A 144179-nucleotide genomic window follows, 5' to 3' on the forward strand; every position below is an offset into this window, starting at 1 on the left:
TACTGTACAAGCTCCATATATAAAATTCCTGTGTGGGTGAGCACTTGAGATGGGAAAAGCATCTAGAAGTTTTGACTAAAAAATAAAGTAAATGCTGCTATGTGCTAATAATGTTTCAGGAACGTTGCAACACTGAACCATTTCTGTGTGCCTATTCTGGTTATATGAAAAGTTTGCTCAGATGTGGTGTGATCTTTTGAGGAAATACGGATATGGGAAAACAAGCTTTCAAACTTCAAAAAAGTAATATTAGAATAATGAAAGGGGTTCCCTGCAGAGTGTCATGCAGGGAAATATTTAAAGAATTTAAAACAATGACTCTTCCTAGCTTATACATCTATGACTGTGTATCCTTTCTGAAAACTCACCAGGAATTTTCAACATTAACCATGAAACAAGGAACAGAGATGATTTTCAAAGAGACACCCACAAAGGAGCACTCTACCAAAAACGTGTAAACTACCAGCCCAAAATACTTATTCGTTTATTGGCTTCTACAATAAAGAAAATTAAAGAATTTCATAAATTTAAGGTAGATCTTAAACAATTTTCACTAACACATAGTTTTTGTAATATTGAAGAATATCTGAATATGTAAAAGTAATATTATTTATATATACTGATATAAAATATTTGTATTTATTATCCAAGTTTTTGAAACAAATTAAATATTAGAATCTATATTGTAATTGACTACATCTATACAATGTATAGTGTTAACGGATGAATAAAGGGATTGAATTGAATTAGAATAATTACTGCGCGCACGGAGGCATTCAAACAATCATTCTTCACGAGCTCGATACGTGAATGGAAGAGAAAAAAAAACAATGGGACGTACCATCTGTCATGCATCTCATGGTGGTTTACAGAATAAAGAATATAGATGCAGATGTAGAAATGTGTCGCGGGTACGGTACTACAAATTAGATAACTAGCTGCAGCAAAGTCAAATAATGATTCATTATCGGACGTGAAGATTAGATAAATGTGCAAAGGTAGCAATGTAGTCATCCGGAGTTCTAGATACAATTTTTTATTACTTCTTAACGTAAAAATATTGTATGCTTTGCAAACTTAACTTTCCAAGCCAAAGATCTCTATCATGGTGTGTACTGTGTAGTTGTAACTTTGCCTTGCGGCTTGCGATGTACGAATCATTTCATTTGTATACAAACATGTTTTATATGTGAATGATGTTGGATATTAAGCGTAAAACATGTCAAAACGGAAGTCTGCGGTGACTCTAAGTAATGTTGTTGGTGTCGTAAAAGAGGTTCACTACCCGGGAAAAGCGATAGTAACGTTTCGGTTTGATGGGCAAGAAGAACGCGCACTTCTTTACGGCGAGAAATTGCTTGTAGATGGAAAAAGTGAATCTGATAGGCAAACACTGTACGAATTCGTTGCGCAAGGGTCTGTGCTGAAGTTCACATGTCATTCGTTCAGTAATAATGGTGAAGATCGTTGTAACTGGTTTATAACCTGTGCTTGGCGCCTGCATACGTACGACCTGGGTAGTCCTGCTGGTACGACCACAGTGAATGTGATATTCGGATTGAACAGTACATTGGGTACTGTTGTTGAAGTGACTGCGAGACATTGTGTACTTTCGTTCGTCAATTATAAAGGTGAGTACATTGACTGACAGCTCCCGTGGTTCTTGGTTGATATTGTATAGATTATGAATGAAAAAACTGGCGACATTGGTGTAATATTGAACGATATTTATCATTCGTTACATGAATCGGTTTTCTGCTGTTAGTCCAACGAAAGTACTGTTTTCCTTCATTCATAACGAAGGTGAGCTATCGTATACGCATCTAATGTAATATATTGTAATGCTGTACCACAGTAGTGTTGGTTGTGGACTGTTGGATTATATCGGTGTTTGTAAAGCTTAATCTGTCGTCCACTAAGCAGTATTGAAATATTGCTTTAGTGGTGGATAAGTGTTGCACTGGATGTTTCAAAATGAATATCGATGTTTTAAGGCTTAGTTGCATTTATGATATCCAACTTAATGTACTAAATAATAGCTGTATCAAATGATCGAGCAACTCAATTTTGTTTGTATGTGTTACAAATTCCCAAGCGTGCAGACTACGATTTTCGCAATCGAAATGTCACCTAAGGGGAAATATAAACGCACTTAATGGTGGCATCCGGGTGTCAGTAAAAACTCACGAGATGGTACGGGTCGACAGAAGCGTCCGATCCAACGCGTCGGCTTTGACCCGTGACGTAAGGGTGTTGTCGTGTGTGACGTCATGACGACGCGGAGTTTGGTTTGAGTGTGGCTGTCTCCAGTTCTGTTTTATCTTATTTTATTTACTTTTGTGGTCTGATGCTAAAAACAAATTGGGTGTCGATGGGGTAGAAGCAGAATTATGCAGTCGTTATAATTTAAAATTTGCTACATGCAGCGACTATTACCAAAAACTTAAAGGCGAAAGAAAAAGAAGAAAGAGATGATAATAACATTGCAGAAGCGTCCGATTCCACAGTCTACTTTGACCCATAACGTCATCAGTATGGCGGATCCGGTTACTTCCAAAGTATACAGAGTGGCGACAATGACATTGCATTCACACGCCAACAAAAGCGGCCAAAAATAAAAAGACACAATAACGTCTCACTCCAAAAATAAAGTGAAACCAACGGTACAGCCATTAAAAGGTTAGGATTTACGACGGGGCAAGCAAAATATACAACAATAAAAACACACCGCACCGTCCGAAAACAAATAATATAAAAAAATTAAATTACTGCATTCTGTAGAAATATCGGAACACGTGAGGCAGTACTGACCCTACGACTTATCTTAGAAGCTAGATTAAGGAAAGGCAAACGTACGTTACTAGCATTTGTAGACTTAGAGAAAACTTTTGACAATGTTGACTGAAATACTCTCTTTCAAATTCTGAAGGTGGCAGGTGTGAAATACAGGCAGCGAAAGGCCAGTTACAATTTATACAGAAACCAGATGGCAGTTAAGAGTCGAGGGACATGAAAGGGAAGCAGTTGTTGGGAAAGGATAGAGGCAGGGTTGTAGCCTCTCCCCGATGTTATTCAGTCTGTATATTGAGCAAGCAGTGAAGGAAACAAAAGAAAAATTCGGAGTAGGTATTAAAATCCATGGAGAAGAAATAAAAACTTTGAGGATCGCTGATTACAGCGAAGGATGTGGTAGGATAGAGTAGCATGGAGAGCTGCATCAAACCAGTCTGACGGCTGAAGACAACAACAACATAGCAGGTCAGCAACTGGAGGCAGTTAATTCCATAAATTATCAGGGAGTATGCGTTAGGAGTGATTTAAAATGGAATGATCATATAAAGTTGATCGTCAGTAAAGCAGATCCAGACTGAGATTCATTGGAAGAATCCTAAGGAAATGCAATCCAAAAACAAAGGATGTAGGTTACAGTATGCTTGTTCGCCCACTGCTTGAATATTGCTCAGCAGTGTGGGATCCGTACCAGATAGGGTTGATAGAAGAGATAGAGAAGATCCAATGGAGAGCAGCACGCTTCGTTACAGGATCATTTAGTAATCGCGAAAGCGTTACGTTGATGATAGATAAACTGCAGTGGAAGACTCTGCAGGAGAGACGCTCAGTAGCTCGGTATGGGCTTTTGTTAAAGTTTCGAGAACATATCTTCACTGAGGAGTCAAGCAGTATATTGCTCCCTCCTATGTATATCTCGCGAAGAGACCATGAGGATAAAATCAGAGGGATTAGAGCCCACACAGAGGCATACCGACAATCCTTCTTTCCACGAACAATACGAGACTGGAATAGAAGGGAGAACTGATAGAGGTACTCAAGGTACCCTCCACCCACACCATCAGGTGGCTTGCGGAGTATGGATGTAGATGTAGAACTTCATTGAAAACCATCTGGGTAATAGATGAAAAAAGAAAAGTCTGTTTTGCTCAAAGTGGAGTGCTTCCAATAAAAAAAAATTAAAAAAAAAAAGTAATTTGCAAGCAAACATGGACAGAAGACCTCCAACCTCAAGATGATTATTTCAAAGCCCTGTCAGGCGTTTCTGAGCAAGCTCTACAACAAATTCCAAAATGCCACAGCAAAATTACAGCATACTATTCTAAACATAAAATTCAACAGAATCTATCTTTCACAAAATGTAATAGCTAAATATATACATGTCAATGTAAACAGTATGTCTCCTACCAAGCACAAAGCCAAAATTGGCTGCCTAAAACAAGAAATTAGATGTGAACATACAAAGAAGCAGGAACTCAATGTTGAAGTGTTCAGAATTTATATGTAAATAGGAAGTAGCATCAGTATCTGTGACATACTTAATGATATCAGGAATACAGTGTAACAAAATACAGAATCAGTAATAAAGATAAAGCCACAACATAAAACTAATCACAGTTTTGAAACAAAATCATTAAACATAAACACAGATGGCAAACAAACCACACATTCTGCCGACACCTGGTCAGTCTTTCTGACATGTAACCTACCAACCAAGAAATGAATTTAACTTGCCAACCAAGAAATAAATTTGCTAGAAAAAGGACCTAAATACAATGTGAACACACGCAAGACAGTGGAGAATCTTATTATGGAAAGTGAATATGTAATAAAACAACAAGAAAGAAACAAGGTCAATGCTGGTCTGGCAATTGATTTAGCTGCACAAGAAATTAGATGTGTAATAACATATTGACAGGAACAAAAAGCAATGAAGAAACGTCCAGAATATAATGAACGAACTTACAAACAGTGGGGCTCTCATCACGAAACTGGAAAAGGGCAACATGTACCCAAGTAGTAATGTCTAACAACAAGGTAACTTGACTAGAACACAAATGAAGTGCTGAGATCCGTAAGGGCCTGAAGAACATCGCCGTCGATCCGACATTTAAGTGAATATCAGGGAAATCAGTGACACAGCTTTTCGTGAATTTTCATATATACAATGTTGCCTACAGCACAGGTGAACTTGACTCACCTTAAGGTCAAAAGATTTCAGAAGCATGAATAAATGCTACAGTCTCACAATCAACAGTGATGTGCTTTAGGTCGTTATGATTCCTAGCACCTCAAATGGATTACTGTATGATGAAATTCATAAGTTAATATGCTATAACTCATTCAGATAGCCTCAAAATAGGTTTAGTGTCAGTACAACTTTAACATATACCGACGTCCAATATAATTTTAGTACATAGTGAGTGGAATTAGCATATCTGAGGAGTGTGCTATTATCTAGCAGGATTTAATCTGAGCGAACATGGCTAAAAGTCTGCTACAGTGCTACCACCTGTTGGCAATGGCGTAAACTTCTAGTCTAGTGGCAAGGGCTAACTGTTTTTTATCAAGTCCATATGTATGTATAACGCAATTATGGCTTGCGAGTTACGCGAAAGCACCTTAAAACATGCACAACTGAAGGTGTGCAAGGGAAATTGATGCCGAGTTCCACGGAGTATAGAAGAGCAGTAGCGAGGCAGATTTAAGTCCCATATCTTTCAGATTGTGGCATTTATGTTATGTTTAACAGTGTTCAAATAAAAATAATCAATAAATCCACAAGGTGTCAGAAGTTATGGTGTACACGTGCTCTTGTGCTCTTACACAGCAGCCACCACTGAACGTCATTGAATCAATCGCATACTGAGTTATGCCAGTGATACACAATCTTACTGCCGGGTAAAGTTCTGCGATTCAGCTTCTTCCAATTGAGGTAAGAGCCACATTTCTAACACATAAAGATAAAAAACAACAGTTAGATTTAGGGCTTCCAGATTAAGCTGACAAAATTACCGAACATTGCCTGTTGGAAGGATTTGCTAAGGTAAGGGTGAACACAATAACACACTTAGTAAACATTACAAATTATATTTATTATTCACTTGAGGCTTACACATTTCTGTCCATGTTTGCTTACAAATTAATTAGTTGTTGGGGAAGGTCTTCCTTGAGCAAACCACAAGTTTTTCTCTTTTTCAATTACCCAGACATGTTTTACTGAAGATTCACCGTCATTAGTGAGCTTTCATTTTCTTTCTGTTTAATGAGAAAAATGATTTTTACTTTTTACACACTTATAAATTTGAGTTTTAAAACAGTATGTACAAATGTGAAAAGCTGACAAAGTTTTGTATATATACCTTGTTACCACATACTGTGTTTTATTTACTTATTTATTTATTTTGTGTGTGGGTGTGTGTTTCACATCACAGTTGTTTTCTTTTCACAGTCTATAATCCGCAACCATGTATAACGTAATGTAGGAAAGTTATTTATCTCAAAATTTTATGACTGGGAATTTTGCAGTTAGGCCTAGCATTAATTTATTCTATGTGGAAGATTAGGTGTTTGTGGTTGTAGTGTATTCCACTTGCATTTTCTTTGTGTATGTGTGTGTGTGTGTGTGTGTGTGAATAAATAGCTGAATGTTTGTGGGTTTTGTTCAACAATTATTTAGTTGTGTGTGTTTATGGGTTTGAGGGCAGAGAACAGAGCTCCATTCTAGAGAGCTGCGTATTCAATGTTATCTGTTTTCCTATTAGTTTTTGAGCGGGTCTGTTGCTGCACTTGAGAATTTTCAAGTTGGTGATGACGTCTGATGGACTGTTTTTCATGTCCATATGATGTTCAGAAAATGTAGAATGATAACTGTTACTTTCTAAAGATCTTCCGTCTTCTGCGTATCTAGTATTAAAGTTTCTGCTTGTCTGTCCTATATAAAGCAGTCAGAAACAGTCTGTAAAAAAATAAAAAATAAATAAACAAGCACAAGACTGTTCAACCATTACCTCATGTTCAATCCTTGCTAACATCCAATGTCCAATTGGACACATCTGACAACACCGTATCTGGCAGGCTGCTTAAATTTGTGTGTGCAACAACCAGATTGTTAAATGCTAATTAAACTGGAAATGGCACAACATATCAGTTTATTCCTTAAGAATTATTTCTGGGCACAATCTATCCTGCAACACCCTTACAAGCTTTTCAAGCTGTTTCTGAGCAACCTGTATAAAGTGATGTGCAGTCCTGGCATGTCAGTCGGTAAACTCCAGATGTGTCGTGTTTATCTGTGTTAGTAATGGTTGCTCTTAGTTTTCTCTGTATTGAGTTATTTGTTCTTTATGTTAATTTTAGTCCTTGCATTTTGAGTATGTTGGCTATCCTATGGGCTGTTTTGTTGCTGTGAGAGCACACCATTTCATTGTTGTTGTGGGTGTTTCTTGTTCATGTATTCTAGGCACTAGGTGCTAGAGCCCCCTTTAGTTTTGTTTTTATCTTGTGATTCAGTTTCTCTATAAAATTTGCGTAATATCCTTCCTCTACGGTTATTCTTTTTTTATTACATGATTTTTTTTGTAACTTATTTTTCTAGTTGTTTTCTCCAACTTGGAAACTGACTAGCTTTTGCACAGTCAGGTGATTTGAGTATTTGTGCCATTTTATGTCTGGAGTTGGTTGTTTACAGTGAGGGAATCACTTTCGTGTGCAGTGTAAACATTCTCATTCTGGGAACAGAAAGTAAATTACTGCAGAAGGTAGCCGCAAAGGAAATAGGGCCTCCAAGAACAGACCCTTGGATTGAGAGAATGACGAAATCAAATAAGCGTGACTACAAGTGAACACTTAACAGGGAAGTGTACAGTTAGCGCAAGTTGTTGTGTGAGTGCAGCTTAAGAGTATCTGATTTTCAGCCCGGAAATAAATTTGTGATCTAATACATCTGCTAGGGATCATGTACATTTGTCCAAAAAATGGAACAGCACAAAAACTCCCACTTTGTCAAATGGAGAGTTGCAAAAGCTTACACATTATTTCGTTACTACTGCAAACTGTACTTAATTATGTAGAAAACAACAAAATTCCACAAAAATAATTCTTTCTCTTGTCAGATAAGTTATCCATCTTATTATGATTATTAATTATTATTATTAATTATTATTATTATTACTATTACTGTTGGGAAGTACAGAAACGTCCGATTCTACCCGTCGGCTTTGACCCATGACGTCACAAATATGGCGGAAACGACAATTCCAATATGGCGGATATAAAACCGTTCCATGCGTATCATAAAGACGAAAATACACAGATAAACAACACACACACACAGGTATCACAAAAAGCCTAATGACTCTAACGGGACAAGCGTGGGAAATTGGGGGTTTTTGGGTGGGGAGAAACTAAATATAAACAAATTTAGCCACCCACCGCCATACAAAACCACGCAAGACGTCGAAAAAAACCGACATTACAAAACTCAACAAGTACCACAAAACACAATCTTATCTGGAATCGGACACTTCCCTTGACCTATATAGATCAACAGTAGCTCCCGATCCCATAAATTGGGATCGAACACTTCCCTTGACCTATATAGCTCAACAGCATCTCCCGATCCCATCCCCCAATACAAAAATCAAAATACACCGCAAAACATTGCGAACAAACACTTCCCTTGACCTACATATATCTACAGCAGCTCCCGATCCCATAAATTGGGATCGAACACTTCCCTTGACCTATATAGCTAAACAGCAACCCCCGATCCCATCTCCCATTACAAAAATCAACATACTCCACCAAACATTGAGATTGAACACTTCCCTCCAACTATATAGCTCAACAGCAGCTACCAATCCCATGACTTAGGATCGACCACTACCCTTGACCTATGTAACTCAAAAACATCTCCCAATACGAATACCAATAGCAACCTTCACAGCCACAAATTTCATTGAAACACTTCCCTATACCCCAATACACAACACATACGCCAAAAACAAAAGGGAACTTACCACAAGAAAGTTCCAGCCCCACAAACTCGATTGGCCACCACAATCACACACACACACACACACACACACACACACACACACACACACACACACAAAACCAACGAAAAAATACTGAACCAAAAGAAAAACCCAACCCACCCACACCTCAACACCCCCCCCCCCCCACCCCGCACAACTCCAAAATAAAAAACCCACAAACAAAAACCAAATACAACATAAAAAACATCTCAATCACACACTACAACTCAACAAAAACTTCAACAAAATAGATCCTCCACAACTAAAACAAAAAACAAACACACTCCCCCCCCCCCCACCTTAACAAACACTATACAACAAAATAAACCACCCACCCCACCCTGAACCACAGCCACCCACCCACCTACCCAGCCCCCCCTAACTAACCACTTTCGGCCTATACATTTTACCCACGGCCTTAAAAAAACCCGAAAAATACAATAGCCCTCTGGGACACTCTTCCGCCAACAGAACTCATCTAAATGAGACTGAAGGTTGGAAGAGCGCCTCTTCCCCCTCCCAAGAACTGACTTAACCACCCCCCACATCCCCTCTATTGTATTAGTACAAGCCCCTGTATCATAATTCTTAAACTCTAAACTATGGTTCACTACTAACTGATTAAATCCCCTCTCAACCAACCCCCTATAAGAAGAAAAAGCATCAGAAACTATTGTGGACCCCGACTCTATATATTCCTCAATTAACCCCACTAATTCAGCCTTCGACCTCCCTCCCACAACCCTAAAAACACATTCGGAACCCCCACCCCCCGGAACAACAGCCCCCCACACCCAAAGACCAGCCACAGACTTCCCCCTCCCATACTTCCTTTTCCCAAACTGTGACTCGTCCACCTCCACAACCACCCCATGCCCCCCCAACTTACCCCTGTACTTAATAAATTCCGAACACACTTCACGACAAAAGGAATACCAATCTAAAACAGTCCTCTCACTCACACCAGTCTCATGCGCACAAAAACTCTGAGGGGATCTATAACAAAAATAATATGTAACAAGCACAATCTCACGCATGCCCAATCTAGACTTCTCGAACCAGGTACCGCGCCGTATGGAACGCCATATGTCATCTTTACGACAGCGCCACATGTAACCGTCCCTGGTCCGAGAGGCCGGAACTTTAACCAATTTCATTGGTTCGCAGCACACGCCGCACTTCACGACTTTGGCAAACTTTCGATAGTATTAATACACCAGCATTGTATAAAGGGCTGAAAGAATTGGGCATCTGTGATAAACTGAGCTAACAATGAGGGATGCAAAAGTAAAAGTGAATAACAGAATGACCAGGCAATTTGACTTTGAGGATGGAATGAAACAAGATGATGGCCTCTCTGCAGTCCTGTTTAACTTAGCACTGCATAGTATCAAACAAAAAGTAGATAAAAGAGGAACGATAATGATGAAGTCCAGCCAGATATGCGCATATGCAGATGATATTGCCATTGTGATGGGGTGTAACATCGCTTAATGAAATATATAGACAAATGGAAGCAGAAGGAACAGAATTGGACTTACAGTAAATGAAGGCAAGACAAAATATATGGTTATAACCAATTCTGAAGTTACAAGAACACCACAGGGTCTGAAGATCTCTGACAAATGCTTCAGAGCTGTTAGATGCTTCCATTATTTAGGTGTTCTCCTAACCAATGATAATTGTATGAGACAGTGTATTAGAGAAAGGATACAAGCAGGAAAGAAGGCCTGTTATGCATACCTAAAGATATTCAAGAACTCTAATTATAAGAACAACTAAATTGAGAGTATACTATTCCCTTGTATGACCTGTTGCTACATATGGATCAGAAACTTGGACAATGACAGAAGCAGACAGTAAGAGCCTAAGGACCTTTGAAAGAAAAGTATTACGAAAAATCCATGGGCCTGTGAGAGAGGCAGAAGGTTGGAGAGTGAGATACAGCCATGAAATACAAGAGCTGTACAAGGGAAAAATGTAGCGAAATTTATCAGATCTCAAAGAATTCATTGGTTAGGACATATGGAGAGGATGATGGAAGACAGTATGCCCAAACGAATAATGAATGCTAGACTATTCCCAAAAAGCTGAGAACTGAGAGATATAGAGGAAGATCATTGCGGAGACCAAGGCTCACCAAGGGCTATCGTGCCGAAGAAGAAGTGTCTGCAGTTTATATACTTGTTTATATGCATAACTGTTACACAGCAGAGGCTACTAATTTCACACTCTCGAATTTATCTGAATCTAAAAATTTGTAAACACCCAGAATGTATACTCACGCACTGCCCCTGATGCCATTGTACCTGACCACTGGATTGCTTTGTCAGGCGCCCTCATTCACCCAATCTAATGAGATAATTTTTACCTTCTGGGGTTTGAAAAGGATCATTTGTATGTGCCTTGGCTATCAGTTGACAGTTGATCTACTCAACTTATGAAATGGAACTGAAGTGGTTGTTGCAACAGTTACTACAGACACACTGATCAAGGTTTGGGTAGAACCCGCCTATCGACTCAACGTGTGCCATGAGATGAATGGTGCTCACATTGAACACTTGCAAGAAAAACAGTTTGAGTTGCTCTTTCATTTGATGTATTATTCACAGTTATAAGTTGAACGTAATACATGCTACAAAGCCTTAAAACCCTGACATTAATTTTGAAACATCTGGTACTTTGATGGACTTTGCTGTATTGTGATTTTTCATGTAATGACGTGTCGAATTTGGGTATAGAGACGACACAAGCTATGGTGTATTTTTTTCTGTGTTGTTTGTGTGTTACTTAACTGACATCTGTAATATTTTTGTTTGTATATTTCAGTTGTAATGTTATTCATGTTCGTTGTAACAATATGTTGTTTCCTTATTTGGGTGAAGATAAAGTGCACTTAAAGTGTCAATGTGTTTTACGTGACATGTAGGTGTTGGCATTTTTTCATATTCCGTAGTTTCAATTCTGTCCATGAGAATTTTGGGGCACTTCTAACCATGTATCTTTGAAAGTTACAAGTGTTGGGCATAACTTACTTTGTAGTAAATCAGCATTTGTGTTTTACCTTAATGTAAATAATCAACATATTGTGTCATATTAGTCTTTTAACAGGAGTGTATATTGACTGTATTTACTTTAAATTAACGCCGTTGTGGAATTTGTAGTAATGAAAAATGTTTTAGAGAAACAGTAAATTTTGTACTAAGTTTCTCAGTTGTCGTAAAGGATATCTCGTCTTGGTTGTAAATCACATCAGTTCTAAAATACATGTAGCCTACCAAAACCATAAATGTATATATAATCAACCTAATTTAAGGTTATTTAGTTACAGATCTCTGAACTATAGGACCAGGCACAATGTAGCCCACTTGTATTTGGTGTTCCCAGTCACGGGATGAATTAGTTGCTGTTCATAAACAGTTGCAAATCGCCATGACTACTATCAAATGAATCGATGGTACTATGAATGGCTATGTCGGAAGTGTTAGCAAGAGTCATGTACCGGAGATATCAAAGGCACCTGTGGATACTTTCTCTTCTGCAGGAAATAAAGCATCTGCCACTACTTGTCCAGTTGAATGTGAGTAGCATGTCAGTGGTAAGTCCTGGGCGACCTGTGCGGGGGAAATGCGGACCAGGGAGAACACAGAATGTTACATCTTCCCCCCTAAACAACAAGTTGGAGGTGCTGCTTTCCATCAAAACTGAAATTGAGCCTGTGAGACTTGCTTCAGCTGTTGGGAAAAGTGCTATGTCCAGTGTAAAGGGGAGGCCAACACAAAAGGGTAGGAGTTTACTGTCAGCATACAGTGAATAATCTCACCCCTTACCTAAATGGCAGCAAGGGATGGGAATTAAGACCATATGCACTCAGCATGTATGTTGGGGGCTCATTCCATGTGTTGAAGAGGCTATTCCAGCAGCCTTTGAGGAAACAGGTTGCAACCAACTAAAGGTTGTGGCACATGTTGGAAAAAACAATGCTTATTGTCTGGGCTCCGAGGTCAAACTTGGATCATTCCAGTGATTGGCACCATCTGCAGAATTGTGCCTGTAACATATTGTGGGCCCTGTTTCTGGCCTGAGTGAAAGTCTTGAACCAGAGACTGCGAAGGTTCTGTGATCAGCTAGGTTGTGATTTCCTAGACGTGAACCACAGGGTTAATAACCGTAAGGTCCTTGCTAAATGGGTCATGTGTGCAGTACACATCGGAGGCTGATACCCAGGTAGCTGACTGTATTTAGGGGGCACACAAGGGTTTCTTAGATGCTTAGATGTGGCGACTCTTCATCCAGTTCAGATAATGACATCTGTAAGAGAGACAGAAGTACCAGTGTAAGATTCAACGAATTACCCCCCCCCCCCCCTGCCCACTTACTTGCCTCCCTCCTTCCCTCCCTCCCTCCCTCCCTCCCATTCTCTCTCTCTCTCTCTCTCTCTCTCTCTCACACACACACACACACACACACACACACACACACACACACACACACACACACAAAAACAAACATGAGCATTAAATGTGTAGTGGCTAACTGTCAAAACATTCACAACAAAGTGCCATGGTTCGAATTGCTGCTGAAAAGCCATGAAGCTCACATAATACTAGGTATAGAAAGCTGCTAAAACCTGTAGTTGAGCCCCCTGCAGGTTCGAGGGTAAGAATAGGCCCGCGGTATTCCTGCCTGTCGTAAGAGGCGAGTAAAAGGGGTCTCAAAAGTTTCGGCCTTATGTGATGGTCCCCTGTCGGGTTTGACCTCCATATCTCAAAATTCTTCCGAAGAGCGAGCCGATTGGGGAAGGGCCCCTTACTTGGTGCATTGTGTCCATCTTGCGATCAGACCTTTCGCCAGCTTATTCGTCGTTGCATTGCAGTCCTGCCTGCTGTCCATCTCTTGGGCATCCCCCCTGCGGGTCCGGGGGTTAGAATAGGCCCGAGGTATTCCTGCCTGTCGTAAGAGGCGACTAAAAGGAGTCCCTCCCCCTCAAGGGGGTAGTTAGCGCCTGCGTCCGAAGACGGACATGGACCTATATTTGCGGTCATTTTGGTTTTTCATTTCTTCTGGTTTCTTCCTTCCTTTGGTTGGTTCCTTTCTTTGTTCTTCTCCATCTCACTGTCTTACTTACTCTTTCCCTTGCCTTCTTCTCCTTGCCTTCTCTGGTCTCCGCCTCGGCGTTTGAGACAGTCTGTCCTTTCTCTCCCTCTTCTTTTTACTCTTCTTCCTTCCTCCCTGTGCGTGCCTGAAGGCCGACCCACACGTTCGCACGCGTAGCCGGTGACAGGGTAACGCGTAATTACCCGCCCTGGGTAGACAAGTAAGGCACGCACGTACCCCCTGGTAAAGGCCAGGCCCAGGGAGGGGTGATTGCCTGAGCTGACACCTTCCGACCATGCCGATTGGTCCCTCCGTCCGTTTCTCGGGAGGTGTGACCTGAGGTGTAAACATTCACCTAAGGCGGGAGTGCCCTCTGAGAGGGTCCCCACAAGGAAGGAGCACGCCATCGGAGACGCTGGCAATCATGGGAGATTCCTCCGCAGTGGATTTCTCTCCTTCTCTCTCGACTTCTGCCCAAAAACGGAAACTTGACCAGCCACCAGTGACAAAAGTACTACCGCCTCCCCCACAGTTCCTCGTAGTTTCTCGATCTGAGGACGGAAAGGATTTTTCCTCTGTCAACCCTTTCGTTATCCAGAAGGGCGTGGATGCCATAGCCGGATCTGTCAAGTCTTGTACCAGGTTGCGTAACGGTACCTTGTTACTAGAAACTGAGAGCGCCTTTCAGGCACAAAAACTGCTTCGGGCCACACTCCTGTACACGTTCCCTGTCCGGGTGGAGGCTCACCGCACTTTGAATTCGTCTCGTGGTGTGGTATATACTAGATCACTCGACGGATTGACCAACGAGGAGATTCAGTCTTTCCTCGCTGAGCAGGGCGTGACGGCTGTCCATAGGGTCATGAAAAAGGTCAACAATCACCTTGTACCGACCCGGACACTTTTCTTGACCTTTGATAGTGTTCAGCTGTCATCGCGCATCAAAGCGGGCTACGAGGTTATTTCTGTTCGCCCCTATGTTCCAACACTTACGCGCTGCTACCAGTGTCAGTGTTTTAATCACACTCGCCAGTCTTGTTCCAATGCGGCTAAATGTGTCACTTGTGGCAGGGATGCCCATGAGGGTGACTGTCCACCTCTGTCTCCTCGTTGTGTGAACTGTCAGGGTGACCATGCAGCGTCCTCCCGCGACTGTCCCATCTACAAGGAAGAACGCTGTATACAGGAAATTCGGGTCAAAGAGAAAGTGTCCTCCTCGGCTGCTCGCAAGCTATTTGCTAGTAGGAAGCCCACGCTGCTCCCAGCGGGGAAATACAGTACTGTCCTCGCTTCTCCTCGGACTACCAGGGAGGTGGCGACGCAGACATGTGATCTGACCTTCAGCACTACGGTCGTCCGTTCGGCCAGTGCTAAGATTGCCCGGTCGACGTCTCCTCTTCCTCCCGTCACCCCTCAGACACAAGCACCTTCATCAGCTTCTGCCAAGACGAAGACCCAGAAGTCAGATGCATGGGCCTTCAAGAAGGAACCGTCCCGTGCAGACTTCCTACATATCTTGAACTCCCAGCCCTCGACCAGTACTTCCACTAAATGACCTTCCAAGAAGGCTCATTGGAAGCACAGTTCTGCTTCTCCGCCACGGCGCATTTCTTCTCCTGTGCCACCCAGCGGTTGCCGCCCCAAGCCGTCATCCGTTTCGCGTGGCCGCACCGCTGGGAGCCGAACATCTGGCTGTTCACCGGTGGAGGAAGCTCCCCTCCCGGCCATCTTCACAAGATGGCCGATGAACCTATAGAACCAATGGACGATGACTGTCCGCCTACTGATAGCGGCAGCAGTGCTCGCTCGAAGCCAGGCCCTCAGTGGCCTTCAAGGTGACCCCTTCTTGCATCTTCTTTTTCTTTTTCTTCTCACGATGGCACTTATTCACTGGAATATTCGCAGCATTCACTCCAACCGAGAGGACTTAAAGCTGCTGCTCCACTTGCACTGTCCACTCGTCGTAGCCCTCCAGGAAACGAAGCTACGCCCATGCGATCAAATTGCCTTGGCACACTACACCTCTGTGCGTTTTGACCTACCCCCTGTGGCAGATATTCCGGCTCATGGAGGGGTTATGTTGCTGGTCCGGGATGATATTTACTATGATCCCATCACATTGCACACCGGCCTGCAGGCAGTTGCCGTTCGAATTACTCTCCCCACTTCTACATTTTCCATTTGTACCGTGTACACTCCATCGTCGTCTGCCGTTACCAGGGCAGACATGATGCAAATTATTGCACAGCTCCCTGCACCATTTTTGTTAACTGGAGACTTCAATGCCCACCATCCCCTTTGGGGCTCTCCAGCATCCTGCCCGAGGGGCTCCCTGTTAGCAGACCTTTTCAACCAGCTCAGTCTTGTCTGCCTCAACACTGGCGCCCCTACTTTTCTTTCGGACACATCTCACACCTATTCCCATTTGCACCTTTCTATATGTACTACCCAACTTGCATGCCGGTTTGAGTGGTATGCACTTTCTGATACATATTCGAGCGACCTCTTCCCGTGTGTTATCCATCTCCTGCATCATACCCCCTCTCAGTGCTCAACTAGTTGGAACATCTCCAAAGCAGACTGGGGGCTCTTCTCTTCCAGGGCGACCTTTCAGGATCAAACCTTCACAAGCTGCGATAGTCAGGTCGCACACCTCATGTAAGTCATTCTCACTGCTGCTGAATATTCCATCCCTCACACTACTTCTTCTCCACGTCGCTTACCGGTCCCCTGGTGGACCGCAGCATGAAGAGACGCTTTATGTCCTCGTCGACCTGCTTTACGCACCTTTAAATGCCACCCTACAGTGGCGAATTGTATCAATTATGAACGATTACGTGGGCAGTGTCGTCGTATTATTAAAGAAAGCCAGCTGGGCTGCTTTCACAAGCACCTTCAACAGTTTTACTCCTTCTTCTGTTGTCTGGGGTAGCCTGCGCCGGCTGTCTGGCACTAAGGTCCACTCACCAGTTTCTGGCTTGACGGTCGCGACTGACGTCCTTGTGGCCCCTGAGAATGTCTCCAATGCCTTCGGCCGCTTTTTCGCAAAGGTTTCGAGCTCCGCTCATTACCACCCTACCTTCCTCCCCCGAAAACAGGCAGAGGAGGCTAGGCCACCTAACTTCCGCTCCTCGAATCGTGAAAGTTATAATGCCCCATTCACCATGCGGGAACTCGAAAATGCACTTGCCCAGTCACAGTCCTCCGCTCCAGGGCCTGATTCTATTCGTATTCAGATGCTGAAGAACCTTTCTCCTGCTGGTAAAGGTTTCCTTCTTCGTACTTATAATCGCATCTGGATTGAGGGACATGTTCCCGCATGCTGGCGCAAGTCTTGTTGTACCGATTCCTAAGCCGGGGAAGGACAAGCACTTGCCTCCCAGTTATCGACCCATCTCGCTTACCAGCTGTGTCTGTAAGGTGATGGAGCGAATGTTTAACTCTCGTTTGGTTTGGCTGCTCAAATCTCAACGCCTACTTACCAGTGTGCAATGTGGATTTCGTAGGCGCCGCTCTGCTGTTGTCCATCTGGTTACCTTGTCGACCTTAATTATGAATAACTTCTTGCGGAAGCGCCCGACCGTGGCTGTGTTCTTTGATTTGGAGAAGGCTTACGACACTTGTTGGAGGGCGGACATTCTCCACACCATGGATACATGGGGCCTTCGCGGTTGCCTCCCTCCTTTTATTCGTTCCTTTTTAATGGATCGACAGTTCAGGGTACGTGTGGGTTCTGTCCTGTCAGACACCTTTCGCCAGGAGAATGGGGTCCCACAGGGCTCAGTTTTGAGCGTCGCTCTCTTCGCCATAGCGATCAATCCAATAATGGATTGCTTCCCAGCTGATGTATCAGGCTCCCTTTTCGTGGACGATTTTACCATCTATTGCAGCGCGCAGCGTACATGTGTCCTGGAGCGCTGTCTTCAGTGTTCTCTTTACTCCTGGAGTGTCGCCAATGGCTTCCGTTTTTCTGCCGAGAAGACGGTCTGTATTAACTTCTGGCGCTACAAAGAGTTTCTCCCACCGTCCTTATGACTCGGTTCCGTTGCTCTCCCATTCGTGGAGACAACAAAATTTTTAGGTCTTACATTTGACAGGAAACTTAGCTGGTCTCCACATGTGTTATATTTGGCTGCCCGTTGTACCTGTTCTCTAAATCTCCTCCGTGTTCTCAGTGGTATGTCGTGGGGAGCGGATCAAACCATCCTACTTCGCCTATATCGGTCGATCGTCCACTCCAAGCTAGATTATGGGAGCTTCGTATACTCCTCTGCACGGCCGTCCATCTTAAGCTGCCTCAACTCCATACAACATCGGGGTTTACGTCTTGTGATCGGAGCGTTTTATACTAGACCCATCGAGAGTCTTCATGCTGAAGCCGGAGAATTGCCACTCACCTACCGGCGCGATAGACTGCTTTGTCGGCATGCCTGTCGGCTACTGTCAATGCCTGACCACCCGTCTTATCGTTCCTTTTTTGACGACTCTCTCGACCGTCAATACGGGTTGTATGTCTCTGCCCTGCTACCCCCGGGGGTTCGCTTTCGTCGCCTCCTTCAACACCTTGATTTTTCACTCCCTGCAACCTTTAGAGTTGGCGAGAGCCACACGCCACCTTGGCTCCAGGCTCAGGTTCGCGTTCACCTTGACCTCAGCTCACTCCCAAAGGAGGTTACCCCCGGTTCGGTATACCATTCCCGTTTTGTCGAACTTCGTTCAAATTTCATTAATGTGACCTTCATTTATACAGATGGCTCTAAGACCAATGACGGGGTCGGGTGTTCTTTTATTGTCGGGGCACAAAGTTTCAAATACCGGCTCCATGGCCATTGTTCGGTCTTCACAGCTGAGCTCTTTGCCCTCTACCAGGCTGTGCTTTACATCTGCCGCCACCGACATTCTGCTTATGTCATCTGCTCCGATTCCCTGAGCGCCATCCAGAGCCTCAGTGATCCGCATCCAGTTCACTCTTTCGTGCACCGGATCCAATGCTCTCTTCAGTAGCTGGTGGACGACGGTTCCCCGGTTAGCTTTATGTGTGTTCCTGGCCATGTCGGTATCCCTGGGAACGAAGCTGCAGATGCTGCGGCCAAGGCTGCGGTCCTCCAGCCTCGGACATCTTTTTGTTGTGTCCCTTCATCAGATTGTAGCAGGGTCATTTGTCGGCGCATTTTATCGCTGTGGCATGCCGATTGGGCTGCACTTATGGACAACAAGCTTCGGGCCTTGAAACCTCTTCCCGTGGCTTGGACGTCCTCCTCACGCCCTTCTCGGCGGGAGGAGGTCGTTTTGGCCCAGTTACGAATTGGACACTGCCAGTTCAGCCATCGCCATCTGCTGACGGCTGCACCGGCGCCATTCTGCCCATGTGGGCAATTGCTGACGGTCCGCCACATTTTAACGTCCTGTCCGGATTTTAATACACTGCGTCTTGATCTTGGCCTGCCATGTACTCTAGATGACATTTTAGTGGATGACCCAGGAGCAGCTGCTCGCGTTCTTTGCTTTATCAACTTGACAAACCTGTCTAAGGACATTTGATTATGCTGTTTTTTTAATCCTATGCCTGTCAATCTGTCTTTTATCGTGTTTTCCCTTTTAGTTGCTGTTTTAAACTTGTGCCTCGCTGTGCATTCCTAATGTAGTCTGGGCGCTAATGACCATTGAAGTTGTGCGCCCTAAAACCACAAAAAAAAAAAAAAAAAATCTCTTGGGCATGGATACTTTCCTGCGTGCACTTTCCACCTTGTGCTGTGCAGTGTCACTTTCTGCACTGACGGCGACCATGGACCACATGTCACCTAACATCCAGCATGGTAGCCAGTCCGTTGTGGTGGGCTGCCATGTACCCTGTTGGTTGTAGCCCCCTGACAACACAGGGATCGCTCTACTGATGCCTGCGTCGTTAACTCCCCACATATGCCAAGGAGTAGATGCCCATCTCCCTGGGGCATCAGGACTCCCAGCAATTGCCATCCTGCCAGGTGGCTATTGCTGAGGCTGGGTGGCGCCCGTGGGGAGGGCTCTTGGACGGAGTAGGTGGCATCAGGGCGGATGACCCGCAATGAAGCATGGTACATCATCTCTCACTGGTGGCCAGCCGCCAGCAGTCTCTAAGCGTTCTCGGGCTCAATTTAATGCTCAGAAGTACTATCCGAAAACGTTCCCCTCCCTGGCCACGCCATGGAAGGAGCGTAAGTCTCAGGATGGCGGTAACAGTTATTCGCCCCGATTCTTAGTTTGTACGAGAGCTGATGGGGAGTCTTTTCTATCCACAAAGAATCAGTTCTTTGTCGAGCATTTAGGGGACGAGTTTGGGGAGGTGGAGGGCTTGTCCAAAATGCGCTCTGGGTCAGTACTGATACAAACGGCATCCTCCGCCCAGTCACGCAGGTTACTTGCTTGTGACAAGTTGGGGGATGTTAACGTTACCATCACACCACATAAGAGTTTAAATATGGCCCAGGGTGTTATTTTCCATAGGGACCTACTTTTGCAGTCTTACGACGAGCTGCGCGCCAACTTAGAGCATAGAGATGTTCATTTCATCCGGCGCGTTCAGCGGGGTCCGAGGGACAATCAGGTTGCTACCGGTGCCTTCATCTTGGCCTTCGAGGGTGATACATTACCAGAGAAGGTCAAGGTGATGGTCTACCGTTGTGACGTCAAGCCCTATATCCCTCCCCCGATGCGGTGCTTTAAGTGCTGGAAGTTCGGCTGTATGTCTTCCCGCTGCACTTCCTGCCTCACATGTCGAGATTGCGGACGCCCATCACATCCCAATACTCCATGTGCCCCGCCTCCCATCTGTGTCAACTGCGGAGGGCATCATTCACTTTTCTCGCCAGACTGCAAAGTCTTTCAGAAAGAGCGCAAAATCATGGAATATAAGACCCTGGACCGACTGACCTATACTGAGGCCAAAAGGAAATATGACAGACTACATCCTGTCAGAATGACATCTTCTTACTCCGCTGCTACAACAGCTGTGCTAGCCCCATCAGTTTTGAGACTTCCAGCCGGCTCGATGAGCAGTACAACTCCTCTTGCCCCCTTGCCTGTGGGGGGCTCTACCCACCCGGTTGCTCCTGCACCACCTACCTCAGGAGCAACATCCTCCCATCCATCGGGGACATCCGTCCCCGCTTCTCAGCTGGAGAAGCGTCCAACTTCTTCGGCTACTCTCGCTCGTAAGGGTTCCCTTGCGTCCCTCCCTTCCCAGGCTTCCACCAGCGGGAAGGATGACGCCAGACAGTGGCATAAGTCCCCACCAGTGGCTGGTCGTAGGGCTTCGCGATCCTCCTCCGTCCCGGAGACTGAATCGGTGAAGCCTTCCCAGCCAGTGAAACCCAAGGTTCAGCAAGAGAAGTCCAAGCGAAAGACCTCTAAGGCCAAAGAACTTGCGGTGGCACCGACCAAACCGCACCCTTTGAGCTCTGTATCTGAGGATGAGTTCGAGATCCTGGCGTCTGCTGAGGACCTTGATCTCGCCAGTCCCTCAGACGCCATGGATGTCACTTGCGCGGGTACTGAAACGGTGGCAGCGAGCGAACAAATGGCATAAACGGCCTCCCCAGTCCCTTCATGCCTTTCTCGGCCATGGACAATGCCATCCTCCAGTGGAACTGCAGCGGTTTCTTCCACCATCTAGCTGAGCTCCGACATCTTATCAGCCTTCACCCTTTCTTCTGAATTGCTCTTCAGGAAACTTGGTTTCCAGCAATGCGAACCCCCACCCTCCGTGGCTATCGGGGTTAGTATAAGAACCAGGCAGCTTATGAAAGGGTGTCTGGTGGCGTCTGCCTCTATGTCCTTCACTCACTTCACAGTGAGTCCGTCCCTCTACAAACACCTTTAGAGGCTGTCGCTGTTCGGGTGTGGACGCCACAGGCTGTTACCGTCTGCAGTCTTTACCTTCCACCGGATGGTGATGTCGCGCAGCATGTCCTGGCTGTGCTGATAGCCCAATTGCCGCCACCTTTCTTGTTACTGGGCGACTTCAACGCCCATAACCCTCTGTGGGGTGGGTCAGTGGCAACAGGTCGAGGCGCCACCATTGAGCATTTATTGGCACAGCTCGATCTTTCACTTTTAAATGATGGTGCCTTCACACACTTCAGTGTGGCACATGGCACGTACTCCGCCATCGACCTTTCGGTCTGCAGCCCTAGCCTCTTACCTACTGTCCACTGGAGTGTGCATGACGACCTGTGTGGTAGCGACCACTTTCTGATCTTTCTGTCGCTGCAATAGCGTCACTCTTCTGGGCGCCCTAGCAGATGGGCTATGAATAAGGCTGACTGGGGCTTGTTCTCCTCCACTGCCGCTATTGACCCTATTTCTCATGAAGCCATTGATATGGTGGTTCACTCAGTCACCACCAGCATTGTTAATGCCGCAGAATCTGCCATTCCCTGTTCTTCTGGGTCCCCTCGGCAGAGGACTGTGCCTTGGTGGTCGCCTGAGATCGCTGAAGCGATTAAAGATCGCCGGCGGGTGCTCCAGCGTCACAAGCGACATCCCTCCATAGAACACCTCATCGCCTTCAAAAGGCTGCATGCGCGAGCCCGCCGCCTTATCCGCCAACACAAGCAGGAGTGCTGGGAGCGGTGTGCGTCCACAATTGGCCTCCATGTCACTCCATCGCAGGTCTGGGCCAAGATTCAACGCCTCTATGGCTATCGGACCCCTGTCAGGGTCCCTGCACTCTCACTGAATGGAGTAATTTGTACTGACTCCGACGTAATTGCTGACCACTTGGCAGAGCATTTTGCTCTGAGTTCCACTTCTTCGGATTACCCACTGGCCTTCCGGTCCATTAAAGAGCGGATGGAACGTCGGAGCCTTTCATTTCGCACCCACCATCCTGAATCCTACAATGTTCCATTCAGTGAGTGGGAATTTCACAGTGCCCTCACCGCTTGCCCTGATACCTCTCCTGGGCCGGATCGCATCCACTGTCAGATGCTGAAAACCTTTTAGTGGACTGCCGGTGACGCCTCCTCGATCTTTACAACTGTATTTGGGTCGAGGGTGAGTTTCTGTCGCAATGGCAGGAAAGTATTGTTATCCCCATTTTGAAACCTGGCAAGAACCCTTTGGAGGTGGACAGCTATCGTCCCATTAGCCTCACCAACATTCTTTGCAAGTTGCTTGAACGGATGGTGAGCTGGCGCTTGAATTGGATGCTGGAGTCTCGGAGCCTTCTGGCTCCGTCTCAGGGTGGGTTCTGTAAAGGCCGCTCCGCCGCCGACAATCTGGTGAGCCTGGAGTCGGCCATCCGTACTGCCTTTGCCTGCTGTCAGCACCTGGTCGCTGTTTTTTTCGACATGCGGAAGGCGTACGATACGACATGGCGTCATCACATCCTTTCTACGCTTCATGGATGGGGTCCACGCGGTCCACTGACGATTTTCTTCCAAAATTTTCTGTTACATCAAACCTTCTGTGTACAAGTCGGAGCTTCACATAGCTCCTCCCGAGTTCAGGAGGACGGGGTGCCACAGGGATCTGTTTTAAGTGTCTGCCTGTTTTTAATAGCAATTAACGGGCTTTCTGCGGCGGTGGGAACGTCTGTCTCAGCGTCCTTGTATGCTGATGGCTTCTGCCTTTACTATAGCTCTATTGGCACTGCAGCCGCTGAACGTCAGCTTCAGGGCACTATCCGCTAGGCGCAGTCTTGGGCTGTAGCGCATGGCTTTCAGTTTTCGGCTGCCAAGACCTGCGTTATGCATTTCTTCCGGCAACGCGCTGTTCACCCGGAGCCGCGGCTTTATCTTGATGGTGAACTTCTTGCTGTGGTGGAGACATTTAGGTTTTTGGGTGTAGTTTTTGATGCCCGGTTGACTTGGATGCCTCATATTCGGCAGCTTAAACAGATGTGTTGGCGGGATCTAAATGCTCTGTGATGCCTGAGCCACACCAGCTGGGGCGCCAACCGATCTACCCTCTTACGGCTCTACCAGGTGTTAATCCATTCCCGTCTGGATTATGGGAGCCTGGCTTATGGTTCGGCATCCCCTTCTGCGTTGCGGGTGCTGGACCCACTCCTACACAGCGGGATACGACTTGCCACTGGTGGCTTCCGGACCAGTCCTGTGGACAGCATACTCGTGGAGGCGGGTGTCCCTCCACTGCGGTTACGTCGCCAATGTTTGGTAGCCAATTATGCTGCCCATGTTTTTAGCTTGCCCGGGGATCCAAATTATCGTCTTCTGTTCCCGCAATCGGTCATCCATCTTCCAGAACGTCGGCCCCGGTCAGATTGTACTATCGTGGTCCGCGTCAAAGAGCTTCTCTCCGGGCTTGGGGTTTTCCCTGTTCCACCTCCTTTCCGGGCCCCTTTGCATACACCCCCATGGTGTGTTCCTTGCTCTTGCCTTCGACTCGACTTGGCACAGGGCCCGAAGGACTCAGTCCCTCCGGAGGCCTTCCGCTGCCACTTTTATTCCATCCTGGCCACGTATCAGGGCTCTGGCGTTGTTTACACTGACGGCTCGATGGTTGCTGGTCGTGTCGGTTATGCTCTGGCTCTAGGGGACCACTATGAGCAACATTCATTGCCAGCTGACTGCAGCATTTTTACTGCTGAGCTGGTCGCCCTAGAGTATATCTGCTCCTGCTCAGGTGAGCCCTTCGTTATCTGTAGCGACTCCCTGAGCAGTTTACGAGCTATCGACCAGTGTTTCCCTCGTTCTCGTCTGGTGATGCCCGTTGAGGTCGTCCTGTGGTCTTTGTGTGGACCCCAGGCCATGTTGGGATACCCGGCAATGAATATGTAGACCGCCTGGCGAAAGAGGCCACCAGTAAACCATATCTGGACATTGGCCCCCCGGAGACTGATTTGCGAGGGATCGTACGCCGCAAAATTTTCGAACTTTGGGACACTGAATGATGCGCCCTGCCTTCACGAAACAAATTTCGGGCAATCAAGGAGGATACCGGTGTGTGGTGCTCCTCCTTGTGGGTCTCTCGCAAGGAGTCTGTTGTCCTCTGCCGGCTGCGCATTGGGCACACATGGATGACGCACGCCCACCTATTGCAACATGAGGACCCACCTTTATGTCGCTGCTTCTCAGTTTTCATGGTGGTCCACATTTTATTGGAGTGTCCACTTTTAGGTGTGCTCAGGCAGACGTTCGCACTGCCTGACACGCTCCCTGCCCTTTTAACAGATGACTGTGCCATGGTGTACTTAGTTTTGTGTTTTATTCGGGCAGCGGGTTTTTATCATTTAATCTGAGTGTTTTTTATGCCCTGTTTGTTTTGATTCTGGTCTTTGGCCTACGATTTTAGACTGAGTTTTTAATGTGTTCTCGGTGGTTGCCTTTTCCTTTTTTATCTCTATGGTCGGCCAACCACCGTCACATTCTGTGTGATTTTAATTTGTTTTGTCTGATCTCTGTCTGAGTCTTTCTTGTCCTGAGTCGTCTGCCGTCTTTTCTGTTGTTCGTTTTTTATTCTCTGTGGGTGATTTTAGTTTTTTTTGGAAAAAGGGACCGATGACTGTAGCAGTCTGGTCCCTTTAACCCCCACAAACCAACCAACCAACCTGTAGTTGCCAGCAGTGGGAGTTTTGGGGAAACTTGAGGTGTTAACCAAAAGATAGGGAAGTGGGAAATAGAGGTGTTGTATTTGTCACAGTAGACAAGAAGCTTGAATTCACCGAGAGAGAAACTGAAGATGCATGCGAGATTGTTGGACAGGACTCAGTATCAGGGGTAGTCATAAAATGGTAATTGAGTCTTTGGCCATAGGTTTAGATTAGAATAAGTAATGTAAGTTGCTGTTGGTTACAGAGATTGAAAGGAACTTTATTCTCCCAGTCATCAAGCTACTACAGTACATTGTTAAACGAAGTGAGTATAGAAAGCGGGAGGAAGAGAGAGAAAGAGCGTGACTGTTTATCTGTAACTAAGCTATACAGGGTGATTCAAAAAGAATACCACAACTTTAGGAATTTAAAACTCTGCAACGACAAAAGGCAGAGCTAAGCACTATCTGTCGGCGAATTAAGGAAGCTATAAAGTTTCATTTAGTTGTACATTTGTTCGCTTGAGGCGCTGTTGACTAGGCGTCAGCGTCAGTTGATGCTAAGATGGCGACCGCTCAACAGAAAGCTTTTTGTGTTATTGAGTACGGCAGAAGTGAATCGACGACAGTTGTTCAGCATGCATTTCGAACGAAGTATGGTGTTAAACCTCCTGATAGGTGGTGTATTAAACGTTGGTATAAACAGTTTACAGAGAATGGGTGTTTGTGCAAAGGGAAAAGTTCTGGACGGCCGAGAATGAGTGATGAAAATGTAGCACGCATCCAGCAAGCATTTGTTCGCAGCCCAGGAAAATCGACTCGCAGAGCTAGCAGAGAGCTGCAAATTCCACAATCAACTGTATGGAGAGTCCTACGAAAAAGGTTAGTTATGAAACCTTATCGTCTGAAATTGGTTCAAGCACTGTCTGCAGCCCGTGACAGAGCACTTCATGACTGGCCTCCAAGAAGCCCTCATCTTACCCCCTGCGATTTTTTCTTATGGGGGTATGTTAAGGATATGGTGTTTCGGCCACCTCTCCCAGCCACCATTGATGATTTGAAACGAGAAATAACAGCAGCTATCCCAACTGTTACGCCTGATATGCTACAGAGAGTGTGGAACGAGTTGGAGTATCGGGTTGATATTGCTCGTGTGTCTGGAGGGGGCCATATTGAACATCTCTGAACTTGTTTTTGAGTGAAAAAAAACCTTTTTAAATACTCTTTGTAATGATGTATAACAGAAGGTTATATTATGTTTCTTTCATTAAATACACATTTTTAAAGTTGTGGTATTCTTTTTGAATCACCCTGTATAATGAGAAAATGTGAATGACTGTTCTCTAACGGTAAAGATACAGAAAACAAAAAAGGTTCACATAACAAATACATTGCAAAACACAAAGAATAAACAATTGCAGCAGTGATGGTATAACCCAGTGCTGCATGTCGCTAGCACAGGAGCTGAATTAACAGCCTAGAATCAGACACTTTTGGCACAACGCAGATCTCAAACACTTGCGCACAGCACTGCACTGCACTGCACGGAATCGAACTGGTAGTGGCTGTGGTCGCTACAATGCCCCCTTGGAGTGCCGCCCAGGTAATGTCCCGGAAAATGGGTACATTGACCAAATCTCATAGTCTATTGTGCCCCTGTTCGAAGCAGACAAGGAATTTGCGTGAGCAGCGGAGGGGCGATTCAGCATTGTCATAATCAGTACTACGCACAATGGAACTAATGACAAGAAGTGTGTAACTTTAAATAATGAATATTGATCTTAATTGTATTGACATTGAAGTTCTGTTGGTATTAGTGCCAGTTGAAATATGCTCACTATTTTTATATACTTGAATTTAGCATATTTCGTGACAGTACTCACTTTTCTGTGAAATGTTTACAAGATGATATTTGTCTTTTTGTGTTGGCTTCAGTCGTCTAGTGAAAGTAAAATTCCACAATGCTGTTTTGTCGGCTGCAGTAATGACCTGGTTCAATGCGTTTGCCTCATTTTTGGTGCTTCAAATACCATTTCTTCGAATGTGTTTCCTTCTTGATGTTTATATAAAAAAGGTAGTAACATAATTCATTTTTCCTGTTCGCTAGAAAATTATTATAACGGCGACCTGCACAATGTTCCACTGTCACACACACACGCACACACACACACACACACACACACACACACACACACACACACACACACACACACCGAGAGTTCACTGCCGACTGACTACGGTCAAAGACGACTCCAGCGTCAAAGACATTTTACACAACACACAACCTTCCACTTGTAACCAGTCTCTTTGATATTTTTCGTCACATCTACTAATATTAATCAATATGCTGTCACTCTCAAACATATAAGCAAATTAGCATAAAATAAGGCAAATTACAATTCACAAAAAAATATTCTGACAAAAATATAAGAAAACATTTACAACTTCCCTCATTAGATTTGGTATCGACAAATCCGGTAGAAAATAACACACTCCCAGATCCACTACACAGTTAAAGTTCACCCAGGATATCTGTACCTTCCAATTTCTTTCAATTATTCTTTCCAATTAACTTTTTTTAATTATTCAATCAAAAATTATTAATCAGTAATCCATTACATTATTGTACGTGCCCCCCTATGTGACACTATTCAAGCTTTTGGTATTCAGTGCCAACACACTGTCATTCCATTGCTGACAGGGTGGTAGCTGGTTCTTTTGTGATGATTCATGCTACAGAAGGCTTCCAACTTAGCGAACAGTCTCAGTTTGAACTGCGTGCCACGATCCATTGTAATGTGCAGAGGACTGCCGAAACCTGCTACCCAGTTTAGCATGAAGGCATCTGCCAAAGTTTCCTTGGAGATGTTGCCCAGAAGTGCAGCTTCTGGCTGACGGGTGAATCAGTCATTCATTGTCAGCAGGTACCACTGACGATTTGAAGGGGGTAGTGGTCCCACAAAATTTGTGTGCACTTGAATGAAATGTGTGGTAGTGGCAGGGAAGTTGCCAATTGGTGCATGTAGGTGCTGGCTGACCTTGCACTTTATGATTATGTAGAAACAAAATCATATCCACAGCAGTCTTTCTTCATTCCTGGGCACATGAAGTGATCCTGTGATGAGATGTATCGTAGAGAAAAGCTGGCTTGACACTAACAGTGAAAAAAATTCAAAGGCATTTGTCTGAAATCTTGCCAGTAATATTGGCCATGGTTTTGCTGTTGATACATTGAAGAGTATAACTGGATGCCGGTGCCGGGAATGTTGACTGATTGCAACTGTTCTAATGTTTCTCAAACGACAAGAGACAGTGTGGTATTGGGTTGCAAGGCACACATGTCTCTCAATTCAGTTAACTTGCATGTTGTATGTATCTGATCCTCTTCTCTGGGTAATCAGGTACGTTGATCTCCCAAAAGCTTGTTCTCCGAATACTATAGCTCATTAAAGGAATGTATTAAAATACTTCTTTATCCTTGAAATAATTTTGGTACTCGTAAAATACTTTTCAGTTCAATCACTATATATTTTCAACTTTCGCAGACAATAACTTCTGCAAGCTAACTTATTCCTTAAACATTAGACTCATTTACACATATTCAAATAGCATAATGTGTCTTGCTTTGTTCATAGCCAAGACTTGAAGTAATTCAAAAGTCTCTAGTCTCAGATGAGTCCAATACATGAATGAACATAGAAATCTATATTCAGTTGTTCATTAGTCTTTTTACAATCAACACAGACACTAAAGAGCACAGAATACTACATAAAGTTTCCTTGTTCTTCTCGACCTGTACATGGAGACTCTGTGGGCCGTACAGCAGGTACTTGTCTGCCGCTGTTCAGCCACTGGGTCCATCATTTCCTTTATTTTGACATCAACTCTGAATATTCCACTGTGATCTGGTAAGTTTTTCTAATATTTAGAATTCGTTAGGACTCTGTCCCAATTTCTAATCGCAAACTCCAGGTGTTCCCGACACTTGAGTGCTTTATTCTTTATTCTAATTCTTTGCTCTGTTTCTTTAGCACACAATGGTCTTATTATTTATAAACTTTTTGTAGTCTGGAGGAAATCTGGGCTAAATAAAAGTGTTGCTATTGACACTCATAAAACAAAGTAATTCTAGTGAAGTATAGAATTCAAACTCACCCAAATAATTTGTACAACATTTTGTGACTTTTGTCACGGTACTGTCCTTTCCCCTCTAGAAACAGTACCTATACCTCACATATGGTTTGATCCTATGAGTACCCTTTCTCCTTCTTTTTAATTCCTATTTGCCTACGGTACAGTTCAATCCCCTTCTTGATGCCCCTGTCTGCACAGTATAGGTCAGCCTTTGTTAGGTCTGCCTATCTGCCCTTTTCATCCAATACAAGCTGGGTGTGCCCCCCTTATCCTTTATGAGTAAGCCTCATGGTTCATTTCCCTAGTATACATCTCTATGAACACTATAATTAAATGTTTTCTGATAAAGTTACAAATCTATTTTACACCTCAACTCCACTTCTTGATACTTCATTTAGTCCCCAGAGTCCTCCCCTACTTTTCAACTTATACATACATGGTATATACTATGTCTCTATACACCATTCAGTATATAATATGTTTACTTAGGTTATTAGAGTCCCACTATCCTACAAATTTTCACAATGCTTGTTAGACTTACATTCTGTAATATTTATCACAATTAGTTCCTCCCTGACTTATGCTCATTAGTTATGCTCCTTATCAACATGATAGTTTTTTTTCAAGTGCCTAGACGATTTAGAACCATCACAATGAACAACCATAAGTACATATTTCTCTATGTGCACATTCTTTCCCCCTACAACACTTGACGGTTCTCAAATCCTTTTAATCTGTATTTTCATTGTTTGCATCTTCGTGTTATGGTGTGTGTATGCGGAAGTTTGTTTGTGTAGCTTGATTCTTCAGCCTACTTGTATGAAATAAGTTGAAGGTTATTTGAAACCATGGAAAATAAGGAGGACTGTAGTGACAGGAGTATATACATGTAGAAAGAGGAACAGATAGACCGGAGGAAGTATGATGTTAAACATCTCTTACAGAACGGACATTCTCACCTTCACCTTTGAAGTCCCTGAAGAAAAATCTTAGCAACCCCTATGAAATGGCAAACGGTGAAGAATCAGTCACACTTGTCTGCGAGGGTTGTCTGAAAGGTGTGGTGTGTGTTTAGTGTTAGTCGTGCTTGTACTTACACCACCCACCCCTTCCAAAACTAATACAAACCCTCACCTTTACGTCATATTTCATAAAAGGTATAAAGTATTCTATACTAAGTATAAAATTCTGATATATTATAGCATAATAGCTGTTTAGTTAACCACATCACTATGTTTTGCACACATACAATAATCTGTTCAGTTTATGTCACCTTGACATCACTCAGTTTAAATAGTACCATCATATTATACTTTCCACTAATATAACACTCTATTCATTTCACTTCATGTCTATAGATCACTGTTCATCCATGATTCTCTTAAATTGGTCTCAGTCTTGTAGTCATATCCAGTTTCCTACGTACTAAAATTATAGTATAGTTAAGAATTCAAGACTAGATTACAGGGTAGTTTAAGATTTGAAGGGAATTCAGTGCAGGAATAATAGTACAGAAGAAACACCGAAAACAACTCTGGATCTGACAGTCTTCACTCTGCCCATTAACACAGAACGTTAACGTCCCTGGGAGACAAATGTGACTCTGCCCGGATCCCATGGATCTGACATTACTCTCACTCAATTACTTACGGACCAACATTTCTCGTTAAATTTTGTGTGATAGCCTCCCAACAACAAAACAGTTACCACTTTACTAGGAAACACAACAGGAAGTAAAGTTATTCTATTTTCTACTTTATCGTGGACAAGTTTGAATTCTTCACACAAGTCATCCATAACCTTGCTAGCATCATTAATTTCGGAACAAGCAACAGTCAAAATGTTTCCGGAGATCATACTCTCGGTAACTTCTCGATCTTTAATTAGTTCAGATGGTTCCACCAAACTACTTACATTTACAATGTCAAAGTTGGCTATTTTTCCTTTAACATTTTGTTCCACATCGTCTACTACTCGAATGCTCATGCCTGCCATTTATGATTGAATAATAGGTATTAATTTATCCTGTTTTTCCAAACTCTCCTTTAAGATGTGCAACCTCTGCTTCACAGCATCAAATGTAACATTGCATACGCTTTGAAATCATCCTAACTTTTCGCCAAGTTCAGCCTCTACATTATTACATTTATCTTCAATATCAAATTCTAATTTTTAGTTAAGTCCTGAAATTTGTTATCCTGCCTTAGACTAAAGTCAGTGAATAGTTGGTTTACATGAGTATTTAAAGAACTAGTTAGTTCACTCTTTAAATCTAGCCTCGGGTTCTCGACCTTATTATTAAAAGTATTAAATTCAGTCCTTAATAAAACTATATTTGCTGGTTGACTGTTCAAGGTTTCACTCTGAGCATTTAAACTAGAACATACTAAACCTATTTCTCTCCTTAGAGCTTCATTCTGAGCATTTGAATCTGCTCTTTGATTATCTAACTTAGCATTTAGTTCTTGTCTCTGTGCATCTAATTTTTCACTCAAAGGTCGCAATTTGTGCATTTGCAGCTGCACTTTGTGCTTCTAGTTTTTCACTTAAAGTGGCACTTGTTAACTTTACTAACTCCATCCAGTCTGGCACTCCCCTCTCGACTTCCCCAGCCATGACCGGCTCTGAAGTTGTTCCACGTTGATGTTCCTGACCTAGTGTTCATTAAAAAAAATTCCCTTCTGAGTATAATAACTATACAGCCAGTTTATCATTCAACAGTTCCTTCAACTTTACCAAACAATTATTGATTTTTGCTCACCTGGCATAGATTTCTTGCTGTGTTGGTGAGTAAATGTGTAATCAGCACTGGTGCACAGCACTGGTGCCGACAGCGTCGAATGTTGGTTTCAGCATCGTTGCTGGCGAGCGGACGTGGAGTCAGCACCAGTGAGCAGCAGCTGGTGCATTCGGCATCAGTGGCTGGTTACTGTGTTGGTGTCGGTGCGATGTATGTGTGTAAAAACTGCTTACTCTCCACATCCAATCTTCTTAGTCGAAAAGGTTGAGTTTCTTTTTCGTTATTACTTTCTCACGTCTTTTATTATGTTGCACTTGCCTCTTTCTTCCATTGGTTTATTGGACTGAGTACAATTACTGGAAACAGTTATCACTTCTTGTTAGGCCTGGTTGCTATGGGAACTCATAATATCTTCTTCTTGTTTCTGCCTTAAAATTCTTGTTTTCTTTGGGTCCTGTCACTTGGGTTGCCGCGTTCTAACGTTTTCCATATGACAGAAAATATCATCATCTTATTTCTGTAATCTGTTGATCACATATATGAACTTAAGTGTCCATGTACTCGTTGATTAACGGTGTACTAGAACTGCTATGCAGAACAAAATTCTCTTCTTAGACATATAAATATCTTCGTCGTCTCACTCGTATCTCGAGCTTCAGAAATAATTAAGTGCATTGAGACATAAGAGTTGGTTTAAAAACCATATGAAAAGATGAACACGCGTCTTGACTTCTCAGAGTCCAAGACATGAATGAACATAGAAATCTATATTCAATCACAATCAACACAGACACTAAAGAGCACAGAATACTACATAAAGTTCCCTTGTTCTTCTCGACACAAACATGGAGACTCTGTGGTCCATACAGCATGTACTTATGTGCTGTGTTCGGCCGCCGGATCCATCTTTTTCTCGTAACTGTTTTTTTTTTACCTGCCCATACAAATAGGCGATGTGCAGTGGGGTGTATTCGTTTCTCCCACTCACCTCTAAAATATCGGTTTTTCGAAATGGTGGAAGGCTGAGTGGAGTGGTTCTAGAAGTTACTCCAAAATTCTTGAAGCACTACACTGTAACAGTGAAGTTATTTTGTGCTACAGCCCTTGTAGTTCCTGGTCAGTACATGTGCTTCTGCAAGCTCTGTGTAATCAGTAGTGGAGATGCTGCTCACTCAGGAGAGTGTGTCTGCTACCATATTCTCAATCCCAGATATGTGTTGGATGTCTGTGCTGAACTGTGCGATAAACCTAGCAGGTTATGCTGCCGCAGTGAAAAGTTGAGATTTTGCTGGTATGTATACGTGAGCGGCTTGTGCTTGGTGAAGATTGTTAACTCAGGGCTTCCAGCTGAAGTCGAAAGTGCTTGACCACCTTGTATATCGCTAACAATTCACAATCATAAGTGCTCCACTTCTGTGCTGATGTTGACAGTTTCCACAAGACAAAGGCTAGAGGCTGCCAGGCATCATTGTTGTGTTGCTGCAGCACAGTGCCCACCACCATCTGGCTCGCATCTACTACAACGCTAATGGTGCACTTGGCTCAGGGTGCGCCAACAGTGCAGTGTCTGCCAGTGCTTGTTTTGCTTGTTGGAATGCAGGAGTCATGCGATCTGTCCAGGGTATTGTGTGTTCCCTGTGAATTTCGGGGATGCATGTTTCTGCTGCTCACAATAAATGGCAACGTAAAAAAATTTAGCATCCCTTGAAATTGTCGCAGATGGAGGGCCGAGGGATCTTTGGAACGGCTTCCATTTTTTTAGGTAGTGGTATGGAGCCTGATGGGATAATGTGATGACCAAGAAAATCAACTTGTGGCTGATTGAATATGCACTTTGCTGTGTTCAGGACTATGTTATTCTCATCCAGCTGCTTGAAAACTTCAGTACGGTGCTGGTGATTTTATTCTGGTGAGGTGGAGAACATCAAAATTTCACCAAGGCAGGTGGACTTTACAATTCGGAGTCAGTTAGTCTCTGCCAAGTCTATGTGGCATTCTTGAGGCCGAACATCATGAAATTGCTCTTGAAGAGGCTGATTGGTGTAATGATGGCTGTCTTTGAGATGTGTTCCATGGCCAGATATCTGTGCGTCTGCCTTGGCACAGTCCAAATGCTGTACTGGTGAGCATGACTCAGTTGCAGAGTAGTGACACTGGATAACAATCTGACACTGTACAGACATTCAGTGCTCTATAGTCAATGCAAGGGCATCATGCACACCATGTATTTGGCACTAGATGCAGTGCTGAAGACAAAGGACTGCTGGACAGTTGCTTGATGCCTTCTTGAATCATGCTGTCGAATTCTGCATTTGCAATTGCTAAGCAATCCAGGGCTAACCGTCGCAGCCTACAAAGTAACAGGGGTCACTTGGTAGTTGTTATAGTGCACAGTGTTACGCTTCACATTTTTAGGCATATCTGGTGGTCTTTTCAGTGCAGGGAAATCTTAAAGCAGGTGGCTAACTCACTGTTGGTGGCTTTGATCAGCTTGGCAGGCTAGATGGTGCCATGGCACCGTAATCCTGTGGCCACGAGTCCACCATTGCGTTCGAACAGGCATGTATTGGTGGTGTCAGGCAATCTATTGTAGTGTGCCAATAAGTCAGCCCTGATTATTGGCTCAGTGACATCCACAATCATGAAATTCCAGAAATCAAATACTCCAGATGTGTCTCAGCAGGCTGTCTGGCACAGTGCCAGCCTCGATCTTGCTTCGCAAGTGCTGTAACTACTGGGGTGGTTTGTGATCTGTGATGTCTTCTTGTGTCAGAACTTGGCAGAGGCATTCTTCTTGCAAAGTAGATGCACAATGAATTAGCTCTGCCTTGAGACAGATGTGTGAGGAACTCTCTGGCAGTGAAATTATGACATTTTGCTCTTCAGCCGCGTACTGATCATCAAGAGGACTCACAGCCAGTGCAAACTTGGTGGCGTCAGTAGTTACTTCTGAATACAAGAAAGTTGCTTCAACCTGAGTGTGCAGGGTTGTGTGGCTAGAAAGTGGTAATCGTACAACAACCCTGGACACAGCAAGGTTGATTCGATGCGTGGTTTTCTGTCATCTCATATTATGCTTAATCAAATCTGTGCGTTACACAGGTGGTAATCACGTCAGGCTCACAACTTTGGCCTGTCCGATCGGTTAGCCTGCATACTTGGATTAGAGAGATGGTTACAACAGATATTAGACCTAGTACAATAGGTATTAGTCTCAGTGGTGCTGAGCAACAGCTGGAATCTTTGGAATTGAATAAAGCCCCAGAGCCCAATTGAATCCCTGCCAGATCCGTTACTGAATTTGTGGCCTATTTAGCCCTTCTTCTAACTACAATCTATAGTAGACCCCTCACACGAAAAACCATGCCCAGTAGTTTGAAAAAAGCACAGATCAGGTGTTTCTACAAGAATGATAACAAACATACTGATGGCCGTGGATCAGGGCAGTCAGGTAGGTGAAGTATTTCTTGATTTCCAAAAAAGAATTTGACTCGGCACCACATCTGTGCTTGTTATGAAAGGTAAGATTGTAAGATGTATCAAATGAAATTTGAGACCAGATTGAGAATTTCTTGGGATGGAGGACACAACATCTTAACGTGGATGGGGAGTCGTCAACAGATGTAGAAGTAACTTGGGGAGTGCTGCTGGGAAGTGTGTGGGGACTTCTAATGTTCATGTTGTGTATTAATGACCTTGAGGACAATATTCATAGTAATCTCAGAGTTTTTGCAGATGATGCAGCCATCTATAATGAAGTACTATGTGAAAGAAGCTGTACAAATATTCAGTCAGAGCTTGATAAGATTTCAAAGTGGCACAAAGAGTTGCTTTAAATGTTCAGAAATGTAATTGTGCACTTCACAAAAAAAAAAAAAAAAAAAAAAAAAAAAAAAAAAAAAAGGAGTATCCTATGACTATAATGTCAGTGAGTCACAGCTGGAATCCGTCGGACCATACAAATTCCTGGTTGTAACACATAGTAGGGACATGAGGTGGAACAATCATACAGGCTCAGTTGCAGGTAAAGCAGGTAGCAAACTTTGTTTTATTGGTAGAATACTAGGGAAATGAAGTGAGTCTACAAATGAGATTGCTTACAAATCATTCATGTTACATATCATAGAATTTTGCTCTAGTGTGTGGAACCCTTACCAAATAGGACTAACAGGGGACTGTGAATGTATACAGAGAAAGGCAGCATGAATGGTCACAGGTTTATTTGACCCATGGGACAGCATCACAGAGCTGCTGAAAGAACTGAACTGGTAGGCTCTTGGAGACAGATGTAAACTGTCCTGAGAAAGCCTAACTACAAAATTTCAAGAACAAGCTTTAAATGATGAGACTAGGAATATACTACAGCCCCCTACTTATCGCTCTCGTAAGGATCACGAGGACAAGATGAGATCAGTTACAACGAGCACAGTGGTATTCAGTCAGTCATTTTTCTCATGCTCCATATGTGAATGGAACATGGAAAAGTCCTAATAATTGGTACAATGGGATGTACACTCTGCCATCCACTTCACAGTGGTTTACAGAGTATAGTTGTAGACGTGAAATTTTGGGTCAACCAAAACACACGGTTTTTAGCCTTGACTTGTAATGTAACTGTGTTGTTTTATGTGGCACTGCAATCTATTTTAAATGGTTTGTGTTTGGAGAAGACATTATTTGTTGTACGTGGTGGAGCTCTCTAGCGTTGAAACCGAGGGAGGTGATGCAGTGATTAACACACTGGACTTGCTTTCAGGAGGTTGATGGTTCAAATCCACGTCCAGCCATCCAGATTTAGGTCTTCCATTATTTCCCTAAAATCACTTCAGGCAAATGCTGGGAGCTTGTGCTCCAACTCTAATGTCCTCGGTGTTGATAGGATGTTAAACCCAACCTTCCTTCCTTCCTCCCTCCTATTCTTGAATGTCAATGATTTGAAGTATCTTTTGTGTGGAGTTAGTAATTAAGTGGACTCATTTAGTGATGTTTATCAGGCATTGTACATTACTTGTCTGCTTTAGATTGGAATTACGCTTTTGGAACTTTGTTAGTGATTTATTGTAGTGTCAGTAATTATTGTGTATGGATTTCTTATGATCTCTGGAATTGTTAGTTTAGTGTGTTGGTAATGCATGGAAATTTAATTTTTGCTTTGCATATCTGATGGATATGGAGAGAAAATTGACTAATAGGTTGTTGCATGCCCAGAGGGTGATCACAACAATAAGTTCCTTCAGTGTTTTTGTGTTTCTTTTATTGTAAGAAGTATGGTATGTGTGTTTAATTTATGTGCATGATTGATTGCATTTTAATTGTGTACTGAAATTGGTATTAAATTATTTTTTTTTTCATGAATTTGTGGGTTGTTTTATTAGTTGGAGTTAATAATGATTCAATTAAGATTGGTGGATCATGGTGTTTGTTCTGTCTATTTTGGCCAGGTTAAGTTTTCGATAATAGTTACATTAGTGAGGTTTGGTTTCATAGAATTTGTTCTGGCTGGTTTGCTTAAGTGAGATCTTCGATAATACTGCAATGAGTTGTGGCTTTATCATATTGTGGTGTTTGTTCTAGTTAAGTGATGATGTCAGTTCAAGTTCTTGGATGAGTTGTGGTTTTGTGGACTTCGTATGCACTATGTAGGTCAACCAAAGTTTTCAATAACAGCATTTGGAGTGAGTTGAGGTTTTGTGGTATCATGGACTTCATTTTAGCTATATAGGTCAAGTGAAGTTTCTGGATCAATCTGTGTGTACAACACCACTAGTCAACTTAGACTGATGACGTTGTCTGCACCACAAGACACAATGCACACTTTTTTTAAAATGATGAGCAATACTTGTAAACATTTCCATGCTGCACAAATATAATCATAAAGTATGCAAATTGTTAATAATAAATAATGAAAGTAATGGAACAACCACAGGAAAGTTGGGGTTTGGGCAGGAGGAAGCTGCCATCTAATATAACAACTGCAGAATCATTTTACTACCAAAATAACCAAATGCAACAACAGAAACATGATAAACCAATAATTAAATAGAAAAACACTATAAGAGGAAAAACCAATAAATCATATAGAAAACATCAGTTCAACTATATAGCTGATGTTCAAAGACCAATACTAATAAAGAAATTCTAAAAGAAATCACACTACACACACAGTGCAAAACCACAAAAATAACAAAACATGATATCGAGAAAATGAGTTGAGCTATATAGTTAAATTTGAAACCCCGATACCAATAAACGAAACCTAGAAGAAATTTCACAAAACAAATATCGATAACAATGAAAATTAACAGGGTGTGGAATCAGCAACATGAGTTGAACTATGAGGTATAACTTAAAACAGGAATCCCTGTGAATAGAATGCCTTATTGTCCCACTGACAGTGTCACATATACTGGTCGCTGGTCCAAGGTACAGCAACTCTAGTCGATCTCATATCTTCTTTACAGTGCCTGGCAGTTAAACCAAAGAACTAGAGGAATGTAATCGTACTCTAGATTTCACCCCCATCGTAACATGAAGGGACTTACTTGTGCAATTTTTTGTCACTCACAGAAGTAACAAAAAATAAATCTCTACCAATAAACAAAACACCACACTAATCATTCCAGTCCTGAAATATTTCCCATAAGTGTCAGCATCAAATTAACTCACTAACAAGCTGTCACAAACTCTTCCAGTGTTATCACAAACAGCCCTCAAGGAGTCTAATATTACTAAAAACACTCACAAATAATTTACAGGCATAAACATCCCACTCTAAAGTGAACCTCTGCATACTCCAACATGCTCTCTGCAAACACAATACATTTCAAATATGTTGTCCACCATTACGTCACTCAACGCAGTACAGTTATGGCACAGGTCAGAGAAGATGAGCAATATTGAGCACTTAAGTTGACCCAAATTTCTGGCATCACTTTCTTGTAGATTTATTTACATGTTGGTTTAGTAGAGTTTTGTTTATGTATTTAGATTGTTTGATTTAGTGACACAAATTTTGTGGATTTTGTTAATGTTGGCATACTGGAATTTTGCAAAACTTTTAGTGTGGATATACATTTTGTATTAGGAATGGTAGTGTGGCTTCAGCTGCCAGAGACTGTGGTCATGTGTGTGAAAGTTGCGACTTTTTTTTTTTTTTTTTACAAAGGCCTTGTTGGCCAAAAGCTCATTTTGTGAAAGTCTTTTTGTTGTGCCTATCTGCGACCCAGCATCTCTGCTGTATGGTGACTAGCAACTATCATTTTCATAATATTGTTATATTAGGAATATTGTTTATTTTATATGTCCCCTTCCCAAAAGTACCTAATTTCCATGGCTGTCCCTTTAGTGTCATGTTGTTATTCGAATTAATTTGAGTATGTTTTGTATAATGGGATTATTTTTGTTTGTTCTCATCTGGAATGTTTGTCTTCATGGCTGCCATATTGCCTAAGGGTGAAATGATGTTATGGATCAGAGCTGACAGCCATATCTGCATGTTATTTCCAAAAATCTCTCTTTTTCTACTTTGGTATGATAGTTTCAAGTTTTTAATATGTTTCAAATTGTTAAAAACAAAACAGCCCTGTTACCTTTTGTTTTTTGCTTTGCTAAAGTTTTCAAGTAGTTATTGATGTCATCTATTTATCATTTCTTGAGATTCATATCTCTGCCATGTTAAGAAGGTCATCTGTCTGTTGCTACAGCGTCATGTTATTTATTAATCCAAGTCAACAAATGTAATACACACTCAAAAAGTAAGAGAGACTTCTCTTTTTTTCCAGGTGAAGAGGAAAATGTCCTTGCATTGGCAAGCAGAATTTTTGTGGGAGGTCATCGAGTGAGCTCCAAGCAAAGCCTGCAGTCTGTTCTGCATGTGGATGATGCAGTCACATTTGATGCAACTCCCTGTGAGCCAGAAGAAATTCCAAGCAATTGCAAGTGGTTTGCAACAGTGATGTGGCGTGGGCGTAGGCCTTTGCAGGACTATGACAGTGCTTTGGAAATACCTCAGCACTTGAATCTAAGTAATCTACTTGGCTTTATAAAGCAGGTACCAGTATATCTATTGTGATGGTAATGTAGCTGGAAATCTCTCTTTTTTTTTCCTCAACCCCCGTTGCAGGCTTCCTCCTCTCCTACTCTGTTTTTCTCCTCTTTATGATCTCCATCCCTCCCTTCCCTCACCTACCCACTCCTGTCCATATTTGTCAAATGAATGATGTTCCTGACAAGCCAAGACACTAAAAACGTTCTCCTCGCAGTTAATAGTCTGTGTTTGTGGTCCCCACATTCAGCTCTTTGCTTTAAGAATATCTTAGGCTTCATTGCTGTAATTGAAAGCACTAATTATGATGAGGGGCCCTGTTCTTCAGCTTAAATCAGCCAAGCTAATATACGAGGGTAAGTCCATTATTATCCACAAAGTAGTTATAAAATTTTATCCTAACAAAATAGGAAACTTACAAGAACATCATTTTTTGACATAGTCTCTTTGCGTTTCAATGCACTTGGTCCATTGTTGTGCAAGCTTCCTGATGCCCTCATAAAAGAAGGTTCTCTGTTGAGCTGCAAGCCAGGAATGCACTGCTTCTTTCACTGCTTCATCCGAGGCCCCCTAAATGCCTGTTTGAGTGGACCAAACAAGTGATAGGCAGAAGGGGGCAAGATTGGCACTATATGGAGGATGATCCAGTACTTCAAATTTGAGTTTCTGAAGCATTTCAGCAGTGTGGGCAGCAGTATGCGGACGGGCATTGTCGTGCAACAATACAACACCTTTTGACAGCAATCCTCGGTGTTTGCTTCGAATTGAAGACTTTAGCCTGGCAGTAAGCATCTCACTGTAACATACACTGTTTATTGTTGTGCCCCTTTCCCCATAATGTTCCAGCACTGGACCTTGAGCATCACAAAAAACTGAAAGCCTCAGTTTTCCTGCGGACAGTTGGGTTTTGAACTTTTTCTTGCATGGCGAATTTGGGTGTTTCCATTCCATACTTTGCCATTTGCTCTCTGGCTCGTAATGATGGATCCATGTTTCATCACCGGTAATGATTATGTCTAAGAAGTTGTCCCCTTTGTTACCATAGTGATCCAAAATTTTTTTGCATATGTCCAAGTGCATTTGTTTATGCAACTGTGTGAGTTGTTTTGGGACCCATCTTGCACAAACTGTATGGAACCCAAGTCTGTTGTGGATGATTTCGTAGGCAGAACCGTGAATAATTTTCAAACGATGTGCCACTTCATCAATAATTAATCGTCTGTCTAAGAGAATTATTTCATGTCAACACTCAATGGTTTCTTCATTTGTCGCAGTAAGCAGTCATCTGGCTCCTTCATCGTGCGTAACACTTGTGTGACCATTCCAGAATTTTTCGATCCATTCGTAGACACTCCATTGTGGCAAAACACTGTTCCCATACTGTACTGAAAGTCTGTGATGAATTTCGGCCTGTGATGCGCTTTCCAACCACAAAAAACGGATCACTGAACGATGGTCTCCTTTGGTTCAAATAGACAGCGGAGCAGCCATGATTAACAGCATGGCAGTGATAACGAAACTAACCTAACAGCTTGAAAATTGCAAAGATATAACAATAAATAAATAAAGCATGTGTCATCAATGAAAAACAACAGTACTACCAAAATAAACAAAAATGTAACTAAATTGCGAATAATAATTGACTTACCCTCATATTTATTTGTAGTGTAACAACACAGGCCTTTCTCTGGAAAAACACACACACAAAAGGATTCTTACGTTCCATCATTCCCATATATATTGTGTTGTTGGCTTTATTGATTGTGATAATGTCGTGTCATTGTTGATGTGTTATGGCTTATGTGATGAATCAATGTCATTTGGTGTTTACTAATTAAAAGGTGGGTCATTCCTTGTTAATAACACCAATTTGAGAAAATGTTCCAGCTGATACTCTCAGATTTTAGCACACCAATGCTACCAAGTGTGGAACACTGATTTACAAAATTTTAAGTTCCCCTGCCAATTATTTCCAGAATTATGGCTTGTGAAAGAAGGTGGCGTGACCCGGAAATGGCAACCCGCATCTGGTAATCTATCTTCAGACCCACCTTCAGTTCTTAATAACTTTGGAACTATTCTGCACAGTCCAGTGACATTTTTACAACCCAGTAACATCCATTTAGAGAACACACTCTATGAATCAAAATGCCAACAACATATTTCTAAGGGAAAATAAAAAATTCCAAAATATGATTTGAAAATTGTAATATGTTAAAAGGTACATATTGTAGGTTCCGTCTATGCTAAATATAATTCACTCAAAAAGGGTATAAATCTTTTTGGTGGTAAGCTTAATGTGGCCTAAACACACACAGAACTCATCTTGCCCATATCAGTCACAAAAACTGAGTTACATGCACACGAAAATACAAAAATTTGAAAAATTACCTGAAAAACATGGATTTTCTAAGTATGGTAGCACAAAAGAGACAAGTGATACCCAAGCCAAATTTCAAACAGTGCATAAGTAGACCATAATATAATATGTGACAAAATTTCATCTTGTTATTGCAAGGAATTTGTGTACAATAAAGGTTGACAGGGATGTATTTGGTTATGTTTCTTTTAACACGATTTAGCAATTAATAATGATGATGCAGGCAGCTTGTTTTAGATAAAGCTGCAGCTGCAACAGAAAGTTAAACAATGGTAGTTTTCAGGGACAGAGTGAGTCATAATTAGGCAGGAACAACAAAGGAAACAAGCAACAATTACAGGTTACACATGTTTTTAAGATTCCAGTTCAGGCTGGTCAGTACTGTTGTGGAAAGTCAGTATGGAGGCAGAAGAGTGTACTAGTGGTGCTTTTGTTCAAACAAGTTGCAGTATTGGTAGAGCACAAGTGTCTGAATGTCATAAAACAACATATGGAACGAAATGTGTCATTCGCTTTGTACTGTATGATCTGGATGAATCGGACCAAGATTTGTTGCTGAGGAGATCCGGGATACACCCTGTGTGCACAAGAAGTACAGTTCCAGGAAACTTTAGTGTTTGTTATCATCATATGAAAGTGTTTCTGCATAAGTATTCTTTCCTACAAAGAAGTTGTTTTGATCCATTTCGGATTCATAAGAAGACAGTGAAGTGTAGACTCTGTGAAATTGAAATAAAATCAGGATTGAAAGTGAATCAGTGCATGGGACTTAACATGAAACCAGGACAAAAGTTATGTTCCAGGTGTGTTACACTGCTGAAAAATGAAGAATATTCTGATAATTTGCATGACAGTGACGAAGAGTATCAGCCACCTACAACCACAGCGGATGAGCAATTAAATACTTCAGTGACTGCTCTTGGTTTGTCTCCCATGAAGACACACAAAGTTGGGAAGAGAGACAGGCCCAGCTATCGTAGAAGAAAACTACAAGAAGCTCAAATGGAATTAAAACACAAAATAGCTGACACACTAATGGTGGAAGAGGAAGAACTATCTGCTCCAAAGTAACAGAAACCATGCCAGAAATGCTCTGATTTGGACAATATTGTGCATGATTTGAAAGAAAAATGTGCCATATCCACACACCAGAAAAAAGTAGCTATTCTTACCCTTGCACCTTCCAGCTGGTCTATTGCCTACACTGCAAAGGAATTCAATGTTTCTACATATATGGTAAAGCAAGCTAGGAAAATAAAAGCAACCCAAGGAGTGCTTCCACAACTTCAGCAGGCTCAGGGTAAGCAATTGAGTTCAGAAATAAAGATGCTAGTGTCGGAGTTTTATGAAAATAATGACTACAGCCGAATAATGGCTGGAAAAAAGACTATGTAACGGTGAAAGTGGGAAATGTGCATGTACAGATGCAAGAAAGACTGTTGCTATGCAACATATCAGAACTATATGTAGAATTCAAGGAAAAGTATCCCAATACCGAAGTAGGTTTATCATCTTTTTTAAATCTTCGGCGAAAATGGGTTGTGCCTGTAAGTGCACGGGGCACACACAATGTTTGTGTATGTGAGACCCATCAAAATACTAAGCTGATGTTTGCTGCTATAAAGGATTCTGGTCTGGATTACAAAGGTGCAATGAAGCTGCTAGTGTGTGATATCAGTTCCTACCAGTGCATGATACACAGGTGTGAAAATTGTCCTGGTCAGGCAAATCTTGCAAAACACATGAATAACAAACTGTATGGTGAACTCCTTATGGATGACGATGATCTTGTTTCTTATAAACAATGGACACACATGGTTCGCACAAGTCTTGAAACAAAGCAAAGTACAGTGGAAGATTTTGTTGAAATGTGTTGTCAAAAAATGGACAAACTGACCACACACAGCTACACAGCAACAGCACAATCGGCTTATCTCCAGTTTTGTGAGGATAATTTGAAACAAGATGAAATTATAGTAATACAAGACTTTTCTGAAAATTATGCATTTATAGTTCAAGATGCTATCCAAGAATATCATTGGGACAACAGTCAAGCAATTCCCCAGCCATTTGCGATTTACTATGGAGGTGAATCACGTGATGTGTCTGTCATGAACCTGTTTGTTTTTAGTGACTGTTTAATTCATGATACCATTGCAGTCCATGCCCACATTCGCACTGTCATGGTATATGTGAAAAACAAGCTGCCGCGCATACATTTTGTGAAGTACTTCAGTGATGGGGTAGCGAGTCAGTACAAAAACTGTAAAAATCTCAAAAATTTATGCATGCATTACCATGATTTTCAGATTCCCTCAGAATGGAATTTTTTCACAGCAAGTCATGGTAAAAATGTATGTGATGGTATTGGTGCTACCATTAAGCTCATGGCATCACAAGCTAGTCTGCAGCACCCTACAGAAGGTCACATTCTAACACCCTGGTACAGAAAAATATCTCTGGCATACAATCATTCTATGTTTTGAAAGATTAGGTGAAATCAGTCGAAAAGTTGCTAAAAAGCAGACTAGAACATGTTAAAACAGTTGCAGGCACAAGAAGCCATCATCACTTCTCTCCAGCAGACTCTGACAATGTGCAGAGGAGCAGATTGTCCAGTTATCACTATAGGTTCATACACAACATGTGTCTTCACAGTGTGTCTGACTCAGGATTCAGAAGCAAAAGCAGCAACTTACAACCAGGTTGCTATGTTATTGCTGTTTATGATGACAAATGGTACTTAGGATGTGTTGCAGAGTGCTGTGAAGCAGAAGGTGATGTATTTGTGAGCTTCATGGCACCAGCAGGACCAGCAAGATCATTTTATTGGCCACGTTTGGCAGACAGGTGTTGGATTCCTTTTGAACACATCTTATGATAGTTCCAGTTCCTACCGCAGTGTCAAGAAGACAGTACAATTTGCCACTCAATGTACAGAGTACAGTAGCTAAAGTGTGGGAGAAGTTCCGTTTGAAGCACAATCGACTTGTTTTTAGCTGTTAATGTGCAGTAAACATTAATGATAGGTTGTGTTAATCTGTCTATATGTTGTTGCTTGTGATTAAACAGTTGTGCGAGAGGATAAGAAGAGGCAGAACAGTTTACGATATGTGTTTACAAAATTGTGTTGTGGCACAATGGCCACATCACCAAATACATATGTCAACTTCCATTGCACACAAATGTCTTGCAATAACATGCTGAAAGTTTGAGATATGTATCATTATGGTCTACTTATGCAGTGTGTGAAATTTGGCTTGGATACCACTTGTCCCTTTTGTGCTACCACACTTCAAAAATCCATGTTTTTCAGGTAATTTTTCAAATTTTGTATTTTCTTGTGCATGTAACTCAGTTTTTGTGACTGATATGGGCATGATGAGTTCTGTGTGTGTTTAGGCCACATTAAGTTTACGACAAAAAAAATTATACCCTTTTTGAGTGAATTATATTTGGCATAGAGGGCACCTACAATATGTACCTTTTAACGTATTACATTTTTTAAATCACATTTTGGAATTTTTTATTTTCCCTCAGAAATATGTTGTTGGTGTTTTGATTCATAGAGTGTGTTCTCTAAATGGATGTTACTGGGTTGTAAAAATTTCACTGGACTGTGCAGAATAGTTCCAAAGTTATTAAGGCCTGAAGGTGGGTCTGAAGATAGATTGCCAGATGTGGGTTGCAATTTCCGGGTCATGCCCCTTTTTTTCACAAGTCATAATTCTGGAACTAATTGGCAGGGGAAACTAATACTTTGTACACGACTGTTCCACGCATGGTGGAATTAGTGTACTGAATTTCAGTTAAATATGAGACTGAGCTGGAGCCCCTGGTTGAACTGACATGGAATGACTCAGGTGTCAGGTATATCAACCAAGAGATGGAATTAAATTTTTACTCTACAGCGGAGAGTGTGCCGATATGAAACTTCCTGGCAGATTAAAATTGTGTGGTGGACTGAGATTTGAAATCGGAACCTTTGCCTTTTGCGGGCAAGTGCTTAACTGACTGAGCTACCCAAGCATTACTCATAACCTGTCGTCAGATTTATTTCCGCCAGTACTGCATCTCCTACCTTCCAAATGTCATGAAAGTTTTCCTGCTAATCTTGCAGGCTAACGCTCCTGGAAAAAGGATATTGCAGAGAGATGGCCTAGCCACAGCATAAAGTGTTTCCAGAATGAAATTTTCTCTCTGCAGTAGTGTGTGCACTGATGTGAACTTGCTTGTAGATTAAAACAGTACATACAACATGCCTTCACAGCTTTACTTCCACCAGTTGTGCAAGAGAATTTCTGTGAAGTTCGGAAGGTTGGAGCTGAGGTACCAGCTGAAGTAAAGCTGTGAGGAGGCATGTTGAGTTTTGCTTGGGTAGCTCAGCTGGTAGAGCACGTGGCCGTGAAAGGCAAAGGCCCTGAGTTCAAGCCTCAGTCTGGCACACAGTTTTAGTCTGTCAGTAAGTTTCAACCTTGAGATAATTACTATCAATTATTTTTTTTATTTGGTTTAATTTCCAAGTTTGTTAAGAGCATGTAGTAACATTGTTCCAAAATTGCAAGTGTACGTTTGCTATGAATTGATATTTCCACCGTGAAACTGTAAGTAAATAACTCTTTGAATTCAGTGACTTAAATTTATGTATTTTTTGCATATATTTTGTTCTTCTGTATTTCAGCCTGTGGGCATGTAATTAATGCAGTGAAAGTTTTGTGGATTTGTTGATTTAAATTCTACATGTTATCTGTGTAACTGAGAATGAGTTTTTAAGTAAGTATTTGTACATATGTATGTGGACATCTGCAAGAAATTTGCAGAATGGGTTGGAAGGACAGAATTTTGACACATTGCTCTTCCTTTCCACAGCACTATGCAGCTCCGTCTACGAGTGTTTTAGTCATAGTGGACAGGTTACTATTATTGTTCTAAGTTTCATGTTTTCAAAGTATGCATTAAGCTTCCTGCACACCAACTGTACATTGTGCGCTACAGTTAATCCCGAAACAGAGCATTCACTGTGGCACCGTAACCATAGTACCAGACATGTAACTTTCTATAATAATACCTATCAGACTCTTATGCTATATGTTACGTTTTTTAAACGTGGTAATAAATATTCCCTCCATCTGATCAGCATAGTACTTGGATCATGTTTTGCAGTCCTCTCTATACGTGCTGGAATTGAAAGGTGGTGTAGTTATAATAGGTTTATGTTAAAAGTTCCTATTTTAAGATTTTATTAGGATGGGAACTAATCCCTATTTTAGTTACCTTAAAAATGTTCAAAATTGTATTTGACTTAATCCCAAGGTATGGCACCATCGCAAATATCAGTTGTAGGTTGTTTACTGCTTCTGACCTAATCATGATGCTGTATTGATTGACGCATGTTGGAATGTACCACTCTCAGAATTTTAACTGTAAAGTATGCCTTGCTACATAATGCCTCTCTTGTAACACCTGCTACTGGAGGTGGAGAAGCATTTCCATGACAATTTCACAATTATTAAAAAAACCTGTGATGGAACATGCTGTGCACGTCTCTATTTCCACTATTAATCCTGCTACATAATGGTTCCAGACTGAGGAGCAATAGTCAAGTATTGGTCATATGAGGGTTTTGTAAGTTAACCCCTTTGGGATTGGACAACACTTCACGAAGATTCTTCCAGTAAATCTCAGTTTGGCATCTACCTTTCTTATGATTGGTTTTACCTGCTTGATTCACTTTAAATTGCTTGGTATGCATACTCCCAGGTATGTAATGGCTATGACTGCCTCCAATGATGGTTCCGGAAATTGTATAATCATACAATTAGCGTCTGTTGCATATTTATGTGCATTATGTCTTATGCCCCATATTGTGTTTCTGTTTGAACATCTTCATCACCATTCCCAATTTAAACCAGTTTTTAATAGCTGTATTTTGTAGAAGTTTAAACCAGTTTTTAATAGCTGTGTTTTGTAGAAGACTTATCTCCTCATTGATCTCTTAATTCTTTAGTGAAGGGTCCAAGATGTGATGAAAGATTGCATGAAATTGTGCTTTTTTTTCTACCCTTCAGAATGACATTGTTGGTTATCTGCATAAATAAAAATGTAAATGTTCGTTTGTTCAAAATCTTAAATCTCTGAAAGGTCTTCACCAATCTTTTGAAATTTTGACACAGCGTTGTATTCCAATATATGCATGTTTTTATGTACCCATCTCCATACTAATATTATAAATTAGGAAGTGATTCTGTGTGTTATGCTTTCAAGACTAAACTGCTGAACCAATTTGGACGTAATTTGGTATGGAGATAGCTAGAAATGTGAGGAAGAACATAAGCTACTTTAAGAAAGTGTGTAGTACAAGATTTTATTGATTTGAAGAATATAATGTGAAACATGGAACAATAATTACTCTTTGAAAAAAAATTACTTAGTCTTTGACTTTTGAACTTTATCGTATATGTGAAAATGCTTTTATTATTTGATATATTCTACAATATGATTCAATGTAATTAATACAATGCTTATACAATCCTCAGCATGTTTAATCCATTCTTCCATACTAATATCATTCACAAGATCGTCACATCCATCTCTTACAGTTTCTGAGACGTTTAAAAGCCTACAGTGATGTCATCATTTCAATGCTGTACTACAAACAGAGAGACATCATGCTTTTATGTAGAATGTGGGAGGTTGCATTTGATTATGATAAGTGAACACAGCAGGCACTAACAGGCAGAGATGTTAGGGCAGCCAATGTTATTACAAGTACAAATATTATAAAATTTGTGCTGCACTGAACTTCACAAGTTTAATACTATATAATAATTTTAGAAAGTATTGCATTTTATTTTAGTACTGTAACCATCACTCATGATAACAAAACTACCATTATGCTCAAACAGCTTGTGGACTAGTGCTTAGCATTGCTCACTATTGATCCCAAGGTTACAAGTTCGATTTCTGGCTGCCTTGAATTTTCTCTGCTAAAGACTATGTATGTGCGTTGTCTTTATCATCATTATATCATTGTCAACACACAAGTCATCAAAGTGACATCAAATTAAAAGACTTGTACCATGCAACCTGGCCAATAAAGTCATACACACATTACAGTTCATTTTACTGTTATGGACGCTCAGCCATTGTTAGCAGCTGGTTGTATATAAATACATACATAGTGTAAAAAGGGAAATGTTACCAAAAATTTGAAAATTACTTGGTCAGTTTTCTTTATGTTTTTACAGTACACTCTAATAAACATTCATATATTTTTTAAACAACACTGTACAGGTTTTATGTAAAAACTGGCTACAAGAAAGGAAATTCTGTGCTTTGCCCTGATGTGAATATGTTTGTTTTATTTTCTTACTTGCAGTTAGTTTTAACTATGATAGTAGGACATTTAAACTATTATAAAAATTGTTTTCCCCACACACAATCTTTCTCAGTATATATATTTTCAAACAAAAATTGTGTACACAAGAATGTGCTGTTTTGTTTTCTTTCTCGCAACAGGTTTTTGTAGAAAACAGTGAAGTTGTATAAATAGCTTGTCCGCTTATGATTAACAACAAAATAAGGAATGGCCAGATTCCTACTCATCGTAAAGATGGCCCATTGAATTGCACACTGACACAATGAGAAGACTGTTACATGTGCAGCTATTGGCCAAAGCCCTCCTCAGAAAAGAAAACATACACACATTCACACAAGCAAGCATGCTTCACATACACTTGGACACCACCAGCAGCTCTGACCGGATTCCTGTCGGAGCTACCAGTAATGGTGGTCGAGTGTGCTTGAGGTGGGCTTGCTTGTGTGAATGTGTGTTTGTTTTCTTTTCTGAGGAGGGCTTTGGCCGATAGCTGCACGTGCAACAGTCTTTTCGTTGAACCCGTTTGCAACTCAGTGGATCATTTTTAAAGTGAGAGTAGCAATCTATCCTATTCATTATATTATTGTTATTCCAACCTGAAGTTTCCATTGTTTGTCAGCTTATGATTAGAATACTACTACATAATCTGAATTTGCAATTACAATAAACAAGACCCAACACCAGAGAGAGGGGGAGGAGTAGATGGACAGAGAAGGGGAGTTGGGAGGAAATGGATGTTGAGAGGGGCAAGGAGGTGATGGACAGAGAGTGGGGAAGGGGGTTAAGAGATACGTGTAATTTCAATACATATGTAGCAATTGCAAATCATTGCTGGATTAGCTAGTGTATTTGTGTCTTTCTCAGAAAGAGAATTGTTTCTAATGAATGTATGTTATCCTCGTGTCCAGGAAATTGGCAGGCTGTTCTCCTAAATTAATTTTGTGGATTTAGTTTTGCAAGTCCTCATCTTGATTAATTTTAACATAAAATAAAACCAAAATATAATCTACACACCCATAATAATAGGCAATTTCAGCTTTGATTTTTTGAGTTTTTATGTTTCTAATTTATTCATAAATATATATGCCCAGGCCGGTAGGTAGATAGTTTTTTGTTTGTTGATGGCACATTCAGTCAGAGTGAAGGCCTGTATGAGGCACTGAATTACTTAAAATGCAAAATTAAATTAATGAGAAAAATAACAAGATTGTAGCAGTGTTGGTAAGAGGACTTCTACTGGAAAATATGTTTGTAGTTAGTTTAGAAAACGTGATCCTTTTTTCTTTTATTTTTTTATGAAATTAACTTCCAAACAAAAAATCAACGTATCTATTATCACAAGTACATAGATGACACACTTTTATTTGATGGCACAGTAAACCAAACTGAAGGCATACACGACAGTATGATATGACACACTTTTATTTGATGGCACAGTAAACCAAATTGAAGACATACACGACAATATGATCTTGGGATGGTAGTACTCTGTGTGTTCACAGAGCTTTAGTTGTCACATATCATACCTGATACACTTATAAAAGTGAACAATATGCAATATTTCCACTGGGTTTGATAGTAATTATTATAGTAAGTAATGTGAATGTAATATGTTGAGTGGAATCGGGGCCATGTACTTTGTGCCTCAGCTAGTCATTCCCATTCCTGTTCCACTCTCAAGTGGTGCAAGGGAAAATTACTGTCTGTATGCCTCTATATAAGCTCTGATTTCTCTTATCCTATCTTTGCAGTACTTGTGTGAGCCGTACATTGGTGGCGGTAGAATCGTTATGCAGTCACACACAAATAGTGATCCTATAAATTTTCTCAGTAACGTTTTGCAAACTGAAGATGGTCTTCACTCTAGAGATTTCCATTTTTCATGAAACTTTTATGTAATAATTGCACGTTGGTCATACCTGTCCATAACAAATCTAGCAGCTCAACTCTCAATTGCTTCAGTGTCTTCCTTTAATCCAACTTTGAGGGGATCCCACACATTGGAGCAGTACTCAAGTATGGGTCGCACAAGTGTTCTATATGTGTCTCCTTTATACACTCCTGGAAATTGAAATAAGAACACCGTGAATTCATTGTCCCAGGAAGGGGAAACTTTATTGACACATTCCTGGGGTCAGATACATCACATGATCACACTGACAGAACCACAGGCACATAGACACAGGCAACAGAGCATGCACAATGTCGGCACTAGTACAGTGTATATCCACCTTTCGCAGCAATGCAGGCTGCTATTCTCCCATGGAGACGATCGTAGAGATGCTGGATGTAGTCCTGTGGAACGGCTTGCCATGCCATTTCCAACTGGCGCCTCAGTTGGACCAGCGTTCGTGCTGGACGTGCAGACTGCGTGAGACGACGCTTCATCCAGTCCCAAACATGCTCAATGGGGGACAGATCCGGAGATCTTGCTGGCCAGGGTAGTTGACTTACACCTTCTAGAGCACGTTGGGTGGCACGGGATACATGCGGACGTGCATTGTCCTGTTGGAACAGCAAGTTCCCTTGCCGGTCTAGGAATGGTAGAACGATGGGTTCGATGACGGTTTGGATGTACCGTGCACTATTCAGTGTCCCCTCGACGATCACCAGTGGTGTACGGCCAGTGTAGGAGATCGCTCCCCACACCATGATGCCGGGTGTTGGCCCTGTGTGCCTCGGTCGTATGCAGTCCTGATTGTGGCGCTCACCTGCACGGCGCCAAACACGCGTACGACCATCATTGGCACCAAGGCAGAAGCGACTCTCATCGCTGAAGACGACATGTCTCCATTCGTCCCTCCATTCACGCCTGTCGCGACACCACTGGAGGCGGGCTGCACGATGTTGGGGCGTGAGCGGAAGACGGCCTAACGGTGTGCGGGACCGTAGCCCAGCTTCATGGAGACGGTTGCGAATGGTCCTCGCCGATACCCCAGGAGCAACAGTGTCCCTAATTTGCTGGGAAGTGGCGGTGCGGTCCCCTACGGCACTGCGTAGGATCCTACGGTCTTGGCGTGCATCCGTGCGTCGCTGCGGTCCGGTCCCAGGTCGACGGGCACGTGCACCTTCCGCCGACCACTGGCGACAACATCGATGTACTGTGGAGACCTCACGCCCCACATGTTGAGCAATTCGGCGGTACGTCCACCCGGCCTCCCGCATGCCCACTATACGCCCTCGCTCAAAGTCCGTCAACTGCACATACGGTTCACGTCCACGCTATCGCGGCATGCTACCAGTGTTAAAGACTGCGCTGGAGCTCCGTATGCCACGGCAAACTGGCTGACACTGACAGCGGCGGTGCACAAATGCTGCGCAGCTAGCGCCATTCGACGGCCAACACCGCGGTTCCTGGTGTGTCCGCTGTGCCGTGCGTGTGATCATTGCTTGTACAGCCCTCTCGCAGTGTCCGGAGCAAGTATGGTGGGTCTGACACACCGGTGTCAATGTGTTCTTTTTTCCATTTCCAGGGGTGTATATATGAGCTACACTTCTCTAGGACACCCCCAATAAACTGAAGCGAATCGCTTGTCTTCCCTACAACTGACCTTTATAAGTGCTCACTCCATTTCGTATAACTTTGCAAAATTACGTTGATTTGAGTGTGTCGAGTGCCACACCACTATTGCTGTATTCAAACATTACTGTATCGTTTTTGCCACTCAACTGCTTTAGCTTGCATTGTTCTACATTTAGAACAATCTGCCATCCATTATGCTAAAGAGAAGTTCTGTCTGTCATTCTGTATCCAGCAATCACTGAATGACGGCACCTTCTTGTACACTACAGTATTTTTAGCATATGGTCAAATGATAATATGTCTGTACAATCTTCCTATGTGAATGATTTTAGTAAACACGAGATTTAAATTTTCAGATTTCCTTTTGCTGTCTTTTATTGCCACACCCAGCTGGTCGATGAGTGCCTGAATAGAAGCTTTTGACCCGTTTATCTACTTTACCTAGGACCAGAATGTATGGTTCTCAGCAAGACCTTGCACAATGTTTGATGGTGGAAGTTGTTGTGTGCTTTATGCATCAATCTTTTAGTAGATGCACAAATTTCTACTAACCTCTGCCTATTGACACTTCTGTGTTTTGTTTTGATCAGGAGTGCAGCTGTCTGTGTTTCTTCAGCACTTCCGGAATTTTATTACTAAACCAGGGTCGGTCTGTTATGTCTTTAATCCACTTACTCGAACTTACTTCTCGAGAACGTGATTACCAATCAGTTTAAACTTTGCCTATAATTCCTATATGTCCATCATATTAGAACGAAATTACATCCATTCAGCGTTTAAGTGGGATACTAACTAATGCTTATCTGGTCTTTCCACATAAATACTATTGCAGCCTTCTCAGTGAACTGATTAACAATATTAACCATCACTGTGATAACATCACAACCCCTGTTCCCTGTCTCTGTACTGACACTGTCAATAAGATCAGACCTTTTCATATGCACTAGGTCTAAAATATTTCCATTGCGCATTGGTTACCAAACTAGCTACTCAAGTCAGATTCTAGAGAATGCCTTCAGAATTACTTCACAAGACTGTCTGTCTCCATTACTGCAGTGAACCCACAGACATCCCAGTCTGTAATCGGTAGCTGATGTTGCCTCCAACTAATATTGTATGAAGACACAAAGTAATCAATAACATTTGCTGCTAGTGGGCATTGATTTAAATCAATGGGAAAAATTGAAAAATTGAAAATTTGTGGAGCACTGGGATCCAAACCCAGGTCTCCTGCTTACTGGTTGGGTGCACTAACCACTGCTCCATCTAGACTCTGATCATTGCAACAGCACATACTACCCTAGCATGCCTCCTGTCTATCCACACTCTACTGATGTAGCGCCACTTGGCCTATTATCCTCATTACTCATGGCATTTCACCACTTCCCGTAATGGGAATCCTCTGTAGCAGCTAATGTCATTAATTCCATTATGTTTTACTTCATAGTAACTGCAGGATCAAAATGATGTTTGTTCATGTGGACATGTCTGAAAGAACATAACCACATATATAATACTGCGTGATGAGTATACTTCTGCACTACTGTGCATAGATTTTCTTTGATGGTCTACAACTGTTACAACAAAATTGGTTGGCCACTGACATAGGCTGGTTACTTGCATCCGTATAACTTCACAGTCAGCCTCAATTTCAGTGTTGATGACAAATTGTGTGGCCCTGCTGTAAACTGATGCCTCCAAATGTTTTGTGTGAAAATGAAACAAATGTTATCAACATTCTACATCTTTATTCTTCATGTCTACATTTTTGCATCCCTCTGCCACTAGAGTGCTCTGAACTGTGGCATGTAAAATGCCAGTGTGTAACTATTTCAGTGTGTGAGAAACAGCTTAGTGTAATTGAGATTTGAATTTGAAGAGTTTGTCCACACATGGAGCCCCCTCTCCTTCAACATGACAATGCTAGACCACACATGAGCACTGGAACATCTGCAACAAGCTCAAGCATGAGGTCCGCTGTTATCGTTTGTCTTCCACACAGTCCAGACTTGACCCCAATCAATTTTCATCTGTTATCAAAGCTTAGAGAACACCTTCGAGGACTTCACTTTGATGTGATGAAGCGGTGCAAGCAGAGGTGATGTGGCTCCATCAACAAAGTCAAATATCGTACACTGACTGTGTCAACAAACTGGTCTCTCATTGGGAAAAATGTGTTCATTGCCAGGGCGACTATGTTGAGAAATAAATATGTAGACATGAAAAATAAACACTCCCTTTCCCTGGTATGTGTTTCATCTCATTAAATATTTCAGAGCTTTATATTTAATGTTTCATCCATAGCTTGGTTCCAACTATAATCTGAGTGTGATAGCTATCCTGGACCCTAATGAATTCAGAACCTTTTCTATGAATACTTCGACAATTTACTGTTAATATCTTGTCATTCGAAGTGTATTTATTTTGTACACAATCTGATTCACCCTCTTCATATTGAATGGCAAGCATTCATCAGAGCATCTCAAAATGTTGTGTAAGCCCAGAAAAATCTGTATAATCTCTGCAAATAATCTGCCACCCTAGTAGTAGCTGCTTCGTGTGTGTAGTGCTCCCCTGACCTACCAATGCGAATCTTACAATTCTCCATCCCAAAGCTCAGATCTAGAAATCTGCAGCCACCAACGACTTTAATCTTGCTGCAATTAAGAGTTCTTTCAACCCATACGGACACAGACTTTGACTCATTTATTTTGCAATGATTCCTCCTCCTAAGAACCAAAGGCATTGTGGACATATAATTAAAATGTACCCCTATCTCTGTTGTACACCTCACAAATCTGAAATGTCTGATAAGCAATAATTTCTTGACTGTTAAAAGTTTCCAGACCTGCTGCAGTCTCTACTTAACCCCCACGTACTACAGTCACGGTAACTCAACGCTTACCATGTCCACTAGCATCTGTGTTAGTAAGTGTAAAATTCATTACACATCCACAAAACACTGAAGGGCCGTGCAAAATCACTTGCACACCTACACTGTTCTTCAATTGACAAAACCTCTGGTTGAGCCTCTCCACTTGGTTCCCAACCAAAGGACCCTGATCACTTCTGGGTACTGCAAACAGTAAGCTCTGCTTGCATCCTGCAAGGTAGGTCAGCAATCTTCACCACACCAATCAAGCACCTGTGCAAACTGATGACAGCTTCAGAGCCCAAGTGACAACTGACATTGTTGCTGGTATAAGCCTCAGCTTGCAGATAATGGTACCCGGCACCTCTTCCACATCTTGGCAAACATACTGAGTGCACGTTGGACTTTTTTCCATCCCTGGATTCCATTTTCTAGAGACTCCATAACAAGTCCAACATTTAAGTTCTCAATAACTAGCGACACCCTGCCCCCGTTTGCCTGCTCAGATGCTGCTGAAGAAACAGCTACTTGTCCACTCATAGGGTGAACTGGTGAGGCTACATGGACAGTCACCATATTCACTCTCTGTAAGGGATTATCCATGTTCTGATCTCAAAGTGTATGTTAAACCTGTCACTAGCTGATTTGTATTGCCTAAGATGTTGTATCAACACTCTTAACCTACCAGGTGTTAGTGTGATAAAACTGAATTTTCAGAGAAAAACACTTCATTACAGGTGCAAATACATACAGATAAAGCTAACAAGCTAACATAGATCTACCACTATCTTTTGTATGTAGCTTCATCAACTCTCATTTGTATTTTACCTTCCAACCTTATCTAGACCTCAGGCTATGCAGTTCATCAGTCTCTCACTAAGATCTAGATTCTGCCTTGAGATGAGACGTTAGAGATCTTTCAACACAGACAGTGAAGAAGCTTCTGTATTTATCAATAAAAGAAACTCCTGTAAGCAGACATTTTACCATGGATGAACCTGATACGCTACAGTTATCACAGAAAAACCATGGGGTCCATGGAATAGCACGATATGGCTGCCCAGTCATCACTGACCCCTGCCATGTCTCACTCTTGTTGCATAAACTCGACCAGAATATGGAAACAGTGTGCAATATCACTCTTCCTACCATGTGACTTTCTTCCATTGCTCCATAATCCAGGTTTTATAGCTTCAGCATCATGTTTTCCTGTTAAGGGTATTTGCATCACTGACAACTGGTTATGGGATTCCAACTAGCTCTGCAATTTCCTGCATTTGGAACTCTCTTCATGTTGTTTTGGTGCTGAAAGGGTTCATGAGTGCAACATTCAGTTCTGCAGAGACCTAGCAGCTGGCGCTCTCCTAATTTTCATCACAGTCACTCTTCAGTGACCATCTGTCATGATCACTCAACAAACAATTTTGTATGCCTTGTGACTTAGTGGATTATGTTTTTCCATTTTCTCTGTAAACAGTATAAACCTTTGACATGGTGCATTTTGAAACATCAAACACTTCAGCTACTTTGGCCATGGAAGCACTGACCATGCAAGCACCAACAATTTGTATCTTTCAAATTCCCTTAGCTCCCACATAGTGTACTCACAACTAAAAAGAGCGCTGTTCTCACCCTGACACTTGCATTGTATAGACAACATTGAACATGTGTCATTGTGTTCAAATACAACAACCAACATGAACATCTGCAACTGTTTAACAGCTGTTAATTGACTACCACATATTATCCTACCATTGGCTGTCTCCAACGTAATATGGAAACATGTTGCCAACATCTCATTTGTACATCTCAAGTGCAGTCCATGAACAGCCCTTTGTAAAGCTTCACTCTCATTTATAGAAAAATGTTACACCCCCATTTTATATGGGTAGCAACAAAAAAGTGTTTGATCGTATACAGATGATGTGAAGTGGGTTAATATGGTTGGACACGAGGACAATGTCCTCTTTAACATATAAGATTTGTATCAACTCGCTTTATGTTGAAATGTCGCTGGGAAATGGCATACGCTATAAAGTCATGATTCCAAGATAAATAATTGCAATAGAAATCCTGTCAGAACATGTTGCCCTGTGTGAAATTTCACAGTTCAAATTTAAAAACTGCACTATTTAAATGTGTGTGTGTGTGTGTGTGTGTGTGTGTGTGTGTGTGTGTGTGTGTGTGTGTGTGGTTTTTTTATTATTATTATTATTATTATTATTATTAAGGCCAGTGTACATAATTTGAATTTCATTTCAAGTCAATTGTAGAACTAAATAAAACAACAAGTTTACTGTTACCAATCACTGTTTATTTATCTTCACAACACGTTTCAAAGGTTTAAACCTCCATCATCAGGTGGATTTACATTTGTTAGTATGACATTTTTGTGTGAGTTGTGTTACAATTTTTTTTGGAGGAACTTGTGACACTGTCTACAGTGGTCACAGGTTCCTTTCACTGTCGTAACACATCACATGTATACTGTCATATTTTGTATTTAAGAATATTTTGCTAGGAGAACTTGATATTTTACATTTAATGAACTTATGACTCTAACAAGTATTCCATTTCAATTGATTCTTGCAATTTCTGTTGATGAGTTCCACATTTATTTTTACCAAGACATTATTTGTTGCCAGTATAACTGACTGCAATGTAAACTTCTACTTAACTACTCTTTAATTAGTTCAGCAGTTCCATTAGAACTATATCATGGATTGGTCTTAAAATTACAGTCTTGCTTAGTAGAAAGGGTTTTGCTTTCCAGCCAAGTGACAGTTCTACTTTTTGTACAGTATTTCAACAAATATCTCACCAGTCTTTTCCATATGCTCCAGTCAGTGGCCAGACTTTGATGTTTGGCTAGTGTAGCTTCTTATAGCAGAGTTTTACCCTTAGTGATTGCTACACCCTTTGATGCATACTTGATTACATGAATTTCCACATCTTTAACAGATGACATCATGATGTCTTATTGAAATGAATGCACGACCCCATGCCTTACTTAAATACAAATTCCTGTGCCATCCTAATTCCTGTGCCATCCTATAATGTCTGCTGCCATCTCTATTTGAATAGACTCCTTACTTTCACTGTTCCAGAAATTTGGAGGCAACATCACAATACTGGTCTTATTGCATATCTTTTGTAATTATATTCCAGCTATTGCTTGGCAGCTTGTGATTTGCTTGACTGTTTCAGTCTTGTGTGTGACTGATGTTCAATACAAACACTGGGAAGTCCACGTTGGCATCTCCTCGACTGTTGCACCTGTTGTGATTGGCCGTTCAACATATGCTATGTCACATTTAAACAGAATGTGGCATATGCTGGCTTTTGGAGCCCTAGATTGTCTATGAGATTAGAAAGCATACATTTAATTGTGACTATATAGATTTTTCCATTGTACTAATATATGGGTGTTCTTTTCACATTTGCTGCCAAATCCTGAAAAAACATAGTATCATCTGGCCACTATTTTCAGAGGAGATGCTCTTGCTGAGTCTCATATGAATATAGCAGCAATGAGAGCTGTTAATATATTAGGTTAAGTTGATTTTATGATCTAACAGCATGCATGAGAACAATATCACAGATTTTGTTGCTGTTAGTGGAAATGAAATGCATTAGATGACACACTTTGTAGGAGTCTGCTGATTTCTCAGCAATTTAGTTTGCATATGACAGATTAGTGACCCTCTGGGAGAGCACAGAAGCAGCATCCCCAGTGACTGTATAAATTACACCATGAAATAGCAGTACAGTTGAGTGCACCATGGGCAGTGTTGTTTATTAGCAGTGGTCGATTCCTCCACCAACAGTCAACAGAGAAGCAGTAATCTCCCTAAAGGGTCATTTTCAATGCCACTTTTTATGGTCTTGATAAACATCAAGTGATTTGGTGTGTCAAGGAGACCTTATTGGCTGATTTGTGTAAGGAATGTAAATGTCACATCCTGGTAGTTCAAAACGCTCACCGAGTCTGCAAAAGTCATCAGCCAAAAACACAGGTACAGAGTTGGTTCTGGGGAGGTTCCATGATTAATATGGCAATGCCATCATCACGAAAGCAAACCTGACATTCTCATCAACCTCACTGACTGAAGGAGATAACATCAAGATTCTTTCGGTGTATATTCCGAAGCTTCTGCATACAAGCCTCCAAGTGTCAACTTCATGTTTGAAGAACCCATCAACTTCAATTAACAGGGCATACACTTAATTGTCAGTGATTACAACTGTCAAAGTACATCTTGGGGATACACAGATTAAGATACCAGTGGCGAAAAACTTGAAAGCTGGACAGAGATTCATGATCTGAGAGCATCCTTCAGCAGTGATTGAGTGAAGTGCTTCATCTGCTCCTTACACTGCAGTCACATTCATGAAGAGCATGCTTCCAACCCCTTACACTGGAATCACTTTCATGAAGAGCATGATTCAAATCCATGACTGGTGGTCATCCTAGTTTACATTCTCTGTTGACCACTGTATCGCTCAAGGGAAACACTTGAATGGTTTCTTTTCACAAGACAGGTCTGCTTTCCTTCCCTAACTGTGTTAAAAACCAATTATGTGTTCAACATAACTGACCTCTTTGTCAATGGGGCCTTAAACCCTAACCTTTTCTCTTAACCAATATATTAACAAAATGTAGGTGGTACATTGTCACAAACACTGGTGTGATCGATAGAGTTTAGGTGTTCTAAGAGGTTGTGAATTTTGTCAGTTACATTAGTATATTATTACTAAGAGTATCTTGTCAAACAATAAATATTGTGATGTCATAGTCTGCTAGAAGAGTTTAGTGTAGGATTCAACAAACTTTTCAGCAGTTAGCTCCAAGGATACCAAAGGTATTTCTTGCATAACTGAGTACATTAAAACAAAGTGTAATGTACGAATCTCAGAGCTGCAATTGACTGATGTGGTGTTCAAATTCAGCAGGGTTATAAATGTTGTGTTTGCTGTTGTATACATATTGTGTATGAATGAGCATCTGCTGGTAGAGGAGTGAATTAATGTTACTAACTACAACATGTGTAAAACTATTACTGTGTGGTGGACACTAGGAAGTATTGCTCTAATACTAGTAGTTAGTAACATTGGTGCACCCACGTACAAATTGGCAATAATGCACACATCAAGAAGAGGTTTGCATCACCCCAGTTCCCAGAACTTTTGAAGATAAACGTTGACTGTGGATATTGTACTACAGACACAGTCCCTTTGACTGTTCATTGATGTTACTAAATCTGTCCAAAGATGTAAACAACTATGCATGAGCAGCACCTATTAGATAGAGGAGATCCGACAGCCGATCAGTTCCAGTCATTCTACCAGCAAGGAGGTACATGGCTCATGTTGTGTGTAGTTAAACCATGCCTAGAAGGTCAATACCGTGGTTTGATCACGTCCACATTGTTACTTTGTGCCAGGAACGGCTCTCAATAGGGGAAGTGTCCAGGCATCTCGGAGTGAACCAAAGCGATGTTGTGTGGAAATGGAGGAGATACAGAGAGACAGAAAGTTGATAACATGCTTCGCTCAGGTCGCCCAAGGGCTGCTACTCCTGTGGATGACCGCTACCTATGGATTATGGCTCGAGGAACTATGGCAGCAACACCACCATGTTGAATAATGATTTTCGTGCAGCCACAGGACGTCATGTTACGACTCAAACTATGCGCAATAGGCTGCATGATGCGCAATTTCACTCGCGACGTCCATGGTGAGGTCTATCTTTGCAACCACGACACCATGCAGTGTGGTACAGATGGGCTCAACAACATGCCGAATGGACTGCTCAGGATTAGCATCACGTTGTCTTCACCGATGAGTGTTGCATACGCCTTCAGCCAGACAGTTGTCGGAGACGTGTTTGGAGGCAACCCAGTCAGGCTGTGAACACCTTAGACACACTGTCCAGCGAGTGCAGCAAAGTGGAGGTTCCCTGCTGTTTTGGGGTGGCATTATGTGGGACCAACGTACGCCGCTGATGGTCATGGAAGGCACCGTAACGGCTGTATGATACATGAATGCCATCCTCCGACCGATAGTGCAACCATATCAGCAGCATATTGGTGAGGCATTCGTCTTCATGTACGACAATTCACGCCCCCATCGTGCACATCTTGTGAATGACTTCCTTTAGAATAAAGACATTGCTCAATTAGAGTGGTCAGCATGTTCTCCAGACATGAACCCTATTGAACATTCCTGGGATGGACTGAAAAGGGCTCTTTATGGATTATGTGCCCACCAACCACTCTGAGGGATCTATGGTGAATCACCGTTGAGGAGTGGGATAATCTGGACCGACAGTGCCACGATGAACTTGTGGATAGTATGCCACAATGAATACAGGCATTGAGATGCCCTGCTAATCCAGCAGGACAGGACAGATAGTATAAATTGTGAAAAGGGGCCAAAATAAGGGCTGTCAGTTACACTCGAACGTACAACTTTATTATTTGATCAAACATTACAAGATTACAATTTTTTTTTTAACACAAGGCTTTAATCCTTGGGACTTAATTACCGGCTGAAAACCACTTTAATTTAAAAATGGCTGAAGGCCAATAACTTAAAATGCAAGCATAATCAGAAATTTAACTGGCAAGTGTTATCTGAAAACAGTCCTTTAGTTAGGCTGAAGTAAACATATTAAATTCAAATCGGCCGAAGGCCTAACATTTAAAACTCCATAATGTTAAACTATTTTAAATACCAAAGGCCTTATGTGAAACAGTTCTTTAATTTAGGCTGAAGGCCTTAAGAGCAAAAGAGCTCAAACTTAAAATCGGCTGAAGGCCGAAGGCTTAAAATTCAACAACATTAAAAGTTTTAAAATGCCAAAGGGCTTACATGGAACAGTACTTTAAACGAGGCTGAAGACCTTATAAATAAAAATTGGCTAGAAGCCGTACAAGTACAAACAACAAGAACCCAAGGGTGCTCAGATGTTCGAAGGTCGGCCTGTTTTTCAAACACTAACGCTCGTTTAGGTGAGACAGGCAGTCGGGCCAACCATTCATGATCCGACGACAACCCAACCAACCGACAGTCAACGGACCCACCGACAAGATAACTTCCACTTCACCCAACCAGGGCACAACAGGGACTTCAACAGAACAACGTAGAAGATACTGGCGCCCACAACCAATCATACATGAAGCTGTCAAACTACACACTGTGCTGGGCAACAACACGATGAGGAAACTACATTGCCTGAAATTTACGTCAACGGCCAGGCCAGGTAACCGGAACGTTATCAGCCACAAGGCAGAAAATTCCGTCCGCTGGTGCACTTCAATTCAAATAACCGAACGCAGTGAAACTTCACCAGAGGGTGGCTAGAATTTTCCAACTTGAAAACCACACTGTTGCTCGCGAGCATATCCCAACAGCCAACAACGAACTCCAAACGACACAATGTGAACAGTCTTGACTTGCTGGTAGGCCAAATCAAAACTCAACTTTTGTGTCCAGGGTCCGTGAGCCACGGACCTTGTAGCAATGGGAACAGCACCACACACTCTGCATAGAGACCGCCAGTGGGCCCAGCCAAACTATGCTCTGCCGAGAATTCCTTGCTGCTCCACGCCAACCTACCGACTCCGCCAACCCATAAGCGATCGGCGAGTAAATACACGTCATCCGGTAAGATGACCAACCGACGATCAACCAAGACCGTCCCCACTCGAGCCGTGTGTGCTGGCAAAGGTTGGGTGAATCATGGCTATCTGAACCTCACTCCCGCTCCAACCCAACCAAACTTCTGTCACGTCCCAACTGTCCAACTGCCAGATCCGAACCCCACTGCTGGCACGTTCCAACTCACAGCAAGACACATGACGACCGGGAAGTAATAGCAGTGCCGCAAAGATAATACGGCAGAGCTTATATTGATAGCACTGCAGTCACCGCTCATGGGCAGGCAAAGCAGCAACTCGGTGACACAAGTAATTGAAACTAACCTAATGGGGTGGCAGTAAGCCAAAAACAGGATGTTAAATAAGAGATGGCATGAACATGAGCCACGCACAGTTCAAGCATGCATCAGTGCAAGAGGACGTGTTACTGAGTATTAAAGGTATCGGTGTGAACAGCAATCTGGACCACCACTTCTGAAGGTCTCCCTGTATGGTGGTACAACATGCAATGTGCGATTTTCATGAGCAATAAAAAGGTTGGAAATATTGTTTATATTGATCTATATTCCCGTTTCTGTACAGCTTCCAGAACTCTCGGAACCGAGGTGTTGCAAAACTTTTTTTGATGTGTGTATAACTTGAATGCCTTAACATCTACACCCTAAAACTTGATTTCTTAGTTAGGAGGAATAGTTTGATCCCTTCATCACTATGTAGAGAAAATCCATTCACCTCATCCTCTCTCTTCATGCTGCAAAACATCATCGTTTGTCAGAAATAAATGCAATGCTGAGGACTCCGGACCGTAGAGCACTGTTGGATTAAAAGACCCTTGCTGAATTAGAGATCCCTTCAAATAGTGTTCCAAAGAAGTGGGTTATTAGGTTAACAAATCAAGCAGGTGGTGCATCTAAAATAAACAGTGCCTTTAGAAGAAATCAAAACTGAAAAGGAATTAGAAAACTAAACCCAGAATTATGATACAGGCTCCTAGTCTCTGATACATTATAATTGTTTCTATCATAGATTGTTAAAGTCTTGTAAATAGAGACAGGGTTTTCAGTTGGGGCAAGGTGTAAATTCAGTTCTCATAGTGTTAAGATCTTGCTCATTATCTCACGTCTCAGAGCTGGGAAATCTTAGTGAATCAAACCTGGTTGTAAAGCTAGGTGTAACATCATTCACATTAAGGCTGGAGTCCAAGGCAGCAAGCACACAGCAGACTAGTGCTTGGAGCAGCTGAAGAAGATAGCTAAGTCAGTTTTTGGAATATTTTGAACAAAATGGGTTCTCCAAATCGTCTAGACATCTGATACGTACCTTCAGTTAGTTGCACATAGAAAGTTTCAGAATTATCATTAGAATTCATTTAAAGATCCTTTTGATGTCCCACTGTTGTGTTATGGACATACTTCCTTGAAAACATTTGCTGTGCCTACTTGTAATGTTTCATCGGCCAACCATCTTGTGGAATTTGGTGGTAACCAACCAAATGTGGTTTGTGGTGAGTACCACATGCTGCTTGCCTCCATGATCAGTTTACAGTGAGGACAATAAAAACAAAAAATTTAGAATATATGTTAAAAATCGGCAACGTATTTTCTGGCATATGCATATGATTTGATTGTAGTGTGCTATATTATTTTAGTTTTTTTATTTTGTTGTTGGTGTTAACTCTTTCAGGCTGCCTTCAACCCTAAATCACCTTTTATCAAAGGGTATGGTCGCATCATAGAAATACTTAATGAAGAATATGGATTGGCAATGATATCTCTGCGTCATAATCATTGGGAGAGTATGCTTTTTCATCGTAGTGTTGCTTTCCTTTTTGGCTTGAAACTAACAACACACAACCTTCAAGAAATCTTCAAAGAAGGTGAGACATTTAATACTTAGTCAGTGAGTTAAACACATCGCTGTTTATATGGTTTATGTAATACTGCAGTAGAAAGAGAATATGTGTAAACTTTACTTTCTTTCTCAAGTTTACCGATAGACAGCCAGTACACAAAAACTGAAAATATGAGAAGCTATAATGCAACAACAACAAGAATGCTCATTTAACATCTCTTAGAATTAAATCTGCAAATGCAGTGAACATGCAGAAAATTCAACTCTCTCCGTTTAAAAATCTGTGTTTTGGCTGTTCGCTTCATCTCTTGAAGGTAACCAAGCATTTTAACGTTTTTTTTAACTACGTAAGATGAAATAACTAGAGTGTTCAAAGACTAACATTCTAACAGCAAGTCCCTTGCTCACATGAAAATAAAAGTCTGTAATGCAGAATGGAAATATACAGTTGAACCAAAGTAATTTCCAGCACAGGGTGTATACGACCTAGGACAACCGGGTGATCCGGGAAATATCCAGGAATTTTTTCATCCAGGAGAAAACCAGAAAACCCGGGAATTTTTCATTGTTTCAGTTAAATTTTTGTAATTTTGACTGGAAAGAACCAATACTCTGACAAAGGACCTCGCTCCTGCAGAATAATACTGCAGCAATAAAACATGAACGACAGAAAAAAAAAAAAGAAAATAAAACTTATGTTATAAAGGAAATGCGTCATATACAACAACAAAACACAGTGCTCATATAAGCGTCTGCCAACAGCAAAATTGTACTCCTAAGCTGCCAGATTCACACATGTACATGAAGGTCTAGGGGGTGGAGGGTAAACCGAATTTTCTGCCCCTGGCGTCAATTTCGGGGGAGGGGAGGAGGGGGGGAGGTGCAAATTCATATTCTTGAGGAAAAAGACATTGTTTAACAAAGTGCCTAGCATCCAGAGCATGTTGGTCTATTGATTATTCATATGATTTTGAAATGGATCCCTGTTGGTTTTTGAGCAGATTCTAAGTTGATTTATGAAGGAATAAGTTGATTTTTGAATGCGTGCATAGTGTATGTAATGTCTCTGCCAGGGGAATCCCTGATGCATCTAGAAATAAACTTTCCTGCAGACCAAAGGGGACAAGGCTATGTGAGCTGAGCGAAATAAAGCTGATCGGGTGAATGCCCGTTGCTGTTTATGTGGTTGACTGGGTTTGTGAATGATCAGCATTGTTATAATTACTAGCGAAATCCGTAGATTCAGACTACCAGAGTGGAAATAAATGACTAACAGGAATAACAGGTAAGAAAGATTACAAATTTTCTTCTCGGTGTATCCAAGAAAATGAAGTTTTGACAGAAAATTTTTGGCCAGCCACCACACTAGTAAGGGCCAGTGGTACAAACAGGCGCTGAAGTTCTATTCTGGGAGCAGTGCGTAAAATGCATTGTACAAACACATAATAACGCCTAACCGGAGAATAAGCACGGGATAACTAAACTGGTGATCGCAACAGGGTTAGTGAAGTTAACCAGAGAAAAAGTTTTGACACTGGCAGGAATAGTTACAGAATTAGTGATGACAAGATTGTTTGTTAGAACGAGGAATGAGAAGAAACAAGGATGTCACACATATTGTGGAAGAACATGACGATTCCAAATTTATATAAAAGTGCTTCAGAAGTTAGAGCGTATGAATTAAATCTGAAACTATTTCCTAACACAAAACTTTTTGCTTGTAATAAGGCTAATAGGCATTTGATATTGGTACTTCGGGAATTACATTCTGTCGTGTTATAAAAATGACCATTTGTGCCGAAACAGTCTCGTTCATTTGGTGTGTATTGAAATTGCTGCAATATTAGGCAGACCTATATCGTTTTATCTAGCAGATAGTGACAAAATACATGTAATTAGATCAAGAAACTGCAACAGTGTTGTGTACTATTTGTATTAACAGTTTTTTCAGTATTAGATAGTGACATTTTGAGTTTTCATGTAGCAAAACATTTGACGATCTTTTATGAGGTAATAGATTCTTTCCCAGGAAGGAAAGCACACCATTTAAAGCTGTAGCAAGATTGGAGAGAAAAAAATGCTAGGTCTTAAGGAGTGAAGAAATGTGCACAGTCTTCCTTGTATCTTGTCTTTACTAGTTTTATGTATCCTATATTTAATTTTATGTCACACAAAACAAGAAGTTGTGAAGAGTTCTTGTGCTCCCAGTTACAAATAATCCAATCCAGTATTAATTGTGAGTTTATTTTTTTCAGAGGGGCAGGATGTCAAACTGGCTGACTGGGAGCAGGAGAGGCACCACAGGACATTTTAATTTCCACTGTCCTGAATATGGTTTGATGGCACCCATTACAAAATATTACACGTTTGAAATTCACAGAGTGAAATACAGTGACGTGCAATAGAAGAATGCTGTGTGAAGAGGCATGGCACTGCACTTAGGCACACTTACAACCAAATAACATGTCTTACATTTCCTCTAACACATATGTTTTAAGTTTATCAGACTCTTCAGAAAGATGCACACTACAAAATGAACATATTTTTGAAAAGTCGATTGTTTTAAAGTCTTGGTGTCCTACATCAACACTCGAGGGAGGGGGTGGGGGGCACTATCATCTAGTTCGGAAATATCGTAGATCCAGGGCTGATACACAGAGCAGTCTGAGTTGTAGTGGGGAGGTGGGTAGTGTCCACGTGACCCTTGTTTACATTTAGTGATTTTGCTGTTTCCTCTTTTGTTTATTGCTCTCGTGTCAAATGAAAACAAAACATAGTTCTGTGACCGGGAGCTATCATGTGAATTACAATACATTCACATAATTATGGAAAGCTAAAATATGTTATTACTTTCAGATTGTATTTTATCTTATTTCCGCCTTTCTGACAGTCAAGCATTAATTGCCTTGCAGAACAAAGAAGTTATTTTTGTTGGTTAGCTAAAGAAATTTGGCTTTTATTAATCTGTTCTGCTGAGGTAGTCAATTTATTTGAAACGAAATGTTTAATTCCACACTGTTGGCTAGTTTCATGTGTTCATTGCATTTTAAATGCACATTTCTATCTTCTAGCGCATGTGGCATTATGCCATAATAAAGAACCAAACATGCGGTGATACAGTACTGGTATCCAAGAAAATTTACATCTGTATCTGAACATATGAGTGTGTACTTTATGCGTATTAGTATTGTTCACAAAATTCCGATGCTCTTGAAGTATCCTTTAATGGCTTGTTTCTTTTATGACATAATGTGAGCTCTTTTAATGTTGTACACACATGAACATAAGAGTTTCCTGCGTAGTCACAGCCGTGCAAGCATGGTGATGCCTCTTATCTGGCACTCTCTGGAAATTGCTGAAATAAATCTATTTCTAATGGATCACGGGAAAATATTGTGAATGGTTGTTTGAAAAGTGTTACTTTCAGAATAAATTTCCTTTTACACAAGATGAACTATGTGCAAGAATGTGTGATGAAAGTGTTAAATCACAGAGTGCTTGACTCTCATTTAAAAATCATCTCTTTGAGGATGACCATTTAGAATAATTTGGAGCCCAGAAGATCAGATATTTATGTTATTGTTAAAAAATTTTACTAGCACATTTATGTGATATATCTTAACGTGCAACACACGCAAAAAAGATCAACATTATATTGAAAGCTTAGCTTCTCTTGGAGCTTGTTAATCTACGAGATCAATATTATATGTGAAAGCTTTGCTTTTCTTGTTGCAACAGTATGTATAATAATTTAAACCATTAATGTTTCCTATTTGTTTGTTCGCACTACTTAACAGTGATGTTGCTATTGGCCGACTACATCACGTGTCCTATGCTCTGAATATCCCCCGTCATCAGATGGCGAGATCACGTGACATGAGCTATGACTGGCTAACAAAAGCGCATCACAATCTCGATTTCAGTGCTTCGGAAAGTAACAAGCGGTGTTTGGTGAAATTGGAATTTATACTTTCGTAATATGAAAATATGCAGTGTCCATGTTGCTACACATCAGAAATCTTTCCAAAACATGTTTTTTCCATGAGTTTCGTTTTCTAAAGTGCCGGGAATTTCTACGCCAGTGTATAAAACCATAACCATTCGAAGGATTGATAGGTTTTACAGTTCCGAGGAAAAGTATACTGTCAGTTAATACGGAAAAAGTATATTTTTATCTAGGAGAGGGTGTATTTTTAACCGGGAAAAATCCTGGATTTTTTTTTTTTCCTCGTCTGTGTATACACCCTGCAGCAGACAGCGTCAAACATTCTTCTGGAGTCTTTCACCTGTGATAGGCAATCTGTAGCTCACATTGCAAAGATTTGACTCAGAGGGACAGTTAGAACAATTTTTATTCTCACGTTTCCCTCCAGTACTAAATTGGTGATCCCTTGCCTCAGAATGTGTCCTACCAACCGATCCCTTCTTGTAGTTAAGTTTTGCCATAAATTTCTCATGTCGCCAGTTCTATTCAGTAACTCCTCATTAGTTACATGATCTATCCATCTAATCTTCAGCATTCTTGTGAGCACCACATTTCAAAAGCTCCTTTTCTCTCCTTGTCTAAAATGTTTATCGTCCTCATGTTTCACTTCCATACAGGGCTACACTCCATATAAATACTTTCAGAAAGGACTTCCTGACACTTAACTCTATAGTTGATGTTACCAAATTTCTCTTCTTCAAAAACACATTTCTTGCCATTGCCAGTCTACTTTGGCAATCATCAGTTATTTTACTTCCCAAATAGCAAAACTCATTTAGCACTTTAAATAAGTGTCAGATTTCCTAATTTAATTCCCCCAGTATCTCCTGATTTAATTCAACTACCTTCCATTATCCTTGTTTTGCTAAATCCTTATTCAGTCATTATTTCATTAAACCTTTTTACCCACTATATTATTTAATAGTTGCCAGTGACAATAGACATTTGGTTATTTTGCAAACATTTTATTTAAATAAATATTCATGATTTACTATGCCTGCATGTCAAGTGAAGTGAGGATGCCAAAAGTCGTTTTTTTCTAAGTTGTTATAATTTGAAAGCTCCTATTCTCCTCTTTACAACAAACGTTTTACTTTTTCTGAAAAGTAATATCTCAAAAGTAATTCATATTCAAAATTTTTGTGTTCCAAAGCATTAGACTCTTAAAATGCACTTTTTTCCAAAATGCAGCAGCATAAATTTTGTTGCCCTGATTTTGCAGTTTCTGAAGATGTGTACTATCTCTAAAATAACCGTTTAGTCTGTTAATTATTCCAGTTACAAAATTTGACTTTCAAGGAACTTTATTGTGCACTTTGGGAACCACCGCACACGCTCTCTCATAAGATAGTACCAATAATTTTGCTGTTTTGCAATCACAAAATTACGAGTTAAGCAAATTTATTTCACTGTGTTTTGTATCTTGGCCCCTTTTAATTTTTCTGTCTTATGTTAATATGTAAAATGAAGTAGCTTAATATTTTGCCAATTTGTAATTTTTTGTAATATGCACGTCTATAAATTAGCATAATGCACAAAACTTGTCAATCTGATACTCTGTTAAGCCACTCGTGGAGTATGTAAAGTGCTGACCTTTGAGATAACATTTACTAATTACAAGTCAATCGTGATTGGTTTAAAGCAATAAATGCAAATAAAGGAACAAGTGAATTTGACTTTGTTGTGATACTATATCATTATTTTCTTCAAACAAACCTATTAATTAGGTACTTAAGATTTTTGTAGTTGAGTGTCAATGAGACTCATGAGCAAATTATGGGTCGGTAACAAATTTATCCACTCATAAGTATAAAACAGTGCCTGGCCTCTGCACTGTGTGGCACTCATGACTGAACACAATCACAGGTTCATTACAGTATTTTGTGGCGCCTTACAGTCGAGGCTAAAAGTTACTACGTAATTTTATTTGGGAGACAGGACATTTCCATTTAGTTAAAACATAGTACATGTCAAGTAGAGCAACCGATGGCAACTGAATTATTACAATAACTTTTGTTACAAACTTGGTGACAGGTAGCTCTGCAGCTGTTGATTTGTAAATGTTCTGTAACAAAGAACAACTGGATATCTTTGTAAAAAATGTGCGACACACAGTAATAAAAGGCATTAAAGGCACCATTGTAATACCTGTCTCGATACTAGGGAAAAACTGATTAATTATGGTAGCCGCATAGGGAAGATCTGGCAAGAGAACCCACTAATCCATGGTGTATGCATGTGTCTTACAGCACATTTTATTTTTTGACATGAGTGACAATGAAAGTTGAAGTCAGGTTAGGAGACATGCTTTATTAGTGTAATTCTTGAGTCAACTGCTTGAGAAAAGCAAGAATCTGGGTTTTCTTTTGCAGTCTGGCACAAATTTTAAATTGTCACGATACTTTCATATTCATAAAACTTTGTAGATTTTAATGTCCGTGTATGAGTGCACATTTCCACAGGTGGACTGTTTTAGTAAATCTTCCTGTCTGTTTGATAATTGTGTTGTTCAGGCTCTAGTATCAAGGAGAACTGTCAGGAATGTGCTGATATTACTAAATGTTTTCAATTGATTGTTGTTTGAAGCATTGAAATTGACATTTTTCCTACTGGCTGTTATGTCGACAACAGCTTATCCAATAACTATGAAGAAATCATTGAAACAATTTTATACTTTATCAAGATTTACATTAATACCATTTTTAAACTTAATTTGCAGAATCTTTTTACTTTTAATCTTGTATTCAATTCTATTTCAACAACAGGTTACACTGTCTTGTTTCTGTGTTTGGTTATGAACATACAATTGCACTCTTCTTTTGTTGTCATAACTTTAGTTATATGGTGTTTAACATGGATCACAAAATCAGTATTCTTGTTACATTTTAGCTCGTCTTGTAACTTTATGATTGTGGAATTGAAGACTTTATCCCTACAACCATTCTGTCCCATTTACTTTCTTCTTTCTTTTGCCAAGTTTGCGTTTTATAATACTGTCTCCAGTTCAAAGAGTTATTGGGGCATGTAATTACCCCCCATGTATGCTGTCAGAATTGTCAAGAACCAAATGCTAATTTTACATGTAAGAAACAGTGGTCTTAAATGTCCAAAATATAAACAACCTTTTTCATTTGACTGTAAGATATGCAAGAACATTTTTTATTGTTCAGAAACTATGCAAAAAATCAGAACTTCTCAAGTGAAGCCTATAATAGCCTTGAGTACATGTTTAAACATAGTTTTTGTTCCAGGTGACCAGATTCGTTTTATTGCTGTGCCAGCACCAACTAAAAAACTTATGACCCTTTGGCTGGCAACACAGATTAGTGTAGCAGTTGGATCCACACTGTTGGAGGGTGATCTCCCTCCAATTAAATGATAAATTCATACTGAATTATTTGTACATGATGCTTTCTGTTGTTTTCAAAGCTATTACTTGTATGGTTACTGTTTAAGAAGATTATTAATATAATGCTCAAGGAAGTTGAGACAGAGAGGTACAATTTTGAATTCAGTGTCTTGTAGTTTTTTTTATATGTAAGATTGTGTAGAAGAATTGTAATGAGGAGGTGAATTAATGACTCTGTATCTGTCAAATTTCATATTTCTTTGATAAAAAAATGTGTAATGTTGAGATGAATATCTTCAGGTTTGTAAATTGATTATATGAAGTAAAGGGACATAATGTATAACAATAAAACAAAGAGAAGACGATTTAACCAATTAATCAGAAACAACCATTCCCAAGAACATGCAAGAATTATAAAATTAAGAGATGATTTAGAAGTATTGATACCAGTAGGCAAACAACAGGCTGAAAAATTGAGTCCCATATGAAATTGATGTAAAAAACACAAAAAATGCTGCCAAAATCAGAAAATAATTCAGCCAAATTATCAGCAAATCTAATCAACTCAGCAGGAGAATATTACAAGACCTTTGGGAGACAACTTCTGTCGTAATGCAGAGAAGTGAGTACAGAGAAATGCTGTATGCTAACCAGGTAGTGCCAAAATCATGGAAGAAGCATTCAGTATACTTTCGAAACCTGCAAAACTTTGAGATATTACAAACACCCCAACAAAGATGAAACAACAAGACATAAACCATCCCCTTCCCCTGTCCAAGAAGCAGCACTCAAGAAACTGAAAATTTAGAAGGCGTGCAGAGAAGACAAAAGTTTTCACAGAAATGTGGAAACATGCCAGTGACATAGTTTGGACACACTCCCTAGCCCCCTACACATGACTGTATAAAAATTTGAATAACAGAAAAATTCTGCAAACATTGGACAGACATATAATCATCCTACTCCAGTAACAAGGAGACAAGAAAAATCCAGGTAACTACAGGGGTGTATCTCTATGGGACTTTTTTTACTTTGTACTTAATTATTAAATTTGTAATATCAACTTTTAATAATTCAGCTAAGAACAGTGCATCATGCAATCTTTCTGAGGTAAATGTTGTGAGAGAATCAAATTTTCTTTTACAAATCGTTATTCTCTGAAAAAGCCTATTTCTTTTGCTATGGAAGCTTAGGGCAGTACTCGCGTAAGACTTGAAGTGCATTCTACTTCTGCTTCTTGATTTTTGTTAATAGTGTATTGTAGTCCTCCATGAGCTTGACCTCTTTTTCGACAGGATTATTTACAACTTTCAGTGGTTGACTAGATGTAGAGTATTGATAAAGTCTTTCGTACCACTGTGAAGAATCCATCTTAAGGAACTTTACCCTCAAGCCAAAGCAGATGAAAATAGTTTTGTTTTATTAGAAAGAAACTATTAAATCCCATTATTGATAATTCTGAGAATGAATATTTCTAAATGAAACCTGGTAATATATTCATCTGATAGTTGCAGCTCATTAGTCAGTGTGTTGATTGCTTAATTTTTTATTCAGGAGACAAATTAAGATCAAAGGTGACAAATTCAGAAGACAGGTACCACAAATGTTTTTTCAGTTTCTGTAAAGCCATATGAGAGATCATGACAACAACGTGATATTTTTAAGGCTTTGAAAGAATGCTGAAATCCAAATACAGTGCTGTGACTGAGAAGAGGCACCAAACCACACTTCAGTGTAAGCCTTGACAAGGGCAACAGAAATATCACAAACTGCATTCTCTGCTTCTGATCACTTTTGCCCTCCAACTTTGCACGATGTAGCCCTTGGAGCATGGAAAAATATTCCATGAGATGATGCTTCCCCTAGAAAGATCACATTCAACTCTAAAAATTCTCAATAACTTTCTGTAGGTTGCTGTTCTCTGAAATTATCTAAAAAAGTGTAATATATCAATGGGAACTCAAGCCAGAATAACAACAATATGAAAAAGAATAGATTGCTACTCACCACATTAGAGAAGGCTTGAGCTCTAGGCAGACAATCTTTTCACTATCTGTGCCTCCTCTATCTGGTGAGCAGCAATCTATCCCTCTCATACTGTTAAAATTAAATATATTGACTTGATTCTCAAGTGTTCCATGACTTATCCTTGATGAATTCCAATGTGGAATTTATCATCATCAATTCCATACCAAGCATTTTGAATCTTTTTAAGGATTGTTAGATTCCTACACTTCCACCACCCATCTTTTCCTGAAAAATGTTTTTGGTACTTATAAATGTTATGTCTGCAAGGTAAATACAAGAGGTCTATTTTCAAAAAAATTGGCACTCAGAACATGTGCAAATGTGTGTGCACGCACAAGCCCGCGCACACACACTCCCGCGCGTGCGCGCGCGCACACACACACACACACACACACACTCACACACACACGTCTTTAAAAGTTTCCGTATTTTATTCCATTGTATCAAGAACTAATACTTTAGTACAGGACTGAAGGTCAAATTTAGTGAAAGTTTCATACACAACTTAGCTTACTCACAGAAGTCGCTCAGTACTACAATTTGAAAGAATCGTAGGAAGTCCTATCTACCATTCCATTACTTGTTAATTATGGTAGCAGATTTACCATCCCAATGGTCATTACCGGCCTGTAATTTCTAATCCTTACATTAATTGTTAATTTCAGTAGTCTTTTCTCGCTGAGTTTCTCTAGGGACTTGTCAAATAGATCTTCTGTTGACTGCAAAATTTTCAGTATGTTGACAGTATGCTTTAATAAGCAGGATGTGAAGTATTTACCTGTCACTGATCCTGTATTTGTGAAAAGCTGCAACAAGCTCCAGGGTTATTACAGCCTGATGCCATCTTCCCTTTTATATTTTTAGTGATGGGATTTTTGAGGCAATATTATCAATGTTCCCTGGATTTCCTCAAAATCAAGTAACTCTGAATAAGTATTACTTTAGCTTGACATCAACAATTCAGCATATTGCTATGAGAAAAAATAAGGAAGATATAGCAGTAGCAATTTCAATCACCTAAACATAGTATCCTCCCAATTATTCGGGGTAATTTGGGGGAGAAGATGCACAAATAATCGAAAAACACGGATACTCAAGATTTTTTGGAACAGCTTTGTTTGAAAGTTTATGCAAGTTCTGTGCATAGACACTGTTAGATGTGTTATTTCTTAAAACAGTTCTTTGTTTTGTTTTTTTGTTCATTATTTGTGCAGTTATTTTTTCTTTACTATTGAAACCTTGAAAACCACTTTCTTCTGTATCTGGAAGAATTTTCCTCCATAATTGACCTAGTGTATGTGGCTTGACTTTCTGCCAGGTATCAGAAATGCTTTGAATGGCATATAGAATTGTGAACTTATAGAATGCCGCCAAATCATCCTCGTCAACTAGCACTCTCAGTAGACTAGCCTAGCAGTGCTGTTTTACGAATGCAATTATGTCTTGGTCCATTGGCTGTAAAATGGCAGTCATGTTAGGAGCTAAAAACGTAGATATGATGAGACCATCATCAGGTGTGATAATCATCTCACTGGGATGTGAAGGGGTGTTAATGAACAATGGGACAGCCTTCTATGGCAATCCTTTCTGTTCTAGAAATTGCTGAACTTGTGGTACAAAATGTCTGTGGAACCAGTTTTTGAAAATTGCACTATCCATTTATGCTTCTTTATGGTTGTGATAATGGACATTGAGGTCCTTAGCTGTGATGTCCTTGAATGCTCATTTTTTCCTCAATCATTAGTAATTTCACTTTTTGGTTCCCAGAAACAGTAAAGTGTACAAAATTGTAATGGAAATGAGCGTTTGGCGTCATTGGCCAGGAGGCCCCTCGCGGGGCAGGTCCGGCCGCCATATCGCAGGTCTTATTACATTCGGCGCCACATTGGGCGACCTGCACGCCGGATGGGGATGAAATGATGTGTTCTGTAGATGACTTCTATCCAAGAGTACGAACTTCACTCTGGAAAGCAAGGGCTCTGTTTGGGAGACATTTCCAATACAGACCACATTATAAATTTAGTCTGGATGGAAATTCTCTTCCACAAATTTTTGGTGCTCTTACCAGAAGGAATCAGCCACCACAACATTTGTAATAAGTGCTCTCCTTGCACATTATGTATGCAAATCCTGTGAATTTTAAATCTGCTTAACCATGCAGATATGGCGTTAAATTCTCGATCTAACCCTACAGCTTCAAGAAAAAAAAAATTTTTGTTGTTGCACAAACAGTACCTGAAACAGTGACAACTTCTGCTCATTTTCGGCTAAACCATTGCAAAAGAATAGAATCTAATTCGTCAAGTGTAGACCCTTCATGCTTTTTTGTGCAGACGATCCAGAACTGGTATCACATTTCCTGACAAAATCCTGTATTTTGTTCTTATTGTTCCAAACAGTCTACATTCTGGTATGATAGGTAGCACTTAGTTTTGCAGCAGTTTTCTCTTCCTCAAATCTTTTAGTTAATTCTAATTTTTATTTTAATGTCAACACATTTCTTTATTTTTTTTTCTATCATCTCTTTTGCAGATTTCTTTTAACTTGCTTCATTGACACTTCCAATTAACATCAGAAAACAGTTCATTTTCAATTTTTACACAAAAGGCTGGCCAATAACACAAAGAACAATCTCTGTTATCACATAGCAGTTGTTCAAACAATGGAAATGGCATGTATTGTCATGTGGCGGGTTGTTTATTTCTGTTAGTTAGAGAAAAACATTGCACTTTTTTTTAAACCACCTAGGTAATTGGGAGTACACTGTAAATGTAAAGTTATCATCATTGAATGAACAGTAGACTTTTATTTTATTTGCAAATACATACAAAAATGTTTAACAAATACATAAATAAATTACTTACAAAATTCATGAATTTTGTATTTGCCATAATCTTGCCTCTTTCTAGATAATTGTACTACGTTCTTCTCTCTTTCTGAAGTAACTGGTAATGATTTCACACTTGAACCCTGGCCATTCTTTCAACTGTTGGTTTATCGTGTTTATAATAATAATATTTAAAGCAGTAACATGGGGATGTCAAAGGATCATCAGTTTTTTGAATGATATCTGTTTCTTATGTCTGACAATCTTCCAGCATGTTTTCGTAGTTATCTTCAGCATTGATACAGATCTTCTAATTTTTGTATGATCTTTCTCAACTCGCATATCAGAATCTGCAATTTTTCCAATACATCAAGACTTCCTACGCAGATGGTGTGACACTTTAGTGCAACATTAGTTTCAACATCTAAACACCTACAAATTGTAAAAGCAAATCTTTAGATCTCATAACTTTCTTTCTTTCTTCCTTTCCTCCTCTCTCTCTTTTTTTTTTTTTTTTTTTTTTTTTTTTTTTTTTTTTTTTTTTTGGGGGGGGGGGGGGGGAGCGAGAGAGAGAGAGAGAGAGAGAGAGAGAGAGAGAGAGAGAGAGAGGAGGGGGACTTTGCTTCCAGTTGTTTCATGAAAGTAATATTCAAGTAAATAAAATTATGAAGACATTGTCCTTGCTATGATTGCTACCTTCCTTGACAGTGAAAAGTCCATGTTAGTCATAAAAGGGAATGAGGTGGCTCTCTCCTCCTCGCTTTGGGTGGGTCACTGACCACTCATGTCATCCCTTCAAAGTGATCTGTGGCATGAGAACTCGTTCAGTTAAGAAGGCTGAAGTTAACAATTTGGTTACATTACTTAATGAAAGAGTTTGTCATGAGGAAGTAATTTTTATAAGGGTGATAATTTTATTTTTATGAATTTTCTGACTTTGTTGAAGGTCCAGGGGTACTCATTATCCAGCTGAGCAGGGCCATCCATTATCTAAATGAACCCAAATTTTACAAAGCTCATTCTTACATGGGATGAAACCAGGTGAAGATGTAGCACAAGAAAAATGCCATATAAGAGCCACCCCACTGTACACCCATGTAACATTAGTCAGCTATCTGTGATAACAACATTAATATACACCAATATAAATAGTCGTTCATGTCAAGTGTGTTAATATCACATATACAAGTCTCATGTTCTTGTGAATGTGTACAAAGTAAATACACAGTGTGATGCCTTGTAACTAAGGTGCAACGCATCCGGGTGCGCAAGATAAATAAAAAAAAAACTTAATATGCACCATCTAAAAGGCATTTTTTCTTTTGAACAACTGTAATTTACAAACATCTGCTGTGAAAATGGCTACACAAGAAACTTATTAGTAGATGATATGTGTACCAAGTTTGGTTGAAATCAATCCAGTGCTTTAAGAGATGTGGAACCATTTTTATAATTTGTCGGGATTTCCATCATGGAGAAGACACTGTCGCCACAATAATGCAATATCCAGAATAGGAGCCAATATCTGTTATGGGAGGAAACGCAAATCTGGATTAGTGAACTTCTTTGTGGCCTTATTTGGCATAAATAAAAATAATCCCTCTATAAAAAAATTACTGTCTGGGAAGAATCACTGAGGGCTAGTAACCACCCACCTATCAAAGTGGTAGAGGTAGTGGTAGGGGTGGGGGTGAAAAAGCAGTGTAGCACCTGATATGAGAATACCCATACTTAAGTTATCCAGTATTTGAGAATGAAAGCATTTAGAAACTTATATCAAACTTAACAAATAATTTTGAACCTTTATGAAACTTTTCCTTACTGATGGCCCCACGAATTGCTGTTCAGGCCATAAAACTGCTGCATGACACATGAAATTTTAATTTATTACATCTTTACTATAACTTTTTATTTCATGACACATTTTGCAGATGGTATTCACATATAACACACAAATTGCATCATTGTACAGCACATAGTTCAGGAGATTTGTTGTTGTAAGCATTGAGCTGTGTGAAAATGAAACTGCATATATACAGGTGAAATGAAATACATGTAATAATACACATGAAGTTTATACACTCCTGGAAATTGAAATAAGAACACCGTGAATTCATTGTCCCAGGAAGGGGAAACTTTATTGACACATTCCTGGGGTCAGATACATCACAAGATCACACTGACAGAACCACAGGCACATAGACACAGGCAACAGAGCATGCACAATGTCGGCACTAGTACAGTGTATATCCACCTTTCGCAGCAATGCAGGCTGCTATTCTCCCATGGAGACGATCGTAGAGATGCTGGATGTAGTCCTGTGGAACGGCTTGCCATGCCATTTCCACCTGGCGCCTCAGTTGGACCAGCGTTCGTGCTGGACGTGCAGACCGCGTGAGACGACGCTTCATCCAGTCCCAAACATGCTCAATGGGGGACAGATCCGGAGATCTTGCTGGCCAGGGTAGTTGACTTACACCTTCTAGAGCACGTTGGGTGGCACGGGATACATGCGGACGTGCATTGTCCTGTTGGAACAGCAAGTTCCCTTGCCGGTCTAGGAATGGTAGAACGATGGGTCCGATGACGGTTTGGATGTACCGTGCACTATTCAGTGTACCCTCGACGATCACCAGTGGTGTACGGCCAGTGTAGGAGATCGCTCCCCACACCATGATGCCGGGTGTTGGCCCTGTGTGCCTCGGTCGTATGCAGTCCTGATTGTGGCGCTCACCTGCACGGCGCCAAACACGCATACGACCATCATTGGCACCAAGGCAGAAGCGACTCTCATCGCTGAAGACGACACGTCTCCATTCGTCCCTCCATTCACGCCTGTCGCGACACCACTGGAGGCGGGCTGCACGATGTTGGGGCGTGAGCGGAAGACGGCCTAACGGTGTGCGGGACCGTAGCCCAGCTTCATGGAGACGGTTGCGAATGGTCCTCGCCGATACCCCAGGAGCAACAGTGTCCCTAATTTGCTGGGAAGTGGCGGTGCGGTCCCCTACGGCACTGCGTAGGATCCTACGGTCTTGGCGTGCATCCGTGCGTCGCTGCGGTCCGGTCCCAGGTCGACGGGCACGTGCACCTTCCGCCGACCACTGGCGACAACATCGGTGTACTGTGGAGACCTCACGCCCCACGTGTTGAGCAATTCGGCGGTACGTCCACCCGGCCTCCCGCATGCCCACTATACGTCCTCGCTCAAAGTCCGTCAACTGCACATACGGTTCACGTCCACGCTGTCGCGGCATGCTACCAGTGTTAAAGACTGCGATGGAGCTCAGTATGCCACGGCACACTGGCTGACACTGACGGCGGCGGTGCACAAATGCTGCGCAGCTAGCGCCATTCGACGGCCAACACCGCGGTTCCTGGTGTGTCCGCTGTGCCGTGCGTGTGATCATTGCTTGTACAGCCCTCTCGCAGTGTCCGGAGCAAGTATGGTGGGTCTGACACACCGGTGTCAATGTGTTCTTTTTTCCATTTCCAGGAGTGTATATCTAAAAACAAAGATGATGTGACTTACCAAATGAAAGCGCTGGCACGTCGATAGACACACAAACAAACACAAACATACACACAAAATACTAGCTTTCGCAACCAACGGTTGCTTCGTCAGGAAAGAGGGAAGGAGAGGGAAAGACAAAAGGATTTGGGTTGTAAGGGAGAGGGTAAGGAATCATTCCAATCCCGGGAGTGGAAAGACTTTCCTTAGGGGGAAAAAAGGACAGGTATACACTCGCACACACACCCATATCCAACCGCACATACACAGACTTGTGTCTGCGTGGCCACCCATCATGTGCCTGCTTCTACAATGTGGATGGATATGTGTGTGTGTGTGTGTGTGTGTGTGTGTGTGTGTGTGTGCGCGCGAGTGTATACCCGTCCTTTTTTCCCCCAAGGTAAGTCTTTCCGCTCCCGGGATTGGAATGACTCCTTACCCTCTCCCTTAAAACCCAAATCCCTTCGTCTTTCCCTCTCCTTCCCTCTTTCCTGACGAAGCAACCGTTGGTTGCGAAAGCTAGTATTTTGTGTGTATGTTTGTGTTTGTTTGTTTGTGTATCGACGTGCCAGCGCTTTCGTTTGGTAAGTCACATCATCTTTGTTTTTAGATATATTTTTCCCATGTGGAATGTTTCCCTCTATTAATACACATGAAGTTTGTTACATATTTGTGAAATATATTTGACGTATGCGTATGTGGGCAAAGGCAAGTGTAAAACACCCATCCTAAACCCTGGAAACGATTTTAATCAAATTTGGCGCACGTATGTGGAAGGAAATCTACAGGTACGAGAACCACAGGCCTCCTATTGAGGTGTGTGTGATAATGTGGAGAGAGAAGAGAGAGCAAGGAGATGGAAAGACAGCAAGGGAGGGGGAGGATGAGGAGGAGGAGAAGAAGAGAGAGGCACAGGTAGGAGAAGATGCAGACAGAAAGAGAAAAGGAGGAGAAGGAAATGTACAGACAGGAGAGGAAGAGAGAGTCAGAGAGATGAGGGAGGGGGAAATGAACAAACAGAAGAGGATGAAGAAATGGACAGAGAAAGCAAAGTTCAGGAGATGGACTCAGATAGGAAAGGGGAGGAGAAAGCAAGCAGAAGGGGAGAAGAAAGTGAGAGAGAGAGAGAGAGAGAGAGAGGAGGGGGGGGGGGGGGGAGATGAGATGGGCAGAAGGAGGGAATGAGAAGGAGGAGGAGATGGACAGAGGGGGGGGGGGGAGGAACATATGGACAGAGGGGTAAGGAGTAAATTGACAGTTAGAGGGAGAGGAGGAGATGGACAGAGAGTGGGGGTGGAGGAGGTGAACAAAGAGACAGAGATGGGAAAGAAGGAGATGGACTGGTAGAAGGTTGGAATAAATACATACCCAACAAAGCTGAGTACTCATCTAGTTATGGTATCAAGTAAGATCAACAGACCTACTAACACAAAATTTCAAATGTGTGTATTTATGAAATTCTTATGTTGTTTGAAGAATACTTGGCCTTCAGTAAGTACATTTGTACATTTCAATGGAAAGAAGTTATTTTGGATTAAAAATATTTCTTCTGTATCAGTGTTAAACTCAGTAATAATCGGTATTGATTGATATGGTTATTAATGGAGGTGAGTAGTACATACAGGCTGCCCAGTGACAAGTCTAGATGTCTCCCATTGTAATTTGTTCTTTTGGTCCATTTCTGATCACCTCGTTGTTGAGCATTAAAGCCCAATCGCCGTATCTTGCCTTCCCAAAGCCTAATCTTGCTTCATTTTTCCCAATACTTGGGAGGCAGGGTAACCATTTCAGTAGATTTGATTAACAAGTGAGTATACAGAATAAAAGTACAGAAGTCAAGCATGCATATGGCAGAGTGCCAGAATGACATCAGTGGGCCATCTACACCAGCAGACCGGTTAGAAAAGTTGAAACACAAATGTATGTTGTGTTATCATGGATAAATATAAAATTTAGTGATAGTCTTATTTCTCAAAATAGCAGTCACTCTTGTGTGTATTCTACTTGATGTTTTGAATGAACTGCTCCTGTTTGTTTCGTACTCCTCTTTGTACATTTGTACCCACTTCCTTACTACTTGCTGGTTTGTGAGCTTTAGCTGAATGTAGCTCTCATCCTGGTTGGAATTTCCGGTATGACCCCCTTGAGTTGTAGAAGTGCTCACAGTTTGTATACTTTAAGTACTACTTTTTTGGGCTCAAATTTTAAGCCCACAGTGATTATCATGAGACCGAAATATTTTACCACGTAATGGACATCTTGTGACTGGGTAGCTTTATCATCACCCTTTTCTCATTCATCCTTTTCAAAACTTCAATCAGTGTATTATAATGTTCTATACATATCTTTCAACTTCTCAAAAATATTATCGATATACAGAACTAACTTTCCATATAAGATGGTTCATATAGATCTTTCTAAGGTTCCCTTGAAAATAGAGACCAATAATAGAATCTGAATGGGAATATATGGAATAGACAACATCAGTCTTGAAATAAGCAAGTACTGAAATGATGCAGTTCTATATTCAGTGTTTATTTTTAGTACCTTGCAGTAATATTCGTCATACTACCATGTTTTACTCTAGTAAAGTGTTGGTAACTCTCCACAATACTATATGTGTAGAGATCCTAAGTGAATGCTCCTAATGAATATTGAATTAGTGAAAACTTAATTATATTTTCATTTAATAATTAATAATAAGTTCATGCCACACAGTGTAAATGTGCAATACATTGAGGTGTATGTGATAATTTTTAGACTACTGTAGCCACGCATAATCAAACAGGAAATTAGTTGACAGATTCTTTATGTTGATTGCGTTATTACGCTGAAGATATGTGGAAGTCAAATTTTATGTAGCACTTACGTTATTTGATATTGTTAACACACACACACACACACACACACACACACACACACACACACACACATATTGAGTCTTTTACCTGGAATATCATTGACTGGAGTAGAACTGTTTTCAATGATGAGACCTGCTTGGAACTGAGCACTTACGACTAGTGCGATGATATTCTGTGCCCCATTTTGTTGCCCTTCAAGGCAAGCCATCCTGGGCTTACATTTCAGCAAGATAATGCCCATCCACACATGTCAAAAGTTTCTGTCAGTGTGGTCACCAGACATATTCCCAATTGAGCATAATGGCAGGGCCCTCCAACTAGCTTGGAATTTTGACAATCTATCATGTGACTTGGACAGAATGTGGTACAGTATCTGTCAGAAGGACATCCAACAACTCTATCAATTCAGCCAGACAACTGCGTGCACAAGGGCCTGAGATGGAGCAACACATTACTGACCTGCTCAATTTCTGAAGCTCTTCCTCCTGAATAAATCAACCAGTTTTTCCGAAATTGTAATCATTTGCTTGTCTGTATATTTACATCACATCTGCCGATTTCTGATCCATTTGGATAATTCCTTCATGGTACACCATTTCTTTTTTTGCCTTAGGGCATATTTCAATGACCGAAGCAGCTATCTTCTTCAGATGCTGCTAGTTTTCTTCTTATTTGTATGTGCTGCCAGGACTCCAACTGACTGTGTTCTATTGTTGGGCTTGAGCCACTGTTTATAGCAGAGAGAGTTCGATTGCTGGTGCCCATTACGCCCTTTGATGCATCAAAGGGCATCTTATGATCTCTGTACGTCAGTACATCAGGTCTGTCTGACCTTGGGTTTAGCTGTGGTTGTTCTTTCACTTTTCCACTTCCCAGCCACATCACTAAGAGTCAACTTTTGCTGCTTTAGAGGGTTTGAAATGTCCCTGATGGATTGATTATTGAGGTCACATCCAGTGATTAGTCCTTGGTCAAAGTCACTGAGCCCTCCTGACTGACCCATTCTGAGTGGTAGCTTTCTTTTCAGTGTACCTAAATTCATTTGCATTGACATTTTCCTCTTTGAATTTATTATAAATTTTCATTCCCATGTATTGAGGTGCCTGGGTATAGAGTTTGAGTTGGTAAGTGGGACATATAAACTTTCCTTGTTATCTCATATCATGTTTGTGAACAGAATTTATCCCTCAGATATTTCTGTGTCTTCTTCTTCTACTTCCTCCTCCTCCTCCTTCTCTTCCTTTTGAAACTTTCATCCACATAGCCTTTTCTAAGCTTCTCCTCCTGTTGCAGTCCTTCTTGGTTTGCATAATCTTTTACCTGGTCTCTTCATGTTGTTTGTGGCCTTACAATTGGTCTTCGTTCAGATTATGTCCATTCTAGTGCTCTTCTCGGAGCCTTTCTCATCCCATTCTTTTAATGTAGCCAAACCATTTAAGTCTGTTACTACCCACAGTTTCTTTTAAGGACATGATCTGCAGGGTGCTTCATAATGTTTAATTCCTTATCCTGTCCCTTCTCGTGTTACCCAGGATCCCCCATTGAAAGAGCATTTCTGTTGTTTGTATTCTGCTGAGATCTTTCTTTGTCCAAGTCCAACACTCTGATCCATAGGTCAGAATTGGCAGATAATATGATTTCTACATCATGATCTTTGCTTTGGCAGGTATTTTCCAATTTCTCATTATGTCCATATACAATAATAAAATAAAAAGCAATTTTCTATTATCTCTGAAATTGCATCCTTGATGTTTCCTTTCTTGGTTCATTTAATTCCTAGATATTTGAGTGCATCTACCCCTTTAATAATTTTCCAATTGCAAGTTACATCCTTCATTTTTCCTGACGATTTTCATTACTTCACTTTCTGTTTAGCTTATTTCTATTCTTTCTTCTTCAGTTTCTCTCTGCCAAGTGTTTAGTTGGTCTTCCAATTTCTGCTCATTTTCTTCCCAAATCATAACATTGTGACCATTTGCCCACTTTTTTTTTTCTTTGATTTTTGTCCTCGGTGTTGACGTACTCACCCCCACATACACATTTCATATGGGCAGTGCACTATTGTTTAACTTTCGATAAGTCTCCTTAAGAGTTTGCAGGTGAACATCCACATTCTGCTACAATAGTTTACTATTGAACATCAGTTCTTGAAGAATAACAAGGTACATACGGAACAGACACTGTCATTGTTTTAACATATGGCCTAATTGTGTTACATTTATTTCATGGATGCATTGTTGTTGATCTAACCAATATAGGTTCCTCGTCTGAAACTTGGCTGTGGAATGACTGTCTCATGACCAAAAACCGGGCTTTTATATATCCTCACAATAATAGATGCTGAAACTACACGTTGCTTGAAGTTTAATTTACAGAAATTACAATTAAAACTTAACTCATTAAATTAACTGAATACATTGAAAAATTCTTTCCTTTTAACAGTTTCTTCTACTACAAGGGTTTTGGCCGAATTATTTGTTTAAATGATGAAATTAACATACATAGTTTTTGACGAAACAGTTAATTACATTGGAACTAATGAGGAGCTGGCTTTGCTAACATGTTTTCGAATAGAGCCAAACAGATACTTTAAGATTACTAGTATTTCCTCTTCCAAATGTTTACAATTATTACAGAATTTATATTTGTTTAGAAGTCAACAATAGAATTTAAGTTACAAAGCAATTACTGATTTCACCCTATAAAAAATATTAGCTAGGAATAGTTGAAATAAATTAGAAAATCAATTACAGGCATAAAACTAAGCACAAAATTAGGTCTGGTGCTTTATTCTTTAACACTGTGGGCCAACCTTTCTCTTTTATGGAAATGTATATTATACTCACGTATGTTAATGGTAATTAGTTAAAAGTGAAAAAACGAATTTAAGGAGGCAGATGGCAAAACAGGAGGGGAAGTAAAAATAACCCTGGTTGCTTCGTCACATCACCCCCTGATTGGATTGACCAGAAAGATATTGCAAATAGCTGACTGGGCAATTCAATGACCACAAGTGACCCCAGACATTGGGTTTAACAATCTGCACAAAAAAAAAAAAAAAAAAAAAAAAAAAAAAATACAAGCAGACATATTTCTGCTTGTGTCTGTATGTGTGGATGGATATGTGCGTGAGTGCGAGTGTATACCTGTCCTTTTTTCCCCCTAAGGTAAGTCTTTCCTCTCCCGGGATTGGAATGACTCCTTACCCTCTCCCTTAAAACCCACTTCCTTTCGTCTTCCCCTCTCCTTCCCTCTTTCCTGATGAGGCAACAGTTTGTTGCGAAAGCTTGAATTTTGTGTGTATGTTTGTGTTTGTTTGTGTGTATCGACCTGCCAGCGCTTCCGTTCGGTAAGTCACCTCATCTTTGTTTTTTATATATATATATATATATATATATATATATATAGAGAGAGAGAGAGAGAGAGAGAGAGAGAGAGAGAGAGAGAGAGGGAAACATTCCACGTAGGAAAAATATATCTAAAAACAAAGTTGATGTGACTTACCAAATGAAAGTGCTGGCAGGTCGACAGGCACACAAACAAACACAAACATACACACAAAATTCAAGCTTTCGCAACAAATTGTTGCCTCATCAGGAAAGAAGGAAGGAGAGGGAAAGACGAAAGGATGTGGGTTTTAAAGGAGAGGGTAAGGAGTCATTCCAATCCCGGGAGCGGAAAGACTTACCTTAGGGGGAAAAAAGGACGGGTATACTCCCGCACACACACACATATCCATCCACACATATACAGACACAAGCAGACATATTTAAAGACAAAGAGTTTGGGCAGAGATGACTTCTGCCTCGACTGTTAATTTCATTTAGATGTCCACACCTTTAACAGTTCCAAGTTGCTGTTAGTAAGGAAATGCATTGCTACCAGTTCCCTTGGTGGTGGTTCTCCTCTGTCACAGTACATGGAGAAGAAAAAAAAAAAAAAAAAAAAAACCTATTTTAGTACACTTACATTTACTTTTAAGTAAGTCTAAAAAATGTTTAACAGTAATGGCAACGATAGTCATTACATCATAAATAAATACATTACATAGTTCTCATAGCATTACAGTACTAAAATTGACTGTAGTGTGAAAGGTGGTGACTAGAAAAAATTTTAAAATCGAGGCACATTACACTACAAAACATTACTCTGAGTCATAACTCTGTCTGAAACTGGTTAAACCTGTAAGACTTGTGTTTCTTTCCCATTTGCAAAATATCACCTTAGTGACTAAAATATGTACATTACCTCTAGTATGAACTCAAGATGTGCAGTAGCATAGATTTACTAATCATTACATTATGAAAAAAGAATAGTCACCGTCACATAACTTAATTTCTGCTCAAATCAAAATGAAGGGGATGGAAGTTGTACCAAATTGTAGCCCCACTTGTGTACTCAACTCTGAGCACCACTCTCATTCAACCAGAAATTAAATCAACCAAATAGTGGGCCTTGTAATGCTTCTAGAATTTCTGCATGAATTTTAGAATCATTCAGCCTTCTACCATCTTGAACACATGATATTTTAAATATAAGTGTGAGAGAGCCTATCTACTGCGAGTCGCCTTTCTGTGTGTGCAGGTCTGAAGTGTGTAATACGAAGACCATAGACACGATGGTCAAACAGCACCAACAAGTGTTTGCCGGTTGCACCATGGAAGCCGTAGTGAAAAAACAAGGAGTGTTTATGTATTCTGTGCTGTTTTATAAACTATTTTTATAAACTAGTTTTTATAAACTATTGTAGTGGTAAGAAAAGAACAGTTGAAATATTGTTAATTATTGTTCGTTTTGGACATGGAGAGGGTAAGACGTGTTTTCAGATTCCTGTTCCTGTTTCTAGTAGATATACTTCGGAGAAGAAGAGAAAAGGAGGTTGCAGCAGCAAGCTAACCAGCAACGAAAGTCGGCTGACCATCTCGAGTAAGTCTATCGTTCAAGAAGTGGAATTTTGCACACATACTTCACCACCTTAAGTCGTCCAAAGTGTTAGGACATGGCAACCACAATAGGACAGAAGAAAACAGGAATTCTGAGACGAAAATGAGATAAGAAGATATTAGGTGTTGTCATAAAACCGAGCATAACAAGACAAAAGAACCAGTTCACGGAATTGGATTCTGCCTAAAAATTCAAATGGTGAAAATTAATAAATGCAAAACAGGGAAGATGTAAGAAAGTAATAGTGTTAAAATAATGGAGAGAAGATCTCAACATATTAGACTAAGAAGAGATATGCCGAGAACAATTCGACTGAGAAAATCTGGTGTAAGGAGTATACTGCTCTCACACATTGTGAGTAAGCAGATGCAGAAACCAGCATCCGATGCCGCAGGCACCAGTTGGTGTCCACCGGTGCTGACCTGCTTCCACATTCACTCACCAACGCCTACGTAGAAACCCACAACCGATGCCACTGGCACCAGTTACTGTTCACCGATGCTGTTTACAAATCTGCTTGCTGATGCAGCCTAAACTTTTTTTTAAAATAATTACTAGGTCTAAAGCTAATAAGAATATGGATAACTTGGACAAATGGGGAAAAAAACTCAAGAACAAGCTATGGCCATCAAAGTTAGTAAAGAGACGTCAGACTGGTCTGAATTAGTAAATTTAATTAAAGCCCAGAGGGCAGATTCAGCAGCCCTAAGAACAGAACTAAATTTGCTAAATGCCAAAGTAGAATCGCAGAGCAAAGAATTTGGTAGTTTATGCGAAAGCACGGGGGCATTAGAATTGGAGAATGCATTAACTAACTCTTTAAATCTCCATGTAAATCAACTGTGCACTGACTTTAGTCAGAAACAGAATGATCAAATCCATGGTTTGACAAAGAAATTAGAATTTGATATTGAGGAAAAAGGTAATGTGATCAGATCTGAAATTAATGAAAAGTTAGGATCATTTGAAAATGTATGCAATGTTAAGTTCGATGCTGTAAAGCAGGGGTTGCATACTTTAAAAGAGTGCATCGATAAGCAAGATAAGTTAATGCCAATAATCCAGTCGCAAATTACAGGCATTAATGCACGAATAGATAATGTAGAAAGAAACTTCAAAGAAAAACTACCGAACTCAGGCATTATAAATGTAAGTAGTCTGGAGGAGCAGGTAGAGAAACTTACAGATCAGAAAGTCACTGAGAGAATAACATCCAGGACTGCATCGCCTGTCGCTTCTTCTGAATTTACTGATATCAGGAAGAGCATAGACGAACTCTGGAGTGAATTCAAACTTATCCAGGATAGAATAGAATATAGAATAACTTCACCTAACATGGTATTGACTAGTGAAGTAGTGATTGTTTTCAGTGGGGAGACTTTCAAACAAAATTTACCGAGAAGTACTGGTCTGCACTTGCTCAAGTGAAGTTAATGTCAGATCCATGGGATATGGGCAGAGTCATCTATCCCCCAGGGATGTTAACATTCTTAGTTAACGGTCGGAGTGATGACTGTCAGGTCCTGAGTTGTTTTCGGTGTTTCTTCAGTAATAATTTTCCTGCACCGAATTCCCCAAAACTCTTGAACTATTCTATCATCCCACACTTAGAGTTACTGGAAAAAACCATACCAGTGAGAATTTGTGATTATGTCATTAAAAATTGCTCCTGGTAAGAGATTTTCTTGTTCCAGTCAGTTAGATGTGAAATTAGCGGAGGTTGAGGCCTGATGGGTAATATCAAGTTGCCGCCGCTCATACCTCATCTGTCATTCAACAACATCTTTGCCTCTGTACTTCCACCTTGACTGACATCTCTGCCCAAACTCTTTGCCTTTACATATGTCTGCTTGTGTCTGTATATGTGTGGATGGATATGTATCTGTGTGTGAGTGTATACCTGTCCCTTTTTCCCCCTAAGGTAAGTCTTTCTGCTCCCGGGATTGGAATGACTCCTTACCCTCTCCCTTAAAACCCACATCCTTTCGTCTTTCCCCCTCCTTCCCTCTTTCCTGATGAAGCAACCGTGGGTTACGAAAGCTTGAATTTTGTGTGTGTGTTTGTGTTTGTTAGTGTCTCTATCAACATACCAATGCTTTCGTTTGATAAGTTACATCATCTTTGTTTTTAGATATATTTTTCCCACGTGGAATGTTTCCTTCTATTGTATTCCTATCACATATATGTATACATATAAGAACTGTGAACTATGATGATTGTATATCATGCGTACATAAGGAGGAGGTAGAAATATGTACACATCTTTTTTTTATTATAATGAACTACGATGATTGTTTATCAAGTCTGCGTAAGAAGGAGGTATGAGTAATGAAAGAAAACATAAGCTAAAGAAGTGTAAGATAGTGGGACTCATACAGCCTAAGTAAACATGTTATCTACTGAATAGTATATAGACATGGAATCTATTAAGAGTACAGAAGTTGAAAAGTAGAGGAGGACTCCAAGGATTAGTTGAAGTATTAAGAAGCAAATGTGAAGTGTAGAATAGATTTTCTGTTTTTACCAGAAAATATTTAATAATAGTATACATAGGAATGTATACTGGGGGTAATGAACCATGAGGCCTACTCAGAAAGAATAAGGGGGGCGTACCAGCATTTGCTAAATATATAGGGTAGGCGTATCTACATGGAGATAGGACAACCTGTGGCTGGAAGAATAGGAATGTTTTGTTAAGGGGCGTACCTACCAGAATGGAAAGAGGTAGTGCACTCATACGGTGTACCCACAAGTAAGGTATAGGTACTGATCCTAGCAGGAGGGGACAGTATCGTGACAGAAGTCACAAATTTTATAGGGGTTATTATGGTAAGTTTGAATTCTATACACAACGAGCATTATTACATGCTATGTAAGTTCACAAGTGTGAAAAGGAACACTTTCATGGTACCCAGAGTTCCACCAACTACATGAAATATTATAAATAATACATATTTAGGAAAGGGAGTATTAAAGATGAAAACAGAAAATAGATTTCTCAAGTGTCACAAACACATGCAGTTTACGATTAAAAAAAAAAAAAAAGTCTCGTGTTTCTTAAGTACTAGTCAGGCTTACTGGATCACTAATGAGTACTCAAGTATAGTTATTAAAGAATCACTCAGCTACAGAGTGTGCTTCAAAAAAAAAAAAAGAGGGAGGATTGTTGGTGTAAAAAAGGTGTATGGAAACCTATGAAATAAAAGTATAATTTAAATTTTAAATTGTTATTTTGTGTGATATTAGTGTACAAGATGATTATGAATAAAATATCGCGTGTTCAATCTACTACATAACCATGTAGTGCTTCAAGAATTGCCGCGTAAATTCTAGAATCCCTCAGCCTTCTACCATCTCGAACACATGATATTTTAAATATAAGTGTGAGAGAGTCTACCTAGTGTGAGTCGCCTGTCTGTGTGTGCAGGTCTGAAGTGTGTAACAAGAAGATCGTAGACATGGCGGTCGAACGGCACCAACAAGTGTTTGCCAGTTGCGCCATGGAAGCCTTAGTGAATAAACAAGGAGTGTTTATGTATTCTGTGCTGTTTTATAACTTTGACTATTGTAGTGGAAAAAAAGAACAGTTGAAATATTGTTAATTATTGTTCATTTTGGACATGGAGAGGATAAGATGTGTGTTCAGATTCAGAATGAGAATGGACTTGGGTTTTAAACCAACCTTTTCTTATGTGTAAATGAACTCTGCTTTTAAGCTTTGGACATGCGAAGAGACTTACTTGATAGTGTTTGTTTATGTGGAGAATGAGTTTTGTTAAAGTTTGATGTTCAAATATATGTCGTGAAGTTAAGCAAAAGAAACTGTGTACATCTGCATATTTTTATAAGTAGAAAGAGTCTCAATAAATTCCTGTTCCTAGCAGATATACTTTGGAGAAGAAGAGAAAAGGAGGTTGCAGAAGCAAGATAACCAGGAAGGAAAGTCGGCTGACCATCTCAAGTAAGTCTATCATTCAAGAAGTGGGAGTTTGCACGCATACTTCACTGCTTTAAGTCGTCCAAAGTGTTAGAACCTGTCAAAATATTCACATCAGTCCAGCACGACAGTTATCAGTTAATCAGCACATTTATTGTTCTTCGTTTCAGTATTACCACTTTAAGCTGATAACCTCAGCACACAAATAGAAGTTTTCAGATAATGTATAGGTCCAATGATGCAGCATTATATGACTTGTACCTCACTAAAATATTGCTCTTTCAGTTAACTTCTTATTCCCAGCTGCAAGTGCCATGAATTGCACAATATACACAGTACCCAATGTTGTCTAGTTCACAATTAGATAATCAATAAAGTTAAACCACATTTGTTTGTATACAATTATCTCTTTCATTACTCAAGCATGTCTGTCAGCTCCCATTATTTTACTTACATTTCTTACCGTGTTAGCTAGTGAAGTTCATTCTCAAAAAATACGCCTACTGCAGACACAGGTTCCCTAACCATTAAAACCCTAACATTATTCATTATTTTATTATTTCATTATTGTTTCATTATATAATAAATAAGCATCTGCTCTGCTTATCCAGTGCAAAACTGATAATACTGAAAAACACCCCATAGTAGCAGATCATTATGCTAAGGCAAACTTAACTCTCATTACTGATCAGACAAAATTATTACTTAGAAAAACTATGATTTGCTTGACATTCTAGCTGGAAGGGTGATATACGTACAAATCTTGCTTATTCTTTCCACACATTGATCCAGGCAACTATGGTAGAAGTGGTAATTCCTTAATGTTAGAAACAGCTGTACCATGACACACTTCTCTAGGTAGATAGTTATCTCCATATACTGATGGCATTGAACAAAAACACTTCTACTACACCACAATTAATATCGAGATCTAGTATTCAATATGGCTTCTACTGCATATTGCCATTGCTGCTGCACTCAAGAGCTGATTACTTCAGATGTTAATTATAGTTTCAGATGATTTGCACCTTCTCCTCCACATAATGCTGACACCTTTCTTTTCCATTTTACCTTACCTCATTGGTTGACATAAATTCTTTAACCATGCTACCAATTTACTTTCTTCCATCTTCTTATGATTACAGTACTTATCACTACACAACATTATACATAGACGCATACACACAACACTGAAGAAACTTTTTCTAACATATTTCTATACTAAAGTATCCTACTGCACAAAATTACATGAAAGGAGAAGATAGAATAATTCTGATTAACTTATAAACTACAGATAGGATAGGAGAAGGGTTTGACTGCCTCAGGAAACATGAAAAATGAGACTGACACCTGGGGTAAGCATTATCGCCACATAATGAATCCAACACAGAATGTTGAACTGCCTACTTGCCTGTAGGTCTTACTTGTGGTGTAACACACATTATAGTAGGCTTCTCCTCTCTTTTTACCAGTCCACAGCTTGTGGTCTCACGGTTGTGTTCTCGCTTCCCGAGCACAGGGCCCTGGTTTCGATTGCCGGCGGGGTCATGGATTTTCACCTGCCACGAGATGACTGGATCTTTATGTTGTCCTATTCTTTTCATCATCATTCACAAGTGGTGACACTGGACTGAGCAAAGGTTGGGAATTTGTACGGACGCTGATAAGTGGCCCACAATCCAGTCATCATAATCATCATCATCATCATCATCTCTTTTTACCGGATAAACATTTCTACATGCACCATCATTCAACATCTCACTAGAATTAGAAATTACACTCGTCTTACTACTATCGCTTACATTACTCTTACCTGTGATTACAGCACATTTATATACACATGGCTCTTCATCACTACCTGCTCTAGTGCGACCCAAAACTGGAACATTATCGAGTTTAAATGGCTTGATGCAGAATTAAAATCATCTCATCCATTTGTTCTACTTAAATTTCTTCTACCATTTCTGTGCCCATTCTGGCTATCCTCCACCCAACCATTCCTTGAATTTCTACTGTAATTAGCCCTGTTCATCCTATGTACCTGAAATTCTCTCCATGATTGATTATTATCATCAGAATTCCTCCTATGGTCTTCCACCGATGGCTTCACCCTCTCCACTTTATCAACTTAAGTCAATAAATCACTAATATTACCCCTAGGGGCAGGTACAAGCAGTTCTCTAACTTTATGAGGCAACTTAATTTCTAAACCCATAATTATTGATTCACTACCATCCATAAGCATCCCCTTCAAAAAACCTCTCAAAAATGACATTTTCTCTTTGTCATTCCATTTTCAGGAAAATCATTAAATTCCCTAATGATATCTAGGAGATGCACTTCCCCATATGGTTCAAAATTATTAAATTTCTTTCAACAAACGATTGAAAGACTGTTTGGGGCTCTACATCTCTATCTTTTTCTCCATTTCAGACAATTTGGAATCTACATTTTTATTTACTTTTACCAGTTTTCCTCTACCAGTACTGCACACTTGTTTCTACCTCTGTTTCTAAATCATTTTTAATCTGATCAATTTGGTTCTCAACTTTAACCCTTTTTTCAGCACAAAATTTCCTGGCAGCTTTGACTTCTTCTTTACACTATTTTTCAGAAGCCTCCACCCTCCTACTACAGTCACCACGAAGCTTCTATCTCTCTTCTACACATTTACTACTCATTAATGTTAATTTCTCATTCGTATTCTGTACTAATTTCTTTATCTTTTCATCACAATATTTAGCTACTGCCTCAGCCTTGTTATTTAATTCTGAAAGATTAGATCTGACTTCCTGAATCTCCTTTTGAACTTCTTTTTCAGTTCATCCTTACACTAACCATGTCAGTTCTAATGATATCAGTTTTCTTTTCCACCCTACTAATGCCCTCTTTCATACACATACTACACAAACAACTCAAACTACTCATAATTTGCCTTAACTTTGCTTCCAAATTTCCGTCTGCTATAAACTTTGTTGACTTTTGCTTCCAGGTTCCTCCTCCTTAACCTTAATGATTCCATTTTGCTTGCATCACCACACAATGTAGATGATGCTTTAATCATTTCATCTACAATAGAACTTTGTCACCATCAGTCAAAGTTACATTCAGGTCTGATTTATAACGACTGTCGCCTACAGAGTCAGTCCCACTTACGTCCTTCTGTTCGTTTAACAACTTAACCTCTACAACTTTGCCCTCAGTCACACTGTCTTGTTCATTAAGGTCACAAATTATGTATCACTTAATACAAAACAGCTTTTCCTATGAAATTACCGCTTTGCTGCAGCTGTAGTGGTTGTCATCTCGATCTGCACAGTTACGGCAAGTTGTAAATCTCTCGGCAAGGAGTCTTGTTTATCTGCTGTCAGCTGTGTCCGCATGCATGCTGATTGGCTGCTACTGTACTCAATGGCTGCTTCCATAGAACTCACATGCTGATTGGTTGCTGTTATACTGCGGTCACGAAACCCATGTGCTGATTGGCTGTTGCACTACTGCACTGTAAACTGCTGTTGACTTCACTGTTCAAAGTTCGCAAGTCCTTATTTATTGTGACTACGTACAATAATCCTCACCTAAGGCACCAAATGGAATAGTTTGCCCACTTTTTTTTTCCTTCGTTCGCTGTCCTCGATGTCGACCTACTGCATTGCTATACTGGCTGAAAAATGGGGGATGGAAGTCAAACACGGGCTACTTTAAATGATAGAGCCAACTGGTGCACATTTGCGTTTCACATTTGTTTACTTTCACTGTTCACAACCCCCCTCCCCCACTCCATACAAATTTTTACTACTGAACAACTACGAGCAGTAAAAACCTAACACACAGTTCTTGAAGAATAACAAGTTACATATGGAACAGACACTGTCATTGTTTTAACACATGGCCTAATTATGTTACACATACTTCATGGGTGCATTGTTGTTGATCTAACCAATACAGGTTCCTCATCTGAAACTCGGCTTTGGACTGGCTGTCTTGTGATCAAGAACTGGGACTTTATGTATCCTCACAATAATATGTGCTGAAACTACACATTGTTCAAGTGTTCGAAGTTTAATTTACAGAAATTACAATTAAAACTTAACTCATTAAATTAACTGAATACATTGAAAAATTCATTCCTTTTAACAATTTCTTCTACTAAAAGATTTTTGGCTGAATTATTTGTTTAAATGATGAAATCAACATATATAGTAATGCAAACAATACTTTTGATGAAACTGTTAATTACTTTGGAATTAATTAAGAGCTGGCTTTGCTAACATGTTTTTGTGTAGAGCCAAATAGTATCTCGTCTTCCAAATGTTTACAGTTACTATAGAATTTATATTTGTGTATAAGTCAACAACAGAATTTAAGTTATGAAACAATTACTGATTTCACACTATAAAAAAAGTGTTAACTAGGAATGGTCAACATACATTAGAAAATCAATTAAATGCATAACACTAAGCACAAAACTAGATCTGGTGTTTTATTTTTTAAAACTGTGGGCCAATTTCTTTTTTATGAAAATGCAGATTATATTCACATATGTTAAAGGTAATTAGTTAAAAGTGAAAAAATGAATTTAAGGAGGCAGATGGCAAAACAAGAAGGGAAGTAAAAATATCCCAGCTTGCTTTGGCACATCATCATCTGCATATGCTATGATTTCATTATCATTCGTTGTTGACCCTTGGTGAAGTTTCCTTATGGTGTGCGCATGACTATATTGAAAAGCACAGGTGACAGTACACTGAATTGCCAAATCCCTCAGTCCTTTTTAAATCATTCTGATTTTTTGCCATCTATTGTAACACAATTCGGGCATTTTTTGTACAAGTTTTTAATTCTCAGTTTCATTCCTTTTGACAATTTCAGTCTATTCAGACCTTGTCATACATCTTTCCTTCTAACAGTGTCATAAGCCCTTTTATGTCTATGAATTCGATTATGATGTCTTTCCCAAATTCTAATTTCTTTTTCTACAAGCTGTCTGGTTGTAAATATGGCATCTATAGTGCACCATCCAGTTCAAAATCAATGTTGTTCTCTTAATTATGGTTCTAGCTTATTCCTGACTTTTTGTAAAAGTATCTTTTCATAAATCTTCATGCAGTGACATAGTAGTGATATTCCTCTGTAAGTTTCACAGAGCACCTTCTCGCCCTTCTTAAGTACATGTACAGTAATTGCCTTTGTCCAGTCATCAGGAATCTTTCCGCATGTCCATACTGTCTTCATTATTCTCAACAGCCACTTAATTCTGATAGTTCCTGCAGCTTTGATCATTTCCAATCTGATTTCATCTACTCTGTAGCTTTGCCATTTTTCATTTCTAATGCAGCTTTCTCTTCATCCAGCACCTGCAGACCTTCTCTTTCTATTTCCTCTGTGATGATTATATTTCTTTTTTCTACCTCTATTTCATGTGTGTTTGTTCCACCCTGTCTTTCATATAATTCTTGTAAGTATTATTTCCATACTTTCAAAACATCCTCTTCTGCCACAAGAGTTTTACTTCTTTGTTGAAGTATTTTCTTTTTGTTTTCTTCTGTTACCTAATATGCATTAAAAGATGTTCTTTTCATCATTAAAATTCTCTTCTATTTAATTTGTGAATTCCTGTGTGGTATACAAAAAGATGGTAGTTCATTAATGTATAGTGGATGGGGAGTTAACTCTTGAAGTTTTCAAAATAATGCGTAACATGATTCTGCATGATGTACAGTGCAGATATTCCAAATGATTTTTTTCTGTGTCTTTAATATCCACACTGTGTTGGCTGCGTTTCTCCCAAGAAGCAATAACATAGCTAATAAGAAATTCAATGTAACTTGTATAAGCTACTTTTTGTTTGTCCATTCCCATTGCATTGGATAGTATTTGCTACGTAAATGGAAAGCTGCTCACTTTGTTAGCTCAATGTGTGCCTAATAACTTACATATTCAGCCAAATTCAATCCTAAGAATTTGACTGAGTCAATTTTATCTGTATCTTAGCTCTTGCAAATAATGTTAATGTGAAAAGAACAGACTGCTACTCACCATATAATGGAGATGTTGAGTGTCAGACAGGCACAACAAAAAGACTGCAAAACATGTAAGCTTTCAGCGAAAAGGCTTTCTACTGAATTACACACACACACACACACACACACACACACACACACTGATTAATATGGTGTTATGTACTGCTTTTAGTGGGTATTCCATTCCAACCTACAGAAGTTTTTTCTTTAATGCTAAGATTGTATTTTCTACATCTTCCACAAAGACTTTAAAATTTTGGAAAGTGTTCAGAATTTTCATGAAAACCCAAGGGATTAACTTTGTTGTAACACATTGCTACACTGACATCAAACTTTGCTACATTTATAACAATTTAATTGAAGCACTCTGGTATCTGTATTGGACTTAACATCAGTGTTTCCTTCAAGATTAATTTCTGAGTTTTCTTGGTTATAGTCTGTTACACCCAATTCAGATATAATGGCAGATCACAGAACTTTTTATTTTTTTTTATTTTTATTGTTAAAATTGTCATGTTCTTTGCAATAGTTTTGCTGTTGTGACAACTCTTTTAAAGGTAATTATAGAATGTCAGATATATTCCGTGAAATCAGTATTTGTACTATATTTTAGTTCTCTCTGCAGCTGCGATTTCCTTACACTGGAAATTTTTATGCTCGTAATTTAATTTATTTTATTTTATTTATGTATTTTTAATTTATTTATTTTTATTTATTATTTTATTTTTATTATTTTGTTTTTTATTTTTATTATTTTATTTATTTTTACTTATTTAATTTAATTTTAATTTAATTTTAATTTATTTATTTTCAATTTTATTTATGCTCTTAATTTATTTATCACTTTATTGCCCCAGATTACAGGTGAAAATGTTTCGTTAAAGACAACTGGAAAACTCTGAATTTTTCCAAGTTTTTCATGACTTGAGGTACAATGATCAAAAGACCATTTTCTCTCCTTTAATGTATTGCTGTACATCAACAAGTTTTCTTTGCCGAAGTTCATTCTCATAGTTTTCCTACCTGAAATATTCCTGCCTGTTTGTGGTACTTCAGTGAACACTGCATAATGATCTGAGACACCTAAATCTATACAAAATTTACACATCTCATCATATACATAATTAATTAAAACACTATTGATACAGGGTTCTGACTGACAATTTTCTCTGAGAGATTCAAAGAAATTCAGTTTAAAAGATTTTGGTTTGCTAAGTAAGTAAATCTTGAAGTGTAACTACTTTCACTTGTGATATCAGTGTTAAATCAGCATCTGTTACAGTCTTTTTTTTCTAAAAAGATCTGATAGCATACTGTTAATCTTAAATAAGAAGAGTTCTGATGTTTACTTCTCTGGGATTCTGTGTGCTGAAAGTGCTACAACATTTCCTGGTAAATCCATTATTCCTACACAACAGCTCTCGAAGACACATTTTTCATTTAAATAATTTAAACAATATCTAGTTTCATAATTTGTATCACAATGAAGAAGTATATATGAGCCTCCGTGCACTCGTTTCTTCTGCAAGAGTTGCCTGCCAACTTGAAATTTCCATTGTTTAAAATTTTAATAGTGTCCTCATTAAACTAGTACTCATTTAAACAAATAACTATAATATTTGCAGTTTCTGATAGAATGATTTCTAATTCATATATTTTAGAGCCTTTGTTATTTGAAGCATCTATACTTAAACCACTTATATTCCAATGCATAATATGTCAGCTCCACCTCTTACTTATAGGATTTAACATATTTCTTTCCACATATTGGTTTGGATTTGTCTTTCTTAATGGTGTACATACTTTACTATCCCATCACTGCTTGTCAGTTTCCCTTATTTTCTCTAACTTGGCAAGTGTATGTGAGCACCTTGCTAAATATTTTTAAGCTTAATCCACCATCTTCCCAAGACACTTTGCACTTAGAATTAGAAATTTGTTGGGTTCAATGAATACCACTTCTACTATGAGATTCAGAAAGTGCTGAAGAAGCAGAGGTTGTTGCACTCCCAGTTCAAAAGAGAGCGCGCAAATCACCAGCAAATGAGAGTAGAGGTTCATCCATCTGTGAAAGGTATTTGTGCGAAGCATACAACTGCTACCACCATCATACCTCAGCAAAAGATCTGGCAGAGAACCTGAGAAAATTCTGGTCCTATGTAAAATCACTAAGTGGGTCTAAGGCTAGTCAGGTGTGGCAGTTGAAGATAGCAAAATGAAAGGTGAAGTTTTAAATTTTGTGTTCAAGAAATTATTCACACAGGAGAATCATACAAATGTACCTTCATGTGGCCATCGAACAGGCTCCCATATGGATGACCTAGTAATAAGCATCCCTCGTGTAGAGAAACAACTGAAGGAGTTGAAAGCAAATAAGTCAGTAGGTCAGGATGGAATCCCATTTTGGTTTCTCAACTAGTACTCGATGGTTTTGGCCCCTTACGTAGCTTGCATTTATTACAAATATCTCACCCAGCGTGAAGTCCCAAGCGACTGGGAAAAAGTGCAGCTCACTCCTGTGTATAAGAAGGGCAAAAGAATGTATCCCCAAAATTACAGACCAATATCCCTAACATTGCTTTCCTGCAGAATCCTTGCACATATTCTCAGTTCGAATATAGCAAATATTCTTAGGACCGAGAAGCTTATGTACACTAATCAGCATGGTTTTAAAAAGTAATGCTTGCATGAAACACAGTTTGCCCTTTTCTCACATGATACACTGTGATCTATGGAAGGCAACAGGTAAGTTCAGTATTTCTAAACTTCTGGAAAGCGTTTACCATGGTGCTCCATTGCAGGCCATTAAAGAAGGTATGGACATATGGAATAGATTCACAGATATGTGAGTGAGTTGAAGACTTCTTAAGCTATAGAATGCACTACATTGTCCTCCACAGTGAGAATTCATCAGAGACAAGGTTATCATCAGGAATACCCTAGGAAAGTGTGATAGGTGCACTATAATATATACATAAGTAATTTGGCAGACGGGATGGGCAGCAGTCTGCGGTTGTTTGCTAATGATGCTGTGGTGTACAGGAAGGTGTGAAAGTTGAGTGACTGTAGGGGGATACAAGATGACGTAGACAAAATTTTTAGTTTGTGTGATGAAGGGCAGCTAGCTATAAGTATAGAAAAAGAAAGTTAATATGGATGAGTAGGGTGGGGGGGGGGGGACCCAATATTCAGATACAGCATTAATAGTGTCCTGCTTGACACCGTCACATTGTTTAAATATCTGGCAATAATGTTACAAAGTGATTTGAAATGGAATGAGGATTGTGGTAGGAAAAAATGGCCGACTTCAGTTATTGGGAGAATTCTAGGAAAGTGTGGTTCATTTCTAAAACAGACCGCATATAGGACACAAGAGTGATCTGTCTTGAGTACTGCTCAAGTACTTCAGATCTGTACTGGGTCAGTTTAAATGAAGTCTTTGAAACAATTTAGAGGCGGGCTGCCACTAACATGCTTTGGGAACTCAAATGGGAATCCCTGGAGGGAAGGCAATGTTTTTGTTGAGGAATGCTATTGAGAAAATTTAGAGAACTGGCATTTGAAGTTTACTGCAGAATAATTCTGTTGCCTCCAATGTAAATTGCGTGTAAGGATCACAAAGATAAGATATGAGAAATTAGAACTCATACGGAGGCATGTAGACAGTTGTTTTCCCCCCGTTCTGTTTGCGTGTGGAACAGGAAAGGAAATGACTAGTGGTGGTACAAGGTACCCTCCACCAAGTGCCATAAGGTGGTTTGCAGAAGTATTGACGTAGGTGTAGATGTACTTGTTCTTTAATATTGACGTGCCAACTTCTTCATCTCAGGGTAGAAGCTGAAACCTGTGTCCTCAATTATTTGATGGATATATTCCTATCTCCATCTTCCCCTACAGTTTTCATGCTCCAAAGCTCCCTCTAGTACCATGGAAGTTTTTCGCTGATGTCTTAACCCATGTCCTTTCGTCCAGTCCCTTCCTCTTGTCAATGGTATCCACATGTTCCTTACTCCACGGATTTTGTGGAGAATCTCCTTGTTCCTTATCTTATCTGTCCACCTAATTCTCAACATCCTTTCATAGCTCTACCTCTCAAATGATCTGAGTCTCTTCTTTTCTGGTTGTCCCATTGTCCATGATTCATTAGAATGCAATATTGCGCTCCAAACATACATTCTCAGAAATTTCTTCCTTAGATTAAGAACTGTGTTCAGTACTAGTGAACTTCTGTTGGCTGTGAATACCTTCTTTGACTGTACTGGTCTGATTTTTATGTCCTCCTTGCTTCCGATGTCATTTGTTCGTTGTAGTCCCCAGTTTTGATGTTACGCTTCTTGCTGTTCTCATTTATACTACTACTCATTACTTTTGTGTTTCTTTGGTTTATTCTCAATCCTGATTCCGTAATCATTACGCTGTTCATTTCATTCGACAGGTGCTGTAGTTCTTTACTTTCAATGACAATAGCAGTGGCATCAGCCAATCTTATCATTGATATTCTATCACCTTGAACTTAAATCCTAATCTTGAACCTTTATTTATTTGCATCATTGTTTCTTTTATGTATGGACTGAACAGTAGAGGTGAAGACGACATCCTTGTTTTACACACTTTTTAATATGAGCTCTTCAACCTTGGTCTTCCATCTTGCTTCTTATACATATTTTATGTTATCCATCTTCCCCTATAGCTTACTCCTATGTTTCTCAGAAGTTCAAATATTTTGCACCATTTTACATTCTTGGACATTTTTTCCAGATCGACAAAACCTGTATACGTGTCTTGATTTTTCTTGACTATTGCCTCCATTACCAATTGGAACATCAAATCTCCAAATTTTCTTTTCTGATCATCTTTATATTGTTCTTTTCAATAGCTGGGATGCTTGGGCTGTTAAGCTGATTGTGTGAAAGTTTGTTGATCTTCAGGATTGTGTGGATGACATTTTTCTGAAAGTCTCATAGTATGTCTACAGGCTCATAGATTCTACATACCATCTTGAATACTTGTTTGCTCTCTATTTATGTCAATGATTTAACATCTTCCACAGGAATGATATCTATTCCTTCTATCTTATTTTGTCACAAGTCATCCACCCAGTGATGTAGCATAGTGATCAGCATATAGAACTCGCATTTGGGAGGATGATGGTTCAAATCTGTGTCCGGCCATCCTGATTTATGTTTTCCATGATTTCTGTAAGTTGTTTCAGGCAAATGCCAGGATGATTCCTTTGAATGGGCACAGCTGACTTCCTTCCTCATCATTTCCTAATCCGATGTGACCAATGACCCCGCTGTATGGTCCCCTCCTTCAAATTCACCAACCAAATTAACCAAAAAGTTGTCAGAAGCTCTACTGGACTCTGACTCTAATACTGAATCTCCTGTGTCTTCCTTATTGACTCTCATTTCTTCCTCAGTCATATCATCAGAGAAGTCCTCTACCTTGTTGACAGAGAAGTCCTCTATCTTATAGAGGCCTTCAGTGTATTCATACTTACTCCTCTGCATTCAACAGTGAAATTTATATTGCACTCTTAATGTTGATGCCCATGCTTTTAATTTCACAAAAGGTTTTCTTGACTTTTCTGTATGCTGAATCAGTATATCCAATGAGCATTTCTTTTTAAATTTCTTTAAATTTTTAGTGCAGAAATTTTATTTTGGCTTCCCTGTACTTCCTATTTATTTGGCTAAAGGCTAATGAATTTGACTGGTGATTGTAAATGACATGTACAGTACGATCATGTTACTTTCTTGGAGAGTTAAGCTAATATAACACTCTCGGGTTTCCAGCTGACTGAATTAGTCAAAATGGCACAACATTCTGATGAATGTCACTCCCATCTCTATCTTGCTAGAAGATGATGGGAGTGACATTAATTGAAACTTCATGCAGTATTGGCAAACTCATTCAGCTGAAAACCGGATATCCTTGTATTAAACATGTACTGGTTTTTTTGTGACCATATTTCTAGACAAGAAATATGACTGTGATAAAATGAACAATGAAAAGAACTGCGAATACCTACAGAGAGAAACTTTTGTTAGTTTTGCTGAGCTATCAGAATAATAACAATGTTGCAGATGATAGACTAATCATCCAAAATGAATGAATGTACTACAAAGATAAAAACAGTATCAAAGAAAAATTCAGCAGAAAACTAATAAATATTTGAGAGAAGTGCTGAACAGTACTTTCCTTTAAAAATTGAACTGTTGGATTTCATTCAAAGCCTATCAGGGTTAAACAAACAATAATGATATAAAGAATATAAAGAGAACAGAATTTAGCTAGTCTGATAAAGAACATGTATGACTTATTATGATTTTGTTTAAACAAACTACGAGCACCTACCTCCTATAGTATCTTGACAATGTTTCATTACTCACCACCCCCTTCCACACACACACAGACACACACACACACACACACACACACACACACACACACACACACACACCAAAACTGAAACTTGTCTCAGCAAAATGGTATTTCCCACCTTTTGGCCCCCTCTTTATTTTCATGGCTGAATACCACGGTTTACACTGTCTTATTGGTCAGGATCAAGGAGCTCTGGGAGATGAAACTGAGGACCCAGGGTGATGATCAGATGGTAGTGACAACTACCAACTACCATCACTTGTATCAATCCTTGACAGTGTAATCAATTGTAAGTATTATTACAAACAGTATTTTACATAATTGCACTGTGCTTCATTTTTCAGTAGTTAATATTAATCTTTTCATGCATATTGCGCCTAGTGTTTTGATTAAGTTCAACAATTGTGGAATGTGATGTTGAGTTACAGTACACAGCAATTTGTCCTTCTCAGGCAAATGTTTGCAGGTTGGCTGAATGTACTGTTGTTTCACTCCATTCGATGGTAAAGTCTACTCTGGAGACTGTGTTGTACCTCCTCCCTTGGGGATTGCATCTCTCTGAGTTGGTTGCACCATCTTTCCTTAGGAGAGAGGGTTGTGGTGTAGGCTGGGCTGCTCCCCTGCAAGTGCAGCCACCACACTTACAAAAGTGTGCCATGCCCCAGGTGTGGCCCATACTGTTAGTCATTTTACTCTGAGAGATTGCTTGTAAATAAAAGACATCAACACAATTTGCAGGACTGTTTTTCTCCAAGTTCTCATCCTCCCCCTCTCCCTCCCCCCCCCCCCCCCACCCCCCACCCAACCCAACAGCTACCACAGCATTAGTGGGTGCAAAACTGGGCCATATGCAGTGCACTTGTCATAGTAAACAGTAATGAATTCGCAGGCACCAATTTGCTTCTAATTGCTCAAGTGCCCACTTGATGCTTGAAATCTCCCCCCTCCTACCTTCTTCCATCTATTTTCCACATTAAACAATGCCCAATCCAAGTAATTAATAAGCAAAGTCTTTTACGAAGATTTGAGAGGAGCAAAGATTACAATAAACTTTCAAGTTTACTTAGCTTGTCATGTTGAAATGGCTCCAGTTCTTCTTATCTAGGGATCTGATTCTTGAAGCTAAAACTGTAACACCAAGTCCTCATGGTTGGTTTGAACTAAATAAATTTTAGGACTGTTGTTGCAGGACTTTTTATGTAAATATATATTGCACTTATCTTCTCACATTTTAGTATATCTTACAGTTTTTTGATTTTTCACATTAACAATGGCGAAATTATATTGTCCACACCTATTACACAAAAATACATCTGATCACATCAGAGGCAAGCTTACCACTCTCACACTCTGCACAAAAAAACAATATTCCAAAGTATTCCAAAGGGTTTACAATTTTTCTTAACAAATGAATTCCTACTAGTTTTCATTATATTATTAATTTCGATTTTTATTTCATAGATGAATCCAGAAATAAACACAGTAGACAATACAGGATTGCATAATCAATAATAGAAATTTTAAGTGTGCAAATAATTCTTAATTTCAAATGTCACTAAAAAAATTAACTGTACATTCTGAGCTAGTACTTACCAATCGTAACATTGAAACTAAAATATTTTATAAAGTAATTTTAGCTTGATATACAGCATACTGTGTATAAAATTACATGAAAGTTTTCAGAAAAGCAACTGAGACAATATTAATCTGCCTAAAATTCAAAAAATAACACTCGTATAGACAACTACTGTCGAGGAAAAGTAATGCTAGAGGAACTTAATTCCAAAATTACAAGAAAATTGTAGGTTGTATGATCATCATTTTCCTATAGGTTAGCTTACAAAAAAGTGCAAAAGGTGTAGAATGAAATACATAACATCTAAGAAATTTATGATTACAACAAAAAGAGTTCTTTTTGCTTACACTTTGCCTGTAGTCCAAATAAGTGAAACCTGAGTAGTGAAATGGCAAAATTAACATATGATGATAATTTCCAAAATTATGGACAGTCTCTTTCAGCATTGCAATGAATGAGGTTTAAGTGTCTGTTAATGTTATGTAAAAATGAATAATAAAATACTATAGAAAAATGTTACCAAAATAGCCAAATATAAATGAACATAATACAAAATTGAAAGATAGTTCCTACAAGCATGGTACATACCACAAATGTAAGCATATTAAGTATCGTGAAGTAGAATTAAGATGTATAGAATTATCTGATACATAACATATTAACTACAAGAATATTGATTACACCAGTTTATAGATCAAATTAATCAATATACTTAAGACTGAATGACCTCTATGAGTGTGAGTAACAGGCTGTTAAGAATGAAGTTATGACAGAAACACTGCTTCAGATCAGTGACTTAAGATGCAAGTACAATTTTAGTGCAATATAGGTTTAGACTAATGTGTTATTCTTATGATCTGGGGGCCCAACCCACAAATCCAGACCACACCGGGTAGACACCAGCAGAAATATTTCGACACAACAAAATGAATAAAGTTCATAATCATATACCAATAAGTTCAATCATATGTAAAGAGTAATTAGAGAAGGCATCTAGGCTCATTCAGTAGTTGCACACTCTCCTTGAGCGTGCACGCGCCCACACACACACACACACACACACACACACACACACACAGAGTCACAATGACTAGGGGTACTCAAAACACAGAGTTACACAACTGTTTGAACACAACTCAAGTTCCATTGAGATACAATAATGCAGTACTCAGAATAAATACAGGTAATCAGAGTTATTAATAGCTTGGAATGATGACGTAATTGAGTAGCGTGAGAACCAAAATCAGTGTGTGAACTCAGAAATGTATACATCTTGCTGTACAGTCTATACACAATTTATGATCACAAATGTAAATGTCTTCCACACTATTTGCTAATTGTTCATACAAACCAACTTATGTACATAGAATACTAGAAGACTCGTTTACAATTGATAAAAAAAATACATACAGAGTGTTGAAATAAGAAAATTCCAGTTACATAATGTATTGGGAAGTTAATACCCCTACTTCAAAAATATACATTTATGTGGAATAATACTGTCCATGGTAGTGACTGCGCTGACACAGCATCCAACAAATGCCTGCAAAATGAGGTATTGACCATAGTCCACAATGTACTGACATAAGAATTCTGTGTTTAACAAAAACATGTGTTTGGTTTGCATATATGAAATTTTAAGAAACTATTCCTAGTATTTACAGTACACATGAATAAAACACGTCTACAGTCAATTTACCACATGCTCTTAATCAATTTCCAATTTTGATCATGATTTTGATACCTGTGGTAGTGTTTGCAAATTTTCAAGATCTATTTTTCCTCTTTCACATCTCTCAAGTCCATAATTTTATACTCTTTCTCTCCTTCTCCAAGTTGTTATATGATTCACTCCCTAAAGGTAGCCTAGACAAAGAATGAGCAACTACATCGCCTGTGCCCTTAGTATATCTAATTTCATAACTGAACTGCTGTAAAAACAAAGCCGAATGGATGATGCCCACACTTGAATCTCCCCCCCTCCTTCCCCTTGTCCACATTAAAGAATGCCCAGTCCAAGTCATTACTAAGCAAAATCTTTTACCAAGATTTGAGAGGAGCTTTCAAGTTTACTTAGCTTTTCATGTTGAGATGTCTCCAGATCTTCTTGTCTAGGGGTCTGATTCTTGAAACTGAACCTCTAACACCAGGTCCTCACAGTTGGTTTGGACTAAATAAATTTGAAGATTGTTGTTGTAGAACTTCCTATGTGAATATATATCGCACAGATTTCTCACATTATAGTACATCTTACAGCAGTTTGATTTTTCACATTAACAAAGAGGAAATTACATTATAAACACCTATTACACAAAAATAGATCTGATCACATCAGAGGCTAGCTTACACTCTCACACTCTGCGGAAAAAACGATTTTCCTAAGGGTTTACAATTTTTCTTAACAAATGAATTCCTACTAGTTTTTGTTACATTATTAATTTCTATTATTGTTTCATAAATGAATCCAAAAATAAACACACTAAACATTACAGGACTGCGTAATTCTTCAAAACTGTTTGCTAATTGTTCATACAAACTAACCTCTGCACATAGAAATTTGTTTACAGTTGGGAGGGGGGGACAACAACACCATTCTGAGTGTTGAAATAAGAGAATTCTTTGAAATGCAGACCTATAACCTAAAAGTGCCTAATTTTATCAAATTCTGATGCAACATGGTTCAAAGGACATATTCCTGAACTTTTTTAGTTTTCTCATTTCTGTGTTGAACATAACAAGTTAAACAAGATTTAAAGTTACATAATGTATTGGGAAGTTAATCCCCCTACTTGAAAACACATACATTTATGTGGAATACCACTGTCCATGGCCGTGACTTCTTTTCTAAACAAATAGCTCCTTGAAATTTATATAAAAACAAAAATTTTGGTTGTTGAATAATTTCTTGGCTAACAACTTAAAAATTTCAGACACAACACTGATGTAGTTGGCAGATGCTTGAGTGTGTTACCCACCACCTATAATCTCTTTAAAGTCGACTGGACCAACAAGGGTACAGCTGTACAGGAATGTGGGAGTGGATCCGCTCACATCTTTCAGTTTCTTCCCTAGATTTCTGATCACACACTCCAACAGATAGGTTACTTCCTGTCTTGCTTTCACATAAAATCCTGAAACATTGTTTATGTATGAATTATGCTGTTCAATACCTCCCTCACATCACACGACATATGTTTTGCCTATTTCAGGATTTACGTCGGAATAGATTAGAAAGTGTTCACACATATGGTACATTAATAAACAGAGTTTATGCAACGAAAAAGTGAACTAATAAGGTAATATACACATATATACTAAAGATATCTCAAAGTAACATTCACTTAAAATTGGCAAATTAAAAAAAATTGTGTACACATTCAAGACAAATTGGACTGCGCTGACACAGCATCTGACAAATACCTACAAAATGACATATTGACCATAGTCCACAATGTACTGACATAAGAATTCTGTGTTTAACATACATATGTGTTTGGTTTGCAAATGCGAAAGTTTAAGATACTATTCCTAATATTTGCAGTGCACATGAATGAAAGGAGTCTTCACTTAGTTTACCACAACACCCATGACTTTACCCAAAAGAACTCCTGAAAATTATATTAAATCACTTTCTGCAGAGTGCAAAACAATTATAATAATATTTAACACTAATATCATTCTAAAATCAGAAATCTATCACTAGATATTTAATGGCAGTGTCACATTTCAAAATTGTAAAAGGATCAAGGGTAATGTAACGTAGAGTTAAACTCAGTCAATAGATAAGACAGAACTTTAGAAATGAGATCATCTTGCATACTACATTCCTGACAAATGAGAAAGAAAAGAAATTAGATACTTATGGATCATGTCTATAAGCTTTCAGTTCAGTGGTATTGCGTAACCCGAACAACTTCTTAGATTTAGGATATGCAAGTCTGTATGCATTAGGATGTGGATTTCCAAGAATTTTGAATGGTCATATATAAATATCGAAGAATTTATTTATGTCAGATGTCAACATTTTAGATTTCTCTTTGGCTTTCACCAACACAAGATCTCCTACCTCAAACTTAGAAAATCTGCCTTTACCACCATGTATCTGCTTTCGTCTATCCCCCTTTTCATCATCTCCCTGACATAGTCTTCTCTCTTTTGCAGTGACAGAATTTTACATAGTGGAAACTCAACACTATCAGAAAAAAAGTTAGCTGGTCTGCGATTAAACATGATTTCAAATGCTGAGAGACCTGTTGAAGAATGTTGTAAGCTGCTCATAATATCCTCAAAATCACTGACATAATCTATCCAACTGGTATGATTCTTACTACTCTATATGTTCTAAACAGTCTTCCAATTTCTCTTGTATATATTTCTACAGGATTACTTGACAGATGGTTCACTGAGATTAGAGTACGTCTTATTTTTGCATGATCAACAAAGCTTTTCCAAGCTTGAGATGTAAACTGAGAACCATTGTCAGATAAAATTGTTGTAGGAATACCCACCTAATTTCAATATGTGTTTTGCAACTTCGAAATGATTTGCTTACTGGCAGCTTTCTTAAGAGAAAATGGCCTTACGAACATTGAAAATATATCAACAACCTCAAAAACATAACAAAATCCATTCTTAGACTTAGGCAAAGGTTCATAGATGTCCACAGACACAAACCTAGACAAATCAACAGCAACTACATTGTCTGTGCCCTTAATATATCTGATTTCACAATTAAACTACTTTAAAAACAAGGCCCAGTGAGTAATTCTGTTGTGTTACAGCTTACACCCCTGAAGATAACATAATGCTTTATGATCAGTATACATGATGACTTTGTGACCTAGTAAATAATTTTAAACTTGTTGAATGCCCAATGTACAGCCAAAAGTTCTTTCTCAGTTACAGTGTATGTCTTTTCATGCATCTGCAATACTCTACTACCAAATGCAAGTGATCTATGTTCAGTAACACCTTCAGCTCCAGCCTCCTGAAATAAATGAGCACCCAAGTCAACATCACTACTGTCTGTCATAAAACAAAAAGGAAGAGACAAATCCGGTCTGAAGGATATCTGACTTTGACATGACTGTCCTTTGATCTCATCGAAAGCATCCTGGCACCGAAAGCAATCCCAAATAGTATTCTTCTTCAAAAGTTCACATTGGCATGAAGCATTCAAAGCTTGGCTGCTACAAAATTTTGTGTAGAATCTAATTAACCCAAAAAATGATTTAAGCTGTTTTTGTTGCAAAGAGCAGGAAAATTAGCAAAGTTTCTCTTTATCAGGTGCAATTCCTTTCTCCGATATAACATGTCCCAACACCAAATTTACACTTACTTATTTTCAAAGTCATACCTCCTGATTCCAATTTTGAAAACACATCTCTTAACAGATCCAAATGTTGTTCCCAAGTCTTTCCAGTGACCAAAATGTCATCCACATACACAATTAATTTTGAACCCACTTCACTTCCCAAGACAGAATCCAGAGACTCTCATGAAATCAGCTTCAGGTACATTTAGCCCAAATGGCACCACACAGTATTGAAAACACATACCTTACATACAAAAATGCAGTATACTTTCTAGAAGTCATTTCAAATCGAATCTGGTGAAATTCAGAGGTCAAGTCCAAACTACTCATGAATTTTACACGATCAGATTTGTGTAACAGCTTGTCCATGTTCCCAGGATGGTCATTCTCTCTGATAAGAAGCTTATTAAGATGTCTAGAGTCCAAAACAACTCTCACTTCCCCATTTCTCTTACTTACCACAGCCAAAGAATTATTTAAGCACTCCTTCTCTCAACTACCACCCCCCCCCCCTTTCCCCTTCCCCCTCCCCCACCACCACGTTTCCATTTTCTGAATTTCTTTCTCCACATCATCCTTTTTGAAAATGGTGTATTTTTATACAGCTTGAGAAAGAAAGGTTGATGATCTCTAAGGAAAATCATGCACTGATAGCCTTTCACTTTCCCTTGTCTTTCACTGAACACATTTCTAAACTCCAATAATAAATTCCTAAGTTCTTCCTTTTGTTGGTCGTTAAAAATTTTAGTTTCCCTCACTTTAGGATCTACTGCACTTTCAAAATCCTGATCCTTAGCGTCATCCAAATTTATATTGTCATAAAACGTCTGGTACTCACCTTGGTTCACAATTTTTTGCAGATAGTTACAACTTTTCCCACAGTTTAAAATACAGAAATTAGTTTTCACATAAGTGTTACTTTTAGGTTCCTAAATAAACAATTTTTTAGCACTCCATCCAAAACGAGCCTCAACTTCCACTATCCGATCCATAGCGAGAATAATATTTTCTTCCAGACTGGGGATCACTATGTATCCGTGTTCAAAGGTCTTGTCTTCTATACTAAAAGTTGAAAGTACCTGAGATTTTACCAATTTGCTTTGCTTACCTGTAGCTCCTCTTATCTTTACACCTACAATGGGCATTTCCTCAAAATTCTTACTATACTTCATCTTGTCACTAAAATGTTTAGATATACCACAAATCAGGCTACCTGTATCAATCAAACAGTTGCCTTCCCACTGATCAATCTTAATTTTAATGTAAGGACACCAAAAATCTGAATCATCCTCTATGTTAACGGACATTTCATGCAAAAGATCACTTCCAATTTCATCAACTGCTTTATCCACATTGTCTTCCCAAGGTTTTATCAACTTTAATGTATCATAACATTTCTTTGATTATTCTTGTTGTGAGGTAAAGAATTGATTCCATGGCACAACTATCATCACTTGTTACAGAAGGAACACAAGACACATTACTGTCAAAATTACAATTCCTGCTTAGATTCTCTTTCACTTCATTCCATCAACTGGGATACAAATTCTAGATAGCCACAGCTAACTTATTCCAGAATACCCCTTTATCTAAGTTATCACCAATCTGGTCCCAAACAAACTTCAGAAAGTTTTCACCTTTATTCTCCGGGCTCACAAGATACCTTACCTTCACTGTTTGAATCATTACTCTGCATGATATTAATGAAAAATTGTTATGGCTGGACTGGTATTCTGGGACCCTCGCTCATAATATCACATATGTCATTACCTTACATGTATTGCCAACATCATTTACAATTAACTCTGAAACTTAATCTTAATCTGCACAAATTCCTGGTACTCATCATCATCATATTCCTCCAAAATTACTTCATCAACAACATCACTGACAATACTAGTCTCATATCTGTCTGTCAAAGTCACTTATCTCACCTACATTCATTTGCAATAAGCCACCAGTCTCAGACTTACCAACCTCAGTTGCTTCACAGCTTTCATCAAAAATACCACCCAGTTCTCATCCAATACAGTCATCACCTGCTCAGTTACTTCACAGCGCTCATCAAAAATACCACCTAGTTCTGATACAATACAGACATCACCTGATCTACATTCATCAACAACACTGTTTTCCACCCAAGACAAGAAATCATTAGTACATACTACATCAAAATTCTCACTACTCTCATATTCTGGTTTGTGATTATCACTTACATCATCACAATTAAACATAGTATCCCAAAACTTTTGATGAAGACATAAATAATAATCTGATGTTCTTTCTGTTTGATTTCAGATACATTTGTCATGTTATTAACACTGTTATTACTGTCTAATTACAAGTGTAACTTAGGGATCCTGTGCTTGTTATGTTTCCTCAGCCCAAAACTATAGACCTTCGTTGAGAAAAACTGCTGTTTCCCGAGTAGTTACTTCTGTGATTCTTTCTTCTGTTAAAATGCCGATGGTTATTCCCATTATTCCTCTCCTGCTGCTGTTCAGAATTTCTCTCTCTATCGTCACTTTGATCCTGGTAGAAGTTAACATTATCTCTGTTTCAAAGATTATTCCCATTGTGATTTCTATCATTCCTATTATTATGGTACATACCTCTTTCTACTGCCCTATCCATCCTGTCAACACATCGTAAAAACTGTTCAAGACAATTGTCAGGTCCGTGTACCAAATCCCACTGCAATCTTTCATTGTATCAGTCAAGCTCATTTCATCCAATGGTTTGTCAAGAAGTGCTAATATTTTAAGTTGGTTTTTACAAACCTTTTTCAAAGTGCTTTCTCTAGTCCTATAATTAGGGCCATTCAAAAATTCACTTTTGATTCTCCCCTGTTCTGCTTATGACCAAAGTTTATTTCAAAAACTTTTCTTGAAATGCTGATATGTTTCCCACTGGCTTAAATTTAAATTCACCTATGACAGATCTTCACCTTTAATAATTCTTTTAACAAATTTAATTTTTTGATTGTCATTCATGCCTGACACGGTGCAATCACTTCAGTGTTATAGAAAATCTACTGGATGTAAATTACCTGATAGAAAATTTTTTATTGGAGTGTTGGACCATGCAATACTATTATTTGCATGCAGATTTTTGTTAATACAACTTTCCTGAACTGCTGAATTTTTTGATCTAAAACATTTACATTAGTCTGCACATTGTTTTGTACATTTAAAATATTTTGGTTTAAATTGGCAACATTTTTGCGGTATGGTAGCTCCCAACTCAAACAGTTTTTCCACTATGGCCTTCTGTTCAACTCTGTCATCATCAACATTCTTTAATTGTTTCACACTCATTTTCCAAAACAATAAACATATTTTCCAAAACATCAACTTTTTCATTCACACTTTTTAACCCCTTTTTTTGTTCTGAAAGTTGATTACTAAATTGACCTATCTGATCTTGTACCCTGTCCATTTCACTATTGTTTTCAGTTTTCAAGTCATTTAAGTGTCATTGTAGTGAAGTAAATTTGCTATCATTATCTGTTCATATTTCAGTTAACTGATTATTAACTGCAATAAATTTGCTATTGTTATTTGTCTTTATTTCCTCTAGTTTTGCCAAAGTTAACTGCAAAACATCAGTCTTTACCGTTTCTTTACTGTCTACGATTTCACTTGGCTAAAACATTATATGACTGAATCCTGCAGCTTCCATTTCTACCTCACTTTTGCTTTTGTTCCTATTCATTTTGTTACCAAGCTCATGAGCCCACAAACAAATCAACTTGACATAGCTCATACTTATCTTCACTTTTTGATGTTCCTGGTTGTAATTGTAAAATCCTCCTCACTTTCATTAGATTCAGTCCATCATTATTGGTAGATCCTTCATTGGGCAGCCTTCAGTTTTGCTCCATGTGATTGAAAATTTATTCATACATAAATTTCAAAAATCTAGAAATAAAATACTTTCTGCAACAGACAATCTCCCCCCTCCCCCTCCCACCCTTCTTCCTTCTTCCATCTATTGTTAAACAATGTCCTGTACAAGTAATTAATAAGCAAAGTCTTTTACGAAGGTTGGAGAGGAGCAAAGATTACAGTAAACTTTCAAGTTTACTTAGCTTGTCGCATTGAGATGGCTCCAATTCTTCTAATCTGCGGGTCTGATTTTTGAAGCTGAAACTCTAACTTCAGGTCCTCACGGTTTGTTTGAACTAAATAAATTTGATGATTGTTGTTGCAGGACTTCTTATGTAAATATATGTATTGCACTGATTTTCTCATATTTTAGTATATCTTACAGTATTTTGATTTTTCATATTAACAAAGCTGAAATTACATTGTTTGCACCCATTACACAAAAAATAGACCTGATCACACCAGAGGCAAGCTTACCACTCTCACACTCTGTGGAAAAAAACTATATTCCAAAGGGTTTACAATTTTTCTTAACAAATGAATTCATACTAGTTTTTATTACATTATTAAATTTGATTATTATTTCATAAATTAATCCAGAAGTAAACATGTTAAACACTATAGGTTTGCATAACTAATAGTAGAAATTTTAAGTGTGCAAGTAATTCGTAATTTCAAATGTTTCTGAAAAAGAAAAAGAAAATTAACTATACATTCAGAACTAGTACTTATTGATTAGAACATCTAAATTAAAATATTTTGTAAAGTAATTCCTGTTCATTAATTTTAGCTTGAAATATACCATACTGTGTATAAATTATATGAATGTTTTCAGAAAAGCAACAGAGATAATATTAACCTGTCCAAAATTCTAAAAATAATACTGGTATCGACAACTACTGTTGAGGGACAGTAATGCTAGAGGACTATATCCCGTTTCACTCTGCTTGTGTATTCATCTGATGACAGGTATTTAGGTTGCCACTCATGTACTCAGCAGCTAGCTATGCTCAGGGCTGGACAGCAACCATTCAGCCGCTCCACAGTTTATGCTTTCGGCTCAATGACTACTGTCAACTGCTGCCCATCAGAATCATCTTGCCCTTGCTGTGAGTAGCAGCCACTCAAATTCCATCAACATCATCAAAGTGTTGAGGAGGATTAACAACCAGACCTTGCAATGCGGTGGCTTTTGGCAGTCAACCAGTGAGGAGGAGGTGCCAAGAATGAATAGCGATCAGGTTCCACATGGCTGTGGGTTCACGGGCTGTTGACACTCCATACCGTGAAGTGGTGCCATTGGGAGTGGTTGACAGAAATGCAGTGGTGGGTGCTGAGAACAAGGACAAGAAGTTACCGTCCAGGCCTTGTGTCTGTAGCAGGAACTATGGGAGTGACTGATAGTAGTCCAATGAATGTTGAACAGCCAGTGTGAGCTGAGAGCATAACTAGCTGCCATATGAATGAGTGGCGATCTAAATGGTGCGGCAACATATGGTCACATGACCACACAGAAGGAACTTAGTGCCCGTGAATTCAACACTGTTTGCTATGACATCTGCACCGCATACCAGCCTGGTCAGTGCCCCCTGTCACTGTGGCAGCTGTGGGGGCTTGGAGAGAAACAACCTGGTAAATTTTGTTGATGTCTATTTACAAGTGATGTCCCAGAGTAAAGTGACTAACAGTGTGAGCCATGCCTGGCCTGCGGAACACATCTGTAAGTGTGTGGCTGCATATACAGGGGCACAACCCAGCTTATGCCACAGCACTCTCCTCTTAAGAGAGATGGTGCAACCATCTTGGAAAGTTGTGGCCTCCAAGAGAGGAGGCACAACACATCTGTAAGTGTGTGGCTGCATATACAGGGGCGCAACCCAGCTTATGCCACAGCACTCTCCTCTTAAGAGAGATGGTGCAACCATCTTGGAAAGTTGTGGCCTCCAAGAGAGGAGGCACAACACTGTCACCACCGCAGACGGCCTCATTGACTGGGATGAAACAACAGTATGTTCAGCCAATTTGCAAACATTTGCCTGATATGATACAACCAAGAAATTTTTGTGTACTGTAACACAGCATCACACTCAACAATTACTGAACATAACCAAAATATTGGACACACTATGATGAAAATGTTAACAGTAACCCCATAAGAACACACAAACCTCTGAAGAAGCATGAAAGATACAAAGAAATATAAATGCTGAGCATATAGTTCATGACTATTGACATCTGAGACTCAAGCAAGAAAAAAAAAATGATACCAACAAAATAAAGAAGCATGTTGTGTCTACATAGTGGAGTGGCAACTGCACTCTGAAGGCAGTGATGGGAGGGGCCAGGTGAAGCCAAGACAGCAGCAAAATTTCCCTTAATGTGTAATCCAAGGCCTAGAAGAATGCAGATAAGCAAAAGTTGCATAAACTGAAGCTTGCAAGATGTCAGTGAAGGTGTGCATGCTACCCTTGGCTGTACCCTTGGCTGGAGGCAGCCAAGGAGGGCTGAGCATTTCACATTCTGAGGAGCTTCACTCACACTTGGGTAGAAACAGGCTCAGTACAGTGGTAGGGGCACTGTAGATGTGTATGGAAACACTCCAAGGGAAGGGAAGAAAGACACAGGCACTGAACAGAGCAGTCATGGAGTCCTGAAGTATGGAAAAGTCAATGGGATTGGTGGTGTCACTTGGGGCAACAAGCTGGTAACAGGATCACAGCAACATTGGGGGGGGGGGGGGGGGGGGGTTGGAAGGGGGCTGGCTGCAGGGATGACTTATCTGAGGCTGACAGCGGCAGCCGGGGCAGCATTGAAGGGGCTGGCAAGAGAGCTGGTGTTGGCATCAGCAGGGCCGGTGACAATGTGTGTAGCATTGACTGGGCTCACAACAAAAGGGTTGTCAATGAGAGGGTCAGCAACCGATGCTGTTCCATGTGAAGAGGGTCTAATAGCACATGAACTTCCTTCACAAAACTCTGAGAGCAAGAAACTGGGTGTCATAAGACATGGCAATGCTGCAAACAAACTGAAGATGACCCATCTTGCTGCACACAAAACTCTTGGATACCCAGTTGAGAAACTGTCCAGAATCACGCTCATGTGAATGCCAGAGGGAAGATTGCCTTGACAGTGACCAGAGGAGTGGCACATGCACGCCACTGCTGGAGGTGACTGTCACCACAAAAGTGCTTATCTAATCATTCCAATAATGACTCACAGTCTACATCCTCTGGACAAGAGTTTCGGAAGAACTGACAACATTTCAGCACCTGTACATCCAAGAAAGTGAGCACTGCGATGCATACCTTTTAAGTGATATGCTGTGAAGTACAACTTCATCTGTGGGCAGTATATGGCCTATGAGAATACACTGCCAGTGAAACTGCAAACTGAAATTTCACAGAAGTGCAAGAAATATGCTAATAAACCACTGAAAACAACACAAACTAACAACATAAATTAAGATGTTGTATTGTTTGGAACTGGAGACCTATGAACGATGGAGAGGCTTTGTTCCCCTGTAGCCCTCAGTGGTTCACAACCCCACAACAGGGTACAGCAGTCCACTCATCCCACCGCCACCCCACACCAAACCCAGGGTTATGTGTGGTTCAGCCCCAGTGGACCCCCCTGGGAACGTCTCACACCAGGCAAGTGTAACCCCAATGTTTGCGTGGTAGAGTAATTAAGGATAGTGTTTTTACATCAATCGTCGACATAGCATAACTGAGATGGAATAAGGAGACCCAGCCTGCATTTGCTGAGGCAGATGGAAAACCGCCTTAAAAACATCCACAGACTGGCCAGCACACTGGACCTCGACACTAATCCACTGGGTGGATTCGTGCCAGGGCTGGCACGCCTTCCCACCCAGAAAGCAGTGCGTTAGACCACACGGCTAACCGGGTGGGCAAGTATGCATTAACAAACACTTGAACATACTGCCCCAAGATCACAGAAAAGAGAAAATGCAAAGAAAGTTATTTCACAAACTTGCATTCAGTTGGAACACCAAGCTGACAACCAAAATTGACATATGAGTTTAACTCTGTGACTGAGTCCAAGGCAAGAACAATTCTTGTCCGATACGCATTTGGACACACTTGCTCTGTAGCATGACATTAACATTTCTTGCCCGGTACACAGCTGGGCACACTTTCTTTGTTGTAGTATCTGCTGATGATGACTAACACTGCTGAACACAGGCTGTCACAACACACGAGCATGAATACACTGCCTCCTGAAAACCAACCATTACATGTGTGAGAATCAGATTCATCACCATTTTTCTGTCCTTTGCCAAGTGGTGTAACAGACCCAAATTGAAATGCACATGTAGTGGTATCAACTGTTTGTTTATTAACTACGAACAGAATTCAGTACAATTTCTGGGTAACATTGTCCATGCTGCTTGATTACAAACTGTAATGACAGGGCTTGACAACACTTAGTAAGTGCCCATAATGACGCAGTACATGAAAACAGTAGTGGACGAAGATCAGCAAGGTACTGAGGAGGATTAATGACCTGGTCCCATGAGGCAGTGGCTCATGAGCAGTCAACCTCAAGGAATTATGGTGTTAATCCTCTTTGGCATGTTGCCACCCCATCACCCTTATGACTTTTGTGGACTGTGCCATTGTTGGCACTTGTTAGGCATCATCAAGGGTTGATATTTCAGTTTGTAACTGAGCAACATTGGCACTGTTCATCAGAAACTGTATTGTTTTCAGTCCTTAGTTAATAAACAAACAGTTGATATTTCTATGTGTACATTTCAGTTCAGGCTAGTTGTACAAATCAGCAATGAGTAGAAAAATTAGAGAGCATTTGAAAGAGGTTTTGAGGCAATTGCAGGAGACAGGATTGACAGTGAACCCTGAGAAAGTGAAGTTTGTGTGCCCTGGTATGCAATTACTGGGACGTATAGCTTTCCCAGAAGGAATAACCATAGATCTGGATAGAACTAAGACTATTTTGGCAATTCCTTCACCCAAGAATGTTAGTACAATGACGAGGTTTGTGTGGATGGCCAAACTTCTTTAGTAAACTTGTTCATAAGGCTGTTCCACTGAATCTGCTAAGGAAAAAGAGTAAAAAATTTGAATGATGAGGTTTCCAGGAAGCAGTGTATACAGCACTTAGGGAATGTTTGAGTACAGCACTTCAACAAGCCTTTTACAGTGCACAGTGATATGTCCATATTAGGTCTTAGGGCAATTTTGCTCCAGAAAAGACAGCAAGTTGTTGCTTTTGCCTTGAAGGGTCTCAGTGAGCCAGAACCATGGTGCTCTGTCTACGAGTTGGAGGCAATAACAGTATTAAAGTAAAGCTGTGAGTACCGGGCGTGAGTCATGCTTCGGTAGCTCAGATGGTAGAGCACTTGCCCGCGAAAGGCAAAGGTCCCGAGTTCGAGTCTCGGTCGGGCACACAGTTTTAATCTGCCAGGAAGTTTCATATCAGCGCACACTCCGCTGCAGAGTGAAAATCTCATTCTAATAACAGTATTGTTTAATTTGGAGGAGTATTTTTAGAATTATCTTATGTCCTACCAGAATTTATTGTCCTACAAAGATTTTAGTAATTGTATTTAACAATACATTTTCAGAACTGTCAGTTATAGTGCTAAATGTCCAAACTATTACATGTTAACTGATATTATGCTTAATTGAAGTGGTTTTTTGATAACTGGTTCTTAATTGTCAGATGATTTCAGTTGTACAGAAGTTGAATCTTCTGGAAGTTGTTAACAAGTTAAATGCTTGTATTGTGATGTTTAAAGATCAAAAATGTATTAGACAAGATTATATTTTCAGCTTAACGCCATTTGTGTATTTGAAAATAAATGTGTAATGAAAGTGCTGCTTGGGGTCAATTAGACTAGCCCTCCATGCCATAACTCCCGATAAGTTTTTTGATCCTTTGATATTGTGTTTTGGTGTCCACCCCAAGGGGACTGTGGAAAGGTGGGACTCAAAATGTATCAATATTGACTTTAACAATTTCTTCATCTCTTTTCATGTTCTTAACACCAACAGTATCTCTGTTTCACATCAGAAATCAGTTCATTACCAAAATGAGTTTGTCCTACTTCTGTTAGTTTTGCCTGATAATACTCAACAATATCAAATTACATCTGATTGTTACATTGTTTTCAATGTAGTTTTTCTTACACAAAATATAATTAGCAAAAGCATATAATTTCAATTCTAAATTTTCTTTTATATTTTCGATTTTTTTCTGAAAACAAACCTGCGTGATATCAAAGTTATTATTTACACTTTTATTCCTGCTGCTAAGACTCAAAACATTCTTTCATATCGACCCTAAAATTGCCAGTTTCACTTATGATGTCACTTTTAAGGTTTTGGTTATCATGTAGGATTATTGAGAGATAACACACACTAAGTATTTGATACACATTTATTAATCACTCATACATAACAAATATGGCAGTAGAATGAGTTACGCACTGAAAGTTAACACTGCAACAAAGCAGTCCAAAGAAGTGAAGAGAAAGGTAGAGCGCTCTGCGCCAGAGACGCCACAGAGTGACAGAGTGCCCCCCCACCACCACCACCACCACAGTAGCGCAGAGTGTGGCAAAGGGAAGCCTCATTGCATGAATTCGTAATCTTGGTGCCAATGCAGTGGTTGTAGGCAGTGGCTGGGGTGGGAAGTGGAGGCCTCAGTGTCGGCGGTGCACAGTGGTGTGGTTCCAACAGCTGCACAGGCAGAGGCAAATCAGCTGAAGGCAGGTCAACTGTGTCGGGAGGTAGATCAGTAAGTGACCTCGTGGGTTTCAGTCATTTAACAAACACTGTCTGTGGCTGTCGGTGAAGGTGGATAAGGTGACATGTCATGAGGGCCTGAATTAGGTGGCTGCAGGGCTGCTCACACAGTGTCACCCCACAGCATGACAAAGTCGCACGTAGCTAGGTCCTTGTGGACGAACACAGGCCGGGTGGTGTGGGGGCTTGTCAAGGGGGTGCGGAGGTGTGCAACATGTGTGCATACCTGCTGGATCAGTGCTGGGAGATCCTCGGATGCGACTGAAAGTGAATCCTTGACAAACTCAGTGGGGACAAGGAGAGGCTCACCATATAGAACCTCGGCGAGTGAGGCATTAAGATCTTCTTTATGGGCTGAGCGAATACCTTGCAAGATGATAGACCTCTATGGCACATTAGGGTGGCCTTGAGTGTGCAGTGCCACTGCTTGACCAGGCCATTCGCCTGTGAGTGGTAGGCTGTGGTATGAAATTTTGCGACACCACAGATTTCGCAGAGGCGTGCGAAGAGGGCGGACTCAAACTGGCGTCCCTGGTCAGTTGTGAGAGACAGAGGACAGCTGAAGTGAGCAACCCACACTGAGCCAAAGGAGCGGGTGACGGTCTTGGCTTTGATGTCAGTAAGGGGGACTGCCTCGACCCAATGGGTCACACGGTTGTTGATCGATTAGATGTACCTCTAACCCTTGGAAGGGGGGAAAAGTCCAGTGATGTTGATATGGACATGCCGGAAATGCCCCTTTGGAATGTCAAACTTGCCCAATGGTGGTTGAGTGTGCCTGCCGACCTCACTGCACTGGCACGGGATGCATGCACAGATACAAGTGTGACAGTCGTTCTTCATGCCAGGCCAGACGGAGCTCTGTAACCGGCTGCATTGTGGCTCGCATCCCAGGGTGAGCTAAACCATGCAAGGCTGTAAAGACCCTATGACAAAGGGCGGCAGGGACCAGGGAGGGAGTGTGCCTGTAGAGGTATCACAAAGGGCAGGAATCACCGAACCAGGTAATATATGGGGCTGGACAGAGAGCGATGAGTTGTTGTCTGATATTATTCTCTGTATATCATCGTCGTCTGCTTGTAGTTGGGCGAGCTCCTCCAGATTCAGTGGTGTGGGTAGATCGCAGATGTGGGAAAGGTAGTCTGCCACAACATTCTCTGTGCCACGGATATAGCATGCATTGGAAGAGTACTGACAGGTGTAGTCCATATGTAGGAATCGCTTCAGTGGAAGGTCCTTAGCCAAATTACAAATAGCATCCACGAGTGGCTTGTGATCTGTATAGATCGTGAAGAGTCACAGCTTGAGTTCACTAGGAAAATGTTTAACTGCCTCATACACAGAGAGGAGCTCATGGTCAAAAGCCAACCACTTGCACTGGCTCTTAGTCAGTTTCTTGGAAAAGAAGTGAAGGGGTCAGGTGGAGTCAGTGGTGTGCTGTTGTAAAACAGTGCCCACAGCTGAGTCACTGGCATCAGTCATAATTGAGACACGGGTCTCAGGGTCAGGGTGGGCAAGTGTGATAGCTTTGGTGAGGGCAGTTTTAAGGTTACCAAAAGCATTGAGCATCAGTTTGGTCCACTCCAACTTCTGTTTTCCAGTGGTGTTTTGCCGGAGAGAGCGTCGATGAGGGCCATTTGGATGGAGGCAGCTTGAGGACTACGGTGGCGGTAAAAGTTAGCCATACTCAGAAAACGATGGAGCTGAGCATAATCCTGAAGGAGAGGAAGGCTAAGTATGATTTCAACATGGGAACTTGTTGGTCTGAGGCTGTCAGCAGAGACAGAATGGCCAAGGAAGGTAATAGATGTGAAACAATGTTGAGATGTATCATGGTTGATCACCACACCATTGGCAGTGAGGGCCAAACAGACTGCACTGAGGTGAACTTGGTGCTCCTCAGTGGAGGAGGAAAAGATAAGTACAGGCTGTGCATAGTCTGGGAACACTTTCAATTATTTGTTGCACAAGAACTAAACATTGTAAATATGTCATACAGATTGCATTTTGGAGAGAAACATTTGATATGTGAACCATGAGTGATTCTTGCCATACCTGTCCCAGCATGGCATCGTTGACTGTGGCAGTCACTTCCCATAGTCTCTCCTGGAGCTCTGCTACATCATGTGGTAGAGGCCTTCTTTGTTGGTGGCTTCTTACTGTACTTGGTTCTAAACATCCGTTAAACAGCTGTAGCTGTTTTTGTTGAACTCCAACTCACAGAAAGCTTGCTCTGTACCTGAACTCACCATGTTTGCGATTAGTACTGACTATCAGCAAATTACCACACTATGCTGTGGCAGTGTACATGAAAAGAAACTTTCAAGGTTTCTCTTCAAAATGACATATGTATGATATCTGTAAAATGTGTGATTCTTGTGAAATAAATAATTGAAAGTGTTCCCGGACTTTATGTATGCCCTGTATATCATCTAAGTAAGTATAGGCAAATGGCAGAGGGAGCAAAATGGAATCAATGAACTGCTGCCATGTCTGCGCAGCATTTTTCAATGCATAAGGCATGTAACAGTATTCAAATAGGCCAAAGGGTGTGATGGTAACTGCTTCAGAATATCCAGTGGCTGCATAGGAATCTGATGATATGCCTTGGAACAATCTAAAATAGAGGAAAAGGTAGAACCATGGAGTAATTGCGTGAAATCCTGGATATGTGGAATGGAGTAGTTATTGATAATGATGTGAGCATTAAGGAACCTGTAGTCCCTGCACGTGCATAAGGTGCCATCCTTTTTCAGAACGAGGTGAACAGATGAAGACCAATGACTATCGGAAGGGTGGAGGGTGCCAAAAGCCAAAAGATCCTGAATGATTTCCTTGCCATGCAGAAGTTTGGAAGTATTAAGGCACCTGGCCTTATAATGAACAGGCGGACCGTCGGTGGTGTGAATCCTATAACAAGTGCCATCACTGATGGCCAATAATCGAGTAAGAGGGTCAGCAAGAAGAGTCAAGATGGTTCACTGACTTGGGTGAACCAGGGCAGCGTAGGCTGGGCATTCACTGTAGTCTGCGATGGGAGGCATGATGCAGGGGCGAAACAGCGCAAAGAATCTCGAGGGGCGCATTCAGGTGCATCTTGTTGATTCGGCTGTGGCAGTGGAAAAAAAACAGCAGGTGGTGGAATGCTTGACACAGGAGCAGATTGGTGAGAAGACGCTATAGAGGCATGCGATGGTCTGCCTCACTGCAGGGCTGCAGATGGGTGATGTATGGTATGCCGTGCATGTGAGAATTCAGCAGAGGCAGAGGTGACGCGGGTTCATAAGGCCTCTTTCTGGATGCTGAGTTCGTTGATTTGTGAGCACACATGTGACAGATCAGAGAGCCATGTTGTTATGTGCTTGACCAGGGACACACATGTGGAAAGCATAGCCAAGGAGGTGGAGAGCAATGTCATGCTGAACTCATGTGAGCATGGAACTGTAGAGCCAGACATATGGTGGAGCATGGCGGCCTGGAGCTTTGTTGAAAGTTCGTAATGGTGTAGTGAATCCACCCTGATCACAGGTTAATCCATGACATCAGTGTGGAAGGTCCAAGGGAGGGTGTGAACCAGTGATAGGTGAAGTCACATCTTGATGGAGCCATGAACAGAAATAGGAGAACGATTGGCGGCGATCAAGGTGAGGATAGAAGGAGATAGTGCATTGACAGCGTGCTTGGCCTAAATGTGCCCACTGGTCTCGTTTGGGTAGGTGCAAGTCATGTGGCAGTTGTGGGCAGCATCCCCATAAGTAGCATGGAACCAGCACAGCAGGTAGGTTGGTTGGCGTGGTGGTGCGGTATGGGAGGGAATTGCAGCTAACTGCTTCGGAGCTGGTAGCTGATTGGGTTGCTGCTCAGGCGAGGTCGGCAGTTGTCGGGAGCCCACCGGCAGTACGTCCTGTAGGCTGCTATGTGGCAGCTCCTGATAGGCAGCTGAGGTGTGGGCACTGCCTCTGTCGGTAGGGTGTGGAACCGGAGGTGCAGGTGTGCCAACTGTGGATGATGGAGAAGACGTTCGTGACAGGTGGTGGAGGTGACAAATGATAGTGTAAGCCTGATCTGCCAAGCATAAACAAACCTCAAGTGCATCAGTGACGTGATACAGTAGGTGAAGTTGCAGATCCAAAGGCATTTTGATCATCCACAACATCCAAAGCACAGTGTCACGTAAAACATGATCATCAATTAATGCACGTAGGTGCTGCCAAAGCTGCGAAGGGGTACGGTCGTTGAGATGCTCCTCATGAGTAATGTGATGAATAGCCTCCATCAGAGGATGGGAAAGGTGCTGCTCGATAAGCAGTTCTTTGGCTGTCGAATATTTGTGTGATATTGGCGGTGAGAGAAGCAAGTCGCTGATGAGTTCTGTATGTGCATGTAGGTGGCTCACCAGGCAGACAAAACAGGCATCATCATCCAAAATGCCGTGGATTTTCAGTAGGTAGTCCACTAACGTGAACCAAGTTTTAGGATTGTCATTTTGTAATGCAGGTAGCTTAGGAAACCTGCCATGTAACACATGTTGAGGCAGCTACGGCAGATGGGGATTGGTGTGGGCAGAGCAGGATGCCTCTGATGCTGGGAGTGTGGTAGCGGTGAACGGTGCATTGCCCAAGGCCTGTGTGGGGCAGTGGCCACATGCAGCACGTGGTGTGGACTGAGTGGTCATATAAGTTGGCATGGTGTGTCCAATCTGCAAGCCCAGTGAAGAACACGGAGCGGGTGTAACGGCTGGTGGCATTGCAACAGCTGGCGGGGAGTGGTTGTGGTGGCACCACGGGGTGACTGACCTGGTAACCAGTACGGGTGGAATGGCTGGTGCCGTTATGAAGTCGAGCGGAAGGCAGTCATGGTGCAACTATAGTGCAACCATGGTGTGATGGTCGCGGAAACTGGCGAGTCGAGCCGACCGGAGTCGCCGAGATATGTTGGACAGAGGGGGAGGGGGCAGGGGTGGGGGGTGGTGCTGCAACACCATATATATTAAAATGTGCTACCCCATGCATAGAAATGTTCCATTCACAGCTCTGGAACTTTGTCGGCACGTCAAGCCATTCTGAAGGTAACGATGTACATGAAGGATAAACCACAATGTCTTTAACTGGAAGATCATCCACGATGTGTCCATGTTGTGGCTGTTGGTGTGCTGCCATGTTAGGCGGCAGCCATGTTGAGCTGGATGAGGTTAGTTGGCCCCTGGCATGGCTGGGAGTAAATAATTGTTCACTTTTAACCAAATTTGAAGTAGATACACTTGTCCACACGTGTTCACAAGTGGCATATTTAATGGGGCCATTATATTTGCACCAAAAGACACTGGTGTATCCATTGTGGCAGAAAGAATGTGGGCTGGCACATGAAGCTTGTAAATGATGAAGCCAAGCAAAAAATAACTCATGATGAGATGACGACAGTGTCGGGGTCACCACTGTGGTTATCAGGTAGGATTAGTTGAGAGATAACACACACTAAGTATTTGATACACATTTATTAATCACTCGTATATAACAAATATGGCAGTAGAACAAATTACACACCAGAAGTTAACACTGGGACAAAGCAGTCCAAAGAAGCAGAGTCACAAAGATAGGGCACTCTATGCCAGAGATGTCACAAAGTTCATTGGTGTTTTTGAATAGCTTAGGACACAAACTGTTACCAAGTTTGTTTGAACCTGCCTTTAACTTACTTTAATACCAATATAAGATTTGTTATTTGCTGCGCACAATTCCCTACATTGCCTGTCCATTTTTACCTTTAAATTATTATTGTTACTTTTAATACCATTTTAGCATCTTTTTAAAATTCATTAAGAATTCTTTAATTCATTTTAATCAATGCATTCAATAACTAATCAAAGTTACTAACATTTAATAGTCCCTGACTAATGGAATATTACCTGGTGTATTGAACAGGTGCTCAGAGGGGGATTTCATGTTTTAATTCTGATGCTGATGTTCACCAAACTGAAATTACTCACTTGTGTATTGGAGTTTATCTCCCCTTTCAATATCTTCTTTCTTCTGTCTTGGGACTTAATCTCCTGTGCAGTTTGCCCTGTGCTGGAAGTGGAACTATTCCAATAAGCTACTAAATAACAGAAGTCCATCTTTCAAGGCACACTTATTTTCTTCCAGCTCTTACAATGTTGAAACACTCTACACAATAAATGTGTGCCATTATAATTTGATTTTTATATCAAGCAATACAAATTGATAGGCAGTTCAGAGCCAACATGCCACTAGACTTCAGATCAGATTGACTCTTTTTCTATTTCTCACATGACATAGGACATTGTTATGGTGTGCCCTATTTCACGGAGCACAGCATGTCTCCAACCCAGGGTTGCAGCTGCATGGGGTGTAATTTCCAGATCATCAGGTGCCACAAAATGTGAGAAAAGTGCCAGTGTCACGCCGTCCCGCAGATCTACAAACAATATGTGTATCCAAACTTAATAAACCAACTAATGAAAATTAATTACATGTTTGGTGATCATTATTCATTGGTACTATAAAGGCTGTGCAACATGTCACTTTGCTGATATGGTGTGTTGTATCTCACCAAATATCATTATGGTTGTACCTTTGGTCCTATCCCCAAGTTACTCAACACTCTTACATCACTTTCCTCTCTCCTTATCACAGTATTCAGCAGGTAAAGCTCTTGACATTTCATCAATAACACAACTGTCATTCCTTTAATTATGAAAGGTTGGATCAAAACTTTGATTTATGCACACTATTCTCACAAGGCACACTTTGAAATACAGGATGCATAAAAAAGAATCATCTGATTTAAAAAAAATATATAACTTCTATATTATCTGAGACATGTGTGTGAACAACATACTGTTGGAAAGAGCAAAGTCTCAAGTTTTACATGTTTCCACTAGGTAGCAGCATCAGTGTGTGTCCACCTCAATTCTAGTAAAAATGGTGTCGGGACGACAGAAAGTGTTTCGTGTTCTATGTTTTTCACAGTGCAGGACAGTACTAACTGTTCAGCATGACTTTCATACTAGGTATGGTGTGGATCCTCTTACAGCACAGAGCATTAGACAATGGCATGAACAATTCCAAAAAACAGGTTGTTTGTGCAAAGGCAAATTATTGGGCTATCCCTGAGTGTCTGACAGAGACGTCGAATGTATCTGCCATACCTTCACAAAGAGTCCACCGAAATCCATTTGCTGTGCAGTTCAAAGGCTCAATGTGACCCCAATGTCCATCTGGCATGTGTTGCGTTGATGTTTACACATGAAACCATACAAAATTCAGCTACTGCAATCTATTCATGAAGGTGACAAACAATAATATGTGGAGATCTGTAATTTTGTTCTTGGCAAGATGGAGGATGACAATTTCCTTCCATGTTAAGTGTTTAGTGATAAGCCAACATTCCATTTAAATGGAAAGGTGAACCATGATATTATGAAAATATGGGGTATGGAACAACCACATCAAGTTGTATAACATGAGAGGGACTTTCCAAAATTTAATGTGCTTTGTCCAGTTTCACGGGAAAAGGTGTATGGTCAATTTTTCTTTGCTGAGAACACTGTTACAGGAATCACATATTTTGATATGCTTGAGAATTTCTTTTCCCACAGCTGGAGACTGATTTGGATGACGTCATTTACCAACAGAATGGGGCACTGTCACACTGGCATCTGGAAGTGCAGGAATTCTTAAATCAAAAGATTACTGAATGATAGATTGGTCACACGGGACCAAATGATTCAGACTTACATTACTGGCCTCCAAGGTCACTGGACCTGACTGTAAGTGATTATTTCTTGTGGGGGGCTTGTAAAAGACTCTGTTAATGTATGGTGTGGATCCTCCTACAGCACAGAGCATTAGACAATTGCATGAACAATTTCAAAAAACAGATTGTTTACGTAAAAGCAAATCACTGAGCTGTCCCCAAGTGTCTGACATAGAAGTTGAATGTGTCCATCACAGTTTCACAAAGAGTCAACAGAAATCCATTCCCTGTGTGGCTCGACAGCTCAACATGCCCCCACTGTCCATCTGGCATGTGTTGCGTTGATATTTACACATGAAATCATACAAAATTCAGCTACTGCAACCTCTTAATGAAGATGAAAAACAATAATATGTGGAGTTCTGAAATTTTGTTCTTCACAAGATGGAGGATGACAGTTTTCTTCCATGCTTATTGTTTAATGATGAGGCAACATTCCAATTAAATGGAGAGGTGAACCATCATAATGTGAGAATATGGGATATCGAACAACCACATCAAGTTGTACGACATGAGAGGGAATTTCCAAAATTTAATGTGCTTTGTACAGTTTCATGGGAAAAGGTGTATGTTCCATTTTTCTTTGCTGGAAACACTGTTACTGGAAGCACATATCTTGATGTGCTTGAAAAATTTCTTTTCCCACAGTTGGAGACTGAGTCAAATGACTTCATTTACCAACTGGATGGGGCACCACCACACTGGAGTCAGCAAGTGTAGGAATTCTTAAATCAAAGGATTGGTTGCACTGGACCAAATGATTCAGCCCTACGTTATTGGCCTCCAAGGTCACCGGACCTGACTGTAAGTGATTATTTCTTGTGGGGGCTTATAAAAGACCCTGTTTATGTGCCTCCATTACCAACAACAATGAATGAACTGAGACATTGCAGAACAGCACCTGTGAAAGCTGTAACTCAAAGACATGTTCACTGCAGTGTGGGAACAATTTGAAAACTGCATTGACATATGCCATGCATCTCAAGGAGGGGATATTGAACACCTATGAGAAGGTGTGAAAAAAACTTTTTGAGTTTCCCGTTCATCAGAAATCAAAATTCATTGTATATGTTCATTAGTTTCAGAAATACAGAAATGCCAAACTGGACGATTTTTTTTGATACACCCTGTATTACTTTTTCCCCACTAATTGCTACTTCCCACATTAAGCACACTCTCTTCTACTGTACTGCACTCATTTTCAAATTATTGTAAATAACACTAGAAAATATAAGCACTTTACCTTATCTTTCTTCTGAGCTGACTGTTGTTACATGTACTCCATCTCATATCATCATCTTCAGATCTGCATATTACCTTATTCACTGGCTGTGTTGACATCTCAATCTTAATCACACCATTACTGGTTGAATCTCTTCAAATATGGCTGCTACTGTCCTGGACTTCTTTTGGTTAAGGTCTTAAAAGATGGTGATCACTTCTTGATGTTTTGTTGGTTAATGTGTAACTTGAAGCCTTCCTAACACAGCTCATCTGCACGTCAACTGCCCAACATCTACCCACACTTTGTTTTGACTTTTAGTCCATTGTTTACTTTTCATCCCAGTATACCATCAGGTGCTCAGTATTTTGATTTTTCTATACTAATAATATAGTCTACTGTTCCTAGCTATAACACTTGGATTCAAGTTCAGAGTTTTATTGCCATTGTCACTATATTTCACTGTCTTTAAACGCTTTTAAAATCATGAATTTTTTTTACTAGGTCCTTTCTGTAGCCAACTCCAAAACCTTTGAGAACCATATATAAGGGTAATAAGCTTGTGGTGTCTCTGCAAATTGTCTGTTGTGCACACGGAACTGAAGTCTCATATCCTGAAATTATTGTAGTTGGTGGTTTCACTTTTCAATGAAAGATGAAACACCATTGATTTAATTTTGACAGTCTTTCACATTTATTCAGATTAAATTACATTTGAGTTATGACCAGTTCTCTCTACACGTTTTCATATAATCAGCTGTTTGTTAACAAGAATCTCATTAGTAATACTCATCTGATCAGTCCATTCTTCCTTTAGGTAATAACACCAAGTTAGCCAAGTCAGTAACTGAATATAATGGACTTAAGATAGTGCCAGAAGAACTGGTCAACAGCTCTCTAACAAGTTGAACACTAGTGTCCCTCCTTTCCATATTTACACACATCACTCACTAAGTGTCCAAAGAGGTTCATACAAATTCATTTCTACAGGTTACACTGAAGTAAACAGATGGCTAGATGCAGATCTCATCACTGATACTTTGACAAAGTGATTGTTGCTTGGAGGTTAATCAAACTTACCTGGAGATTTTAGCTTTGCGGTAGTTAGACACAAACTGTGGTACAATGTGTGATCAGAATGAATGTTGCATGTAGACTCACTTTTACATGAACTGACATCGAGATGTTAACCGTGTGCTAGCATGAATCTGACTTTTTACACATAAGATTGGACTCTGATACACAGGTCACAACTGATAAAATTCTAATTGGTGACTCATTTTCTTGAGGTACAACTCACTGCAAGATCCTTAACATATAGGTGGTTACATAGCTAACCCGAGACCGATTACGTGCTTCTGGTTATGGATAATTTGTGAAATCAGTAATTGCATTTAACTTTATAGTAATACAAGGTTCAAATTTATTAGAGGTGTCGCTCCACTGAACTTAGTATTTATTTTGTTTAACTGTAAGCTAAATATTTATAAAATACAGTATTTGATTGATACACTGTATAGCTACATGGTGGCTGCCCAACAAGCTAGGTATTTTTACGAATGAAAGGTTGTTAGTTCACCACATTTTCGTGATAGCCCAGCAAGGGAACAACTTCAATTACAGTTTTGTCTTAAAAGGAAACATTTTATGGCAAACAAAATATGCCAATGAAATTGTCAGCACTCCAATACCCTAAAAATTAGGAACTTTAAAAAGATATAGCTTAAATAGGAATTATGGCAATGGCCTTGCCACACTGAATACACTGGTTCCTGTGAGATCACCGCAGTTAAGCACTGTTGGGCGTGGCCAGCACTTGGATGGGTGACCATCTAGCCGCCTTGCACTGTTGCCATTTTTCGGGGTGCACTCAGCCTCGTGATGCCAATTGAGCAGCTACTCGACTGAATAGTAGTGGCTTCGGTCAAGAATACCATCATAACGACCAGGAGAGCGGTGTGCTGACCCCATCCGCATCCTCCTCTGAGGATGACACAGCGGTCAGATGGTCCCAGTAGGCCACTCGTGGCCTGAAGATGGAGTGCTTTTTTTTAAATAGGAATTTTGACATTTAAAGTAACGTACAAATATTTGCCTTAGTTTACTAACTAAAATAAAAAGAAATAGATATTTACGAAGAATGTTAGCAAATGGAATAATTCCATCTTGCTGTGTCTCAAGTTCATTCATTTTGTATATTGTGGCACTTTGTCATCATGTGTCATCACATAGTTAAGAACAGTAGAAGGAAATGCAATTTAAAGTACCTATGAGGTTCATTCGAACGAAACCTGGTCAGTGTGTCTACCTTTGCCTTACATGTAAGGTGGCACCATGTAACTGTGGCTGTGGTGGCACCATCTATTGGTAGAGAGACTGACGCGTGCGCACCATTTGATGTTGCATAGTGCCAGTGTGGTTTCACGCCAAAAAGAAGGTGGCCACACAAGTTATCGTCCGCTACTGAACATGCAGGTGAGTAAGCAGGAACAACAAGGAGTGTTTCAATTTTTGGCGGTGGAGGGAGTTGGAGGCTGTGAAATGTATCGACGGTGAGTACGGTCTGCTTCATTCAAGTGTTGTGGAATGGTGCAAATGATTTCTTGATGGGTGCAAGTCACTGGAAGACAATGCTTGTCCTGGACAGGATCATCACGTTATCACACCAGAAACAGTTGCAGAAGTGGATGCTTTAGTCCTGGACAACTGAATCACTGTGAACGAAATCCATTGGGTACCTCATATTAGCATGGGCACTGTCCACACCATAATGCATCAACACTTGAACTTTTGAAAAATCCGTGTGCAGTGGATTACCCACCGACTGACTGCCGAACAGCACAATACTCGAATGACGCTGTCTTTGAGTCATCTGCAACATTATCATGAGGAGGAATACGGCTTTCTGTCATATATTGTCACAGGTGATGAAACATCGTATCACCATTTTGAACCAGAAAGTAAGTGTCAGAGCAAGCACTGGAACCATGTGACTTCATTACCTCCAAAGAAATCAAAGGCCATGCACACCAGTTGTAGTAAGGAGATGATGTCCTTTTTTTTTTTACGAGGGCCCACTGCTTGTCAAGTTCCTGGAAAGGGGAACCACCATCAATGCCCAGCATTATCAAGCCACTTTACAGAACCTTAGACAAGCCATCACATCAAAACACGGAGGCATGTTGTCCAAGGGCATTATCCTCCCACATGATAGTGCCCGCCCACACACGGCCAATGCAGTGAAGACAGTATTGCAGCAGTTTCGATGGGAAATACTGGAACATCCACCGTACAGTCCTGACCTTTCACTGTAACACAAATTTCATAAAAAATAGTAAATACCAATGCAAAACAGCCTGGTCAATAATTAATACTGTTAAAAGTGAAGTCAGAAACTTTGACAAGACAGTCCCAATACCAGCAGATACATACAATAAATATTTTGTAAGCTGTGCTGATGATATCAAAAAGCTGATCAGTAAACCCAATGTAACATGTATAGATTATCTGAAGAGAGCAAACGTAAATCATAATAGGGCCAGATCATCATTGAAACACTTCAAAGAGGTATGCCAACATGAAGTTCTTAAAATAGTCAAAGAAATGAAAAATTCATACAGTACAGATATTTTTAATATGTCAAACAACCTATTGAAAGAAATCATACATTACATTGCAGCACCATTAACATATTCTATAAACTTGTGTCTCATAGAAGGGTTTTTCCTGATCCTCTCAAACTATCCAAGGTAACTCCAGTCTTTAAGAAGGGTGTCAAATCAGATCCTGCAAACTACAGACCAATTTCACTAATTCCAGTACTAGGAAAAGTCTTTGAAGGCATAATATATAAGCAGATGTATGAGTACCTAGAACTAAATGGTATGTTAAGTGCATCACAGTTTGGTTACAGAAAAGGAAGGTCAGCTATACGTGCCATAGAGCTCTTAGTCAGAGACATTCTAGCAGCATTTGAGGACCATGCACACGCACAGGTAACCTTATGTGATCTGAGCAAAGCTTTTGACTGTGTTGACCACTCACTTCTGCTCTCTAAACTTGAGTACTATGGAATATGTGATAAAAGTTTAAAACTCATCAAATCATACCTCAATAAAAGGAACCAGGTGGTGAGTTCAGGAAGTCATCTGTCAAACATACTCGAGGTTCATCACGGAGTGCCACAGGGATCTAAATTGGGACCACTTCTTTTCCTTGTACACATAAATGACTTACCAGGAAATATAGATGTAAAGACATATATGTATGCAGATGACACAACTTTTCTATCTGTAAACCATGTACTTGATAACCTCGTAAGTGATATGAAATTGGCAAAAGAAAATGCAACATCATGGTTTAATGCCAATGGTCTGCTATTAAATGAGGAAAAGACCCAGAATATGTGGTTCAGTCTATCAAAGACTACAAAAATAGAAAAACAAAAGGCAAAGTTTTTAGGTATTGTACTTGACAACAGTCTAACATGGAACTCTCATGTTGATCACATAGTGGTTAGGTTGTCAAGAGTTATATATTTGTTGAAGAGACTGATGTGTTGTGTGACATTTGAGTATGTAAGGACAGTGTACTTTGCCTTTTTTCAATCTGTTTTAAGGTATGGGTTAATACTCTGGGGAAACAGCAGAAAAATAAATGAAATTATGGTGATCCAGAAGAAAGCAATCAGAGTAATGGCTAAGGTAGACAATAGAACACATTGTAAACCATTGTTCATTAAATATAGAATTTTAACAGTAATTAATTTATATATTCTTGACAGTGTTAACTACATACTTGCTGAACTACCTAATTTAAGTGTAACAAATGAAAGGCATGGCTACTATACAAGAACGTGTACTTCTCTGCTGTTGCCACAAAATAGATTAGCTAAAACTAACAATAGTCATAAGTATATGGCAATTAAAATATATAACAAATTGTCTAAAAATGGGTCAATCAAGCCTGACAAATTATTTAAAGACAATGTTCATAACTTCTTGTTAACTAATCCATTCTATTCATTAGAAGAATTTTTAGAAATGCCCAATATCAACTTAAATATGTAAAAATTTATTTTATAAAATTAATAGGTAAAGTGAACTGACAAAGTCTATTGCATGTAATAATGCTGAATGACTAATAAAGAATCTGAATCTGAATCTGTGACTTTCATGTGTTTGGACCTCTAAAACAATCTACTATGAGACATTCTGTAAAACAACATATCAGATATTATACTCTTATTTACAGTAACAATTTGATACAAAAATAATTTATCATTTGGAACATCACAATTATAGTGAAGAAGACTAAGTTCACACATGGTCTATCTCATTTCACAGATTCCAAATTTCCCCATTATATCGTGGGCATTGTCACCGCCACTCTTCCTCTATGGCTCACACCATATCTCCAGGGCAGGACATGACAACATGGAATAAACCAGCCAAACAGCAGCTACTGTGAACATGGTATGATGTCTATTGCAGTCCATTCATTTCATGATATGTGCACATTCAAATAATACATTATTTTATTTATTATGAAAATAAACCTTTTATAGTGGTGATCATCATTCACTGGTTCAAAAACTCCATGTGTAACACATCACTGCATCAAAGTGATGTACACAGTTTTGGCTAAACCTGTCAGTCCAATGTACCATAGTTTGCTTAACATACAAGCAAGGCTATCTACCTTCTACCTCAAATCATCCTGTTTGTCTCTTTTTGTTTCTGGATAAGTTTGTAAATCCATGATAGCTCATAATGTAAAGTTTAAATTTAAAGATACTAATGAGTGTCACTGTTTTTGTAAGTTTTCTCCACTCTTGAACTTAATAATGTGTCTACAAAAGTAGACCACTCAAGGTTGCTGCTTACATCTCACCCCTCTCTGTCCATACAAGCAGTATTGCCACATCAAGTACTGTGTGATCTGTCACTACAGTCTGCTGCTTCCATGTGTTTCATTACACATTGTTCCATGAACTCATTCTCGTTTTACACTTAGTTATGAGTGGTACTGCCTAGCTACAGTATAGAATTGTGTCTGAGGGACCAGAAATGGATGTTCTTCTCCGTCAAAAAGACATATTGCTCTCAAAAAGACATACTGGTCTTAGATGTGACAATGGATGCAAATTTCTTATGGAACAAAGGGATACTGTTGCCTCGATAGCTATATTTTTGCAGACTATGTATTTATTGCATATGGAGGACTATCAGGTACATAATCAGAGATAAATATCTCACATATCCTCATAAATGGAAAAAAAATTCTTTTTATCAATATTTGAATGAAAATGAAACTACCAATGTAAAAATAAAGCAAAAGGGAAAGAAAACTTGAGAAAGAACCCTTTATAAAAAAGAATCTTCAGTCTCAAAATTGCAACAAAATGGTAAAAATATTGAAATTTATTTCTCGAAAAATGTTATTAAATCTGAGCAGCAGTACACATAATATGACTGGAAAAATTAATGATCATAATAAATAAACAATTAGAAATATTGTGTTACACTTGTCATGTATATGCATCTAAACTTCTACTCATAGTACCATAATGGTCCAATGCAGCTTCATAAATCATGAAAATGCATAAAACTTACCACACTACATCTCAGTAAAAAGACATGTCACTAACATTTAAAAGATCCCTACTGAAAACTGGCAAAACCTCAAAAAATGTATTTCTGCCTAATATGCACCTGCAAAAAGGAAAAAATTGGCATATGTTTAGGAAAAAACCTAAACATCATGCCACTGCTGTTAAATGTAAATAGTGTATTGCAAAAATATAGACAAGCAGTAAAGTATAACTTCATATATTTGAAAAAAAAGTTATTATGTAAATAAGACTGCAACATGTAATCTTGATACATGGTTGACATACTACCTCTTAAGCTAAGAGAACAAAACTCAAAGAATCAAAATGAAAAATGTTTATTACAAGTATTTTGTGGTTCTTCTGTGAATGATATGTTCATTTAAATATTTAGCACTTTTAGACACATTCTTATGAAGCACTTTAAAGACCATAATTATGTGCATTATGCACAGCACATCATACACACTGATCTAGTTTCACATGAATGCACTGAAATTATCAATTCATAGCACAGAATATTGCCGTGACATCATAGTAACCTGCTCGTGCTGATACACATAACATGGTGTGGCACTGTGAACTGAATAAAGGGTGATGAGAAATGTAAACAAACATGCTGATGACTGGGCCAGGAATGTGAATGACCTCCCAGTGATGGAAGGGGCACGTCACCTACCAGCAAACCAGAGTTGTTGCTCCATTGCACCACATCACAATATGATGTACTGTCTTCCATTATGGCTACAGCTGCTCCCAGTAACGCCACTTGATCACATCTAAGAACATGAAATCAGACAATGTTAAATATCCTCACATGCTGAAACACATGTGTGTGATTGTCTCTCTGTCTATGTGGTCTGTTTACTGTTGTTGGGTTGGCCATAGTGCTGCTTTGATCATCACCATAGGTGCAGTTTTTGTACACTTATGATATGTCACACTTATGATATGAAAGGTTTGAAAATGGAGACATGCGTTTTGAAACTAGTCACCATCAAATCTTGTGGGGGGTGAGGGGGTGTGGGGGGGGAGTGGCAAGCACTTGGCCCTTCTCAGTGGCAACCACACTTCTTAACACTGTAACCCTCAGTTGTGTAGACTGTTCATACATTGTGAAATTATACATAACACTGTCAGAATAAACTCCTTGCACTCAAAGACCCTAACTGAATCGTCAGCAAATCCCATTAGAAAGATTGCCTGACACTCTTAGACAATTCTGAATAACTGGAATGGACATTTTGGCCATTTGCACAAACACCAGAAGTGAATCTATGTGTATTAACTAAAATTGGCCACTCCTGATGTTTCTTTGCCATGGTCGCCGTATGAAATCAACAGGCAGAAACAGTGGCACATGGTATGTTAAGCAATGGATACTGAAGTTCAAAATGCTAGAGATTGTTATAAAACTTTATGTCTAAGTTATTGAGGTAATTTTGTCAACTATTACGCATAAAGAAGTTAAAAACTTAATGCACTACACCTGAAACACATGAGATGACTGAAAGGACACACTAAACAGTAGGAAAGTGCTAAGTTGTTACAGAAACAATAGCCACAATGATTAGGATGCTCTACTACCATATGTTGTAGCAGCCTACAGCTCAAAGTTCCATGAAAATATGGGCTTGTAAACATATGAGGTTGTTTTTGGCCAAAAAGGCCCTCCCTTTTCAAATTAAGCAAACCTGCCTCAAGAAAAGATATGACCTCATTTTGAAATTTTGGTAAAAGTTCAAAAAGTCCCACACCTGAAAGGCAAAATTGCCTGAGTACCACCATTGGACAGTCAATGGATACTGAAGTTCAAAATGCTAGAGATTGTTATAACTGACCAAGCCACTAACTTTATGTCTAAGTTATTGAGGTAATTTTGTCAGTTGACTTACTTGATATGCACAACCGATCTTCTTCTCTGGATAGCCTGCTATGTACCAAAAAGGAAAACTAAAAAGTTCATTTTGTATTACGTATTACCAAGGACGTTATCAAGTAGCCAAGATGATGTCTCCAGGTAACATCGAACTACAACATCTGACCCAAAGTACAGTATGAAGTATATGAAAAATAAGTCCATTTCAGGTTCAATCTGCCAGCAGCGTCTTCTGAAGGGGAAGGAAAGTGGTTGGAGGAAACATGAAACAGAAAGGTAAAACTAAGCAGGTGAAGAAGACTGTACCTGCAGTTATCCTGTCCATTGATATGTGACATTTCAGAACCTTTCAGGAGACGCACCACTGTGACCTGAACCACAACCCTAAACACCAACTACTTGATACATTCTAATGCTGTGCGATGATAAGGATCAATGTGACTTTGGATTGCAAGAAAAATCGACACCTCTCTCACATCAGTTGACTTACTTGATATGCACAACCGATCTTCTTCTCTGGATAGCCTGCTACATCGATCTCCGAAACCTCCTTCTCCGAAGAATAATGCTGGTTACCAGAATTTATCAGACTATCTCTCTCTGTCTCTCTCCCTCTCCCTCTCCCTCTCCCTCTCTCTCTCTCTCTCTCTCTCTCTCTCTCTCTCTCTCTCTCTCTCTCTCTCTCTACTCTTGAAATAACTGGATACTCACAGAATACTTTTAGTTTAGCCTTGATATATTTCAACTTAAATCACCACTTCTCAGATATATATTTGAATGTTTGCAAGTCAACTGATTTGTCTAGCATTAGATTTGATTACATATGTTTCTTAGTGTAGTTTCTGCAACCACATAATCATGAACATGTCTTACTCCTAGCAAGTCCAGCACATGAAGTACAATTAAATGTCTATAATCAGTTGTTCATTTTTCTTTAACAATAATCACAGACACTAAAACAGCAAGGAATACTAAAAGATTACTTCTTGCTTTTCCAATTCGACTTCTGTGGTGTGAGCAGCAAACACTTGTCGATGCCGTTTGACTGTCGCGTCTACCTTGTGCTCATGACTCCTTCCAGCCTGCACACACAAACATGTGTCGTGCAGTATGTACATTCTCTCACACTTATTTTTAAAATATCATGTGTTCGAGATGGTAGAAGGATGAGTGGTTCTGGAATTTACGCGGAAATTCTCGAAGCACAACATATCCCTTCCCTCAGCTCGAACACACGATATTTTATACAAACTCATTATGTACATTAGTATTACATAGAATAACAATTCATAGTTCCACATTTTTTTATTAGCCATGCATAACCCTTTTATTTACTCTTTAGCTTTTCTTTTTTCATTTTACTTTGAATATAAAAGGTAGTATTTTACGCAATGTTGGAGTCAATTCTTTTATATCTAGGATTTGTGGGGCCTAAACCTTTGAGTTTCCAATCATAAGCTCCAGGTGTTCATGACACTTGAGTATTTTACTCTTTATTCTAATTCTTTGTACTGCTTCTTTAGTACATAATAACCTCATTAATTATATACTGTTTGTAGTCTGGAAGAACTATGGGCAAATGAAAGTGTTCTTCTCGATACTTGTAAACTCACATAAAACATAATAATGCTAGTGGAATATAGAATTCAAACTTACCAGAATAATTCCTATTTAATGAGTGACTTCTGTCATGATACTGTCCTTTTCCCCTAGCATCAGTACCTATATCTTACAGGTGGGTTGGCCCTATGAGTGCACTTACTCCTCCCGTTTTGGTAAGTACGCCCCTCTTAATGCTTATTCTGCTATGGTACAGGTCAATGCCTTTCTTGGTGTCCCTGTCCACACAGTATAGGTCAGCCTTTTTTAGGTCTGCCTATCTGCCTTTTATATTCAGTAAATGCGCCCCCCTTATCCTTCCCAGGTAGGTCTCATGGTTCATTGCCCTAGTATACATCTTTACGTACACTATAATTAAATATTTCCTGGAAAAAATAAAAATCTATTTCACACTTCACAATCACTTCTTAATACTTCATTTAATACCCTAGAGACCTCCTCTACTTTTCAAGTTTTGTAATCTTTAGTTGATACTATGTCTACCCATATTATTCAACTCTTAGTAGATACTATGTCTACACCTAATGATCACGTCCCACTACTCTGTGACTCATCACTCCATCACAGTATCTGATACACTGACTTTACTTAATTAAGCATCATAATTAACTCCAATCAATTAACACACATGTGCGATGTAGAACTGTCACAATAAACAACAATGTGTGAAGTTCTCATATGTATATATATATTTTTATATAATAGGGAAACATTCCACGCGGGAAAAATATATTTAAAAACAAAGATGATGTGACTTACCATACAAAAGCGCTGGCAGGTCGATAGAAACACAAACAAACACATACATACACACAAAATTCTAGCTTTCACAACCAATGGTTGCTTCGTCAGGAAAGAGGGAAGGAGAGGGAAAGACGAAAGGATGTAGGTTTTAAGGGAGAGGGTAAGGAGTCATTCCAATCCCGGGAGTGGAAAGACTTACCTTAGGGGGAAAAAAGGACAGGTATACACTCGCACACACACACATATCCATCCGCACATACACAGACACAAGCAGACATTTGTAAAGGCAAAGAGTTTGGGCAGAGATGTCAGTCGAGGAGGAAGTAAAGAGGCAAAGATGTTGTTGAAAGGCAGGTGAGGTATGAGCGGCAGCAACTTGAAATTAGCGGAGGTTGAGGCCTGGGGGATAACGAGAAGAGAGGATATACTGAAGGGCAAGTTCCCATCTCCGGAGTTCTGACAGGTTGGTGTTAGTGGGAAGTATCCAGATAACCCGGACGGTGTAACACTGTGTCAAGATGTGCTGGCCGTGCACCAAGGCATGTTTAGCCACAGGGTGATCCTCATTACCAACAAACACTGTCTGCCTGTGTCCATTCATGCGAATGGACAGTTTGTTGCTGGTCATTCCCACATAGAAAGCTTCACAGTGTAGCCAGGTCAGTTGGTAAATCACGTGGGTGCTTTCACACGTGGCTCTGTCTTTTATCGTGTACACCTTCCGGGTTACAGGACTGGAGTAGGTGGTGGTGGGAGGGTGCATTGGACAGGTTTTACACCGGGGGCAGTTACAAGGGTAGGAGCCAGAGGGTAAGGAAGGTGGTTTGGGGATTTCATAGGGATGAACTAAGAGGTTACGAAGGTTAGG

The 144179-nt window shown here is 40.0% G+C and overlaps 1 protein-coding gene across 1 annotated transcript; it reads left to right on the forward strand.

The window, feature by feature from the left end:
- Nucleotides 1-1101: 1101 nt before the first annotated feature.
- Nucleotides 1102-73729, forward strand: LOC124545325. Its single transcript, XM_047124226.1, has 4 exons — nt 1102-1631; nt 40113-40381; nt 65873-66065; nt 73277-73729. The coding sequence occupies exons 1-4, from the start codon at nt 1220-1222 to the stop codon at nt 73402-73404; spliced, it is 1002 nt and encodes a 333-aa protein (XP_046980182.1). The 5' UTR covers nt 1102-1219; the 3' UTR covers nt 73405-73729.
- The last annotated feature ends 70450 nt before the right edge of the window (nt 73730-144179 follow it).

This window comes from Schistocerca americana, chromosome 8, assembly GCF_021461395.2.
Source record: "Schistocerca americana isolate TAMUIC-IGC-003095 chromosome 8, iqSchAmer2.1, whole genome shotgun sequence".
NCBI lineage: Eukaryota > Metazoa > Arthropoda > Insecta > Orthoptera > Acrididae > Schistocerca > Schistocerca americana.

What these genes read in the sequence shown, in the direction of transcription:
- LOC124545325 (XM_047124226.1), top strand. Translation starts at nt 1,220, where the DNA reads ATGTCAAAACGGAAGTCTGCGGTGACTCTAAGTAATGTTGTTGGTGTC. An exon ending in TTCGTTCGTCAATTATAAAG is followed by an intron (nt 1,632 to 40,112) that starts GTGAGTACATTG and finishes CTTTTTTTCCAG; the next exon opens with GTGAAGAGGAAAATGTCCTT. An exon ending in TACTTGGCTTTATAAAGCAG is followed by an intron (nt 40,382 to 65,872) that starts GTACCAGTATAT and finishes TAACTCTTTCAG; the next exon opens with GCTGCCTTCAACCCTAAATC.